Source organism: Varroa destructor, unplaced genomic scaffold (assembly GCF_002443255.2).
Source record: "Varroa destructor unplaced genomic scaffold, Vdes_3.0 BEIS01000007.1, whole genome shotgun sequence".
In the NCBI taxonomy this organism is placed as follows: Eukaryota; Metazoa; Arthropoda; class Arachnida; order Mesostigmata; family Varroidae; genus Varroa; species Varroa destructor.
In genome coordinates, this window is record NW_019211460.1 from 13,497 (window position 1) to 157,675 (window position 144,179).

A 144,179-nucleotide genomic window follows, 5' to 3' on the forward strand; every position below is an offset into this window, starting at 1 on the left:
TTTCTACAACTCCAATTGTCCGTTACAGTGACCTACGAGAACCAATATCGAGGCCAATGATATAGCGGTCTATATACACCTCAATAAGATAAATTATTACGCAGCAATGCCTAGACCTGCTGTGTTGTCGGATCAGTTGCTAATTGCTTGTATCGATAATCGTGAACTGAGCTACAGCAGACGATAACAATCAGCGTCACTTGATCTTCGGTTAAATCGAATTTCTGGTCGAACATTTTCATAATGCTAGAACGTTTGCTGCGAGCAATTTAGCTTTAGACTTGAGCATTTCAACAGAGTAATGGATTCAAACCCAAACTGGTTACCATCTATTTCTCTGTGGTTTACACTTGAGAAGCCAACGTTAGCACGGGTCCGTGCTAACGTTGGCTTCTCCGCGACGGCGACTCCTGTTGATGACGTTTAGTCTGCTTTGTCGTCTTGTTGCTGTCTGAACTGCTGGACGTTCATGTGAGTCAACAACAACAAGCAATAGAAACCTGATCACGGTGATGACGCTAATGCCGTTGCTGGTCGTCGTCAATGAGCTGATTTCTTTCTACCGCCGTCTAGTATTGCTGTTGGCGTTCAGCAGTCGGCTCGCCATAGAAACAACAACAATAGCAACAGCTGTAGCAATAACCAACGAGTGGACAATAGCTGTCGGTCGCCGTGTTTGGCCGCTTGTGCCCCGACTGCCAGACACAAGCCAAAGCAGCAGCCGCAACAGCATAGGCGAACGGCAGCCGACGATGCGCTATAGCAGCGACTACGGCAGCAATTGTGGCTGCGAGTATCATCCATTTAGCCATTGCCGCGACCTTCACACACAGACAAACGACGAGAGAATAGCTCTCTGATGATCCGACTGCAGCACTCATACTTTATTGGCTGGTCGCTGCCTTCTATTTCAGGGTGATCATGTTCCTAATAAGCATCCAGAGGTCAGCTGATGCCTCTCTGCCTGGCTCCCAGTTCTAGCGTTACATTAACTATTCGGCGTCTATCGCTAGACCCGTCGAATATTTTCAGTTAAGTGTGAGCCAGTCACACTATAAGTGAGATAGCGAAAGCTCCGGGAGCAGTTTCGGAGCGAGGCTGCGTGGAAGATGTTTCTTACGTGCACTCTTCCTCTTATTTGCCAGTTCGCACGCTTATGCTTTTCCTTTCTGTAGCACAACGTGCTGTACGTATAGCAGTAGCAATAGCAGTACTAAAAGTGTAATAGTAGAAACAAAGCTGGTTGGCGTGGTCGTTGTGAAGTACAGTCATTTGCTGGTTGATTGTTCCTCCGAAGTCCGCTCTCTCTCTGTCTCTCTCTCTCTCTCTCTCTCAAATGCCGGTGTGCACACAGACACACGCACGGACGGCCATTCAGACGTCGGCGTTATTTTATAGCACTTCACCCGATCGGCTGTAGCTAACGGGTCGGCATCTCCGTTGTCGTCGTCGTCGTCGTCGTCGCCGCCGCCGCTGCCGCCGCTGCCGCCGCCGCCGCGCCGTCCGGAATGTCAGGCTGTCTCTGTGCCACAACGACAGGCTGCCGCCACCGCCTCCACCTCCGCCGCTGGTGATCGTCGCCGAATAGTTACATGCTGCTGCTATTCGCCATCCGCTATCTTTCGTCTTCTTTTTCTTCTGAACAAGAACTTGCAACGACGTTAGCTGCGGTACTCGTTCGAGCGTGCTCAAGCTGCTTGCGTTTGCCGAAGAGACTATTGTACGGTCGGTCAGTCGAACTGCTTCTATAAGAGGACGGGGAAGCGACGCTGCTATGTGCGAGACGGACGAAGGAAAGGGGGTAGAATCAAGCAGGGTTAGCTAGCAAGGCGCTGGCTGGCCGGCTGATAGGATGTGAGTGAGTTTGGTGGGAGGACCGAGAAAGTTGTGTGGTAATAGCAGGTTAGTGAGCTGAGCCCTACCCGGACGTCAAAGGACATGCAGCAGCAGGCTCTGGGGTTGGTTAGGGTGAGGGCCAAGGCTTTGTTCGTACTAAGGCCAAGGGATTTTGGAGGTTGAGAGAAAAAGGGAAGGGCGAACCGTCAAGGGAAAACAGGCGGAAGCAGCAGTAGGAGTGAAGGCCTGGCTGGCAGGCTTACTGGTTGAGCCATGTCGCTGTGGCCATGGTCCGTCAACGTACGGAAAAGGAGTCTGAGCAAAACTAGGCTCAGTGAAGCAAAAGGGACGAGTTTCTTACAGTATGAAAAGGAGAAAGAGTAGGGTCAGATCAGGACCAGGAAGAGCGCGCTTCCTACAAGGAATGGGGGAGACGGAAAAGACTTTTCTTGTCAGAGATCAAAAACGATAGATGTTCATTCCTATTTCAACCACTCCAGGGTTATTAGATGACAAACGACTGCAATCTGGATAAATAGAATGTAGACAAATAATATACATGATAATTTATGTTGTATTGCTTATTTTGATTATTTCATGTCATCTGCAGAGTTTCGGTTCGTAGATTGGCAGCTCAAAGCGGAAAAAGGTCTATTCTAGCTTAGCTAATAGAGGACAGACTAGTTTATAGACATGCAGTAGTTCATGAGCAAAGTTACGCACTCATTGGAACTACACTAGCTAGATAGGTAGAAATAAATCAAACAAAATAATGGGCGATGTGTCCATCTAACCAACAGATCGATATCTACATTTACTCTACAGCCGGTAACTTCAATGGAGTCTACATAGGGAGCACAGCTTCACAGGGGTAGCAACCCTAATCCCAAAAAGGATCAAGAAAAACCGACACAGAACGCAATGGCAGGCTCCTGCAACGGACGGCCAAATCTGGCCTCAGTGAATCCGAGCCTTACATGTGCGCTCTGCAAAGGCTACCTTGTCAATGCCATGACGCTGATCCGATGCATGCACTCATTTTGCAAAAGCTGCATCCACAGGCACCTGGATACGAGTAGCGCGTGCCCAACCTGCCAGCAGCGTGTGTTTCGGAGCCGCATGGATCTACATATGGTATGTGGAAGTGTCTTCAAGAACGGTTCTTTGTCTGGCATGACGCACTGTGAAATCTGTAAAAATTTCAAAATTTAGTGTGAATTCCATATCTTACATTATTCGTTCAACTTCAGGTGCCGGACACGACAATTCAGTCGATCGTGTATAAGACAGTGCCAGGATTATACGCCAATGAAATGCGCCGCCGACGGGACTTCTATGAGTCCCAAGAAGAGCCGACCGAAGCATTTGCTGAAAAATTGGCTTGTGGTGAAGACCGTGGATTCCCTAGCCGTAACATCTTCACCAAAGACGATAGCATATCGCTCATTCTTGAGCATCGTCAAGACGAAGTCGGATCCCAAAAACTGGATGATAGGTGAGTCGTGTGCCATTAGCAGTTATATCCCTATATAGCATTCGCTAAGCCTAGTCGTAAATAAGCATCCTCGTTCTGAAAGCAGCTAAAAGAATATTTATTGGTTTTAGGCATTTGAGCTGTCCGGCTGAAGTTCCTGTATGGGTGGTTATAAAGTTAATTAAAAATAAGTTTGCCCTACCAGCCCCATTAGCAGTTCATCTACATCTAGAAAAGAAGGGCATTAACAAATCTGGGAAAAACAGTAAACGCGCAGCAAAGGATCACGCAGAGCTGTTGGAGCAAGATCGATTACTTCTTGACCCAGATCTTACACTTATCGACGTATGTTACATTGCTGACTATAAGTTTGAAGCGCCCCTTAGACTCAGTTTCAAGTTCGTCCGGTACGATCCAAGTCTTAACGGTCGGACTCAATGTGAATCACCGGCAACACTTCTTCAACAGAAGAAACAATTTAGCGTCCCATGGAATGGCGTTTCAACCACTAGTAATGGTCACTCGTGCATAAACGGAACCGTGGATTACGCTAAGTACAAAGTGAGTAGAACTTTGTATTATATTTAGGTTAATAGGGAAATAAACATACGCTATAATGGGTTATTGTTGAATCGTTGTTAAGATGACAGTACTCCTTTCAATGTTATTAGGTGGACACAAAAAGCATCGATATGGCGCGAGGCGCGCTGCTCAAGGGTAGAATTAGCAACAACGGCGGTTCTACCAATGGAACAAACAAGAATAAAACGTACTCGAGGGCAGGTAGTACAGCTGCGACAGCTGCAACTGTTACGCATATGGGACATCTATCCCAACTCAAATCTCTACCTCTTACCGCTGTTTTAAGCAGCTGCAACGGCGAGAATACTGGCGACTCAACGGAAGAAGAGGAAGCTGATAACGACTGGGACTCAAATGTTTCAACCACCATCGACCGGACATTGACCACGCAACAACAACAACATCAGCAACAACAACAACAGCAGCAGGCGGCAAATAGCCACCTGAATCACCTAAATCATTCTGCCTCAAGTCTTCAGCCGATTAATGGTTTGTACTCTAAGGAAACAAGAGATCCCCTTTTAAAGCTACTTTATTAGAATTTAAGTTACCATTCTCAAAGTTGAACTTAATTACTCATTAATTATTATCGTTACAGGAAATGTAAACAGTTGTGGTCAAGCGTATTCCCTCAATCGGTCTCATCAAACAGCTTCTTCCATGGCGTCTCCGGTCGCCGTGAGCTCCTCGAAACATTCCAAGCTGCAGACTCTGCCAATGTTCTTAGGCCAATCTCAGATGCTGAATCCCGAAGACGACACTGGAGCACGCTATCACGAAGAAAAGAATTCGCCGATAGTCACGCGGCCGCAAGGTCTCAAGGTCACCGACCAACTTGGCCAAGCACAACCTGTAATGCAACAGATATTAGTGTCCTCGCTTGATAACAAGATGGCAAAGCCCGTCGATAATAGCAAAGCACCGTACCCTGCAGGTAACAAACAGTCAACTACAGTGCCAATGGTGCAACACTCCTCCACTTCTGTAGCCCATCAGAAGTATAGCCAAGCTAATGCAAAGGCCAGTCATAAGCCGGTTAGCGCAGCAGCAATACAAAACAAACAGATAGGCCCAAGCCATACCACTGCCAAATCTTTAGCTAACCCCCTGGCGACGTCACCGACGAATGCATCCGCTTCGATAGTAGAAGGCAAGTCGCCGACAGTACTAAAGATTAAGCTAAACATAAGGCCCAGCGCGGGTGAGACGCTTTCGGTGGCATCGCCACCATCCGTTCGGGACCAGCGCCAATCATCGGCGGAAAAAACAACTGCCGCCTCGAACAGCAACGGTGTTGCGGCAGCTGTTCCTACTGTGTCATTCCCGACGACCAGCAAAGAATACCGTTCGGTAACGTCAATCAAGATTAAACCTCTCGTCGCGCCCTCGGGACCCGTGACGCGTAAGACACCTTCGCCGCCAGTAGTGAATGCGAGAGATTCTCGTGCTGCCGCTTTGGACGCACGCAAGAAGCGAAAGCTCGAGGAGGAAGCTAGAAAACTTGATGAACAAAAAGCAAAGAAAGGAAAGAAAAAATCCTCCGCGCAGCCGGTCATTAATGGAACACCATTCGTACCCGGTGAGTGACCACGAAATTTCTTTTTGAGGAATACGCTTCCTTTTTGGTATTCATAAGACAAGCGTTCAACCTTGTTGAATTTGAACCTGTAAAACAGCTTCACGCGCTGTACAAACGAAATTTAGACTTGTTTTTTTTTTTTGTAGATGTGAACTAAATAACGACTAGCGTTACTACTGATATACTAAATATTGAAATATCGATTCTTTTGCAGTTCAACATAAGGACCTATTAACCACTCATAGCTTCGGTTGGGGTAGTGCAGCAATCCTATGGGAGTCCCAGCTTCGCATTCCTTCTCCCTTGATTGTTCCTTTTACGGTGTCCTTTGCCAGACACCAAAGGAAGTGTCTCAAGCAGACGGACAGAAAAGAGCGCTCCTTGAGCCTATCTGCAAAGCGCTTTAAATTTGCACAAGACGTCAATAAGCAGGACGTGTTTCTAGAGAGAAACTTTGGTTTGCGCAGGCAGACGCGCGTGGTGAAAGAGCCCCAAAACCGCATCTGGCGCCGACGCCGTCATGTGTCACCCCCTCCAGTGCAAGTTAAGCTGGCACCGCCCGATTTCGCAATGTCGCCCGTCCTCGAGAGTGTTTTAAAAGCCATTGCTTTAGAAGACGCAAGCGACATCAACTCGGCTGAATCTAGGACCACTCCCCCAGTGGCTTTGCGGTTCGACACTTCTGAATCAGCTCTTCAGAAGTCGGAACTTTTTTTAGAGACAACTCGTTCGGAAAACGGTACGAACAGCGACGTCGGCGCTGGCGTATTCCGGATGGAATTCCCCGGGGATTTAGGCGCAAACGGCAATACGAGCCGCGGAACACCGGTTGAAACAGCGATAGTGGCCAGTCCTGCGCCTCTTGAGCGGCGTGTCTCATCGTCAAGCAATTCTGAAGTTAAATTCAGTATCAATAGCATTCTCTCGAGTGATCTCGGTGTTGGTCATAAAAAGGCCACAATTGAAGCCAAACCCGAAACTGAACGCCAACCAAACATACATGGGATGATTGAAAGTTATCTCGCTAACTTGAGCAAATTCTTTTGCATCCTTGAATCATGCAAACCAAACGTGCGGGCCAGTTTACAAGCTGCGTGTTCTGAGAAGAAAGTTGTTTTGATAAAGATACTCGCCATTCTTCGCAACGTGAGCTTAGCTATGGCTCCTACCCAAAGCGACAAAGTCCTCGAACTTGCGGTACTTATTCAGAGGCACCTGCTAGCCAGTGATCTTGTCCGATCTGCAGGAGTGCAAAAAATACAATCGGACACGGCCTCCCAGAACGTATCAGAGTGTAATACGACGAAAAAGGCTTGCCGTATCTACGATGTAAATAGGTACGTATAATTCATCACCATTCGCAATAACAGGACAGGTTTACAGCAAGCGAATCGTTATAATTATAATAGTTCGCCTGTAAGATGACGTAACACGAAAACGTACATTTCTTTTTGTAGAAATCAACTGCCTTTAGACGGAGTGTCTTCCTGTGCAGAACAGAAGATGACACCCCCTCGTCTAGTCAGTGAATCACCGGGAACATCAGTTTCGGCGGAGCCCACGGTTCAGACTTCCACCCATCTGTGTTCGCCCACCATCGTACGCCAGGTATCTGGCCACGGGACACAGAGGTGCGTTCATCTCTCGTTTTCTATCCGTTGCTGCCTGTGATGATAATGTGTCTCTGGACTGTTAACATAGCACAAGTATATAACTGTAGAATGCGGAATTTCAGGAAACCATTTCAAATGCAAGAACTCCTCGTGAAGGAACTGGCGTCCGCGTTGAAGCGATCTATGCCCTCAAGCGAGCAGGAGCAGAAATCAGCCTTTGAACTGATCACTATCAAGCGCTCATCATCAGTAAGTAGCCTCAATACATCGGACGGCTCGGAGAACTTTGGAGACGGCGAAGTGGAACCGAACCGATGGGAAGACGTCGAAGTGATTCCACCGCCCCGGCCATGGCCCGGATGCCCATCTGAAGTGTAAACCAAACGATCGAATAACCTCAGTTACAAGTTTCTTTTATCACTTATTGGTGCCTGCGCGGTATCGATCGAGATTCGCTCGACCACTATCCAGAACTTCCAACGATGTGCTATTGTATTCCGCTCAGAGAGGACTGAGAGGACTATTCGAACCGAATTGGGCATAGTTGAACGTAGAGCATGTGGTCTGCGGCGAATCGAACGTGATTGATTGCAAATTCCCAGGATAGAAGTTATGTGTTTAACATGCGGAGTGAAGAAAACAATAAGCTTGATCTAAAGGGAGGCGCCTCACGGAGAGAAGAAGGTAAAGGCTGCTAATGATTTGTCGTTGGTCGACTGGACCCTTACAGGAGTATAACAATAGCGTAATTATTATTTATTTGAATGTGCGAATATTAACTAAAAAAAGTACACACACGCACAAAAGGAAAGAAACAGAACACACGTATGTAGTTGGATGTTGCCGTATGCTGCCGGCCTACTTTGCCTTTTTACTTTTAGCCGTTCCGCAAACATGTACTCCCCAGCTCCGCAAAAAAAAGCGATAACTAATAATAACGGGTCTACTATCTGGATAATCGTCTCGCGTCATTTGCTAACAAACACATAAACATCATTTTGCCGCACTGTGTCTTCTATTATTTTATAGAATATTTATAATCTACTAATCGTTGGACAATTAAGGTACGAAAATACCGCAGCCATCCAACATCGTGTGATAACTAACTCTAGATGCCTGAAATGCCCACCACCGGGTAGATATCACTCACGTGTAGGCAAATAGATTCCTACCAAACGCTAGTCAAATTCATATAGGAGATACCAATCGTAGAGAAGAAATGCACCTATATATATATATATATATATATATATATATATATATATATGTATGTTTCTTTTCTATATATATATATATATATATATATATATATATATATATATATATATATAATGTAAACGATAACGCTGCTAGCCTAAGGATAACGCATTCCTTCCAATGATTAATATATGGTGGTGAGTAATAGCGTGTGTGTAAGTGTCGTGTACTGTAGAATGAGTTTCTCCTGGGAGTGTTTTGTGGAAGAAAGAAGAAACTTATGAAACGTGTCTGTATGTCAATAGAGAGCATTAAGAATAACGCATTTTGCGTATTGTATATGTTAATCCTTGTCGCTACGTAATATCTGTGCGTGTGCATGTGCGAGAGAGCCCCATGTGTGAGTCCGAAGGAACAGGATTTAAAAGGACCACATATGTAATTAATTAATAAAGCAAAACTGTTTTATCGTTGCTCGAACTAATGCAGAAGGAGAGATAATGAAAAAAAAAAGATACAATATTAATGTAAATAAAAGTGCAATATTTTAATGACAACTACATATCTCTAATCATTTTGCATGCCCCGTAGAAACATTTCTAGGCAGGTATCCCGATATTTGGCGTACAAAAAACTCACAGAAAGAATATCTGCATTAAGTTACTTCTCAGCAACTCAGTAGGTTACAAATGTGTATCTATCAGGTTATAACTATGGTCGTTTGAAGCACAGAAACACTATAGGCCGAGTAATGATATAGTAAGAGTTTTATCTCTTAAGATTTATCTTGATAGATAAAACTCTCTCTCTCTCTCTCTCTTAAGACAACGACTAAAAGCGGCCTGCCTCGTACCTAAAAGCATGTACAAGGGCAATGACGGCAGAATCTATCTAGTTAAGTTAGTTAATGGGACTCTTGCTTTGGGTAACGCATTGCATTGCCCGGAGCAAACTTGCAATTATTTAACTGTTAGAACTTTTGAGCTGAGAGTGTGAGCTCAGAAATCTTGTTAGTACGGGTTAGCTTTGCTCCGTTGTGTAGTTTGTATGTTCATTATTTTGCGTTGCCGTACCTAATTTTTTGATGACTCCTTGCATGTTACCCCGACTATAGCGCAGAAACAGCGATAACTGTATGGGTTCAGGTTTGAAAGATATGGTGATGAAGCTTTTTCTTATTATTGAGGCTCGCTGTCCATACGGTAATTATATTGCTTTTAAGAAGTTGCAGTAATTCGTTGTATCGGGTGTTGTGGACTATCAGATCATTCATCCGTAAGGCACCTCGGAAAATTGCGTAGAAAGATGAATATTTGAATGTCTGAGGAATATTGCATGACAACAGAAATCTTTATAATATCGCTTTAGCAAGATTCCATTGTTCCAGAACAGGAACGAGGCACTTTAAACGAATCCTTTTCGTAGATGCTTCTCGACACTACAACGTCCTGACCTTAAAACACCGGTGATTTGAAAAGCACTTATAAAAATCCGCACTCGTAGACCCATAATATTGTAAACAAATAAATATCGTCATAGTCAGGCCATTTTGGTCTGATTAAATTAACAACAGTCGTTTGGAGCAGAGAATTAGGGTGCAACGATCGACAAAGGACGACTTGGGTCAGTACAGAAATAGCGACAGTTTCTGTTTCTTTTCCTTTTATTTGTCTACTGTTTATTTGATTATAGATATCATAGGAAAGTTCCACGGGTCGATTGTAACCTGCTGCCCGTTGTGTAATAAAGAGTAACTCAAATTCATACTTTAAAGAAGAACGTTTCTGGTGAGCAAAGCATCTTTAACCTCTGTTCTAGTTCACTTTTTGCTTAGGTCAAAAGGCTGCTCGAAAAGTCCTAGATATTGTCATAGCTGTGTACTCACAGCAAGAACTCTATAACTAAGAGGAGTACTTAAACAAGTTTGCTACGCTCAAAGACGGGGTCGATTACCTCAAGTCGACAAGCTATGCCTCCGGGCGGACATACCACATATAAACTGGTTGTGAGGATAGGTTACAAACACACGATTAATTTCGTCGGATTTTGTCAGAAATTCAAAGCCTGGATGCTCTGCAAATGAGGCGAATCACGGCTCGTCATTGGCCCTCAACGTCTCGTCCAGCAATGATATCTGTCACGGATGACGAGAGGTTACGTCTCCACATCGATATGGACCAGCGAAAGGAATGAGTAGCTAAGGGAGATATGCGTAGGCCCAAAGTTCTGTTTTAACAAGGCTATCCGATAGAAACAATCCGACAGACAAGTCAATGGTTGTTAAAGCCGCCCAGCGAGAGTTTGGCTGGGAGGCTCTTTTGTACTCACTGTATTAACCAGACCTTAAGAACAGTACATTTGACAATAAAGAAGGTCTCAGAAATTGGGTGGACTTCTTCAGTACAAGACCTAACGGCTTCAGACTAAAGAGATTCAATACGGGTATAAGAAGGTCATAAAGAGCGACGGCGAATACAGAGCAAACTATTTCGTTTCTAGAATTCGAGCGCGAAACCCTGCGTTTTCTATTAAATGAAAAAAGTCACTCTTTTTAATGTACCAGTCTAATCGTTGTTTACCTTCAGAAGTTTTAACAACCCTCGTCCGTATCCTGCAGCCCCAGCATTCTCTATTCCATTGTCGCTCGCTCGTACATTGACTCCTTTCTCAAATGTAGTTAGTAAATTGTCCACTTAAATGGTGACAAGGTCCGGTTCGTACAAGCCTAAATCGAAGGAGACTGCCAAACCTACTATTCGAATGCCTTAATATTTGAAGTCTTGACATAATCAACTGTGGCAGTAGCAAAATGCCAGAGATACAGAGATCCTGATATGTCCACTTACGCTATCTGATATGCATGAAACACCCGATGGTAACATTCTACATAATAAAGTATTTGAATGACTGTTTCAGTTGATGTGTGTGTGTCTGTATCTTTGCGGGTGATTACCTGACCCTGTGAGGGTGCAGATAAATGATGCACTTTTATATATGCGGGTGCGCGAATGTCAACCTGTTTCTACCACGCTAAACAGAATAACGAGTATACACAATGAGAATTCGAGGAACGGCTGTTACTGTCGCGAAGAGGCGCTGCTAAATGTAAAACTCCATTTATTATTTGGCTCCTATTTATTGGCCTTAGCCTGAGTTACGTTTATGGCGCGAGTGCATCGAGTAGTATAATGCTCGATGCCGTGAGCCAATCCGCCCACCGATATTAAACACTACGGAAGTTGCACGAAGTTGCAACATTAGATTCTGTACTATGGTTACATCCATTTGACATCTATCGATACGTACACACGCTATTGTCTTCGCCTGCTGGCGTCCCAAATAGACGTATTCCAGTTCCGCTACTTATTTCGTTCTCAATACGATCATAACCTTCGTCTTTGACCATGATGACACTGCTGATCGTGAGATCAGTTTTTTTTTTTACTGAATTTATGTTATTTCACCGAAGATGGATTAACAAGACAGATCTTGAAGAAAGTTGCTGTTGTTGTTGTCGGCAGGCGGATGAAACGAGTCCATCATCACCAAGCAACGATCACTGTCCATGTTGACGGTAGTGATGCCTCGGTGATGCGTTCGGTACCGTCGCTGCCCATGCGTGCTTTTATAAGCTACTCTATAGCTCTTTTAAGTCTGAAACAATGCTGGACATATTGTACCCTGTGAACATACGTGCATGCACATGGCTTCAGTGCACGCAGAGTGTAACTGTCTTCGAATAGGGGAATTCTTTAAGGTGTACTCGATAAAAAAAAAAAAAAGGAAGATAAGCTTATTCATCCACTGTAGGCATAGATTCATACGTTTTATATGTACGTACGCATAGATAAAAGCACGCAAAACTATTACGGTTATATGCTATAGCCGCAGAACGCAGCCCTAGCACTGCGCTCTGTAGCTATAGCATATGCAAAAGATGGGACACAGGAGATAGGTTTGAAACAGGGCTCCCCCTTCTTTCGACCTAAAGGCGGCACGCACTAATATCGCACAGACTTCGTTTCCGATTCCCGGTCGCTTGTCGCGTACACACAAAGTAATTTCTTATTCTGCAGATTTTCGCTTTACTGCGCTCACCTTTCCGGACAATCGTTTTGCGTGTAAGCTGTATCGTCACAAAGATTTTCCTCAATTTTCAGATGACAGTTACCTAATATGCACTATTGAGCAACTATAGCTTATTTTTCAACAATCGGCGATGCGTTCATATCATGTCTTCATCCGCCTATTCAACCTTTACAGTACATTGTGTTCTATGTATAAGAAGAAGTTGTTGTTGCTGACCTTAGCGTTATTGTTGTTGTTGTTGTTGTCGTCCAAGTGCGTTGTTGTATTCTTAGACGGTGCTGCACGGCCCGCTGGGTCTAGCGGACTGTTCTGTCCCTGTTTAAAGTACTGACATTGCGGCGATCGCACTGTAAACGCCATCGTTACCACTCTACTGGTGGTAACACAGCCATTGAACGATCAAGCAGTTAACCAACCGATCTATATTCCTTCACTCGCCAATGGAGCGTCGTCTCGATGCTGCTGCTGCCGCTGCCGCTGCCGCTGCCGCCGTCGTTAGCGTCGGCCAAAAAGAAGCAGCTCGCCGCCCCAGCTGTTGGCTGGCCACATACAGACAGACCGACACATTTACACAAAAAGCATCACGGCGATTGAACGGGGCAGAGGGACGAGGATATGAAGACAAAGTTTAAGAAGATGACGACAACAAAAACGATAATAATAGCGGAGTGGCAGTAATGTGATGCTGAAAAAGAAAGTGCAACCTTTTCAAGAAGTAACGAATGAACGAAAAAGCACATTTGTTGTTCTACGCTAGTCCTTTCCCACCTCTTCTTCCTCCTCCTCCTCCTCCTCCTCCTCCTCCGCCTCCTCTATCACTACTGCTTCGACGACGACGACGACAACAACTATGTAGTAACAGATATTGATACGCATGCATATTTTACTGCGGCTAAACGCTTAAGCTAGAAATAAACAAAAGTATTAAAAAGTCATAACTAATTTTTTTACCCTCTGTAAAAGGAAAATTGAATCATGCATATATATTCTTTGTAGATAAAAGTTTAAAATATAAATAAAGACAATTGTAAACAAAGCTGTGTGTGTTATCGCAAAATTATATTTACCAAAGAGTATACAAATTACATTCGAAATAATTCATTCAAATCCAGATAAAATTGAAATATAAACTTCAGGATGACCAAAAAATCAAGATGAATGTTAATACAAAACTGGATCTCCTCCTGCTCTAGGATAGAAAAATGAAGCACCCCTCTTTCAATAAAAAAAAAAAGATCAAATACAATATAAATACATTGGTGTTGGTTTCTGTTAGTCAGCGCCCACGGGTCGATACTGGAAGAAGTAGTTGTAAGCAATGTAATTCCAGTAATATGGTATTGCAGTGCCGTTAATTTATCACAATAGCATACAGGTCTTGAAGGAATTCTCGGTACAACACCTCGAAAACTGTTGGCCTATCATCCGGAGCGTTTGTCGGCGATAGACAAACAAAATGTAGTTTGCAATTCAGCAGCTTTATCGACAACACCATCGTCATTGTTTGGACCAAACGAAGCTGCTTGAGGTTCATCTCATATTGCCGAAGCAATCCTCTAGTACCACAAATGGTCCCATGCTTGAGAGGTGTGAGTGCGTATGGTGGCCGCTGCAACCGGTGCTGTTGCGTTCCTTGCCATGCCAGTTTTTTTTTTTTTGCTGCTGATCTCCCTCCTCATTCCGATTCGCTTATTTCCCTTCACTACCTATTTATCTTCTATATTTATCTCGCTCTTTTTCTATTCATCCCCCTACTGCACATAACAGCAGGAACAATAATAACAAGAAAGAGATGAAGACGAAGGAAGTCGGTTGGTCGGTCGCTCGGTCGGGGCCGTTCGCGTTCGTTCGATGGCTCGCTCCTCATTTCTCGTCGCAATTCATTCTCTCGTCTTCGTCGTTGTCGTCCGCTGCTTTTTGATACCACTGCTGCCTGCATCAGCAGCGTTGGCGCGCAATTCTCTTCTATTCGCTGCTCAGTCCCTTTTTAACTTTTGCTTTGGCCCCTGTTACGTTGCGCTGCTGGCGCAGTTGTTGTCGCCGTCGTCGACAATCGCAGCGACGGGGACGACAGGGATGACTGCACCGCTATAGCAACGGCGCGTAGAGACGGCGCATTTGCGGCGGCTTAGCCAACTTCATCAACGGCGGCGGCGGCGGCGGCGGCAATGACGACGACTCTAATGGTGATGGTAGTGGTGGCACGGGGCCCTTCAACGTCTCTCCGTCATTTTCTGCTTCTCAGCTTCGTCTTCGTTTGCCTCCACCGGCACTGACTCTCGCTCCTCTCCTTCGCTCTTTTCTTCTCGGTGGTTTTTCTTCTTATTTCCCCCGCAGCCGCCGCCGTCATCGTCGTCTTCTCTTGCTCCGTTTGGTTGTTTGCAGTCGAGTTCTTGGCCCCTTCTCAACATTCGAATGTTGAATGTTGCACCGACCGACCGACCGACCGACCGACCGACCGACCGACCGACCAACCGACCGACCAACCGACCGACCAACCGACCGACCGACCGACCAAAAAACCAACAAATGGCACGCAACGACAACGCGAAGTGCCGATCGTGTGTGCAGACAGCAACTAACGAAACACGCTGTCACTGAGGCCGCTAAAAGTGAGTGCTGCTATTATTATTAGTACTATTAAGGCACTTGAGATACATCCGAGTGCAGCTTTACAATAAAGTCTAATATAGGTTACACGATAAAGCATGTACGCAGGCATGCGCGCGTATTGAAGTTGGCTATGGCTAGTACTAGTAATCGCGTTGCGCGTTTTTATTAGCAAAGAAAGATTAACCTTACAACATGGCATTTTATCTAGTTGTGTGTAGTCGCATCTCTAGATGTCCGTAGTCCTCAATGGGGCGTACCAATTCACTGTTGCACCGTTCTTTAAAGAACGTCCAAATCGAAATCGATCGAAATTGCTATGCCAACGTTTCCTGATAGACAGCTGCTCGCTGTTTGCATATCGTTTCCTTCCGAATCACACCAAAAAAAAAGCCAACGCTGATCTTCGATCGAGGGACGACTAAAAGGCTGCGAACTGTTGGTTTGACCTTGTTTGAGACACTTAACAAGTGGCAGCACTCTCACTCACAGTTTTCATCCGAAGATGTTTAATGATTCTATCTAGTTGTTCAAAATGTCTGATCAGATGAAAGCTAGATGGCGTTGTGGTCGCCTCGACGATGATGTGAACGAAGTGGAAATGCCACTTGATGGCGCCATTTTCGTAAAAGATATTCGTTAGATGAAGTGTTTGCTTGTTGGTTGTCGCACTACATCTTTTGTTGTTGCTGTTTCTGCTGCTGCTGCTGCCGCCGCCGCCGCCGCCGCCGCCGCCGCCACCGCCGCCGCCGCTGCAGTTTAGTTCGCGTAGACGCGTCGCTATTCCTGAGCAGCAACAGGCGAAACAACAACAACAACAGTCACAGCTGCTAATATCAGCAGCGGCTCTGCTTCTGGTCCTTGGGGCAATGAAGCGGATCAGACTGATGATCGTGGGGATGCGGTCGCCTGATTCCGTCTCTCGTTGCGGAACAGAAGCCCAGGTAGTTTCAGCATCTACTAAGAACACTACTCACACCATCGACAGCAGCAGCAGCAGCAGTAGAAGCAATAATACACGCGCATAGCGACCATCACGCAGGCATCCCTGTATACAGACCCACATAAACACACACGCACGCACGCACGCTACACACAGCCATGGGCTAAAACCAGCCAACGGAGAGGGGTATCATTATAGTCGCCGGCGGAGCGTGCAAACGTACGGCGAACGGGGTGGGGACTTGAGGAAACAACACAGACAACAACAATATCACAATAAAGCCCAACGCTAACACCAGTTACTATCGTCATTGTACATGGCGCGTTGCGTTACCTGGTTCAGCCCAAGCGAACCCTCAATTTTCACTGGACGCGATTCGCTTCATGAAAATGGGCTCACCCGTTTTGACCTTTCAAGACGCGAGGGACATTCAACACTATTCATCGATCTCTGTTTTTTTCTTTTTTGTTGACTGGCTGATGTCAAACGTTGTCGAAATTACTACTACTGGCTTAATTAGGCCGGATGCACGTATGTAAACGGTCGAATAAGCATTCGTACATACATGAACAGATAAATACACCTGCAATTTACTCCAACTGTATGGAAGTTCACATTGTCGGTTGCATTTATGCAGCGTTTTATAGGCACACATTCTGAACATGTCACCGCTACCAAAGTACTATTTTGTTATTTCTACATTCCGGAAGATTAACCTTTGCATAAGATAACCTTAGGACTTTTAGAAAGTTACTGTGTTACACAATTACCAGCATATTCGATGGACCCATACGTCGGAACGGATCGACCTTAAAACAGACCTGCGCTTATAGATAGTTGTGCATTGTACTTTAGGCTCTCCAATCAGGAGATAGGCAAGCCCCGAATATGAAGTTTTTTCCATTGTATGCTACTCCAGTTTTTTTAGTTTCTACAGATCATTCACCAAAATAATACCCTGCCACTTAGTAATAAGCTGCAATGCAATTTAGCAGGCAAGCAGCCTTCTACATCCAAACTCGATGGCTCATAATTATAGGGCAGTAAAGTTAAGACCTTCTGGCACAGGTGCCTGTCCTTGAGCTCTGTCTAATATTTTTTTCCTATTATGTCACGAAGGCAGGGTTTTGATGAGCCTATGCGATATTCGTTAATGGTCTCAGCTTTTGCCTCTCGTTTGCTTAGTGATTATTTTGTGACGTACAATTAGCGGCAGGCGGATGACGGCTAAAGCTTGCTGAATTAATTACAAGTATTATCGAAGCAAATATCTGCCAGGGCCATAACAGACTGATGCGGTCATAGGTTAAAATATAATCTATTGCCTATACTGCAATTTAATTTTCAGACTTATCTGCGTTAGAAAATTAAGCAGACGACGCTATTATATGCGCGATGCAAGCATACGTTTAGGCCAATCGTTCCTGTCGCTATTATAGCTCCTTCTTCGATTACGGATCACGAGATGCGTACTCTGCGGAAGTTCAATTAGGCCATTTCAGCGTAGCAAATTCCGCTGACGCCTTTTGTTGAGTCCATAGCTGTTCCTGTTACCGTTTCTGCCAGGGCACATTTCCACCCCTCTATCGTGGTAACCTTGATAGTAGAAATGATCCTTCCCATCGTATAACAAGCCAGTTCACTATGCGTCGTGCAAATACCATATACACACACATACCTATATATCCTTCTTGTTGATGTGGCCTGCTGGTGATTTTGTGTTTCATTCTCTTGTCCCTATTATCGCTTGTTCATTTTTTGTATGAACATTTAATCTCCCCTCGCAGTTGTTGTTATCCTGACTGAATCATGCAGCTGTTTCAGCTGTTTCTGGCTGGACTAATCAGTACCCAGCGTCATCGTCATCACCTGAAAGTTAAAATACACCGTACCGCTGCTGGCCGTTGCCTTAGATACTTGTTCACTTAATTATGTGTTTGCCAACCTGTTCTGCTGCTTCTATTCACAACAAAGAGATTCTGTAGCTCGTTATGGTCTCGCTGTTCGTCGATTACTATTATATCTATTATTGTTTGGCGGTTTAACCGTGTTGTTGTTGTCAGTAGTGGTGGCGTTGATGTCGCCGCCGCCGCCGTCGTCGTCGTTGCCGTGGCGGCGGCTGCTGCCGGCAGTCCAGGCTTTTTTCTATCTGCCATTCCACTGTTCCGTACATATTGCCGGGCTGTGAGCAAGCGAATGAGTCCTTCACATCGCGTTAGCTGTCGCTGTTCTGGCTGCGAGAGCAGTGGCGATATCTATTTTTCCAGGAGGCCAGAAGGACAGGACGTTTATTTGATTCCAACTATGACCTACAGTGAGATTAGCATTACCATCTGATACCCACAATCTTCCCGCTGTTCTGGACGTCGGCTAAAACCGTTTGACCATTTCAGCAACCATCGAAAGTTTGACAGCGAACCTACTCGTTGCATTAGGTGTTCTATGCCGCGTTTGTCTTCTTTGAGTAGCACACACACACACGCACGTCTTCATTACGGTGCTCGCGTGTGTTCTCGCACTATCGTTTCTTAGATTCGCGGGCGGTTATTTTTTGCCGCGGTTCAATTTCACGATTCTTGCTGATCCTCTACAACGCCTCAAGAATACATAGTAGTGCTATAGTAGCAGTAAATAATAGATAGCTGGTGTTTTTCTTTTCAGCAGTGGTGTATATATACATATATATTTTGTTGTTGTGTTCGAGACCTTATTTTCGTTGTTGAGTGTTGCCTGTCTGCTGGCTTCCCGAGTCGTCGCGTCTCTCGTCACTTGTTCCTTTACATCTGCTTTTTTCGCTGACTGACTTCTTATGCTTCGTCTGCTTGTTACTATCGCTACGCTTTTGTAGCCTTTACTGCTGCCAAACGTCGCTGATACCGCACATAGGCGGATGCCTATTGCGATGCCGATCGCCGCTACTGCAGTTGCTGTAACTCTCCTGCGAACGTTGGCTTTGCTGCTGCACTGTCGTCGCCGTCGTCGTAGTTGTTGTTGTTGTTACCTGCTGGCTCTTTTACCTGTAGCTGTTACGCTGTGCGCCATGAACCTGTAGGTTTGTGGGTCGGTACCGCTCTTCACTGTTCGATTGCAGTCGACGCCAGTCCCATAGGTGGCGGCGTCAGTCACGACTACTACCACCGCCGCCGCCATCACCAGCATCGACGCTGCCATATACGACTACTGCCAGCACTCCTCTGCAGTGGTTCTCAGCCCAGCCGCGGTGGCTCAACGCGATCCGTTCGCCCGTCACCAAATAGATAGATGATAGCTCAGTTGGGCCCAGAACGTAGCTCACCGCTACGGCTTTAACGCTCTGTAGTGGTGGCAGCAGCAGCAGCAGCAGCAGCAGTTGTTGTAGTGGTGATTCTTGTGTTAATGCTGCTGACGCCGCCGCCGCCGCCGCCGCCGTTGTCGTTACCGAACGACTATCAAGCCGACGAACCACCGAATAACCAAGCGACCATACGTCGTTCCTGTAGTCGGAGCCTTCCAATACCGCTTTTGTCTGTCTAGTTGCCTGCCTGCCCGGCTGACTTCGGAACGGTTTGACTTGACTATGACTAGTGGCACATAACAGCAACAACAGCGGTAACAGTCACAGCAGCGGCAGCCCCAGCATCAATAGAACCCATCAACACCACGATCACCACCGGTTGCAAGCCCTGACTGACTTCGCTTGGTGCTTTCGCCGTTGCTGATGTTCGTGCTGATGACGACGACGACGACTCGGGTTGTGATTCTGGACGCCATCTAACAGAACAGTCGTTTCAGCTCCACCGCTGCTGCTTAGCGGCCGTAAGACAGTTTTAGACTGTGATGCTCTTTCGCCCAGCAATGACAACAAACGTACGAGCAGACAGTCGGGGTGGGGGGGGGGTGGGGCGTACGGACAGGCAAATACTCACACTGACACAGTCAGATGCACAGCCGTCCATATAGACACACCAAACGCATGAGATGAACTACGCTCAGGAGCTTCACTCGTTCCTGAGCTGTCACAAGCACCACCAGCAACACAACTATTATAGTAGCGAGCATTTGTGGATCAAACGGACGGAGAGACGTACGGAGACAGCTCTGAAGAGCCGGAGTGCCGAAACGAATGCCGTCATAACATCACATCACCAGCATCCCTACCGTGCTGATGAACGCGAAAGACGTCAACCGGTGTGTGTGTGTGTGTATGCGTGCCACCACTAGAGATGCCGAGCGCCTGCTTTTGGAGCGATACATTGCGGCAGCAGCCCTCAAACGACAATCAGTAGACCATCTGACGACCAGCCAGTCAGCCAGCCAGCCAGCCAATCAGTCGACGAATGAACGAGCATGTATGATATACAAATATCATACATGGAAATATCATTGTGCAATAAAGTAGCAGAGCTCAAAGAACTGGCCAAATTAGGCAATAAAAAAGAAATAGTGCAAGACTAAGGAGACATTTAGCGCCTCTGTAGAGGTGGAGAATGCATGTTGCAGCAACAACACCAACACAACAGCAACAAAGCTATGATTCAATGGGCTGTTCATGTAGGAGTCCTATAACTATTCAAGAATTGCAGGTCCTATGTGTTCGTGTTAGACTATAGCAAAGAACATACGGCCACTACAGGTACGATGGGAATAACATTTGAGTAACATACTATTAAACGGGGAACATTTAGTGCAAACGGGTCCCCATGGCACCAAGCGTAAGGAGTTCCTGACAGTCTTATTTCAAGAAGCACGCCTCTAACTTACCATCATGGTTTGCATGCAGACCCTATCGATCAGTTCGATCTAGATGATGGCGTCATATTCGTCTGCTAAAAATGCCATCATTATTATTATTATTAACATAGAAACTTTATGAACAAATAGTTTAAGTGAATATTTTGTTTTACCACTCCTACGACTATTTCCATTCGGGTGTGTCGCTCAAAATATAGTTTATTTCATTACCAATGCTTAGTTATTGGCGTGAATTCAATATGACAGAAACGCGTACGCTTGTAGCTAATGTGGGCAGCAGTGTCCTCAAGAAAAACAGGATTATGTTATTATTATTGTTATTATCATAAGTAACGACTAGTGTTCCCGATGGCTCAGGCACAAAAAGCTAGCGGTATCAGTGTTTCAGTATACCGATTAGAAGGAAAGCAAAGCTCGCTCAGAATCAGTAAAGTGCCCAACACTGATTCTCATAATCTACTTTCGACGTTCAGACAGTTAGGTAACGAGGTAGTATGCTCCAACACCTGCTAACATTTATCAATAATAATGAATTTTTCCATCGGCAAACAATCACGTTGATCGAGTTAATCCAGCGTTGCGAAGATGAACCACAAACGCATACAGCTAACCCTCACTGCAGAGGTATTTTGAGCTGAGCTACGCTACATTGAGCTTGATCTCTCTACAGTTGCTGACTATCAAGTCTGCTTCCTTCCGGCTCTCGGAAAAACCAGTAGAATAGTTTCGAGGTGAACGGCCACATCAGCTTGCAAATCTCGTAACGGGAGGCCTCAGAGACCCAAGCTTCAGAGATCCGATTCGATCAAAGATTCTTATCTTTAATCTTTTTTGTTGCATGTAATTCTCGCTGGCCTGTTCTTCGCTGAGCGGTAGTGTGTCCAGCTATCTCTTCAGGCACGCACTGGCTCTTCATTTTCATGCTGTTGTTCCTGTCAGGGGCGTACGTATGAGTTCCTTGTTCCGTGTGGTACGCAGCTATGGGCTTATGTCGCTTTGCAATGCGGTTCGTTGCTGCAGGATAATCACCGGCGCATGGTACCATCTTTATACGCACCGGTGTGAGAACTCGGGGCAGATTTACAAGGTCGACGAGTTCGTCTCTATTAACCTATTGGACGAAGTCACTGATACTCCTGCCACTCACATCGCCACTGGGCGGGAGAATACAATCGATACAATATACCAAAAAAAAGGAAGCGTAATTCAAAGACAACACATCAAAACAGATGCCGAACGGCATAGTCAGCTAACTGATATCCGACCACTGCAGCTACAGCTATAATAGATTACCATCAATGAAGAATAAATGTTACCATATACATATATTCTGCGATTTGGGGGTCCGAGAGGATCAGGAAGGCCATCGAAAAAAAAAAGAAGATCGGAAGTTGCACAAACCATGTACCGACTGACGGCATCGACGTAGGTCTAAGCCTTATGGTGTCCAATCGCACCGATTCTCTCGCTCCTTCTCAAAAGCCGGTCCTTTTTCAAGTAATCATTATGATCAGCAGCAATATCGTCATCACGAACATTATCACCACGATCATTACCGATAATGAACCACAACGAGGAACAAAATATATTCCCTAGCCGCTTATCTCTATTCATTGTCTCAAACTACATGCGAAAGCAACGCGTCGTATATGCATGCGTTACAGATGGTGATGATTTTCGTGTCGAAGTGTTGCACGACCAAAAATCGGGGGGGTCATGTGATATTTCATCTATTGTTCCGTTCACTCATTGATGATGCTGCAGCCGCTGCGCGACACAGCCAGCCGCCTGAGTGGCTGCCGCGTTCGGTCCGTCATTCGACCGTCGCCCGCTGAAACGACGGGGCGGCGGCAGCATAGAGCGCACGCGATGTGTGCCGTTGGCTAGCTAGCGTACTGCGGGAGCTAACGTAGTAACACTACCTAGTTTTGCCATTGGCTCCGCCGTCGCTACCACCATAACGACGGTAGTCGCCGTAACCGTGGCTTGCACCAAAACCATCACTACCTTCTGTCTGTCGAGCGTTGCTGCACGCGCTGTCAGCGTTGGCTACGCGCTAAGAACTTGCGGCATTACATGGCAGCAGACAGATATGCTATATGTTGGTAGATAGCAAGCCTGCTAAACGACTGAACGGTAGATGGGCCGCCGACTGACGGCCGATGGATGCTCCAGTTAGCCAGGAAGCAGTAACAACAACAAAGCGTCCGACAAACAGATCGACCGACCGATCAGAGGGGAGCAATAGTAGCAAGTAAGCGCTCGGCGTTCTAATGCCGCATCGTGGCTCCCTTTCTTTCCTTGTTCGTTCGTTCATTTTTCTGTCTGTATGTTTGTTGGTTCGGCTGCTCATGCGCCGCTACTTCGTTACTTTCGCTCAATTTCGCCCGGTATCCGCACTCATATCAATAATTACGATTACCTTATCATCGTCAGCGCTATTTTATCATTGACATGATACTCATTATCTCCAAAATCGCCGCTACATACAAAAATTAATATGCTTGTTCAGTGGGCAGCTGAAATTTGTGTGAGCATTGTTCTTCTATTGTGATGAGTCCTTTGTGAATATATATGCGCCCAGATTAATATGAAAGACAGGGTCTACTGTTTCCCTTAATTAAAAGTACGGGAAGAGCATGCCGTAAAATTAGGTAACAATAGTTCGATTCTGGCGAAGCTTGAGTCGAAATAGTGTTATCGAATAGCTTTTAGAGGACCCATATTGAAAATAGCTGTTGATTTTTACATCTCAAGAACCATGTCACTAGAGACCCTATCAAATTAAACCGTTTGATCCCTCCCTCCCTTCCTATCGTAAGTAACGCGAAAATTGCTCCCGAATCTCCTCTGTCCAACACACGTCCAGAATCTCAACGAGGACAAGCTGAATAATATGACTAATTTAAAGTACAAGAAGCAACATTGATGCCATTCCGTCAAAGCTCATGACTGTAGGTGATTTAAGAAGACATCACACATGGCACAAAACAAGGACGGTGTCATGTTTGACGTGTTCTTGCCTACGACACGAGTGTTTATCTGAGCCCCTTCAAGAACATGGAACGAGTATTGAAAACTAGCTGAGGATTAATCACTGACACAGCCGTTTTCGGCGGTAGATAAGGCCGATTGAAGAAAGAGCTCCTTACATCAGGCATGTGAAGGTCTCAAATATTTCCTAGATATTCTGTACAGATCTTCGAATAATCTACAGGTATGGTTGCCGCAAAGAGGTCTTCTGTACTTACTACGTGCCGCGCTCATTATCTGTGGACACGTAATGATCTAGATTCGAATCCAGGCGTTGACAAACTTCGGCCCATGCTGGGAAAAGCCAGCCGTCCGAAGCAGTACTGAACACACAATTCGAAACATTCATTTAAGTGACCACCCTCGATGGGCGACGGCCGCATTTTTTTTACGCCAATGCAAACGCTGCTCAACTAACTGAAATATGGAAGCACACATCGGCTATTGCTATTCTAACATCACGTCATTGACACATTAAATCTATGACGTGGTATGTCACTTCTGTCTGCATTACGTCACGTCAATCACAGCTCTGGCCTTAAGCACCGAAGAAACAGTAACGCAAAACAATTCAATTTGATAAATAGATTTTTTTTACCGTTGCATTGAACGCGCAACGCAGCAGTATTGTAAACGGCATAATCAGAGGGCCTTCGCCGAAGAGTCAACAAGGATATGGAAAGTTAACCGGTGGAGGCTAAGTCTGTCGTTACTTCTGCTCGCAAAACTTCTCGAACCATTGAGACTTCTAATTTTCTCACAGTATCCCAAGTTCTCTAGACGCTTAGCGTGTCTAGTTACGTGTTCAGTCATGTTCTATTCAAAATAATCATATACCCTTAGAGAAGAGCAATGGTAGCTAAGGGTAACTTCAGGGACCATTCGCTAGAAAACGCTGTTTTTTCGCCAATCTTTTTAGCCTAGACATCTCGTATACATATATATGTGAAAAGGAAGTGCAATCAAGTTGTAAGGAAAGCAACAAAGTAAAGTTATCGTACTGCTTGTGTCGATTATGCTGTTCGTGCTGATGGAAGGGACCTTCTGTCAAATATAGGCCACTGAGCCTTTCGACTAAAGGATACCACAGTGACGTTCGCAGCGTCGAAAAAGAAACCAGAAGAGACAAAGAGGCAGCCTAAAGACAGGGGAAAAGAGAGAAAGGAGAAATGAAAAATGACTTATGGTTAGACCTGCTTCTGTTCAGGCCACTTGTATTATTATTCTATTATGATCGCCACCACCGTGAGTATCCGGCAAACAAAACGAGTTGCTTTATGTTGTAGAACTAATGCTGTTGTAATAATTTATGTAGAGACCCATGATTCACAACGAGAACAAGCACTCATAAAGCCATAATCAATATCATTAATTGTCCTTATACAAACAGAAAGGCTAAATGAAATTGAAACTCGATAATCTAATAAGAGCGGCACTGAATTGAGTATACGAGCAGGAAAATCTGTAGACAGGAATCTCGAACCCATTTCAGCGATGCATACCAGCACATGTCAAAAATATTTTAGACAATTTTTGTCCTGCGACCTGACAATTAGGTAGGGTTACACTGAAGTTACTATATACGTGTTGTAGTTAAAAAGCTTTTCAAATTGTTGTCCTTTAAACTCGTTCTGTTATTTCGTTCGCTGTTTGTTCTCGTGTGCATCCCCTTCGTTGCACCCCGAGGTCACTCAATGGGCGAGTAACACATGACACGCTATAAGCAAAATGAGCGACGAGGCTACCAGCGTCCCAAAGGACTGCGCCATTCTTTCCTTTTTCTGTATCTCAATTTCTTCCCATCTTCTGTTATCCGTCACCAGCCGTACGATCCTGCCATGTTCCTGCTTGTTGTTACCGTCGCCAGCAGACTACTTACTCAAGTAGTGGTTGTAAGTGGCCTGCGAACGCGTAACTCGTAGCTGCGGCCATCATGATCATCGCCACCACTGGGCGTGCTATCTCCACGTAGGTGGTCGTAATCTCGTTGTGTTGATGATCGCAATAGATACACGCGTACATACACAAACACACACAGAGAGACGGACAGAAATGCACACGAACGGAGTAGCTGTCGCAGAAAGCGAACGGATTGCGGCCCTCTTGAGCGAACGTAAGTATTCGCCTTAGCGCGCGTTCGGGCTTGTTTTGTTGCTGCCGTTATTGTTATAAGTGGCTTGTCGTTGTTGTGATGTTGGCTTTAACTCAGCTTAACACCAGCCCTAGCAACGACAACGGTCTGTCCTATTTGTTCTGCCTGCTGTATAGCCGAACGCGTGGAGGAGGCAGAGGTAGACTGGCTGGTGTTAACGGGCTGCTGCTGGCGTCTGTTAAGTCGCTGAAAGCAATGGATAGAGCAGGAGCCTCTGCTGCCAGGAGAAGAATAGGAAGAAGCTAGCCAGAGAACGAGCGACGGCTACACGAACGCGGCATGGCAATGCGCCAGCACTCGCTCGGGGATAACGTCTCAGCCATAACAACAACAAGCCAATAGGAGGACCGTTTTACCAGCATTACCCAGAACCTCTCCTAGGACTGCCACTTCTACTATTCGTAAACAGGTAGACAGCAAGCAGGCCCTCCTTCCCTCTCGCTACTGCTCGCTCAACAGACACACACGCAGAAGGACGGAGAGTCAACGGCAAGCAAGAAGGCCATCGCAACTGCGCGCAGTCGGCGACCTACTACTGGGAGAGTACATAGATCTACATAGCTGTATATATTGCCGCCTTTAAAACAGCTGCCGTTACAGTAGCTACCAGAAACAACGGGAAGATTTGATTAATCTTTTGTCGGAAGCGAGCGGTCGTATTTGTCATTTGTATTTAGGCTACGTTTGGCTGAGATGAACGCACAAGTTTATCAGGATCGCCTTGTCTCACATTTTCTCACCGGGCAGAACGCGAATTCCTAGAAATACGCTAACTTCTATTTAAGATCTAAGCTGTCGCGTGTTCCTGTTTATAGATTAACAACCAAAAACAACGCTTGCGTTATGGTCTATTGTTTCGTAAAGAATTTGCTATTGGACTTTTGTCCTCGACACAGTCCGAGCTGCTAGACGTGTCTCCTTGAAGTTAAGAAACTATTGGAGGATTACAGTCGTCGATAGTAGAATTGAATGCGCTATACTGTTTTGTTTGTTGTTCAGTATTGTTTATCCGTTTGTTTACGTTGAGTAGCACATAAGCTGCTAACAAATGGCTAAACATCCTATTGAACGCGTGACAATTGTACACTTCAGCACTCGTATGCGAAAATGTTACACTTCTATAGTGAATTTCAATAGGAACAAAAGGCTATTGATTCAGTTGCCTCCTGCCTACTTCAGTTGGTCGTTACATTGATGGATAATGATCGACTCAAGCTTAAGCTATAATCTTCGACGTCACGACGGCTTTCTATAATGGTTGGAGACGTAAAGGTAGCTTAACGAAGCTCGACTTTTCGAACTGAATCCACAAGGTCCGTATTCATACATATTCTATGTTGAGAATCTGCTAGCCCTTCGATACTGATTGGTTAAGAGAGAGAAACTATAACATCATAGAGACTAGCTGACATTTGCTGCATGATCAGCCATCCTTTCGTTGAGCTACTGGAACAACAAGCAATATTTCGCTATTGCCGCAGCTGCTTCCCATGGGGGAATAGCTCTTTTAGTCTAGGTTTTCGCACACACTCTTAGTAACTTCCAACGCACGCTTTATGTAGAGCTTACGCAAGCAAGTCCGAACTGTTTTGAGCAATAAGCGTAGGGAGAAAGATGTACAAAGCTTCCAGCTAGGACTTCACTTCCTGCACTTGAGACTTTCCGCCTCTTGAGGGCTCTTTCATTCCCTCTTCAATGACTGAAGAACAGTGAAACTGTTCCCTCTATCTAACGAAAGACTGTCACTTTGGACTCAAAAACTACCGCGCGCAGATGCCGTGGAATTACCGCATTTTGCAGGCATAGCACTTCTTATTTAGAATAAAAAGATGGCTCAGTCTCGAAGCGTTCGGCGGTGGATGGTCTCCCTACCCAAATTGTATTCGACAACGTAAAAAATGTCATTTAAGTGGGAGAGATCTGTTTAAAAAAGACAAACGGCCGGTTTTACATTTGGTTATGTTATGTTCAGGGGGCTTTTTGTTCGATGGCACATCTGAGACGCGTACGTTTATGCCCGAAAACACGGCAATATTCTCAACAAAGCATTGCTCAAATATTGAATCCGAAGCTTAAACAAAAAATATGTTATGGGGAGTGCCCTAAACTCGTAATCTAAGTTCATCTGTTTTGTGGTATACCTATATCATTAGTAATATTGCAAAAGGGAACACTGCTCCCTCGGGCGGTTCCCAAGAGTTGTCCATCAGCAGGTTGTCATGCAGATAAGTGAAGGCACTGTAGTTGCTGTTAAGCGACTGCACACGCCCACGACTCATTGGGCCAGTCATGTACGAGCGCTGGACGCACCGGAGCAACAACTGCTTACAGCCGTCATGCACCTAGTCATGACTATAAGCACCTTGTCTTGTTTTCTCGATGTTAATGTAATATCGTCTGGGTACACATGGGGCAGCACTTCTGTTAGACGCGATGCAAAGAGAGGAGGACCACCAAAGTGGTTCGGTCCACGGATACACACATACAGACTCGCGCCCATGTACACACAAACCCCTTACTGTGTTTGAGTCAGATGGATGGTTCGGCCCGTTGACTTCGTGAAGTGCTTCATCCACGGCACGAAAGCACACCCTGAGTGAGTGACACCTTGTCGTTTCTTCGAACAGCACTCCTTCACCGGCCTGAGTGTAGCCTCCCCTTCATTCTGCTGCTGCTGATCGAGGCTCCGTCGTCTCCTAAGGAGGTTGCTGGGCAGTCGCTTTTGGACGGACCGGAAGCTGGAGGGTGGCTCACCATTTCCCTCAACGTCCCTTCGCGTACCTTGCGCTGCCGCAATGTCCCGTTGCTGCTATTTCTCATGTCGTCTGTCACCTACATCGCTGGCAGCGTATTTGAGACCGCTAGGGGCTGTCCTTCGATTGCGATTCAGTCAACTCAAAAAAGCTTTCCATGTCACATCGCCTTGATTCCTGCTTTAAACCAGCTTCGCCCCGGCGAATCTGACCCTATTTGGCAGAGAAAGATCGGAATCTCCTCTAGCTAGTCGTTATTTTCAGTCTGTCTTGCCGGATTCAGTTTCATTTCCCGCCCGTCTATTTGATGCCGAGTTCAGATCGGTAACTTCCCCAGAGACAGCTTTTCGCCTTCTGAGAATTTATGCACAGTCGTACAAATATACACGTTACAACATCGATTTCGTTAGAGGTATGAAGAGGCGGGAACATTGAACGCACGCTTTTCAAAAGGCAATAGTGTATTGCTACGGTTTACAGAGCTTGGATCATAGTCTTTTACTATTATTTGTGCTTATTCTCAGGCCACCTCTATTTATAATAGGTCTGCCCCCATCCCTCCAGTAACTTAATCGTTTGGCTATGGAAGACAAACAACTACTCAGGTTTACTAACATTTTGGAAACGTTTGGACTACTGAAGTTCGACTCAAGCCCGTGAATAGTTGGCTTTACGGATTATTATAAGATTGGCAAACGCTTATAACAGTCGGCAATAGGCAATTTCCATGAAAGATTTCCAAATGGCTGATGAAAACGTAGACACAGAGCATCCGTTGGAGTGGCCGTAATCTGTGCAGTTGCCGTTACGCAGACTTCGTCCACTTCGTTGTTAGATCAGGCATACGAATATTCTACGCAGTAAACATCTTCTGAACCAAGAAGTTACGACAATCAAGAGCTGGCCATATTACAAAAAAAGTTGAAAGAAAAAAATTTATCGGTTTTGTTTTAAATATAGCATGCAAAATCGATACTGAAGAGAAGTTGTAGACATATCATTACTCCCAGATACGTGTTAATCTGTTTATTGGATGTTAGTATGCAACCAGTGGCAATAGCTATTAGAAACGGCTTTTCATCTGTTCTATCGGCCCACTGCCGTTCGAAGTAATAGGGACTATTATGAAATTGTTCGCTCCTTTTTTGAGAGAAAGAGAAAAGATAAGTGAGACTGGGGAGTGCTTTGCCCACTTACTCCCCTTTTTAGTGCTCTCTCCCTCACCGAAATCCAGTTCTCCAACCCTCTAATGATGCAGACAGACAGAATTGCAGGACGTAAGGAAGTTAGGGGCTAGTGTTTGGTTGAATGGGCGGTTACGGGCATGCTGTACGACGGCGGTTGTGGCTTTTGCAGGATATTGCTGATTCTTGACAGTCCAAGCATTGGCAGAGCGCTCCCGTGGCGGAGTTAGTAATAGTAGTAGTAGTAGCGATAACAGCTGCCTACACTATCCACCACCTGCCTCGCCGTTTTCCTGTTCGCCTTTGGTGTGAATGTTGGTCAAGGAAGTATAAGCACACATCTGTGTATAGCTTACACATAACGGTTGCTGTTGCTTGGAGGATCGCCGTTCGGGGATCTGTTCTCTATAATTCTAGAGACGGCAGTGAAAGTTGACGCGGTTCTTGGATTTGGCACTAAAGCGATTTTTTGAACATCGTCGACGTACATCCGATCACACCCCGTTTCTCGCGCGGAAGCGGATAATGGCCTCTCAGCGATTACATGCCTCCTCTGCTGCTCCTGCTGCTGCCGCGGTCGCCGCCTCGCGGCATACCCATCGCCCGTCCGTCCGCCTTTCGCCAGACATCAGCATACCACAGCACAGGATAACAATTGACTGTCGCTCTTAACGCACACGTACGAGAATAAGCCACAAGGTGATGGCGTGCCTGCAGGATCACGCTCAGATCTACAGGGAACTGCTGGGTCGCCCTAAACCCGCTGGCCATTTCTATGCGAGACAAACCTTTTCTAATGCGACGAGTGTCACCGACGCGACTGCATCAGTATCACATAGTGTTGAAACCACCTATTTCGTTATTAGTTCTCTATCAATCAAGTCGAATATTTTACGTCTAGGTTGTCGTTTACTATTGCGATATAGATAAAGATACCAGTGCGATACGTATGGGCACAGTCATTTATAGTATAAGATATAGGGCTGTCGCTTTAGGACGTTATTCTAGACCTCTTTGTTCAAAGAACAAACGATAAATGAGTCGTGTGTAGATCTTTTCAAGCAGTAATACTGTTGCATAAATAGAAGCTGCTTATTAGGCCACAGTGTAATGATTTAGTTGTGTGGAGATACCATGCTCTACTGCATGTCGCAATACCTACAGTTATGTCCTGAAGTACATCTGGATCACGAATTCTTATTTAAAAAATCTCGTTTCTGTCGCGGCTCGTAGATCCCTCCATTTAAATGCGCTTCTAGGCTATGCCGTCTTGTGGGGGTTTCGAAGCAGACACGCCAAGTCAGCCCTATGAAACGATCAGTTAAGGAAAGCAGAACATTTACAAGACTCAGGACGCCTCTTAACGTTAGATTGTTTGCGGGTTGGTGTGAAAAGTGACCGGCACAATCGCAGAGCCCCGATTTCTTTCTGTATGTTTCTACAGATAGGGGCGACTCCCACAAGAAAAATACACTCATCAAATATCCGCTAACGATGCAAATGACGCAATAAAGAGGGCAAAAACAAAAGCATAGCGAGAAAAAGACAAACACATGAATCACAGATAATAACGGCTTTTGAGATCGCTGCTTCTATATATGCTAAGTATCGCTTAGACATGGAACAGACCGTTCTATTATTGTTTAGCTTTTACTCTACAAATCAGCTTGAACAATGATCGTACAACGTTTATTAACGTAAGTTATCATGCGATACAAAATTGAGGATCTGCTCTACACATCAAAATAGATTTATATCGACTGTATTTGTGAGTAGTCTTTTCAAGACGATTTGTCTACGCATTCTTCACTTGGCCTGCGTACTCCCGTTAAATTTTGCGGCTTACAGCGGAGATTGCTCGTTTGGTAATCAAGTAGCACATTATCTGAGTATCAATCCATTTCCTCGTTACTTTAAACTGCTAAATCGAAATGAGCTCCCCTCTATTTCGTTCGACGCTCTTTGTCCACTTGGAATGGGCTTATTCCTCTGTCCAGGACACTCTTGACGTCCATTGCTCCGTGCTGCCTTTTACCAAACAGATAAATCGTGTTTCGTTACCTGCCACTGCGGTCTAAGATTAATGAGCTCTTTTGCAGTAATATCTTCAATTCGTTGAGTAGCGAGACACAAACGAGGCTGCGAAAAGCAGGACACCTATATTGTACCATAGCTTGCGGAGACCATTCGTCCTAGCGTTGATTAATCGAATCATTCATATCAATAATTGCCTTTACGCTAAGACTGATAGAAACGAGTTCCGTTATAATTACAGCCTCTTACTAAAACCTTCTAAACTTTAAACTGTGTTGTTTGGATTACTTGGCTGGATGTTTTCTACGCTATAAATTATCCTACTGTTTTTGTTTGTTTTCCAAGCCCCTACATCTCATTAGTGTTGTATTTCTTTTCCGTTATTTGTTATCTGATCACTTTTCATGGACGAAGTCCTTTACCTATCCTGGTTGTTTTTTTTTTTTTTTCGGTTATTACGGCTTCGGTTTGGACTAGTTCTTGTTGAAACGTATCGGTTTCCCATACCGTTACGATCTAAGCAACTCCGGTTATTACCATTGCACGCTCCTATAGCTCTGAAGGTCCCCTTGCTTACTTTTCTTAGCCTTTTCCTTGACCGTGCTCTGACAAAAGTTGTCTCGTCGTTGCTACTTCTTTTCCAGTATTGCCATACCACTGATGACGGCCTATCGGGTGAGTAAGCGAGTCAGCGAGTGAACGGATGGACGAACAGTGGTAAACTGAGCCCCCGTCAATCCCTTTTCCTTGGTTCTTCTCGTCGAGACACTCAAATGACGTGACTAATCTCCATTCGAACGTAAAAAAGAGAAGACAATTCTCTTGGATATCCAGGGCGGTCGATGTCGTCGTTGGCGATAGAGCGGTTACTGTCAACGATCGAACTGATGGCAAACTCAGTAGTCAGTTAACGGGAAGTGCTTGTGGACCAATTTTTCCTGCTTGATATGGCCAGGTCTTGGCGCGGTAACGACGCCTGCAGGACTCCGTCTATGTGTATCTATCGGTAGTTGTTGTGCTCTCTGTTTTCATTGCCTCTAGCCGATAGGGAGTGTAGAGCGGACAAGTTGTTGTATGACAGGGCCCGCTGCATGGCACAGCTCGTTGAGTAGCACTGCATTTTTAGGATCGGTGTAGTAAGCAGTCTTTCTCATCTTGAAGCTTGTCTTTCGATAAGCTTACTTGATTTATGTCTCGTGGTTTAACCTACCTGGCAAGCGTGCCCATTACTGCGCGCGGCCCTTACCCACGTGACCATCCTTGCGCAGAATGACCGAACCGCATCGACTCCAGAGGAAACCCGTAGACAGTCCGACTGCAGACATCCCCTATTTCGTTCCCAGAAAGAACGTCACCTTGTACTTTTTTTATTATCAGATCGCTCCACGGAAGGGCGCTGTCAGTATGGCTGCTACTGCTGCTGCCATCAATGATCCCAACCGCATCGCCTCTTCCTTTTGCCGGATGCGTTCCCCGTCTGATTCGATGTAGACAGCTGGCTGCTTATAACGTTGGCCGTTCGTTCTTCCCCTCGTCCTTTACCCTGCCCTGTTCGCTGCCCAAGCCTGGCCCCTCGCTACTCCGCTGCTGTGTAACACTACTGCCTCGAGGCCGTTGTCGTAGTGTCAGCCTCCAGCATAGAAGGAGACTTCCTGAAGAGCCGAAAAGCGGCGACCGTCGAGATTCTTATCGCTTCCTTTGCCTACCCTCTCGACCCCTTTTTCCATAGGGAACAGCAAACAGGGCTAGTGGGTGTACAGTTGAAGAAAGCGAAGGGGACCTGCGCCGACCAGGCGATGAGTGGAGCAGCAGCAGCAGCCGCAGCAGCGACTATATTTGCACAGCCAAATTAAGTGCTTAACCCCCATCAGCCTTCTCCCCTTTGCTCAGACTCAACCCCTCATTCTGAAACCCCCGATAGTCACGATGTAGGCGCCATCTCGTGGTTGTGGTGCAAACTCAAATCGTCGGCCGATTGGTCGATCTCCTAGATGGCGCGAACCCATCATTGACTTGTAACCATCGGGAATGGAGGAAAAGGGATACTGAGTTTGTGAGAGCAAAAACAGTTGACTCTAGGACCTACGGGCAGGTGGTGAGTGGGGCAATGCAAGATACGAACGAGGCAGACAAAGTAGTGGGTGAATCACTCCAATGTATCAAACGGATCGAACAAGGAGCACCATCAGGCCGACATTTACACGACAATCACTATTGCGCAGCCGCTCGACAAGACTTGAAAGAGTTTGCAAGGGGGCAGGATTTATTTTGGGGGGGAGACGCAACACTTTCTCAGGGAGTGAGATAGTAGAACTATTATACGGCCAGCTTCTTTGAGCGAATACAAATGGGGTGGGTCTTAAAACAGAGAAGCATGCGCCGCGCGAGACGGTGACGAGAGCTACTTATGTTGATGAAAGAGTGAAGTAACGGATATAATAGGTCGCCGCTTACAATAGTGCTGCCATAAAGGCGTCTATTAAGGCGGATTCAAGTTACGAATGTAATGTTTTATATATTGTTTTTTTTTAACTTTGTCCTGTTCTAACCATGTTTGGTTGTTTTGGTTCACAACTGAATAAACGATGCGCATTGGTTAGCAATCGCTCGAATGATCCGTTCAGCTTTGAACGAACACGAACTATATTTTTCTAAAAGTGGCTCTTATCATTTGAGTTCTCTCTACGACAAAGCTGCGTTCCCTACATACAACGTGCGTAACCTGCATGCGAGGACTCGCGCCATATAGGCCATTTGTTGGAAATGTCACCTCTAGGCCTGCCTGGACGATCATCAGTTAAGAACGAGACAGAGTTCGTCGCAGCATGCCTACTCGTACGATGTTTTGAAAGATACTCGAAAACACCATTGTGAGGTTACTTTTCAGACGGCTGAACTGTACTTCAACAATGATTTAGCCAGTAGTTAGCGCCGAATACTTCTTCCTGCTTTCCGGTCTGGAGGAAAGTTTTGAAGTTAGTAGGTTTTTCTATCTTTACAACTGATACATCGTGACCACTGGTGATATATGTTCTCCCGTGCTTCCTAGAGTCAAAGGCTGAACCTATAAGGTGTGGTTTAATTACACTGAACGACAACTTTTTGAGGCCTCAGCGTTTTTCTTTTTTGAAGAAGATTGTATGGTTGCTGCACGAGCTATGTTACTGAGGCGCAAGCTAGACAAGAGCCCAAACGTCACTCTTTTTGATAGGGCCCTAAGTGATTGGAACTCGGTTATATATACATGGTCAAGGCCTAGATCTCACGTCAGAATCGGTACCACTGCTTGCCATCGATGTTCTGGCTTTTGTTTATACAACTACGTGGTGAAATATATTTGTACATCATCTCGGAATCCCTTAATCAGTCAATTCGCTTTCCATTCTTTTCAGAGACTTCCTCCAATGGTTCCAAGGATCTGAACCCCACTTGAAAACGTCTTACCTGCCTTCTTTCCCCACTACGATATTACTATTGCTTCAATAAGAGGTGCTACATCGCTAGAGGCACATCACAAGCCCTATGCCTGAATGTGTATCTTCTCTCCTCATCATTGAACCCAACTACCCTTCTTGCGCTTGGATCTTTATTCGGGGTCCAGGCTTGTATGCGAAGCTCAGCTCGCGCACATATTAAGCCGGCGTCGCACGAGATACACTAAGCACCAAGCAGTTGAAGAAGAGTTAGCTCTTCACTACAGGAGCAGAAACTTTCGGAGCTTGAATGCTTGTAGCCGACTGTTCGTCCTGATCGAGGTCGGATCAGAAACTGCGAGTCGTGGAAGACTGGGCATAAAGTGCACGCTCTGTCGGTCCCCGTGCTACTAGCATTAAAGGCATAGATCCTCGTCTCGCACCCCTGTCTAGGCCTTCAACAAGGTGTTGCTCAACTGCCCCTTCAACAGTAAAGTAAAACAGGTTGAGCCGTAGAGTTTAGAAGAGTTAGGACAACTGAGCGGAAACTGTGCATGTTTGAACTAATCAGAATCTGCCTCGACTGGTTCTGCAAAGCGACAGGATCTGATAGAGCAACATAGGACGTAGCACTGATCCCATACAAGAGTCCCGAGCGTGATCGTTTATTGACTGGTAAAAAAAAAAATCGATCGTCGTTATTTATTGCGCCGGTAAACAAGTCGATGTAATACGCACGACTTGAATGCGTTCCATTGCCTATCTGCGGATGGTTGCAAATAAAATCTCGCGGTTGGTTTCGGTTATTTTTGCTGAAAGGATAGTCGATATCATCTTGCCGCATGTGGCGATTTTTGCCTCTGGCGGGCTGCCGTTTCGTAACAAAGAGGTCGACTGCCAGTTTAATCTCATCTTAGGATGGCACTGCCAGACTCTAGATAACAATAATACGGTAGATCACGTTGGCTCCTTTGAATCTGGTTGATTTAGCCATAATCTATTCTTTCCCATATCTTTACTATAGTCAAACATAAGCAGTGTTAGACATGATAAAACGACATCTATTGTAGGAATACTTAGACGATGGCCTTTTTGAGTTATTCTAATAGTAAAGGATTTAGGTAAAGGCTCTGCTTCTCAATTGTGTGCTGAAAGTAGAATTGGACAAACCAAAAAAGTGTTATTTTAATACTAATAAGTTCAGTTAGTACTATATATAAACTGAGAAGAGTGCACAAACGCATGAAATAGTTTCCGTCCTCAATGCAGCCGTTGCTTCTTGCTGGGCCGTTCTAAGTGACATTTTAACCAGCATCGAAAGGAAAGAATGCGTTATCTTAAGGTTGTACGATGTCATGTATTAACGTTCTACTGATGTATAAGTGCCTGCTGCCGAATTAGACAGCAGGACAGCTTTCTGCTCAGACACATCAGAGAAATAATTTGTACTGGGACTCGATCTAGCCTATCTCGTACATATGAAATGAAGTATGCGCATAAACCATGAACATGTTGGAAACGTGGCATTCATCTCCAGCTTGGAATGCTCGCGGTACTTACTGGTTAAAGCACGCTTCATCGAATGGGCGACGAAATTATTAATCCGGCCTCGGATATAAACGGATGGGACTGCTTTGAACTTATGAGATTTCGCGATCTTGGTATCAAGCTCGCTTCGCTGCTTTCTGTCCCCCTCTGGGGCATTCTCCCCATCATGTCCATCATCAAGCCTAGTGCCTTTCTATTCTCTATTCTGCCATCCTGCCATTGAGCAAATCAGGAACAGCTTTGTGACTGGGGGCTATCGCAGCCCATAAGCAGCGTCAGCTGGTGCGGGCAGCTCAATTCTCCCGGACGGCTTATTGAAGTCCATGGCCTGTCTCTCACTTACCCAGTCGCTGGCGGTCGTTTCCTTCGCCTCTTCTCTTCGGCCTGTCTGTCTAAGAGTTGTTGGACACTGGAAGTGAACGAACTACGAGCGTCGGCAACCTCGCCCGGTGCCTGACCTCGTTGCAGAACTTTGTAGTGTGCTTCGGCACAAATATTAAGCGCATAGCTTCTTCGGCCAGTTAGTGAGCCAGCAAGGAGCCCCAATGTAGAAGTGCTTGGGGGGTGGGATTGGGGGCGGGGGGACGCTCGCTACATTACTCCCAGCTGACTGCCTCGACCAGAACGGCAACTGCTGCTGCTACTGCTGGCTGCAGTGCCCGATCATCGCTTCCCCCGTCCTACCACCTACTTTGCTGTTCTGGTGGCCGAGCGCAGACACTGAGGCACAGCTCAACGTCTCGAGCCCCGTGCAGCTCGCCCTCTCTGCCTCTCTACAACCCCCGAGTAGTGGAACTGCTGTAGCTGGGGCAAGCTGGGAGGTGGCTAGATTCTTAGCACACGAAAAACTTGAGCCAGCAGCTTGCTTATCCCTAGCTGTGTTACCACTGGCAATGTCGAGTGCCTGAGGGCTCGGCCTATCTCTTCTACCAGCGACGTAATGCTTTTCTATCGTTACCGCCAGCCCTGCTACACTACTGCTTACATGAGCCAATTATACAAATTCCACGGAGCATTGCATGTACTCACCACTCGGCTGGCTTCATCGTTTTTTCTCGCTCGTTCTCCTTCTCGCATGCCCGGTCTTGCGTTTCTCCATTCTCGCCGCCCACTCCACCGGCGTGCCGCTGCCGCCGCTGCCGTACTCCCCCAGTTCACTCGACCGCCGCCCAACCAGGCCCAGGCCAACCCAAACCACTTCATCCTGCCCAGCTCAGCAGGCAACCCAGTCGCAATCACCCACCAGCCTCTTACGCAGACAGACAGACGGGACAGAGCACTAGCAGCCGCCTCCACCTTGGTAGAAGCTCCCTCCTGCCAAGGCGATAACAACACCCCTAACCCCCTTTCCCTTGCCCCCAGCAGCACTGCCTGGACGACGACGATGATGACGGCGACCTCTGCTTAGTTGTGCGCTACAGCCGACCTGCGAACAGTCGAAGTCTTGTTTCGTCAAGTTGCAGGGCAGCGCTGCCGCTAGCATACAACGCAGCACATCCTGGTATTCCCCTAGTACTCTTTCTACCTCTTTCGGCAGTTCGAGGCGAGTCTGCGTTGAGCAGCCACTACACGAGAGGCTACTTCAGCAGGGACCAAGTTTCAGCTTCGGGTCGACGAAGGCGCCCCCTGACAGTGCCAAATCGAAACTCATTTATAGTCTCGAAATACTGTAGATGGCTCTCATCAGGCAGGGGTCGATGGTCGGTGTCGTGTATGATCTGTTGTATTCTGCGAGGCGCCAGAGTAGTGGTCAACAGATAAACTATGGAAACAGAGCTGAATACGAGCAAAAAGCAAGAAACCAGCCGATAGCTAATTGATACTGCCCTGATGAGTCGCTTGCGTTGAGCTAATACCACTTGCAATGGCTGGCACCACGTCCTTTGTTCAGATTCGGCCATCTATACATATTAGGGCTAGCTATGGGGTGTAATGTGAAGAGGCGAGTTTCTTTTCAATCTTCCATTCGCTGCTTTTGCTTCGCCACCTTCGCGGGCTCTACGTCCACGATTTCACTCAAATTACTATGATCTGACTACGGAGAGACCCGATTGATATGTTTCTCTTCAGATATCCGTTCTGGTAACGAGCGGCAAAAGACGGAACGGCACAAATGACATAGATGCTTCATAGAAATGAAATCAGGATTTGGTGGGAATGTATAGTCATTCCGAGGAGGGCAAACGAGTAGCATGGTGAACAGAAGAAGCGGGAAAAGATCCGTATGCAAAGACGGACAGATCCGCAAATACATACTGACCTGTACATGCTGTGGTAAGGACAGCGATAGGCCATCAAATGACACGTCAGTACTGGGAAATGTAGACACGTGCCGGGTCCAGCTAGGGTACGAGGCAAAGGAGAGATGAAAGCGGGTAAAAAGGGGTTAAAAAAAAAAGCGATGAGAATGAAAGAGAAAGCAGAAGTGCAAGAATTTGCGACCAGCTGTATGTCATGTGGCGTCATACGCGACATGCGAGCCTTGTGGACATCGGCCAGCAATGGACCCTAGGCAATGACCGATAACTATGCAAAGAGTGGTAAGATGGAGGACGCGCAGGCAACGAATCGACCGGTCACCACACCAGTCTTCCCTCCTGACCAACAGATGATAAGCAATAGAGCTAAGGCTACCCAAAGCTAGTTTAACGTACAATGGTGACACACGGGAAGGTTGCACATATCAAGGCGATACAGTAATGTCGGTTATGGGGCCACATGTGGGGCATGAAGGAACTAAAGGCCAAAAAGGAGGGGTATGTCTAAGATGTCGTCCTACGCTGGCGAAGTACGTGGTTCCTATGACCGGGTAAGCGCCGAATTTGTGAGTACACGAGCGTAGATCGAGCGGTGTCGGATACACCTATCTATAGCAGTCACAGCTTTTTTTTTTCTGCCTTTCTAGCAATATTTTCGCTGTAGAAACCAACACACAAGTAGGCCACATGGCAATTTGCTTTTAGGCTAAATTTGTACGATATATCGTTGCTTAGACAGGTGAATCCCCCTAGTCGCAAGTACAATCATCAGCGTATAATTAAGGTGTACATAGGCCGGGCTTAATTATACACTTCGTCGTAAGTCTTTTATTCCAATAATAATGCATAGAAGCTTTCCTGTAGTTGAATATAGTCAATGCTACTATTGCCGTTAATGTTCATTTTGCATGGGTGCAACGTATGATTAATTGATGCCGTCATATCAAGCCCCATGTACACATGTACACCGCCCTTGAAAAGTGCGAATTTATTTTCGAGCACTAATATCTTCACCCCCTTACCATTCGTGGGGAATATTTAACTGGGAGCCGCAAATGAGGCGAGATTTTTCTAGTTTTTAAAGTAGACTCTCGCTGAGTTTCGCCTATGTCTCTCAATACTATAGCAAAGCTCCCCATAGTCGTTTTGCATATGCACCTGTCCAAATAGTTTTTGTAAACGTCGACGTCCCCTCTGAATGATTTCTGGACAGCCAATGGTCTTTTTAGTATCAAGCACAGAGCTCAAGATGACAATCCCGTACGGCATTGCTCGCGCACAGTAAATGGGACAAGCTCACAAAGTAAGTTGGCTTAATTTAACTGCAGCTTTTCACGAGGCTTCGTAGCTTCTTCTCCAACAATTCTAATTTCTATTGAGGATACGTCACGTTTTTTTGGCCCAAAGACATCAGCCTTCCTTCGACTAACAACGCAATTGTCCATGTTGTTGGGTATCGAAGTGCTCCATCAACATGATGTTCTACCCTATGCATAACTGTAGAAGATGCTAGGACCGCGTAAAACGGCATCCTTTTCTAACACAGATGCACTCCTCACTATCTCTTCGTGATCAGGACCTGTCAGCAAGTCATCTGGGTCTTGCAACATAAAAGTCCCTCAATGTTCAAATTAGCCATGCGTCGCTAACAACAAATTGGCTTGTATCTAATGCTATCTAGACATCATAGCTCGGTACGGTCTCTGATAAACAATATTCTCCCAATTGAAACGCTGTGTGTGTGTGTCTGTCTGTGTGTGTGTGTAAACTTTTACACAAACGATACCTCGGGCATACGCTACCAGATACAATTCTTATTCAGTTGTAGTCACTTCTACCTGCGCGAGTGACCGGTCAACAAGACATACCCTGACTGAAATAGAATTATACGCAAGGCAGTGACAGGTACTAAGAAACTGATTAAGAGTATTTGCTCTTGTACGAACTGGCGCGCGTGTTTGTTATTATATCTGTAACAATTATCTTACGTAAATGTTTCGTCGTTTGGGATGATAAATATGTAGGAAGAACTGATAAGTACCTGCTTGACGATGGCTGACGTAGGGCAATGCATATAGCTGCGATATTTTCTTAGCTGACTTAACGGCCTATCATGAAAAAAAGAATAGTTTTCTATTTGTTGTGATTTCAAATGAAGCCCCTCAGCGGTTTGATTAATCGTCATTGTAGGATCCTTTATAAAATTAAGTTAATTAACTAAGCTAGAAGACCGCTCCTATTCAACTAACAGGGCGTGTTTGTAGTGAAAATATGTTAAGGCGCGATGATGCTGCCAGAAGACATTTTGGAAGGCAAAGATCAATATTACTGTCACGTTTAAAGAAGATGGAAACTAGCTAGACGAGGCTTTCGGCATCAACGACAATTCCTCGCTTTTAGCGGCGGAGCGATACTAGAGGCGAAAATTGCAAACACAGGCCTCCTTAGCCGTACTTCTATCGATTACTACAGGTTCCATTGGTAGTTTAGAGGGTCGGCAATCTGCTGTTAAACGCTGGACATTACAATCGAAAGTATTCCGTCGCAGTGTTTCATCATAGGTTACTTCGTTCGATTTGATATTTCGAGGTCCAGATCATTCAGCAAAAGATTGGAGCTGCTGATGTTTCATATCAAGTAGTTAAAGGTACCTCGACGAGGTGCACATTACTATTACTACGCCTTTCGATTTTATGTCCGACAGGTTCATCGCTTTCACCTGAAGCTATTTAGCTTGCTTAGGCCGTACCTATCTTATCTCCTCGTTAAAGCGGAACGGCATTTTATAGCTGATATCATTGGCTAATCGGGTCGTTTTCCCACCGGGGTGACGCTGGGGCAATGGCCAAAATGACAAACTGGACGAGTTCGTTTGGCATATACTTGAGTGTGGACCTAACGAATAACGTTTAGCGGGGACACGTTTTAGCCATTAACGCCTCTCGTCGATGTTATGATTATGCTGATTATGGGGGCTGTAAACGAACTGATGGGTCGCCACCATCGCTGCTGCTGCTGCTGCTGCTGTTAAACCGACCTTTCCATTTTCATTTTTCGGCCCCCACCTAAATGCGCCTCCACTACACACCTAAGTTAGGCAAAGTCTCACTGCTTCACAGATCATGCATGAATGCAGGTCGTTCTGAAGGCTAGCGTTTAGCGTTCCTGTTTAAAAATGCATATGTACGACAGTTTGTGCGACGTTTGCCAAGAGGCTAACTTTGTAATGTACGCTTTCTGCATGTACGAGCTCTTTACCTTAACAAAAGGATACTTTCGAATTGTATGTTTCATCTATCACCTGTATGTATCTAAACAAAAATCGTTATGCTTCCGCCTCGGAAAAGAAGGACCAAAACGATACGCCGATTACCGCATAAGCGTTTCGAGATCAATGAAGCCGTCTTACTACTAGTGAAAGTGGCGCTGAGAGGTTTAATACAAAGCTGATGACAATTGCGCCTGTCCTGACCCGTTTCAAGTCTTCTAATGTTCTCAACACCTCGTGATGATCAAATCGGCAAAAATGCTTTTTTGCGACAGCACCTGCCTCATTGCCTTTTTCGCTAATTTTGTCTGTGGGCACGTCGGCGCACGTAATGACAGTTGTGTCTGCGTCTATTTCAATAAGTTTGTTTTAACTTACGTGTTAAGCACAGCCGGTCAGTTTTACAGCGGGCACACTCAGCAGTCACGTTCGCTCTGGGTTTGCAATAGTCTTGCCAGCACGAAACTGGACTGCAAACGAATCCACGTATAAGCGTCGAGTGAACCGATAAAGGCGTTGAGTAACGCTTGTAGAGGCCTTGCATACGCTTTAGCGAACAATACTGATGTAAGACTAAAGTTCTTCTTGGCTTCTTCACCATAGAATAGGACCACGTGTGCTTGATGACAATAATTCGAGTACAGTCTAGCTCATTTTTGACAAAGTCATGGGCTTAGTGTAGAGACAGAGTAATGGTACCGCACGTCTGTTTTACCTTCACTCAAATTTAATATTTTGACTATAGACAATAATTAACTTTTCGTTGTTGCATACAGCTAAATGCATGCGTGTATACGTTTTTATAGATTTTTATAAATTAGTATATAATAATTCATTCAGCCTAGATGTTCTCAAAGGTCCATATCCGTGAAGCCGTATAGTGTAGGGTACATTGATCAGTCAGGTCTAAGTTCTATTATTTATACGAACATTTGAAAATTGTGATGCGAAATAGCAAATTAAGACAGGCAGTATTCGTAATCAAGAGATGAATTTGGTTTGCAGGGGAATTTTTCTCGAAATAAACGAGGTAAAACGTGCCTTAAATGATACTAAATGTACTAAATAATACTTTAGATTCGACATTTCGCTTTGGCGAGCGTTCAACTGAAGGGTACTTAAGGGCCCAGCCGATTACGATACTACTGTCTACGTAGGTCGGGTGAGTCAATGTTTTTTCTATGTAGATCAGGCTACATATCACATTTAACGTCGTTCTCTCAAATCATTGCATAACCTCTCCGCCATCATCTCTAGTCAGATGGCCACCTAGGATTGTGATCGGAGAGAGGCGCTATCGTAATACAATAGCAGCAGTAATTATTTCATAATGCCAACAGACGCCCACACGCTAATGGATCTCAACCAACCAATAATCCCACAGAGCAACTTGAAGCCAAACGAGCGTAGCGGCCTCGATGACACCCGAAGGCGCTCGTGCCCTTCCTTACCACCAGTGAGACCGCTGGACAGAGATGAAACCCACCCCACGGATCTAGCGAAAGAGCTTCCATTTGGCCTCTCTATGGGTGGTACGTTGGTGTCCGCAGGATGCTAGTCTGTCCACAGGCTTTTTCAGCAACTAGAGGAGACCCCTATCTGTTTCAGCCATCGATCTACCAAGTAGATTACCAACGGCATTGGCGTATTTGGTTAGGAGCGTTAACGGCCGGTTACCTTTTGAATTGTGGCGCCATCTAGACGACTTCTCGCTGTCTCTTCCAGTCGGGCCTTTTTTGAGCACACCTAGGTGGCGCTCAGGTCACCGAATGCATCCTTGTCGTTGCCGGTTGGAATACGCACCGGGTAAAACGGGCCCTAATGCTAAGAGTCGAAAGCGGGGGTAAGCCAGTAGGGCTGCACGGGACGAGGGTAGAGAGGATATAAAACATGCCAACATTGAGCTGAACCAGTTCTTGCAGGGCAAAGCACAAGGCGTATAGTGCAGAGGCCCAGGCTGTGGCCCGCGAGGTCGGTATATGGACTAGGTGGTCGAGAAGACGATGGATGCATTGGGGGGTTTTGTCAGGCGCAGGGATAGAGCCAGGCAAAGCAAAGCACGGTGGGGTGTGCCTCTCCTGGGGCAGAAAACAAGGCAGACAGGCCAGCCGCATCAACGCTGGCGTTGTCGTCGTTGTTGTATAGGGTACAGCCTGCAGAGCAGCGTATGCGAAGTTGGTTGGTTAGTTGCTGAGGGGGCTGTGGCATGCCCTCAAGCCCTTCCCCTAAGAGGAAAGCCACCGAGAGCTCAAGGCATTCGGGAACAAGGCAGAGCCACCGGCAGCCGCTCGGGCTGGCCGAGCGGCCGGCAGACGCTCGGGGCATACGGAGAGAGTCAACGGTGGCGGATGTTGGCGGCGGTGGCGACGGTCGAAGAAGGATTGGGTAGAGAGGAGAGGAAAACTGGCACTGGAAAGAGGTTAGCAGGAGGCCCGAGAGAGGAAAGGAATGGCTATTGGGGCATGAGGGGTTCGCAAGCACGAGGGCTGGGGAAAAAGAGCTGGCCGGGAATTGGGTTGGACTAAAGCAGGGAAGCTGAGAGGAAGAGAACGAGGGTGAGGGGGTCTGCTTGGAGCAGGGAGACCGAGTGAACGATCGACGAAGCAGGGGACGGAGTAAATGAAAGAAAGGAGGCGCGTACAGGACAGGACAGGACAGTGAACGCTTGGGAGCTACGATACCAGCTACCCGCATGTTGTGAACCCAACGAACGAAGTACGACAGCGACGACGACGACAACTACGATGACGATGAAACAGGCAAACGCATTCGAGCGGCAGAAGGTCTGGAGGTCCATGCCGCTGAGGCATGCTTTAAAACGCCAGCTACGCCGTTGACGTTCACCGAACACTGACATCCGTTCACCCACCATGCAAGCGAGATGGCAGCAGATAGAACCGCAGGCTTGTACGGAACTGCTAAAATTATTTAGTCGATGTATACTGTTTACTCAACGAGTGGCATCGATATTGACGTCAACAGCGGGGCATCTGTCCAACACGCCAAAAAGAATTAGCTAAACATGAAAGAATTGCTGGTTTGATAGAGACATTTCGGTTTGATGAAAATATTTTTTGAAAAATTAAAATTTCGACGCGATCATACGGCCGCAATAGGCAAGGAGGCCTGTGACATGTTCGAAATAAGAAACGCTTTTAGGTAAAGACTTCTTGTTTAAAGCAGACTTGAGGTTCTCGCCTCAGACTGACTTGCGTCATTCAACAAATACGGCAGTGAGTGACTCGAGGTTTCACATGCCTCTCATATGAGATATGAGTCAGTCTGTTCTGTGCGATTTCTATCAATCAAATGTATAATTCAAAACAGTTAAATCACATAACTACCAGTTTACATAACATTCAAGTGTATCGAAGTTAAAATTAATCGTCTAAGAAATTCCTATTGTGTCAGCAGGCGGTACTCGCAATCAAATAATTGTCTGAAGTTGTAATATTTTATTTAAAAAGAACAAAAGTTGCAGGCTCTATTGAACTTGAGGCATAGTTCCGTTTGTCATATAAGCATAACTTATTTCAGTCGAGCACAAAAGTTGCCTTTGCTGGAGTACATTAGTACTATTATAGAAACTGCCTTAGGGCATCCTTCAGGCTTTTTCGCTGTTCTTTAAACTAAACGGCTTTAACACCTAGAACTACCACTACAGCCGAGCCCATTTAGCTCGACCCTTCTGCAAGCTCTGCCGTCATTCCGCTTCCCTGTATGGTAGCCTATCATCTGGTCTGTATAGCTATAGGGCTTAAACACACATACACACACAACGCATGCTATGTGTAGAGTATGCAGTCTATTGCTTAGTTTCAAGGGCCATGACCGTTCTTCCCACTCTGAGGCAAACTTCTCCTTTCTTCTTTGAGATGGAACCCGCTAACCAGCACTTACCATCACAGAAACTACCCTCGTAGCAGTACCCCAGCCTTGTGTCGCAGCTTCCCTGTTCCTTGGTGGCTGACTTCGACGCTGGTGATCGTAGTGGGGTGCACTTGCTCCCACAGGATGAGCCATTGTAGCTGCGGCTATTGCAGTTCCCCTCTTCATTCTCCTCCTTTTTCGCCTTCTACTTTCGTTCTCCCTCCCAATGTCGGTGTCTGGCTGTCCCTCTCCGTCGGTCTGTCTGTGCGTCGTCGTCTCATACCTCCTTCTTCCTGCTTGAGGGGCGGTTGCCGACTCTCTGTTGAACGAGAGAACCAAAGAAGAGCACGATGCCCACTCCAGCTGCTGCTACGCCAGCGACCGGCACCCATCGCCTTCTAGCACCCCCCATAACGCTTCTGAGTGGCTAAGGCTGGTAGTCTGTGCTGCTGTACAAAAGCTAGTGTATGTGTTAGTGTAAGAGGGGAATCGTTCGGTCTGACCGTTCTCGCAGTAGCTGAGTGTTCTTGGCGGCACTGACCACGATGCTTGTAGCACTGAACTGCTGGCGGCGGCTGCCATTCAGCGGTGTGTTTACCCCCGTATGTTCCCCCGGCGCTCTGCACCCCTCCATCACCCCAACATCACCACGACCAACACGGGTGTACCCGACCCAATCACCGTCGCTTCGTCCTGCTCGCGACTGCGCGTATCCCGAAGCTACAATAACATCTCAAACCAGCCAACCCAGTGGAGTTCAAGCGGTAACTATGCTATTCATGCCTCCTGTGTCTATCCCGCGGCACATAGCACCAACATCGACCCGAATTTACATCTGTAGTTCTTATATGCTGTGTCTTTCGTCATATCAATCAAGAAACAAACCAAAAACTGTTCTGGTGTTGGAGTTTGAAAGAGAACGCGTTACATCAACGCAAGCAACTTAGACGTAGCTCTAATTTCCAGGGCGTATTCATCTTAACTCTTCATATACTATCAGAGCACATCTCTACATTCAGTAAGCCTCCTTCCCATTAGCCGGCTCCACGCAACGATGTTAAAAGAGAACTGTTCTTCTTATACTGCTCTTGGCTGCGACTACCAGTGCAGTTGCCGCGGCTGCTTTTGCGGCTCGCTACTATCTCACTGTGCTGCGAGTTGGCAGCGTGTGTCGTTCTATGACTGAGACGAACAAGACGAAGAAGGAAGAGACAAGAACGACGCGGCCCAAGCACACCACAACGACTCGTCCGCCCTCGGGCAACTTCCAAATGGGCTAGATGGACCAGGAAAGGAAAAAGAGGGGGATCTGAGCGAGCGGTGCGCGAGGGCAGGGAAACAGATAGCGACAGCAACACCAACGCTGCCAATGTGTACTGCACCATGGTTGTTGAAGAGTGTTGCAGTCGCTAGCGATCGCCAAATTAGCCAGGGAAAAGAACTTTGTGAGTTCATAACGTTTGTCGTGTCTATCTGCATATCCATAGCCATTCCTACGTGTAAAGTATTTGCTCAACGGTTGAACTAATACAAAGGTTTTAGGAACAAGGAAACAGAAAGACTAGATACATTGTGCGCAACAATGTCTAGGCCATTGTATGAATTTTATTTGATTTTTAAACATGCTCGTGCTTGCATCCACACTCTTACTATTCCATTCCACTTGATTGTATTCTTCTGTCCCAGGGCCATCTAGGCCAACAGTTAATAGCCAAACGGCGCAAAGACGGGAGCTCACGAGGGGCACGCATAAGTCCGTCTATCAATCTATTCATCAAGTCATTATATTACTGTTACTACGTACTATTACAAGTCCTATATACAGCCAATTCTGCAGCGTCAGCCGAAACTGGCCACGGAGTCCGGCGACTCGTTTGGCCTTTCGTTTATTTCGCGAAGTCTTGGTTCTGAAATGCTTAGTTCGCACACGGGCAAATCGCAAACTCCTCGGGACCGATTCTCCAAATGGCCGACAAACACCGGAGCCCTGATGGATGAAAACTGCACGAACGTGCCTCCCCAGATCATTACTCGGCGTTCAAAAAGGAAAAAACAAGAAAAAAAAGACATACATTGAACATGTCTATTTAGTGAACGGCAATTCCTGCTTGTCGTTCGCTAGCATTTGGCAAACAGCGATATGATCAACGACGACCTTCTTCTTATATTGATTAATAATTGCAAAGCATTATACCTTGTCGTGCGATCAACAAGCGTTTCGAGGGGATCTTCAAAGTGTGCAGGTCAACAAAAAACAAACAAAACTTATTGGTAGTAGGTAGTTGTGTTGTTCTTGCCGCTCATTGGGTGCTTCCATCGCCGCATCTTCTTCTACAATGAGAACATAAGAGGGGTCCGGCAGTCACTAATCAGCTGCTGACGATCAATAGCCGAAGTTGAGGGTCGGACGATAAGAATACGACCGGCCATTTGATAAGCGCGCAGGGCGTAATTGCTAAATGACATTGTTGTTGCTTGGCCACTGGTCAGAACGATTGGCTCCGTTAGACCAAAGTCCCATATCTTGTACCTGACAAAATCGCCGGAGTGACCGCATCGTTCGTTAGCACTAATGGCCAACAATACCTAGCGAACCGCCACACTCGCCCGCCGTTCGCTCACCCATTTACGTCAACTCGAAAATAGAATATCGGCTAACAGCTACGGCATCGAAGCTAGCGGAAATCATTTAAGTATCATTAACGTACGACAGTACGTAGTGATGGAGGGCGACGCGCCGTCATCAGTGACCTAACCATCATCGTGGAACAGGATCTATTTGACTGTTCAGCAATGGCAGGCAAAGAGCTCGAGCCTGTTTTTCAGCCTCGGAACACTGGTCAGCCTTTAATGCCTAACTCAGAAAATGCTATTTCAGCCCTTAACCGCAACATTCGCTATAGTCGTTACATGAAACGCTTGTTTCCCGAGTGGCACTATAAAAAAATATGGTGTGTTCAATTCGAATTCTGAGGTCGAACAACACCAGTGTTGTCGTTCGCTCGTTAGCTATGATTGAAGAATACAATTAGATCAGATATTACTTCAGCCGTGTATCGGATCGGTCACACGGATCTGACATTTCATTGAGTCGTCTCTGATCGGTGAGAGAAATAGAGCAAAATTGGTTTTATTTGCTGTTTGTCTCTGGTAGGCGCGTGTCTGAGAATGCTACATATACGGTTAAGTTTTCCTTCTATTAACATGAGAGCAAAATGATTGCGACACAATTAGACGGACGCGTTTCATCGTGCCTGGAGATAAATCATCGGTAAATAACGACATATGCAAGAACTGCTGTAGAGAAATAAATATCGTGAGTTTCGAACAGCTAAGCAAACGTACGGAAAATGCCCCGACTAGATAATTTTCTGTCGAAAACGTTAGACGGTTCGGGCGGACTTAATATACTGTTCCTAATGATGTCATAGGAGTATGCAGAAAAAAAAGAGAAATCGGCAACGTTAACTTCATCGTTATCACCGTCAATCGGCCGATTGTCTCAGAACAACCGATGAAATGTGACCGAAAGGATCTTCTCGAAAGACGCGAGACAGCGACTCCCACATTTACTCCGCTTGAGGCATTGGGCCTTAAGCTGGCCACTGCCGTCGAAGTATATAACTACAGCCAAAGAAAACGTGCACATTTCGAACGTGTTCGTTAAACATATAACTCGTATTTTTCTAGACTGTGATAAAGGAATGATGATCAGCGGACAAGATCTTCTTCCCCTTCACCTACTAACAACGGAACAGCCAATCAAGTAGTACTATTGGACAAAAGTAAGAGGTGTGAAATATTGTCACCTTGACTATAACTACTGAATGCTTATTATAAATGACAGAGAGCTAGTATACTCACAACGTCTGGCGTAAGTACTAGAACGCCCGCTGTTATGACGCATGTTGTTTTAGCAAGTAAAGCTTCTATTTGTCGTTCTGCTGAGGATGACTAATCTCGATTCGTTTGATTTCCATGTCGTCCGCAACCAGATGTAAAGATGCCCATTGACTACGGGGCCAACGTCACTCCAACGGAACGGACGGTGTTCACAGACGCCGATCAGCCGATGGTCTCGTTTGCCAGTGTCTTCCTACTTCGTTGCTTATCGAATAGATTACTATAGGATACGTATAGGCATGGGAATTCTGATAGATAATACTAGCGAGCAGGGCGGGGGGTAAGTGTCGACTGATAGACAACATCAATGTACAAAGACAGAATCGAATGAGGGAAATAAGAACGATATGTCTTACTGGCCATAAAAACAATTCAAGCAAAATTTATTATCGTGGTTGTTGTTGTTGTTGTTTGGTGCTCGTCGGTCGCTGTCGTTTGGCCGATAACTGCGTTGTTACACGCTGACGACAAACACGTCACTATATGGTTTGTCGTTTATTAGAATGAAGGTTTTCAGCTCCATTTCGCAGCGCTGATAGGGCACCAGCAGGAGTAGATCAAGTAACGTCAGCGACCGAACGGAGTGAAGTGAAAAATCCGACCGCCGCCATATTTGTCTACGCTAACAGAAGCAACGACTTGAAGTAAGTTTATCGCTCTCCATCGGCTTGTCATCACACCGTCACGCTGCCGCTGCCGCCACTGGTCGAGTTTTTTTTTTTTTTCGTTGGATCTAGCTCAATTTTGCACGGCTACGTTCTCAATCGTTCGACGTCGCTTCTCATCAGAAGTGTAGAGGGCTGCAGGCGACAGAGCATTAACTACGCCGGCCGCTTCTTGCCACTCAGTTGCTAATACGTACTTAGGCCCAGTCGCTGAGGTATTCACTAACGACGGAGAATAAAGGGAGGGCAGAAGAATAAAGGCGGCAGTTGTCACAGCCGTACACAACAGATTAACAACAACAACAACAACACTATTAACAAACCAACAATGTGATTGTGCTATTTTCCTTGCTATCGCTATAATCGTTGTTATCGGCTTTATCGTTATTGTTATCGGTGTCGTTGTTGTTTGTCTACTTAACAATAGCAATCCTACAACGGGCGGTGCTGTACCGTTGCATTATCGCCGCTTTTATCGCTTTCGGCTTACCCACAAAGGCGTCATGATAATAAAACACTAAACTAAAAACGGACCAGAAGAACTAGCGAAACATAGGGAGGAGCGCAGGTCCTGGAAAGGCTCTATTTACTTAATAATAATAGTCAGTTTCTAACTAAATTCTATGTCAAATACATCTTAACTTGACAGATTTTGATGAGGTTTGTAAACAGCTTAAAGGCGCGATCAAAATACATAGTCTTTGCAATCCATCAATCATAGACGCGTTATCGCTAGGTGCTGGAAGACGATCTGGAAAAATCATTTTACAGTAAACTCATTCTGATAGTTGACTATCGAGGCCGATGTCAAACAACTGGATTCAAAATTGCCGCCAAGATCTAGACGTCGAAGCGGGCCCAATGATTATCGTATTATGGTAAACGCACTGTTACGGAGGCGTGAAGCTGACGACAAACTTGGGTTAGTCCAATAACGGCTTTCGTTTCTTGTCAGCTATAGAGCGCTGGATTAGGCCGGCTCTTATGAGCAACAGACATCACGCAAGGATTACGTGAGCCGACGTGGTCAGAGAGATTGCCAGCTCGTATTTATCAGTGCGGCTACTTTGCGATTTCATGGAACAATTACGTAGATTTTATACCGTAATGCTACAGTTAGTCGGTGGCGTAGCAAAGCGCTTCTGTTCAACTGATTCGATCGAAAAGTTCAGTAAAGGGTACCTCGATCAATCCGTATGTTACGCAGTAAGTTACGAATAGACCGTGAGTGCTTGTGCGCTAAAGGTGCGCATGTCCTACTATCCGGTAACATGCGTAGTTGCGTAATTCTGGTCATCGAATCGTTTAGCTATCTTACTTAAGAAGCCTAATAAGGCCATTTTTTTGGCAAAAATTGGCACCTGCAATAACAACGAACACAATAGTAATAATATCGTTAAGAGACAAGAACGATTCAGGATTTATGCAATGCTCCGATCTACTGATAAGGAGTTCAACGATTCTGTCTATGTGGCAAAGAAAACACCCCAAACAGCGGGGTCACACGACTTGTTATAATGCCCCAATAGGTGAAGTGGAAATGGCCGGATTCCTTCAAGCTGGACTAGAAGATCAGTAAGACGGACTGGATTAAGCTACAGAATTGACGAACGTATAGGCGAAGCAATCGAGTGACAAAAGCTCTATTATTTACTTCAAAGTTTACTATAGATGTGCGTATTTCTATGCTTCCCCTATTGATCACTCACCGAATTATGTCATATCTTCCCCGTTCTTCAGACTGAGGAAAATTCGATTTGTCTCACGATGGGCAAATAGTTTTGCGGTAGTGATTCTCACGTAGTAAAATTTACGATGCTGGTAATTGATCTACGGCAATAACTTGAAGGTGAGTGATTTGAAATTGGATTAGCGTCTATTACGAATGTGCTAGTAGACCATAATTATATGAACGTGAAAGACGCCAGCTAGGCGTCAGGTCGTACGATGCGCTCCGCACGAAAGAAGCACACGGAAAAAACATGTACAGCACCGGCTATACGAAATAAAACGTTACGCTTGACGCTGCCTCCGCGGTTAGTTCATAACCACGACAGAGATCATTGCTATCTGGTGTTAACCTGTTACACAGCCCCAAGCTATTCTGGTACGCATAGAAGGAGGAAAGCGGCATCGCGATACGGCCGAATACGCGAGATAAAGGTCGAATTAAACCGTTGTCTCGAAATGCACAAAAAAGAACTCGACCCTTCCACTGATAAAAGCTCCATTGAAATAACGGACGGATCACTAAAGTATAATGGTTTTTTTTTCTTCAACAGCACCAAGAATCATCTCTATGTTTGTACGTAGTATCTAGAGTGAAGCTGTTGATTGTTGTTTGGTAACGATGGTCAAAGGTAATAATTTCTTTTCTATTGATAGCGTTACTTATCAACGATAGAGCCGCAAAAATGTTTCATAGATTCTCCCACGACCTAATATCATGTAGCTAATAGCTTTTCCATGTGTTTAAATCGTGCGTGGAAATCGATTTGGATAATTAAGCCTGAAATGATCCAGATTTTGAAACGTGTCCCACTTCCAACTGTTATTTCTAGGTTTAAAGTTACGATCAAACGTTGCTGGTGATTTACAGTAATAAGAACTCTGCTTTCTTTTTTTGCCCTACGCTGAAATTCCTCTCCGCAACAATAATTACCTCAAAATAAACTTCTATTTTCACCAATTTGTTTTCACTACTGCAACCGTTATGTTTCGACTTGCGTTGTTTTGGAGGTAGAAACAAAGCGGTATTTACAAAGAATGTGTTTGTCAACGCAACGAACCATTCGGGTAAGATCTGAACAAATAGTCTGCGCTCGGATGGGATAAACAGTTCCTTTTGTAAGTAACACCTCACTTGCGATTTCGGTAAAAAAAAAAAAAAAAAAAAGAAAAGAAAGGATAATGTACAAAATAACTATCTACCTTGAAAGCCGCTGCAATCCGCTAGTGATGATAATAACTTGTATATGCGTATGCTCGAGAAGCCATATTTGATAGAATCCAGAGACTGATCACAGTTGGATATTAATTTTATTTGTGAAACGCAAATCAGCGCAAATAACAGGCATATTTCGCTTCAGCCAGCCCCGTCGACGCAAAGAAACAGGTCTATCAGGCTACCACCAGACTCATGGCCTTTTGTGTTGGCATTCGCGAATTCTCCCACACGATCCTAGAGTAGCCAATACTCTCCAATTCGCTCCTCGATAGAGGAGCGTCTTGTCCCCCACAAATGGCTTGCCACATATGGCTACCGATCTCATTTCACATGATCGCAGTCCCCCTGGTTTGTTCATATAATCACCATATTTATTTCCCTCTTGAAGTAGCAACCCAGTGGAGATTGTGGGTGAGTTTTACAATCCTGTTTGACGACAGTTTTCCGCTAGAACGCGGGCATGGGGACGTGGACAATGGCAACGCCGAGCTGACAACGTGTGATGGTGGACTTGAAAACCAGGGATGGCCAGGAAAGGAAGAGATAGGATAGTGCAGAACAAGAGTCAGAAGCCGGTACGGGTCACTACGGTGGCACTGATTCGCTGGCTCGCTCGCCCGCTCACCGCTTACTCTCGATCGCGCCAGCCGTATAGATAGATCTGGATGCCCCTGCCAGTTCCAGCCAATAGGTTACCGGCATGACTATTGCACCCTTGCGGTTTTCTTATCGTTATTATTACCTGCATTATAATGTCTACGTCGTATCAGCATTATAGACGCGATGGCCGCAATGACGTCATCTTCAGACGATTAAAATAGAAGTCTCAAAGTAAGGCTCAGGCACGCCAATAACTGATACAAAGTAGGACAGGCGTTTCAAATCGAAAAAAACTCCCGATATGAATGCTGCATTGCAGTCATATGGATATTTTTGTACAACGCGTAAATTTTGTAATAATATATATTTTTTTTTAGCAGAATATGGCAAAACGTAGGGAGACGACGGTTCACGGTAGCCGCTATTACTATTTTCTCAATAATTACTCTGTGGCATTTTTCGGCAGTTGTTAACCAAGTGCGTAGTTAGAAGACGTACACGGATCGCAACGGCTAATAAATTTAATATTCAAAATACCAAATGTTTAGATAAGGCCACCTACAGGAACCGCAAGTTTGGTAGAAGAAGGTATATTGCATGGATAGTAAAATAGGTATTATATGTGGATCAGCCATCTTCGATGTAGGGAAGTAGGCCTTCCCTTCGAAGATCAATAGATAATCCTAGCTGTGGACCTATTCTACTGGCCAACTAGTCACTCGCTTGCGCACTATCGTCCCCGCGGTATATATATTATACCACACTACTTTGGGCGTAGCCTGGTCGTCGGCAAGTACTTGTGGACACATGCGGAAGCTGAGCACACACATAACAGCTATAGCTTTTCGTCCGTGTCATCTAACGATGGGGGAGTCCTTGCGCCAAATCGTATTGCCTCATTTCCCAACTCCCTCCTGTAACACCCATCATCGATGGCACTGACAAGCGAGCGCCTCATGCCATCCTATGTTACCCCTAGACTGCCCTCATCTCTTACCCTCCGACTGATCAGTTGTTATTGTTGCTTCGTCGTCTTCATCCTGTTTTGTTCGTTTTTTTTATTCATTTATCCTTCTGACGGTGGAATTAATAGATTTTTGGAACGGACATGGCTGTGTCCGAATCGCATTTTCGGCCGAGCATCTCCTCAGCAGGGGGAGTTGACCCTTGCAGGAGAGGATGTTTTAATGGAACACGACGCGAGTTCGAACAATGAATTCATTCATTCAATTTGTAGTTTGAGACATGAAACGACTCGTCGTTCGTACGTGCCTTGTTAAGAAGCACTGGGGTCTGTGTCACCAACGTCAAAAAATCAATAGCTCAATCACCGTATACACTATAATAGATATTTGGCTAAGCCGCTACCGAACTGACCATTTATAACTAGAAGTAATCTGGCATATTCACAATGTTTTCAACTCGGAATCACAGGGCAGCGGTGGAAACCAATTTACCCACCATCATGGGTTGAGTGAGTGATAAATGCGGATGTAACACTGGATGACCTCAAGCCGCGATACGTCGAGAGAGAGTTGAAAGGATAGGTCCGAAGGAGGAGACAGCATACAGCAAGAAGGCTGAGTTCAAGCACATATTTACTGCTTAGTTAATTAAATTAATGTAACATTCTATAACAAACACACAAGGAAGGATTAATTTTATGAACGGAAACAGCTAACTTCTACAAATGAGCCGGTCAAGGAGATTTAGCCTCAACTTCTGGATAGGCGTAAACATTCGAATCAAGCTGGAAAAAGGAAAATAAACATGAAGAGAAAAAGAAAACCAGTGAACAGTCGCCCTGAAAGGACATCAAAAACATCAAAGAAAAAGAGAAATAACATGGCAAATCGTATGTAGGAATCGCTACTGACGTGAAGGTAGTCAGCAAGGAAAGCTCGTCGACCTAAATTGAGATGGATCCTTCTATTTTCTCTAGCACTGCTACTGCCGCCGACTACCGCTCCTAATTTCATCGACAGTGAACTCGACCTGTGCGACATGTCACTCACAATAGGGTGCCTACGGAACGCCATAGGCACTCCGTTGTGAGTAGCTTCAGAGTAGAAAGGCCACACAGCCACAGCATAGTCGAGCACGAAAGACCGGAGAAGCGACCTGGAAGACGACAGGCAACCTATGAAAAGGTCACACCCGCGGGAATTCAAACTGTCTATTTGTGTACACTTTGTCCAACACTGCGCCACACAACACGTTAGCACAATATCTGGATGACAGTTACTAACCAATTTATTCTTCAACCAAATATAGTGCAGGAAGGAATATCTATGCTGAGACGGTTAACACAGATAAAATGAGGACGTGTTTTGTCACCTGACGCAGACCGCCGTTTTGATGGCAGAGGGTAAAAATGAAGGTTAAAAGAAAAACAGATTATCAAGCCAGTAATGGTAAGGATCTATAATGACAATCATAATAATAATAATAATAAAAAAAAAAAATGATGTGTACGTGCACCGGACCACGAGTACAAAGTGAAGAAAATTTAGAAGATCAATATCGATCAATTTCGACCTGTATGGGTACAGGCTTTGTTGATAAGCACGTTTTCGAGTCCGCCAAGTTTTACTCTTACTTAATATTACCGCTGGCTCTAACTATTACTCAGAGTCACTTTCTTCTTAGCTCATACCTGCGAGAGGTAATTCAATTCTCTAGGCCTTCTCAAAGGGTTTCTTTTGCGATTTGGTTTGATTCGTAGGTTATGTGTTCGCCTTGTTTAATCCGAGATTTAATTCCGAGTGATGAGTTACTAATAAACATAAGGCTTGGATGATCGGTTGTATGATGAACACAATGATGAGGGGACCACATGTGTTTTTTACTAGATCTCAGCAACGACCAGGCAGACGTTATTCTCTGTAGACGTGAGGGCGGTCAATAGTCAGTCGTCCCAAACAGTTGTCCCGTCTAGCCGTGCCTATTGCCAAAAGAGGGCCTCTTCGTCCTGAATAGGCTATTGGCAGTGGGCAGAAGGGTGTGAAAGGGAGAAAGGGTATCTACTTAGAGTACTGCGGACCACATCGATGGATAATCATACAACTATTATACATATCTACGCCTATATATATATATGCAACTGTGGAAGAGGGTGGAACGTATATAAACATAGACCGTAAAGTTGTGAGGATCGGCTGTTGTAACTATTGAGGAAGCTGATTCATTACACGGATGCACCAAGAGCTATCGAAAAGCCCACCTTCTAGTAATTCGCTCGCCAGTGCACGAACGGCATCGCAAAGGTGTCGGACATCTGATAGAATGACTCTATGTTTTAAGTTTTACATCCGGTATCGCCGTTAGCCATTCCATCAGACAGATGGAATGACTCAGACGACGAATACAGATGCGGGATACACACAGACACACACACATATATATATGTATATATATATATATATATATATATATATATATATATATATAGCAGCTGGGTTGTGATTGTGACCCAGCTTAAACAGTGGATTACTATACTGTCCAATGATAACAACATCCTGGTAAGTAAAGCTTTCGAAGTACGGAATCAATAATAAACTTGCATGTAGCATATAAATGTTTTCTTCGCATAGACTTAGAGGCTCTTTTCTTAGTATATTATAGATTTAGCCTTCTATATAGAGAGTTTTAAATGAAGTTTCGCCAAATTAAAGCTTAATGATTTAATGTAAAGACGATACCAACATAACGCGAGTGTTATAAAGATCGACTAGAAATCGCTAAAAACATGCTCAGTGATCCTCACACCCCAAGATCTCCAATCTACCCCTATCCTTGAAGCTGTTACTGCTCAACGATATCTCTACATATAAAAATCTCGTCGCTCTTATAGTTGACCGCTAAAATGGCTCACAGCAACTTCGTCGACAAACTATTGGTGCTGGCTGGCACACTTTGGCTGGCCCAGTTGAGCGTTCTCCCGTGACGTTGCGACGCTTTTTTGCTGATTAATTTCAGAGAAAAGCGAGATACCGACAAAGGCTCCATATTTCGAATGTTACCGGCGCTTATTACAGACAGCTGCTGCAAATGAACTACAGTTGACCACGTCATTGGTACCCACCGTGGATTGGCCAGACCACAAAGTCAGTAAATGTATGTACACGACGACAACAACAACAACAACATCATAAACATAGAATACGGGTGTGCTTTTTTGTGCCTGCAGTGTTGCAGAAACCGAACGCTGTCTGAGTCCGTATTTTTATGCGACGCGTCTAGCGCAATGACCTAGCTTAAGTTGCCTAAACAACATTCGAAGGATTAAAAGCAGTAGGACGTACAGGTCGACAAACCTACGCTGTTGTTTCAGCAATACGACGCAGGTCGTTGCTACAGCCTATCTCAGTCAATTCAATTTTGTAATCGAATTAGTATAGCTATGGTTACAAATCGTTGGAAGACATGACACAATAGAAGCAACACTCCCTTTCTCCCGTGACGCCTTCTTCGAAGCAGTCTGACAATTAGTCTGCCGCTGTGCCTTCGCTTTCACTACTATAACTGCCTGAGTCATCTTTCAAATAAGCGAGCACGTTTCGTTAATAATATCGAACCTCTTTGACCTCATTCGCAGCTCGTTCAGCGTCATTTATATTCCAATTTCGATTCGTTGCTACCATCAAGCCACGGACGCCAGAAGCCCCCAATCGGCAACGCTGATTGTCGCTGCTTCTACGATAAGCATGGTCAGCAACGCTCCGCCGTCATCGTTGCAATCAACAGCGTTGTGGCTGAAAATACCATCGACAGACACGCGGAGCATCGACCGAACGATTAGAGTTTGGTTCGATCTGATCTGCAACCCAGTCCGCCTGTCGGAGTGTGGCCGTGTGTCTGTGTTTGCGCGTCGTGTATCGAGCGGTCTGGTTCGGTCCGTCGGTCTGTCTCCGTATTAGACGACTGCGAATGGCACGAGGCAAGACGGACGGAAATCGCGCCTCGAACCAAACTAGCGATTGAAGCTGCGCCATTGACTTCAGCAGCAGAAGCAGCAATAAACATTGCCGTTCGGCGCAACCCCGCGTGCTCAGGCATACCCCATCAACCAATCGGTGAGTGATAATGATGAAACTGGTGGGAGTGCTGCCACTGCCGCCACCGCTACCGCTGCCGCCGCCGCCGCCGACGACGATGTTCTTCCGACGTCGAAGAACAGATGCAGATACCCAAGAGTCAGTCAATCTATCAGACACGATTTATTGAACATATGCTATTGATATATTCATATAAATGCTAGAAACTACTACTTTAAACAACGATAGCGAAATGATAGATATGCGTAGATCTAAAAACTGCAACGGAGCATTATTGGAATCGAGACGCACACACGAACCGACGGGGTTCAAAGAGAAGCAGAACGTTTTTTGCTTACGTTCATGTCACTCAACCGAACAGTCATCCTAGGAATACCTAGAGCCCCTTAAGTTATTCATTTATCGTTTCATATTTAAATTTCAGACTAAACCTTATGTTAGGGGTATACCTAACCATGTATATGGGGTATGTTAGTTACATAAACGTAAAGTAGAGGGCGGTCATAAGATGTTTAATGGTCGAAGAAGCATACTACACTGAATATGCGCCATTTTTATCCATGGCCTTCTCCCAGCTGTAATTCTGTCACGCGGTTTTTTGTAAAAAATTGGCACAAGTGATCTTTGTATCTCTCTGTTAAAACCAAATAAACACCATTAAAGGGCTTTGCAAAGATCGCAGCGGATGGTCGTCTGATGGTGGAAACTCTGCGCTATACGGCGAACGCAATACAATTTTCCATCTAAGTTCTCTTAATTTTTGCCCGACAGTCAAAGATGTATGTGGCCTAGCGTCGTATTGGTAGCAGACAAGGCCTTTTCTGTTCGCTGATTCCGGTGAATTCTTTCAATGGCTTCTCGTAGTAGTCTTCTTAGTTGTTGACAGTAAAGATCCGAATCAATTGTCCCTCCGGACCGCGGCAACAGCAGCTCATAATGCAAGACCCTTTTCCAATTCCAGCGAACAAATAGCACCATCTTCTTTAGCGTCAGTCCTAGCTTCACCATAGAATGTGAGGCATCTTCTTCCGTCATATTTCTGCCGTATCGCAATCTACTCTTAACCACCCGCTATCACCCGTCATAGAAATAGCTTGATTTTTACGATCGAGTAAATTCGTTCCTGTCGGTTTTGTTGGGCAGGCAAACGTCAATCTCTTTCATTTGTTTAAACTTCACTTTTCGATGGTGGCCCCTCCCGTGTCAGCCTACCAAATTTCCGCAATGATCTATTCGAATTCGTTTTCATAATCGGTTTACTAAAAAACTGAGCAAATTTCACATTTTTAGAAAGAAAGCGATAGAACTATATTTAGACTGTTTTTTTTTCTTCTTTTTTTTTTTTGTTATAATTTGACTGTAAATCAACCGCATATATTTGTCACGAACCTGGAAGGCATTAATGCCTTTACCGTAATAAAGTAGAGATTTTTCCCAACTTTTCCCTATCTTAACTCTGACTGAAGTCACTCTTAACGATTTCCGCAAACCCCCTATTGTCATATCGCAGCTTCGATACGGGCAGAGAGTGATTCGTTACTTTAAAGCTATCGAGCTAGGAAAACTATCAACACCTTTCCGTATGTTTCGCTCTACATATCAGTTACAATTAATGTTGTATTCTTTGACCGTTTTCGTCTAAACAACGGCGAACACTAGTTTTATTGGGTAAACGCATTGTAGCCCGCTAAGAAGCATTTTATTTTTATGGTCGTATCGTTGTTATTCCGTCGTCGGTGGCAATTCCGCAAGTGGCTTGGCCTCCGCTTAAATCAGCCACCCACATCTCCTGATATCCCTAACCAGCCCCCTCCTTCTCTCTCTGTTTGTCCGTCCGCACGTATCAAGAACTTCCGCGGCGATCGCTGCTATTGCTATTACGTCAACGGTGCTGGTTGTAGTCGTAGTAGCTGCAGCAGCAGCTTTACTACTACGAACGTAACTGCGCCGCGAGCATTGAGAACCGGCGTTTGTGTGCGGCCAACGCTTTGAACGAGCGCGTAACCTGATCATCTCCGGGCACCCTTTCGTTGGCCGCTCTTTGCCCTATGCCACTCTATGCTTACGTGTGTTGATGCTGCTGTTAGATGACAAGAGATCCATCGAGCGACGGGTCGCCAGCCGACCCAGCTCGGTGACAGTATTGCTGGTGTGCAGCTGGGCGACAAGCACTCGCCACTCGCGGAATAAGACCATTGCCAGCGTCATTTTTTTCCTATCGCTCCTTCTCTTCCTGTCTGCTTTTGCTGTTCACCTCGTATCGCGCTGCCTCGTGACATCCATCACAGTTTACCCGTAAAGCTCAAAGCTCTTCGCTTCTAGTTGGCCATCGGATGAACGTAACCTCATGGCCGTTCGGCCGTCGTCGTAAAAATACAAGAACCGACCATAAAACAAGCCACTCTAACTAACCACTGTGTGCCAGCGAAGTCTTTTACATAATTTCTAGCCGTTCATCTTTTCAAGTTAGTGGGACAGCAGAACGTCGGGTTTGACGAAGCGCCTTGTGACCCCTAGCGTAACAATAGTTTCAGTATTTCCTCGAGCATCGCAAGTCTAACGTAGAACCTTTCCAGGCTACTGAATGCAAACTAAACATAAAGCTTCAATTACAAATCCTGTGAGAAGTCAGGAAACGATTTGTTCGATGAGACGATCCTGTAGACTAGACGCAGCCCGCCTAGACACTTGGTATTTTAAAGAGAAAAGAGATCAAATAATCGTCATTGGCTCTGCAGCTCCCTCAAGCAGTCCTTATCTAAGGACGCCTAATCTTCTCTGCGCATAGCCAATAATCTTCTTTAATAATTTGCAATAGTAAGTATTATGCCGTTTAGTAACCGTCAACGAAGCCACTGCCCCAGTCGATTCTATTTGTGACCCTCACTTTGTTGACAAGTCGGCGTGTTTAAGACCTTATCTCCTTTTGTCGTGCGAGATCCGACACGAGCAACTGATGATTACAGGTTGTACATAACCTTATTACGTTTTACCAGTTAGCTTATGTTAGCGATTCGTGTCGTCCCGGAGCTACGGATTCTGAGACGTTCTTTGACTGAATTATATGCAAATCTTGGGTTTATCTAGTACCACATAAATGTGCATTTACGATGCGTAAGCATGTTAACGAGAAGAATCTTAAGGTTAAAGTTACATACATGCGCATTTTTATCGAGAAGAACAACTAGCATTAAGATTAGCAAAGCATTATTTTATTTGTTACAGTATGTCACACAGACCAGGTAGAAATAAGTGTTCGTTCAATTCCACCACTGATTCTGGCCTGACCTCTGCTAAACGTGGCGTCTGTCGCTGCCACGCTATCAAGTCTTTGTTAGCGGCCTAACCTTTGACTCTCTGAGTAGTTGACTTGTTTGCTGCTGCCGTCTTTGTTCACAGAAAAGCCTGACCCTCGTTCGTAGTCGTAGCCTGTTTTTCTGTCTGTCTGTTTGACAGTCAGGCCTCTTGCCTGCCTGCCTGCCTGCCTGCCTAGCGCTGTGTCTGCTCACCCTCGATTGCCTGCGGCCGTCTTCTTCGGCTGACTCTCGTTTAGCCTGGACCCATCATGTGAGCTGAACGACCGTAACGGAGTAAAGAAGGAACCTAGATCCCCTCGTCGTCGTCGCCACCGCCGCCACCGCCGCCGCCGTCTTCTTCTTCTTCTTTTTCGCCTACGTCTTTTGCTGCACCGCCTCCTGGATAAAGGTTTTACAATTCTCGGCATGCGACCAACGAAGCGACGAGCAAACAGCGAAGGCTGCACAGCGCAGCGGTGGATAGTGGTGATGGTTGACGCGGGGATCCGAACAGCCTCGTCGACCTGTTAAACTCTGCATTGTGCTGAAATGCTCTGAACGTATATGACTTCCTTGCTGAGAGGCTGGTATGAGTTCCGAAACTCGCAACGGCGACGACGATGACGGGGGCGGAGGCGATAGCGGCAGCGTCGTCGTCATCATCGTCGGTCTTATAGAACGAAGGGCTCATAGAGCAGGGGGGTTGACTGCCAGGAGACTGCTTGTGAATACAGATGGTGACTGCGAGATACAGGAAGTTGAGGATATCAGAAAACGACGAGGTCGATTTTGCTGCTCGGCCGACGACCCCACAGATTCCTCCTCGCCTCCTGTCTGAATGCGAAACGCTAACACGAGGTGGATTCGCTAAGGGCGGAAAATTTTCCCGCTACGCTCCTCGTTTTTCTCCCGAGGCTTGTCAACACACACAGATACAAACGCATCTTCACGTTGGCACACGGACGTGTGAAATTTTGCCGTGAGCTTATCGTACCGCGCGAAACGCCATACGGAGACCTACTGCGTAACGATCTGCTTTAGAACACCCTAAGCGAAGAAAATATGTTATGATTAAGAGACCGTTTCTTGTTTCCTCCGATGTTGACGGCTGCAGAAATGATAGCCAACGTAAGTTTGTTCGGTTATTATATCTGCTCGTCGCTTTATTTGCTGCCAAGTGAAGCGCCCGGCTGGATAGCTGGGTCTAATTGCTTGCGATCTATAGAAATTATCAAATGGCTACGAACCTATCCCTGTCCCGTTTTAATTGCTAATCGCTCTATACATGGTTGCTGAAGCATTAAATTGTTTTCATTCACTTTCTAACACAATTTATGAATTTATTATGCTTGGAAACGGTCCGTCCCTTTGTTGTAACATATTCAGAGAAAAAAGAAGCGTGCTCAATATAACCCTTACTTACTTAGGGTCATTTTTTCGATATGACATTTTTATCCGTATATCAATATTTCATTACATAAAACAAAACTGCGACAAATGATTAATTAATACATCGATCTATATCATCAAACAGTTGAGAGTTTTAGTCAGGCGTTGTTTCACACGCTTAGCTACAAGCATGGGGCAAAGTGTGCCTAGACCCGGGTTAAAACCTGAACCATATCACCGTCCTCTAAACACGTTACTACTACATCGTCATGCGAACGGGTGTACGTGCACCTGCTGAGCATTCGGTAAAGCATTTTGAATATAGCCTAGTATTATCTAACTCGACTGATTGTTATTATCAGTGATCAGTGCCGTTCTGGCCAATGCGTCCGAGATAAAAGCCACTTTAAGCGATGACCTGATGATCGCCTGCAAAGTCAATGTTATCTAAATAATCAATCTCTGGTCAGCTGCGACGTCTGCCTCGCCGGTGAAGTCGTTGTAAAAACCGACGCTTATAGAAAACACTTTGGAAAGAAAGGAGGCAGTTTTGGATCGAGAGGAGATTAATTCAAAACTATTAATAAAATTCAATTCAAATTTCAACAGTAAAAGCTAGAAGTGCAATACTTGATTTCCGCCAGCTTGATTATAAATTAAGCGGGAGCATTTTAAAACGCTTAATTTTTCGGGAGAAGGTCTGTATAATGCACAAGGATTATTCTACAGGTGGGTGTGTCCCATTTTTTGATTGTAAATATTCAAGCGCTTTTTTTTTTCTAACCAATTTATAGTATATCTTAAGTATATTCAGATTTCGCATCTCTCTCACAGAGTACAAAAATTCTGTTTTGAATAAAAATCATTTGAGCTTTGGCTGTAGATCGGGAAGGCTTCGTCCGTACGTTTTCGACAGAGCGATGTGTTCCCAGTATAATATCTTTAATATCTAGATATACCATAGTGTACGATGATGACACTAACCGCTTTTTTATTCGCGCGTAAGAGGGCAGTCGAGTCGCCAGAACCATTGGGTAAAGGAAACCTGTCAAAGAAGAATTGTACAACAAACGCTAGCCGCATCAGTATCGACAGTGAAGCAAAGTGATTACGACAACTGGACGTACGTGTAAAATCAGTTACAAAAATAGAATGTAATCATACGGTAAAAAAAGGACGCGCGGGAGCATAAAAATTTAGCGGAAAGGCCGAAGCGGTTGGCTGGTGGGACGCAGACGAAAGCTGCTGCTGCAGCTGTTATTGCTACTGCAAACGATACAGAAGAGGCAGGTCAACAAAAAAGGTAGAGCGGGTTCAAAGCTACGAAAGAAGAGAGAGAGAGAGAGAGAGAGAGAGAGAGAGAGACGCTGCTCAGACACGCCGTACATTTTGCTGCAATCACCATCGGCGTCGCTGCCACAATGCGGCTGTGTCCACCGTATCGCTACTACGGGACAATTGCGATGCTTTGATGCCGACGACTGTCACAGAAAACCATCTCGGGATACGATGCGGTCGAGCATAACATCAGCTAATTCTAATCGCGAAAAGTCGCCCATACCCGCAGACAAGCAGCTACATACGCTCGTACATACATATACAATCAGACAACAGTAACACAGAAAAAAAAAAAGTCAAGAGTGTGCACACACGTTAGCGCCATATTTGCGCAAAATTGCGTTTTTGAATTTTACCGCTGCCATCGAATCTGCAGCGTAGTCAAAGGCGACGAAGTTAAAACGGAGAAAGACTGCGGGTCAATGATTTGGTCAGTGTCTGTAGCGCGAACCACACGCGTCACAGCACTGGCGTAGATTTCGATGGACGCGATGATGCGCAAATAATAGCAGCAGCAGCAGCAGCAGCAGCGGTAACGACGGGCAAGATTCAAAAGTTTGATCTGACTCCGAGGAAGCGGCCGAGAAGTGGAAAACGATGGAGGAGGTGAAGAAGTTGAAGGGAAAAAAGAAACAGGAACCTCGAATAATAATGCCTAGCTATCCATCTAGTTGTCCACAGTGGATTTCCATTTCTTCGGAAAAGCGTCGTCTCTCTCACGGGAGTCGTTGAGGGAGGATAAAGGAGATGGCCGCCGAAAGAGAAAGCTAGCAGGCGGTGGTTTGTCAAGGATTTGGAAACTTATTGCCTCTGGAGCGTAGGCGCCCCATGACGTAACTACATAGGTTTGTAGAGATAACTTACGTAATAGTATACTGCGTTACAAACATATCAGTGAAAAGCAGCTGTCACACGTTGATTTTGCATGTAACAAACGCTAAATGAATTATGTTAGTACACGCTAATGTCAAGTTCTAAATGTCTGTCACAGAAGCGTAGGAAACAGATGGCGACTAGTATTTTATTGCAATACTTTTCTGTTAGATCGCAATTGAACATTATGGATCATCGTTTTTGGATTGCACGGAATCCTCTATAAATGAGTTCTCGGGGACCCGGCAATCGGCTGCTAGTGCCTTCATTAGTATTGTCACTCGACAATAAGTGGCTCTCTAGCGAGTCTATGCTGAGTGAACTTCCGAAAACCAATCAGGATGTTACAAGTTTACAATTGCACTTCTTGGTGGGTGTTTCACTCTACGGCTTACTTCGATGTGGCCAGGAATCTCGGAGGCGATTCTGAAGTTAATATTCTTCACTCAAATCTATGTGGCGAGTATCCCAATATTATTTGTTATCATTTGAAATATTGTCACACCTTACATTCACTATAGGCTGGTACGCGTCCTTCCTAAAAACTAACACGTGCACCCAAATAACAGAATGCAACCTAAAAGAAATCAAGCAAGATATTTATAGATCCATAATCTATTTATCTTTAATATTTTATTACCTTTGGCAGTAGTGTTTACTCAAAAAACCTTAGCGCGTGTAGCAGTTGAATCGTCTTTGAATAAAAAAAAATAACCAAAGTTTGGTTTAAATAGCGATATCCTGGTCACAATGTTTTTACCATTACGAAAACATGGCGGCATTTGGCAACGGGGCAAAAACGTAACGGCCGACATGTACCCACTGATCGCTTTGCTCAGAGACTTTCGTATTTGTGGTACAATTGATACGGACAGGGGATATACTATGGTGGATGCATGTAAGAGCTATCGAACATGTTTAGATATACAATGTTAATATATATCCATCTGTGTGCGAATAGATTAATGTAAAAGATTAGTTGTTATTTTCTGGTTGGACTCGTTTTAGCAGCCTATAGCCATGGTCGAGCGTAAATTAATCGATAAATAAAATCTGTCATTTAAAAAATGTAAAATCTCTAAGAAGGGGGGCACACACACACACAAGATTATTTTCGATTTTTGCTTTGCTGAGCATATAGTTGGCCCTGCCAATAGTCTTCGTCAGAACTGTTTCGAGTCTTATAGCTCTATTCATGTTTTTCTTTTATTCAAAACTTAGATTGTGGCAAACATGAACCAAAAAAAAACCCAGCAGCGAGATAGCCATTAGCGATGTACAGTATGCCATCAGCATAACAGCTTTAGTTCGACCGCTTTGCATGGGGGCTTGAGACAATCGGGTTTAGATCAGAATCGCGACTTTACTACGCATTAACACTCAAAATAAATAAGGCCTGACCCTCCCGATTTAGTTCGTTTACACGTCTGATGTTTATGCATCACTCAAAAACTACCCTGTCGAGTAAAAATTATCGGCCATTGATGTAGGAGCATTGCAGAAGGACGCTGCTACGGTGGCCGTACGGATATTTCCACCCATCTTCGCGCACAAAGTTCATTCGACCGTTGTTCTCCCGTCTCGGGGTGAACAGCAGAACGAGAAGTAGTTACTATAACGAGAACCTGCATGAGGCCAGGAACGAGCCGCGATGGTAGCGGCTAAACGTTAAGAAGGAGTATCCACGATGGAGGGTGCTAACGTTGGTAGTGGTAACCGTCAACACACAGAATTCCGTCAAGAAGTCTCAAGCTGCCCACACAACCGCTCCGACTCCGCTCATCAGAATCAATATCTCATCAGCGCCGCATGGCGTTGTGCCTACCACGTTTGTCCCCCATACTTATCGTACCTATATCACATCCAGGCCGTCAGACAATCAACCACCCACGCTCCGTTAGAGTTGTCACCCCGTTCTGCCTTTCGCTTAAGCAGCAAGAAACTCACAGGCAGGCAACGATTCATACACTGGCTACTCCTACTACGACCACGAGCGCCGCCACTGTCCAGAGATAGTATCCACTCGCGCCACCGCCGGCAGCAGTAGCGGCGGCGGCGGCGGCGGCGACAGCAGCAGATAGCCTGCGACCATTCACTTTACACTTACGTACTACTCGTCTAAAAGGTCAGCATCACCATGTCTGCGACCGTATAAGTCCGTTCCGGAGCTAAAGCTCTGCACGATATTGTCCCCGCTAGGGGGCGCTGTTCGCTCGTAATATGTCTTAAGCGCGCCAGCAGCCGATTGTGGCGCCACCTTTCGAAGCGCCGCTTTTCCTGTCACAAAAGCAGCATCTACCAGCCACTTGGCTTTCTACAGCAGTGTCCGTTTTCTATCGGACCCTGCATGGCGTGCCGCCTAGCTGACTGGCTGGCTGGGTGGCTGGCTAACTGGTGAGCGAGTGGGTGAATCCCGTTCGTCAGCCGCTCCGACGACCGACGAACATTGAAGAGCCTAACGCCCCGGTCGTTTCCTTCTGGCTCTCGTCGTTGCTGCTGCTCTCAGACGGCTCCCAAAAGTTGCTGCTGTTCTACTCAGATCCCCTTCCCCCGTCGTCGTCACCGATCCCTATCTCCTCATTTCTCTCTAGCGATCCCTCCGTAGTGCTGGCATCCCTGGGTTAGGCCGGCCCCCAGCCTGGCCGCCTCGCTTCGCGTCTGTTTCTCGGCTGGCTCCTCTGCCATTGCTTGCACACCCCGATTCTCTGGTAGCGTTTTCGTGTAGCCGGTGCCGTGTACAGCTTCGTGGGGCAAGTGAGCACACGATTCAACCGTACCGCCATCTCCAACTGTTCGACTGGCCGCCACCGCCGTCTGTCTCTCCCAACTTGTCCGCCTGAAATGGACGAAACCAAGAAGAATCCAGCAGCGATCTCGGCAGAAGAAAGCCTCGATCGAGGAAAAGGAGAAAAAGACAAGCCCATGGGAAGACGACGGATAGGCGCTCGTTGCGAGTGAGCGAACGAACGACGGAAAAGGCAAAGAGCTTATGAGGCTTCCCGCTGTCGTATATAGTCTGAGCGTCGGATCAATGGGCGCGAGCAGTAGGCAGCTCGGGGGACGATGAGAATTTCAATTCCGCCAATTTCGCAGATTGGAACGATTTACCCACGCCTTCCAGCTCCTTTCCAAGCCCCATGCGATCCCTTGCTGCCCCTCTTGCCCATGAACGTTCGTTCCTTCATCTTCTTCGCCTCTGTTTTGCTCGCGATGTTATTTCCCAACGTTCCCATCCCCCTCGAAAGCGAAAAACTCGCTAAGGATGAGAAAACGGGCTTCCTCCTTTTCCAATGCTTTCTGACGCTCACGCAGCCACAGTAAAGCACATATTTTTTCTTTTTGGATTCTCTGATTTTCTTTAATGCGGCAACAGTCATTACTCTTCGATTTGGCTTTTTTTTGCTACCGTTTCTGGCTACAGTCATGATGCTCAACGACGCGAAGGTGGTTATAGCCAAACAGACCTTTGTAATACGACACATGGCCTGTTTTTTCTCTCGCTCGCTCTCTCTCTCCCTCTCTCTCTGTCTTACCACTGTGTAGCTTCTGTGTAGAGCTCTGGTACCGCTTTGTCTAACAGCTTTACGTCGTCATTGGATCGTTTACTACTGACTTGAGGCTTGAACTCTGAAGTTTCCAAGCAGCTGTTGACGTTGGACTCATATCGGCGGAAATGTTTCTATAGGACGATATTTTTACTTTCAGACTGTTCCACAGTCGAGGAAAACGATCGATGTCTGCTCCGTTTAGTCCTGTAACGGTTCAAAGGCTATTTATAAGAAGCGAAGGGAATGTTCATGCCTCATCAAGGCAGCGGATGAAACAAAAACAACCTAACACTACAACGATGCGATAATAATATATATATATATATATATATATTAATGACATAAAATAAAAGCCTAAGATAACAGAGGCTGGCGTTGAACGCATATATATATATATATATATATGTACCTCTAGTTTTTAGCTTACGATTTTAGCTTATTTGTTATAATGTTTGGAGTCTACCTTGAGACATTTTTATTGAAGTGCAGTCTGCGCGTAATAAAGAAGTGTTATTATTATTATTATCTAAGGCGTTTTGAAGTCATTTGAAGACAATTCGTGAGCTAATTCAGTTTGGCATCTAAAACTATTGGTGATATATCCGTCCGCTAATAACAAGCTTGCATAATCGGGGACGACGCGGACACTTGATTTTAATAATTGACCTTCATCTATCGATGGCATATATTTACTTCAATATATAAGGACGTTAACCTTGACGATTCGTTGAGAGATCATCACAGATTATTTCTAATACCCTTCATTAGATCATTCACTTATTGAATTTTCTTTCTTATATATATATATATATTTGGCATGTACGTAGAGTAACGGAGGCATTACCTCGCTGTCATGGTTTTCTTCTTATTTAAACACTAACATAACTTTTTGTGGAAGTCGCTGTTACTCGTTATAATTATTATTATTATTATTATTTATCTGCTGCAATACATCAGTTTGATGGATGTTTTGACTATGTTCGGCTATGGCTTAATTTTATGGCACTTCGCCATCAACTGCTTGATGGAGAAGCATAGAATCAATTTTTGCTTTGGAATTGGCAAAATTGATGGAATGTATCAAGACGCTGCTTTTACACGACGTTTGGCACACGCTTAGAGCGAACTTAGTTTTTCAATTAAATTAAGGTTTAATTCTGTACATTTTTGTGAATTTCGACAATTATTATCGCACACGAGTTGGAATTCCGAGAAATATTTTCTGTATATATATATATATATATATATATATATATATATATATATAGGGAAAATGTCCAGTTAGTGAAGTCACGGCAACTTGATAAATGATTCTTAACGAATAAAAAGCAACAATAGTGTTTGTTGAATGGATACTGCCTGTTTTATATAGACAAATCAGATTTTCTCGTAAAAATGTTGCTTATTTGTTGTTGTGAAAATTTGATCTTTATACGACTCTATAGCGTGCGTTTTGTGTGGATATGTAACGCATATAGCAGCTCTATTTCAAATGAAGCTAGAAGACCGAAGCCAGCATCACTTAGTGTAAAAATTATATAATTTAATTTGTTTATTGCATTAAACCCGAACAGCAAGATCCGATGTCGTGTTCACCTGAATCAGATCGTTTGACGTAACGGCTATTTTTTGACATTCTGGACAGTTGCAATATTTCTTCTGTTGGTGGTATAATTGTTTATCTACCGCTTTACAGTTACGTGTAGGAGGTCGTCCCACTCGTCGCACGGATAGTAGATAGCAAGACTTAACACGTTGACTTAGATTGTTGTCCAATAATGATCGTATTATGTAATACATGTTCCCCCATGTAGAACTGAATAGATCATGATTGAGCATTTGTTTTAACCGTGCAAGGATGAACGCGTCTGTGACTGTCATTGACTGCTGTAATACGAGTTCTTCACTCGGTCTGCGGTTGTCTGATGCCTGTTATTGTTCTGTTGTTGTCCTTTTCCTGCTGTCTTTGTTATTATTGTTAGGTGATTCCGCTGTGTTATTAGAACGATCCCTTGACCGCTGCCTACCGCCATACATAGATATTAGCGACTCTGTGTGTTTGTGAATTGGCTATGCTGTATTTGGCAGTGTATTTGTGTGCGTGCTCGTGTGTTTATCGGTCCCGCAGTTGCCGCTGATGATGGTTGTACTGGTAGCTGTTCCTGCTGTATCTATGCCAGCCTACGTGTTTATATGGGCCACTTCACTCGTATGTGCGTGCTTGTATCGCAGCAACTTTAAGCTGGAGCGTAGATAGTCCAACAGTCGGATAGTTGACGGAATGGCAGTGCGACCCTCAGTCGGACGGAGCCTGTTCTTCAATGCTTTGTGTTACCGCTGCTGCAAGCTGATGTCATGCGGCGCGACGTGCGAGCCAGACGGTGGTCAGGGCTGGAGGGATGTGTAGAGCGAACAGTCAGTCAGTCAGTCAGTCAGTCAATCCGTCCAATTCAGTCTGTTCAACACCATCGCTGCTGCTGCCGCTCGACGCTCAGGTCAGACCAGCTACTTCGACTGATACTACCACTACTGCTACTACTGCGATCGGCAGCGGCAGCGGCACCACTGGTCCATAGATGTCGACTCGCGCTGAGCTGACATCGCTGTTGCTGCTATCGAGTGGGGCCACGACTGTCTCCGACTTGCTCCGCCGTTCCACCGGCATCGGCATCCCAGCATCATCGTCAGCAGCAGCGGTGGGTCAACGACACCGTCGCCGACTGTTGCTATAGCGCGGCAACTACACTGCCAGTGTCCGTGATGGTGGTAGCAACTGCATCAGGCGTTGAAAAGTAAAGCCGGTCGTGTCAATCATGCAAGCGCACGCCGCTCAAACGGATGGACATATCGACGGCTGATTGGGGGTGTGGGCGTCTGGTTAGGTGCTAAATGGTATTACTGCACTGCGGCTAATTTCGCCGCCCAGATAACAAAAAGTAAATGTGAGATCATCGCGAGATTGCACAGTACGATGTACACACATGTATAGTATAACAGGACCGAATAGCGGATTTGCCAATCTCAGTTTGTGGCTACTGTTTGCTATCATTAGTTCCCTCCTTACATATTGTAATCGAGGACCGCTATACGACAGCGGTGAGCGTCGCTGCCGTCCTTTTCTTCCTTTTCTTGGCGGTAGAGTTTATTTGCTATACGGTTCCAAACACTGGCGGTATTTTCAAATTTTCAACTCACGCTCATACATCTACAGTGTTTGGTAGAACGTGATCTTCTTAGAATGACTTTTAGGCTGTTTGCCTTTTATCCATCTTCTTCCGTATCTTCTGGTGTATCCCAATATATAGATATGTCAATGGACTCTTGCTCTTAACTACGATGTTCTTCTCTCGTAAATGGCTTATTCATATCCACCAAAACGAAACGGACATGTAACGTATTACGATCTGACATAACTCAACGTAAGTTCCGCAACGCCTCAAATCTCAGTGACTAAACATTTCCGTAAGGGAGTTTTATCCTTGCATGGCTAGACGTTTTTCTTCCGGGTCGTTCTATCAGTGACTAGGTGTTTGTAACAAGGACCAGCTCACGAAACGCAGACTCGATTCTGTAAAATATGACTTTATAGAGAGGCGGCTACTACCACAAACAAAGCTAAGTGACCGCTTTCCCTTCCATGTATGGCCTAATTTTTGGAATATGAATCTAGAAGTAGTACTAAAAAATGCTACTGTTAACTCTAAATTAGGCTCTACCATCTGTTGGCCATCGTTGTTAACGTTTCTCGGCATTCGAAACTACGTTTAAGCGTAGCGGTACTGATACTGGGAAATCTGACTTAAGCTTCAGCTTCGCGAAAAACATATGGTAGTAGTAAAAAGGCAGTAGTTATTCCTTATACGTGTTGGCGCCGAGAGCGACCGCAACTGCAGATAGAAACGCCTATTGGAGTGACGATGATCAGTCGATTCGAGCTTGTCAAAGAGCTTGCCAATATGCACGCCTCTATTCGGCAAAAGGACTGACGAAAACACCACACAAACCATACGACAGTCATTTACCGAACAGAAACGTCATATATACAAGAGCGTGAACGGCACGACTACTTCTTAGAAAAATAGCTCGCATTACTGTTCTATATATATATATATATATATATATATATATATATATATATATACATATATATACATATTATAAAGCTTACTTGATGTTCTACCATGTTGCTTTATTGTACACGAATGCTAGCTTCCAGTAGAGAACAGGAGCAAGGCTAGATTATGGTATGATAGTGTCCTCTATTCCGAACGATGAAGACTATAGTTTTTTTTTATCGAAGAAAACCTGTCGACTACAGCCGAAACACACAAATGATACTGATGTAAATGTAACGACCGTAAAATATTTACAGCGCATAGAATTTTAAAAAACGAGAAACAAATGAACAATTTATTGCTAGGCTTTCCTCGGCTAAGCAGCCTTCTTAAAAAACTGAAATGTTTATAATATGTGCGCAATGCAGCGACACAATACGATTTCGGTAGAAATTTGTGTGGCACTATTTATGTATACATTTCGTTCATATAGCTTCAAGGTAATCAAAACTGCGACGGGTCTTGTAATCGACCGGGTAAATCAAAGCTGTGCAGGATACAAATCGCCAACACTTTATCGGGCACTGTCAGTAATGGCTGGTTGTTGTTTAGATGATAGAAGTATACTAGTTTGTAATTCGGCTAGATGCACCACGAAAACACTGCTTGAACGAACCAAGCGGACGGCCTGACTCGTTCAGTCGGTGTTGTCCGGTCTGGTCATATCTTCGCTACTTCAGATTCACTCTTCGGGTCCCCACATCGAGTTCGGAGTGGAAGCGCAAAGATTCTGAAACGAATGTAAAAACGAGGTACCCAAAAAGAGAGTGAAAATTCATCGAAGGAAACAAGGAGAGCAAAGTGTGACTGAAATTATTTTTTCATCTTTTCGATCACTTCGATACTTCTGCTGTTTTTGCAGACCGCCCCCAGGACCGCCTTACCAGCTCCGCCACGGTCGTCCCGTTTCTAGGACGCAATTTTGCCGCCGTGGGAACGAAGTGGTCGAAGGCAAAATAGGAAAACAGAGGAACTTCTCGCGATGCACAATAACGACATGCCACTGAGAAGATGGACACATGAACAACTATTATAGATGTCTAGAAAACCGAAGAGGAGTATTCGATTAGCTGCCAATAGCGAAATACAAAGTTTTCGTGAAGTGCTTCTCTTACCGGAGGCATCAGCAACGTCCCCAGATCTGCTACCGATCAGAAGCGAGCGCATTTGACTCATGTTTGTCACCAACAGCGACAATTTTTAGAAGGGCCGTCACGTCGAAGGCCTTTTTGCATCAAGACGATTTTACGGCGGACGAAGATCGACACGGATAAAGGTAGTAAATTACGGTTATGCTGACCACATCCTTCAAGGGCAAGATGATACACCAAAAAAATATCCCTCTCGAGACAAACGTAACAAAACATATTGAAATACGAAGATGACACTCTTATTATCCATTGGCGACGACAGCCATGATAATCATAGCGACACAACAGAAACAGTTAAGCAATTAAGACAACGGCTATCAGTATACCGCTAGCAGTAGACCATTCGCTGCAACGCAGCACTGACGCCCGACGCGTAAAAGCACCCCACGTAATTAAGTATTCGTCGGTAGAAATGCATAATTCCTCAACTGCAGGTACACACAATTAATACAATCCAGTAATCGTAACCTCATGCCCAATGTGCTACACATGAGGAGGTTGCACCCAAACGCAGTCCAAAGAGTACCTCACTTCAGTGTTTACCAAGTTGTGTCAGTAGTGTTATTGATCAGAATATGGACGTCTTGCCCCTTTTAGAATGGAGGCTGATACTTAACGTACAACGTACGAAGAAGTATTCTCTGTCGGTCGGTCGTCTACCGACGATTCGATGACGAATCCATTGTACGCTCTATTTGAGCTAGGTCCAGTTGCTGATACCTTTGCGAAGCTCTAAGTCTCCGAAGCCCCTCCCTCAGTTCATTTTTCGCCCCCCCCCCCTTATTCGTGTTGTACTTCATAGGCGCCAACCGGCGTAGAGTCGCACACTTGTGCGCTTCGATATAGAAGAGAGCATCTATTAAACGACAGTACCTCGTACTTTTCCACGTGAGTATTAGCATTTTTGAGACGTTCCTCCAAATACATAATCAATAAGGTTTCCACTGTTAATTACTTGCTCACTTGACTCTTAGGAATTCGACGCGGACTCAGACGGCGATACGTTAATTGGAGTCTATTAACGTCGGCGGGTTGAACTTTACGTCGGCCTAGTAAACAATTCTGTTTAGCGGCCGATTATAGAAGCAAGCGTGATATTGATGACACCTGAAAATCGCTCTTTGTGATGTGGCCAGCCCAAAAATAATGCAATATATATGGCCGATAAGAAACAACGAATCCCGTGTGTGTCGCAACTCGTACTTACCGGTAGCTAGAATTTGTCGGGTAGATTGCACGAGTCTTCTGTCGCCTATCGTCTACTATAGTAAGGTCAGCTAGCCCGATTCGATGGCATTTTGCGGTCTATGTGTATACTTTCATCCAGAAGCGTTTGATAAATGTCTAGCTATCACAAACCAATGATACTAGCTATGCTGTCCAATATCTTGCGCCGTTCTTTGACGATCCTACTTAGAAACCCTATTCACGGCTAACCAGAAGACCACCAGATACAATAACAGATGTGGATCTGTTACTTTTAGCTACAGCAAAATCAGATTCCGTTTTTATTTAATCAAATTAATCACATGTATAACATAGTCGTTTATAGCCGCAGGTAAGTGACTATGTTTAGCCTATAAACAATTCTTATTCCGCAAACAGGCACTTTAATCATTGAATCACCTTAATTTACATTTTCCTTTACTACGACCTATAAACATCAGCAAGTTGTTGTCTGTTCCAGGACAAGCTGGCTAGCAGTTTGTAGTGCTGGAAGACGCCGAGTGCATGATCCCTCTAGAGTATACCTGTTCATTTCAGTTTAGGAACATTTATTGCTGGTCGTAGACAGAGCTGTGATGTACTCTCGTCAGTCGTTGGGGGCTATCAAAATACGACCATAATGAATTTCGACCGGCCGTACATGCGCTTAAAAACCTACACATCTGTCGAATTACACAGACCATATTTTTTCGAAGGTATGATTATTATTTACCAGCATATAAATGAATTGGGGTGGGTACGTGAGCCTTTCTTAGAAACTCTTCGCATATACGAACATCAACGATAACTGTCGAATTACACAGACCATATTTTTTCGAAGGTATGATTATTATTTACCAGCATATAAATGAATTGGGGTGGGTACGTGAGCCTTTCTTAGAAACTCTTCGCATATACGAACATCAACGATAACAGGTATCAACAGAAGTGCGCTATCGTTTTATATGATACTAAGCTAAAACAAGCGAATATCTAAGGTTTTGTAACGCCTCAAATTAGCGGACTAGCAGGTTTTAAACCAGATTAAAAATATTCAGACTGAACTACAGCGGACGTGAAGTAGTTCAGATGTCAGTATTGTTGGTTCTAGCCTTTGTTTCGTTTAGCAGATAAATAGCACTTCGAATAGCGCCTTGAGACCCAAATAGCAAATAATTTACTTTTTTTATTAACACCTATTATAATAACTTATTATATTTTATTATTATTATTATTATAATTTATTAACAAGTTTATAGGTACAAGACGGTATCGATTCGCATATACCGAACTAGATGCTATATTTGCAGTCAAATTTTACTTTTTCGCTTTTTATTCGTAAATTTATCCCAATATTAATTTTTTTTTAAGACTCATTTTTAACCATTGAAAACTCTTTGCATCAGATGGATTATACAGGGCTTGTTCAGTCTATAAAACTAGTCTGAGATGGTGTAAGATGGCAACGAGCGACATGATATCTGTCATAATGTCCCCTGCGTCTCTAGTCCCTACATGTATCGAAAATGTATTTGGTGTCCGACGGTTCCGGTGGTGAAATTCAAGGCGAATTACAACACGTCCGTTAAGTCCTTTTCATTCGCTGTTCCTCATCGCACCTGCAGCAAAGGAATACTCACCAATCTCCAGGATTTGTCCCTAAGGTTTGTCCTAAGAATTTCCGTTATTAGAAGCTCGAAGCGACAATGAAAAGCAATGCGACTTCGGACGTTTTGATGCGACTCAGCTGTTCGAGATTCTCCACTTCCCAAATGACGCGTATCCTGTACGTTGCGACGGCAGTTACTGTGAGATCGAACAGCGGTTGATAGGGGCATGCTATGAAGCGACTTGATCACCTATGCGGCCTACACTGCCTTCCTGCATCTTTTGGTCACGTGCGCGATGAAACTTTGGCCGTCTATGAAGAACAGCAAGCTCAAACACGGAAACCGGCTTACCTAAGCAAGAGATGGCGGTATGTAAGCGGCGGGGTACAAGGCGTCGGCGACCGCTGTCCTGGCTCTATTTCTAAACGTCATCGCCTTTGTCTCGGTTAGGCTCACGGTCAGTCCGAAGTTTATGATTGCCGCGTGGAACAGGGCTAGAGAGCATTTCAAATCTGATCGATCGGTCCGTGTAACGCTAAAACGTCTGCATACAAGATGACTTTGATTGATTTTTTCAGCCCTCTTACTTGATCCGCAATGAGCCTTAGCAAGACAGAGAATAAAAATAAACTTAGGTTGTGAAGAGCGGGAGTTTGATCACTCCGTGGCCGATGCTTATTCTGTTCTCCAATAGACGGTAGAGATCATTCAAAGCGACACTAAGATTGGCTAGCGTGGGCATAGCCCTGTGTTTCAGGGCCGAGTCGAAGGCTACTTTGAAGTTGATGAACACCGTGTATAGCGGATTATGCGGCGTAACCAGTACTCTCTTGGTGTCGGCCATCAAGATTCTCTAGTTCGAATTTTACTCTTCGTATCGCCGTTAGACATTCTATCAGACAGACAGCTGGCTCCCAGCTATTACAAAACAATCAAGACCACAACGTGTCTCTAAAGTTATCAGGCCAATACGTTATCCACGAACCATCACGGGATCCTGCGCATTGTTCCTATGGAACGTTTTTCCGGGACCCGTGTTGCTTTGTTGCGATGCTGCGTACGTTTTCTAAATAGCTGTGTACTCTTTTAGTCAGCAGGTCGCAGAGCAGCTTATAACAAGCACTTTTCTTTGGTATTCCTCGCCGTGATGATGATGATGACGATGCGGTTGGGTCTTTTTTCCATCACGGATTAGTAAAAAGGCAGTATCTTTCCACTGGGCTGGAAGTAAATCGATATGTAAATGTTTATTAAGTAGTCCTCTCCTGCACAATGCCGAAACGAGAGCGCATTTGAGACGTTTGTTGCAAATTCTGTGTGAACCGATGGCTGTCCTGTTACATTGGCTCCCAGCACCTTGGATTAGTTTCAACATTGTGAGGTCTTCTTGAAGGATATCATGAAGCAGATCCCTCTTCCTACACTGCGGCAAGAAAGAGTACTGTGCGAGGTATCGCATCATTTAACGCAAACATCTCCGAGAGATGATTTACGAGAGCGAAGGAGCTATTTGGACAAGCCATCGAATTGCCGTAATCCGTTAGCGACTTACACGGCTGATGTTTTGCATTGTCGATCAAGCAGACCTCTACTTGTTCAACGCGTTATTTTATATGTGCTGCACACTTTTTTCGACAGATCATCTAAAAAGCAGAGGCTAAAGAATATAAATTGGACTATGCCTCGTTGATAAGTCGAAAGCCCACTCGAACTCTCCAGTATAGTTAGACTACGGCCTATGTCTCCAGACGAGACGAAAAGGCTGCATTATAGACTGGAGAATTCCAACCAGATGCTGCGCATAAATTTTCCTACGTTCGGTACGCGGAAACCTTTGTGGATACGTTCCAGAAGATTGTCTACATTCCGGGCGTCGCGTCGGAGCGTGGCGTTTGTTAGTTTACGCGCGTGTAATTTGGATCGTGAGATCTATCGCCATCGACAAGCATAGATGCTAGCGTCCCCTGCCAATGAATGTTCCAATTCTGAAACGTTACTCTGTCGCTACTGACGCTCATCGCAAACGAACAAACATGAACAAAGGAAGGAAATCTATCAATAAGTGAATTTCTTACACATCCTAGAAACGTCAGTGTCGGGCCGGACTCGACCATCCAGCAAGCATAACCCGCGTACGTATCTAAAAGTGCCATCTCGAACTTCACTGATCGAGGTGCGCGTTGAAGTCCCCGCATGTCCAGAGCATAGGCAGAATGAGAAGACAGCGCTTATAGTCAACTTATAAGTCTCTCCGCTACTACGTGTACTATCAGCCGGTCGAACACAGGCTGCTTAGAGACTGGCCATGTGAGGCAATAGCGTTATTCTTCGCTAGGCACGGCGAGCAATCGCCTATACAATGAATGTAAAAGACAGCCATTCTACCATTAGGATGACCGATTCCGTTGCTCTTCGCTGTAGAACAGTGTACTGAACAGACGCGCGAGAAGGTAAAAGAGGCATAGTGGTCCAAATCTCCGTAATACAAAGAGAAATGTGCCAAAACTACACCACTTCACAGTTCCAGTGGGTAGTTCCCACCATTTCTTCAAGGTCCGGCAACGTTGGAAACTATATGATCGTTTTCGCAAGCATTTGTAATGATATGAAGCGTATCGGAGCCGACCCTTCAATCATCAATGCTGCCAAAACCTGCCTTACGAAATCCTTGACCGTCGGATAGGGCCGGCTAACCGGAGTTCAACTGTTGGCCTGACGCTGCCTGAGAATGATGAGATTATCATTCTTTAACGGTGGTTTCGCTTGATGGTGACCCGGCTGCTAAAATGATCGGCTGTATGAGCCCGAACGAGCTGCCTGGGTTTCACTGTTCAAACATCGTCGGGTCGCTGTCATCAAGGGCCCTTGGGTGCTTATCTTCCGACTTTTTCCCCTATCGGTTATCAGAATTCTCACATCTAAAGAAAAAAAGCTTACTTGTCTGGAAACGGTGTAGGCGATCTTTCTGGCCATTCAGTTTTTATAGCTTTGTCGTCCACTCTCGAGGATTATGAGCTGTGATATGAAGAGCGGAAAATTTCGTATCGTCTTGACCTGTTTTTTTGCGACGATATAATTTGCCGCTCTGCAGTCCTGGCCAAAGAGAGGAACAGAGAGCAGATGTAGCTTTGACTCGAAAAGCGTTCCACTTTTCTAATGTAGCTGACTTTTTCAGGTGCTATACATTCCTGATAACCAGGCCGTGAAGACATCACAATTAGTCTATCGTTGCTACTAATACATTTCTCTGTTCCACAGGCGATCGATGCTCGATGTTTTCCTAGGAAGAACCTTTTTGAGCGTAATACTATCGTCAATCACGAACGCTGTTTTAGCAGACGCTACGTTTTGTTTCACAACATTAGCATGTTATTAATTTTCGTTTTAATTATTTAGTACTAAAGTAAATTGAGTCATTTTATCGAAATGTCTGAGAAATATACACGTGCTCTTTATCGAGTAAAATAATACCGTGATATGTCGCCGACAACACTCAGCTGTCTGCATTAGACGGAGTTTTTTCATCGCGCCAATTAGTCACAAGCTTCTTTCAAACAAGAGTAACAACGATAATATAGATACAATTATGCTGTTTTTACCCACAGAGCAAAAAAAGTTATGTAATTACAAAGAGCCCACAATGGCGTAGCGATTTGTTTCCTTCTTCGTGTTTCTGTATGACCGAATCGTGGGCCAAAAGGATGCGCTGACGCTGTTCTCCTCACCGCTATTGTGATTCATGCAGACCCGTGCTCTTTCTATTGTTGTTGTTGTTGTTGTTGTTTTAATGTTACCATTGTGTATTACCCGTTCTAAAGGTTGGTATTTACCGACAGTCGGCAGGTCCGCCCGTCGTCATTCGTGGGTGCGTGTCTGTGTATACATATATGCATTTGCGCGCGCGTGCAAATTGAATTGGGACGCGGCGAACCCGTTCCGCGTTTGTTACGGACCGACTATGGCGGCATTAACGGCAGCGGTAGACGTCGAAAACTTAGCCGCATTTGAAGGCTTAACCCGCAGCCTAAATTTATTGTGCAGCTTCTGCTGATCCTTTCTGTTCCTTTTGTTGTTGCTGTTGTGGCTGACGCTGCTGCAGGGCTTTTTGTACCCGTTGGTCGGCTGCTGCGAATGTGTGACGCAGTAAACTTCAAAGCCAACGCTTTTTTCAATGTTTCGTTCCAATATGACTTTTATATCGGGCCGTAGAATGAAGTCAGCCGCCAGTATAAAGGCGAACTAGTTAGGAAAGATAAGTCCCTAATTCACGAACAGATGCCCATATCTGACCGCTGATTAGTAGTCAGCGTTTCGCGCGGTTAAAATTTCTCGGCGGGAGTGTACCCTTCGGTTATCCTTCGCGATGTGGGGCCATTGTAAAATTATGAAAGTAGATGTTTTGTGCGTGTATAGTGCGCTAATAGTTGAAAAGATCACGGAGTTCCAGCTGGATATTAAGCTTGGGAACATCAAGCTTGGCGGTCCAGCGTCCTATTAGTTTTAGCGCAGCTGATGTGTCGCCTCGCGTTAGCGTCAGACAAAAGACTTTAATTGTCTGACGAATGGTGCCTTCTTTAAAAACTCCTCTCGCATGTTAAACAAAAGTTTCCAGAAAACCGTATTCGATTTTTCAAATTTCTGTTGGGTATTTGAAAAGAGGAAAAGTCAAGGTGACAATCTATTTCTATCGATCGATCGGTCGGTCGGTCGGTCGGTCGTTCGGTCGGTCGTCGGAGTCATCAGGAACTCCGCTACGTGTGTCCAAGTTAAGCGTGTGCCAGCCGTAGCAAATAATTGCACTTTATTATTTGTATGTAAATCTGTTTAATGTTTCTGTCTTAGTCCTAATCTCGTGCTGCTCTATGAACCGGACAATCTGAACTACATTATAATGCTTCAAAATGGATGTTTGACAGTAGTAGTAGTAACAAGTGCGAGAAATCGTTACCGAAAGGAATACGTAACAACACAACAGTATCTACTCGCTTTTTTTTATTGCCTTCTCAGTTTTAAATTGATAAAACTGCAACCAAGTTCAAATCATACCGCACGCTCTTGCTGAGCAAATAAATCAACGGAACACTTTATTAATGATGACACGCCGAAACATATCGATCGTTCGACAGTTTTTCATAGGGCAAGATATTGGCTAGAGGTTGGAACAGGGCCAAGTACACCAAAATTAGGAGTTTTGTCAGAGAACTAATTATCAAAACTCTTCTCTGTGGCATCAGATAATAGATAAGAACGAAATTGCCGTAGCCACTAGAATACACCAGACCGCACTCTAGTAGAAGCGGCATCAGCTGCGTCTATGTGGTCTAAGAATGCAACCCTTTGGACACAGCGGTAGCGGCAGTGGCGTCTACAATCGCCAAAGCTAAATAAGTGGAACCAAAGCAACATGCCACGTTGCCGACAGGAAACAACGCTGACGTCGCTACTGCGGGCAGCAGGTTGAGCAAACAAGCGGGTTGGCCATCACCACCGAGTGCTAGGAAGGAGACCACTCTACGCCTTTTCGATCAGACAACCCTCATGGCCTCTGTGCCCTAAGCCTGTCCCACCCAAGGGACAGGGCCTGGCTTGGGCCTGTTGCAATCTCGTTACCTCTCATCAATAAGATGGCCTACGGCAGCAGCAGTCAGGCCGTAGCGTTCCAGCAGCGAATTTCAGTAACTGTACAACCATAATCTGAAGCCTAGAAACATGTGTCAAAACATATTAACGAATCTACTGGACATAAGAAAGATTCTAGTTATGTAATGTCAAACCACTGGAGTAAATAAACCTCTCGATGCCGCTTTATGGACGTATTTAATAACTACCAAATGTATAATCGATCAAGAAAATGTAGATAACGCGCATGGAACGTCTTCTATGGGAAAAACCATTCAGTAAAAGATAAAACAACGCATCCGGTATTAATGAAAGCTGAAATTTTTGAAAATCGTTTTTTCCGGTTAGTGTTTATGTATACACGTGTCTGTGCGTGTGTGCATTCAAGTACGGCATCTGTAGAAGCTTCCGTCCTGCTGTAATATGGCGGTCTTTTCTCGCACGACCTTGTCACCTCTTTGTCGTTAAAGATTGCCATCAGCCAAATTCAAGCGTGTGCTTCAAGCTACCGCGACTTCCCTTAGAAATATCCCTCCAGGTAGTTCCGCTGTGTTATGGTTTCTCATAGACAAATCTCCTTCAAAAGCAGACTCATTCCTCCATTGACACCAACACACTATCGCGCAATAGACATGCTATCAGAACATATCCACATCACTAGGTAGATAGCACGGCCGGAGCAACGTTCGACACTGCAGACACACCAATCGATCAGGAGGTTTAAAGTACCAGTACTACTCTTTCGGTTCTCACCATGACAATGGACGAGTACTTACAGACGCTGATACGATCTCTTCTTAGCTGATTTATATGGTATAAACAAACGAAGTTGTCAGACTTTGTATTCGGTCGTGTTCATCATCGCCCGCATAACCCGCAACACAAAGACTTTGCTGCTTCCTATCGCTCGAGCCTTCCTTGGAATAGCCGCGAGTCCAATTGGATTGGATCACTGCACGAGCACGCAGTGCACGTTGTGAACTAGCATTGAGCTAATAGCTAGTGAATGTAATAGCATGGACCAGTTGAGGTAGCTAACTGTAGTAGGTCTGCACGATTCACTGATAAGTCTATTCTGTGTTGCCTGAAAATGCGGCTTAAGTATCGCACAGTGATACCGTAGTGGCCAGTGTGCTGTACTGATGTAGTGGCCAGATACTTTTTCAAAGATCTGATCATTAAACGAGTTTCTACTGCTGAGTCCAGATAAACACAGTGGAACATATCGGATGAACTGAAGTACCCCGACTCGATGCAGATGAAAGAAGCACACGTTTCAATAGCAGGACAAAATAAAAACAGTACATTTACGTTTTGCTCAATGAATTTTGGTAACAAGTAAATCTAAAACGGGCCCAACGGCTCGTATAGAATCGATCGTTGTTTTGCATACATGTAAGGTAATCATTTGGTCAGATTTTACACATTCATAGAATACGATACGGTACGCTATCGAGTGAACGATCAATGGGGCTCGTGCAAGCCAACAATTCAGAAGGGAGGGAGCAGCGTCAACGACCGCTAATATGCTACTTGCTGAGATACGTGACGTGATCGGGAGGTCAGTGAAATCCGACTGTGTGAACCACAAATCTATATATATATATATATATATATATATATATATGCGTTTCATTGTCGTTGATCATGTTGTAGCTACTGGTTTAGGGCTGAGAGCGGCAGCAGTAGTCAAATTATGTAAATACTGGCTGAATCCTTATTTGTCTAATCATATTGGTAACCTCTACCTTCCTGTGGAGATAGCTATCTACGTATATTGAATCGTTGCTTAGGTGGTCTGCACGCACCTGCATTGACATTTTTAGCTCATAGCTCGAAAAACCCTAATTTCGAAAAATTCGAAAATCAGATCGAAAAAAATAAAACTATCGCTATGGCCACTTAAAAGCATGCACGCGCAACAAAAAGTTTTACATGCGTAATAAAAATGAAAGGAGGAACACCAAATGAAACTGACCAGTTATTAAGCAGATTTATAGCACCGGAATGCCGTAAGGTAAGGCAAGTTGTAGCCGTCAACGAAAGAGCAAACACAGAAGGAAAATTGCTTCTAGAAATCAATTTGTTGCTCCAAAAGAAGTCTATTGTATGTAAAATACATTTCGATTGACCCCTGAGACCTTCACTGATCTGATAGATTTTGTTGAATTATGGTTTTTTTTTTTTTTCACTCGAATCATGGAAACAGTAGCCAACTCGGTTTCATGGGCACCCTGTTATAACTAAAATTTACCTTGTTTACTGTTACGTGCCGCGTTGTAGGTCAAAAGCTTTCACTTGGATTTGTTATACGAAGAAACGGGACGGCATTGGGGGTGGGCTTTTGGGGTTTAATGAGTTCATTGGCGACTTTTCTGGATGTGTCGCTATTCTGGGCAGCGTACCACAACCAAGTAATCAAGCGAACGACTCAATCTGAGAGCAGAGGAAGGAAAGCAAAGGGCAAGCGGCCTTCTTTAACGCAGTAGAAGAGTGACTTTATGGCTTCTTCCTTTGCGTCAATTGCTGCTTTGTGCTACCACTTGACCATCAGATCTCAACTCTGTCCGAGAAAGCCATCTCCAACAACTGTGGCGCTGCTTCTGCAGCCTGTGGAGGATAGGGGTAGATGCAAAGAGACGAAAGATGCAATTTACCTCTGAAACGTTTGCGCGAGCCTGAAAAGAGGCAATAACTAGAGGAAATCCTGTAACACGTTCGACCAGAAGGCAGATCGGTTCGTTTTCAACAGTAAGTAATAAAGCGACCTGGGCTCAGCTAGTGCCCCAACTACGGCTCCAACCGCAATCGCAACAACTTGCCCTTTTAGGCAAGCGAAAAAAAAAAACATAGGAAAAAGTCATTTCCGCCTCTGGACATCTCCTTCTGTCGACCCACAACGAAGCGACCTTGAAGCGAGTTTATACATATTTAATCTCTCTACTTTTGGAAGTGTGCCCTATTCATATATTTTTATTTGCTTTTTTTTTCTCTATCTGAAGTTTTCTAACTCTGTTCTGCTCTTATGAGCTTTCGTAATCAGATTATCTATTCACGAATTTCATTTATGAGTACCTAAAGCTCATGTAGAAGCACCTATCGCGGGTTCAGTAGTATTAAGTGGAACATTATTAAAACTATGCTCTATATCGGATTTTAAATATAATTCTACTTCAGTACTAAAAAAACTACTTAACCTTTAACTACAATTGGTTTTATTATTTACCATACAAGTTGATACTGAATCATCGATTGCTTACTCCTCTATTTCATCATATAAGACTTACCATCAGGAATTATCCAGGAGGACATTTTCGAGACGAATCGGGAGTTCTTTTAATACATATTAACAAACTTTTACTTGTGGCTTATCTGATCAATAAAAAAAAATATCGGATTTGGAAGCGTATAATTTTCTCTGAAAAGCGCTATGAACGCAACACGAAAACTAACTAGAAATACGTCGCTCGTTTAGCTGCACTTTTAATCTGAATCGTGATTTGTAAAGAAGGTATTTCCACTGCCTTGGTGCTCCTCTAATTTGATAAGCATGACTGAGGAACCGTTCTCTTTTGTCATTGCGATCCGTTTGCCTAGGGTACTTTAAACTACGTCCTGGTCATCTACTGAATTTTGGACACCAAGGTTTCCACCTAGCAGCATCCGCGTACCGATTTCAATATCGTGACGGTCCTTAATTCCTATAGTAATGAGCGGCACCGTCCTGTCAAGTGCCTACGAACTACTATGTTCGCATGAATCGATCGTAGCATATGCCGATACGACGAAGGCCTAATTATGCGGCTAGTAATTGAATGCAATTAGGATATTGTAGCGTTTGTTCAAATTACCGTTTTTTTTTTTTTTTTTTTTTATCGGGAACAACTATAATCTATCTTATTGCATCATTTTTCCATACCAAAGAAGTTACGTGGGACACAAACGACGTTTACCATTGCTAATGATAAACGTCGTTATGTACGACGATAAAACGAAGCTCAAAAAGCCATTTTTAATATGTGTAACATATAGCAATCTTGTCGACTATCATATACATTTGCAACCTTGAGCTTCCTAAAAAAATGTTATAGTTTATACCATTACGCTTAATCTGAGGTAGTAACCACAGGATCTTTCTACTCTAGAAAGACAGCTTCGAGTAGGATTTAGAACAAAGGCTGAATCGTCCAAGGAATATCAGCGAGATTATAATAGCTATATAAAAAGTGAGACTAGTTTCGTTCAAGCAGCAGTTAGTCCGTTCTGACATGAGGATAGAGGGTAGCTTTGGCGGGCTGTTTGTCGCAATGGACATACGTTCGTCCGCCATCTATGGCACTAGAGAAAAGCGTGTTCGCTTTAAAACAAAATACCGAACTCGCTATAATTAAAAGTGGCCCATCATTTTCGCAATTCGAGCGTGAGTAAGTTACACAGGGTTGAAAGAATACCACTTTTATCGTTTCGTGTGCTTCTAAACAAGCCGAAGGTTTATGCCATAAACCGAAAGATTCTCTTAACTTAAAAATTCATTAAAATGAAGCTATTTTTTTTTTTTATTTATCTGGAGAGAAAAAGGACCGTCCAAGGAAGGAGGTAGTTAATTTTCAATTCAGTGTCCAGATGAACTCTGATGGTTAATCTTTTTAAGACTTGGTAGATCTTTTGGAATTTTTGGCTTTTGTGGTTCTTTCCAAGTTTATACATAGCAATATTTCTCGATGCGCGTTATTATTAGAAGAAAAAAAAAAGTCATTTGCTAATTAAGGAGGAAATATTTTGAAAAGAACTAGTAAGAAGATTAGGTCTCGCATTGAAGTTATAATCGCGACGAATGGTGGTTATACTGAACGGACATGACCGATATCTTTATTTAGGTACTGTTTTAAAAATAGGGTATAGGAAAGGTACTGGCCGTTGTGAGCATAGAAACCTAATAAAGTGTCGAAACCATTAAAATAATTCACAGTCTAAACGCCGTAGCTCTACAATAGACCGGGTCGGACTTGTGTCTGTCGACCGGAATAGGCCATAAGGGTGATACTTAGACTTGGCTCGCTCTGGACTCGGCGAAAAGATCAAAGTTCCGACCGGCTCCTGTAGGTGTATACATAGAAGCACTTAGCCTTAGAGTGATTTCGCAATCCATCCTTAACATCAGTGGGCATCTGAACAAATAGACGACGGCAAGCACGTATGATTCCTAGCGAGATGACAGGATCAGGAAAAAATATCAGGGAAGCGATGATCGCAGCAGCAGCAGCAACAACAACAACAACAACAATAACAACAACAGTGGAAGAAAGAACAAGGATAGCAGGAGAACGACATCGAGGCATCACCATCGCCACAACAGCAGAAATGACTGTCCGAGAAAAGTCTGCTGCTTCCTCCTTTGCTGCTTGTTTCTTTATCCCTGCGGTGGATAGTTGTGTCCACTGCTCCTGGGAGACCCCACCGAGTAGGACGATATTGGCATCGCCGAAGCAGGAGCCGAGTTACATACTAACAGACAGGCAGTGGGTCACCAACCAACACGATATCCTCGGGGAAGCCAGGCAGCGGTGTATTGTGACGTAGGCCACCATTTCGACACAGGTCCCGCTGTGCCTCCAACCTTCAACCTCCAACTGGTTGTTACTCTACCTTCTGCAGCAGCCGAAACAGACGCTTCTCTCCGGAACGAAGTAAGCTGTGTGGTCTCGCATACAAAGCCCATTTTGCTGGTCTTACTGGATCAGTTTGGCACAATGCTGAACCGACAAAGTGCACACACACACACACACACACACACTGGAAGAGGGTCCGGTTTATCCTAACATTAGATTCGAGATTCCCATCTATATATATATATATATATGTAGATATATATATACGTCACAAATATTCTCAAAGCAACAGCTTCCCTTGAGATCCGAACAAACCAATGACACGGAAGAAAGTTTAGAATAGTCTCTAGCGAATAGAAAACCAGCGAATACAATGAAAATATATATACAACAATAGGAAACAGCGTGTACAGCCTCGGCAGTTGCGGACGGCCTTCCATTCTACTGAGCCCAAACGCGGGCGTTACTGAAAGGTAATATATACATATATACATAGTCCAGTTGAAGCCTTTTATATTGTGTAACCTAACTATATACTAAATTCATATTTAATTTGGTCATTTTCTTTAGTTTTGATCGATATTACTAAGCGCTAACCTTTGCAAGTTGACGCGCTCATTTGATATTATCTTACCTCTTTGTACTGCCAAACATTCATGACATTATACGAAAATATCTTATTTTATTGTCTGTAATGCCACCGGGATCATTAGGGAACATACTATATATCGTATTATATTTTAGCGGCTGCGTGATGCTCCTGCATAGAAGAAAACCATTCTTAGATGTTTTCCGTAATATTGTATTGCATGCCTTTTTCAACTGAGGTGCACTAGCAGCCTCAAATGTTAGGGTGGAGTCTTCAGAAAGGACTGCGTTTGCCCTGTTTTATCTCTTGCTCCTGCTCTCACTCTGTGTCTTACTCAACTGGCCAAATCGGTTAAGGATGACGGGGTACCGCCACCGCTTACGAAAAAGACCAGCAGGGTATAGTCTGAATCAAGATATAGACTGAAAGATATAGCACATGGGAGTTGATAAGGGTAGACAAGCCTATGTATATATATCATCTGTCTGTCGTCGTGGACTTCCGCTGATTGCACTAGAGCGAGTCTTAAGAAGCTTCGTTTCCTCGTCATACTTTTCGCCTGCATTTTTCTCTCAGTGAGAAACAGCAATGGACGGAGTCGAGGCCTCGCGGCGAGTTATGCCACGGCTGAATAGAACCGGCTTTGCGCAAGTCTGTTTGCCGCCGAGACACTCAGTCGCTTACTCTCTCACTTAACTCATCCTTTCCCTCCTTGTTGTCCTCGTCGTCCTCCTGTATGAAGTATGATTCTCGACGTGGTAAAGGCAAGCGCATGAACGCGCCGCTGTGTCATCTTCGTCGTCCCCCGGTTGCATGCCATCTTTTCCCGCTTCATGCTCTAAAGCCGTAGAGTATTTGTCTCTGCCTCCACACTCAACTCTCAGAATACATTCGTCCCCCTCCTTCTTCTCCTCTGCCCACTTTCACTGTCCTCGAGCCCTACACGAACTCTGTCTGTTGCCTTTCTTCTCCCTCTCCACTTTGATCCCCGGTCCGTTTCCCTAACATCCTCCTGCACGTAGCAACGGCCTCTGCACACCAAGTCCACAATCCACCTTCCATTCTTTAAAGTCTTTCCCACTCCGCGAGCTTTGGTCTGCGTGTATGTGCACGAGTTCCTTAATAATATGTTGCTTAGATCGGATGGGTGAAATGCTTCCTCATCGTAGCTTTTCGGCGACAATGTTCCATACCTTCCACTGGACTCATTCCACGGAACACAGGGTACTTTGGCTCGCTTAGTGTCCTAGTTATTCTCTAAGCGCTGTTCCCCACGGTTCTCTAGCTAACTAGTGATTAGTTACACTTGTGCCCCACCACAGCTACTTCGTTCTTTCTCTTTTTCTATCTATTTATCTATCCCAGCCACCGTGTCTCTTCTACCCCTTCTACCCCCCCCCCCCAACCTTGCCTCCACCCGCCCCACTCCTCCGCCCTTCCACTCGCTGCTTTGAGCCCCTGCCCTTGTCATATGCGACAACGTTCCTTTTGCCATCGATCCCTATTTGGCGGACCCAAAAGCAGGCGATGCTCTTTTGCTTGCTATTGCGTCCCGTGTTCGTTAGATGTGTCGGCGTGTTCTGCGCATGGGGAGAGTCCAGCGATGAGCCTTCGAAAGGACAGGACAGAGAAGGCAGTGGAAGGCACACTCTACTGCATCATCAAAGAGCTCCACAAAGCAGCGTAAGAGCCAGCACACGATCACATAGCCTATGTTCATGAAGCTTGACATCAAGGAATTGAAAGCAATGAAACCAGCTTAAGAGAAGTTGGTGGAATTTCAAATTATTCTCTAGGTTATGCTAGGTTACCCTGTGGCTACATACCAACGTATGCACGATCTGCAAAAAAACTTTTAAAAACTGATTCTCAGGTGACTCTCAAGGACTACAGTTTTGCAGTACGGCAAAGTTTAGTAGCTTATGACGACAGCTCAATAGCGGTAATCTGGAGAAACGGGGCAAAGAGACTGTAACTATATTTATCGCCCCTTTATGATTGTCTCGAGAATCAAATACGTTAGTTCTCCGATTTGAACTTCGACCATCGTGCACGTCTTTAACATTGATAGACAAACACGGTACCATAGCAGCATAATATACACGGCGTATGCACGACCTGCCGATAGGGAAACCAAACGCTCAGTAACTTAAGTATTTACTATTGGCTATAAACAACAATGCTTCGTTATTTTAAACACTTTCTTAGTTTTTATTTAGTATATTTGATTTTAAAAACACAACACTTCCTATAAAGCATGTGCGTCTGCTATCTGTATCTGAAATAGCTTATTTCGCTCTGAAAACGACCATTCATCGCTGGCTGCAGGGCCCGATGCGATGAATTAAAGGTATATTTTTATACTATGTCCTCAGTCAGAAACTTTGCATGTTTTACGGCCCCGATGAACGAATCTAACAGAGTATTGTCTAATATAACGCCATCTATAACGGCCAGCTTCAACATTATTTCTTCTATTAGACACCTATGATATGTCTACATGTCCTATTATCAATCGGTATTTTACTCATTTACTGTATTCTTCTCTGTAATTGACACACCAACGTCCTAGAGAACTGCGGGGTATACAGCCAGACACATCGAATCTCCTACTTTCAAATTGGAGATCGGGAAAAAGCTTTTTCGCTACCGAGCAGCTGCCATTTCACAGAATGCTCTAGCAGATGTATGTACAAGAATGTATATACGCTAAGTTATATCGCACATTGTTGATACTCAGAAACATGTCGTTTTACACATAACATTAAGGCTGATACGGACAACTGAGCGAAACCTCAACTGGTACAAAACCCTGCCGACATTTGCTTATCTGAGTCCATTCCGTCTTCTCAATTAGGCAGATCAGAGTGAATTATGAAGCAGCAGTAAATGGTCGACTTCGTGGCTCGATAACGTCCGTTCTCTACATTATCCCCTTAATTCAGGAAAAGATCAGAGTCATTTGTTATTATAGATATCGTAGCCATAATAGCCGACCATTCAGATTGTGGACTTACTAGTACGGGTCGGACGAAAATTACCAGAAGGACCCTCAGAAAGTGCTACCTTTACTTAATGATACCATTACAGCTGCACATGGTATTACATCATTTAGCGATTGATCTAAGTTGCAAAAAACATGCGTACGGTAGGATCCAAAATGGAAACACCGACCTCAAGAAACAGTTTGATATATTTAACTGTTACAAGCTAATCCAGCGGACTTTGAAATTGAATGATACTGAACTACTTGGATTATAACAATGATTTTTCTGTCACATCGTTCTGGGCAGCGATATACCTATCACCTGCGTTCGTTTTTATATGTAGTTACTCGATCTGTAACTTCGATAATAGGAAATGCTTGCCTACTACCTGTTCTTTTTAGGTCATAAGAAACTCCGTAATTATACTAACTTCGATGGAAAAAACAAGCTAATATTGGTTATTTTTTTGCTCATGGCGATGAGGTCTGGCGTTGTCATCGAGCAAACAGACTGTGTGCTTTCGATTGTCGTGCGAGCAGTCTCTGAGACCCGACAGGAACTCAAGATGGCAGACTGGACTTATTGTTTCACTTTCGGCGGGTACCTCCATAGTAGCAGATGTCCCTTGATGTCAACTGCAAATATCACCATCACATTGTGCCTGAACCTACTCGGCACTGCTATCAAACCCTATTTTTTTTCTAGGATATTGACTAATTTCTCGTCTATGACGATCGTATGCTCTAGGCGAGTCGCATATGGAATCCACCTTGCACATTTTCAAATAGTCTGACATTAATTAACGGAGAACCCATCCATGGTGTGAAATGCTAGTTTTGGCCCATAAAACCTTTGACTTTAAACTTTGCTCGAGTGAAAAGCCTTCTCGGTTGAGGCAGTCTATTATTGTTCTTCAAATGCCAGCATCTGGCCACCTCCTCGCTAGTCTTCAGTCTCCGTTCTAGAGAAGTTTGCACCATTAGGATACTATACTATCAGCTAAGACCTTCTGGCCTAATGCTTTAACCGATACCCATTTGATCTCCTCAGAGAAAAAAACTTGGCCATATTGAGCGTTGTTTTAGTAGTTTTAGGAGATGAGTATTTACCAACCTAATTTCGTCTGCTAGTGGCACGTAGTTCAAATGTTCTTCATTTTCAAAGTCCGCAAAACTCTCTTGCAACAATCTAATACATACATAGGAAGCAGAAAGAGAGATGGTTTAATAAAAATCTTTTAATGATTATTATCGTAATCTTGTCGAATGTCTTTCATTTGCTTTACAGCTCTTATCAATGGCGTTATTTGAAGGGGTAGCAGTCGGGCAATCAGTCAAGCAAGCTGGGAGTAACTAACTGTTTTTCCATAGGTCTATCTATGTATTTATCTGTGCCCATACGCCAATCTAGCGGAACTGCTAACTAAACTGTATGAAGTCATAACAGGAGCTGCCGTTAAATTCAACGCAACTGAATCAGACCGCAGGTTAGACATGTTTAGCTTTGTTTTGCCGTCAAAGTCTATGTTACCACCGCAGCTTCGTTACGTAATTTCGTTACGCGCTGTCCAAGCAATATGCAACCATACTTGATTGCCTGCTGCACCTGTTTGAATCACGATAACCACCATGGCTACAGTAATGTCGTCGATACCGACCGTGCCAGTGGGAGCTAAAAGCAGTACACCCATACTCAGCGTGAATACATAGGCACGAGGATAACGGTCTATCAGCGGACGTCATAGACCAGAAACGCAACATAGTAGCCGTCATCAATAAGCCGCTAGCTTGCGTCAACGTCAAGAGTTGACGTGAGCAGGCGAACTGCCATAGAACCTGTTGCTACGGGCGCTTCGTGTGGCAGCGTGTCGACGGGACGACGACTAGCGCATGAGTTGGAACGCGTCTCAATTACAATTGCGTCTATTTTGTTGCAAGAGAATGGCTATCAACGGAGAACGATGGACTGACGCGGCAATTTCAACGCGTACAGAGTGTTTCGGCGTCAATTCTTGAGCGGCTTATAGAGCTCAGCGAAGCGTTCCACCGTGTGGGACCGAGAAGGGTCAATATTGGCTTTACCGCCAGAAGAAAGTGTCTTGGCAGATAACGCTTGGGAAAATATATAGAGAAGTAAAACATGTTGCCCGAACTGCGAAAATAACACCACGTTCATTTAAAAGCAAGTCTACTAAATACTGAGCGAGAGTTTAGTTATATAAAAGTAGATAAATACATGCTTCAATGTTCCCTCGACGACACAATCGACCGTTAGCAATGATACACGCTTGATGCCTGCGAAGAAAAATAAAGTGATCTACGTTCCCTGAACAATTGGCTGATGATCCATTGAAACGTGTAAATAGATTCGATTGGTCAGCAAAAAAAAGATGCCACATTACTTTCCATTACTGCTAAAATTTATTCCGTTGTTGATTCTATCAGTATTTTGACGGTGGCAAACCAAAGAGCTGAGCGTTACCTTTAGCCAACTGCCACCGCTTTGCCCCTGTCCATCATGGAGAGATTTTAATGAATCCTAGTTTGAACAAACACATTTTAGAAAATCAAGCGTAATGTATGTACACCAACTTTGAGCAGTCACTTATAGGTGAAGCCATATATGGGAATTCATTTTTTCCCATAGACGTTAAGCTACAAAATGAGCTGGGGAGTCCCACAACGACATTGAGAAAAACTTTATCCACTGTTATAGACTCTATCACATCAGTTCAATGACTAACGCCAAATTTTGAAACATCCTGTATACGTTTATTGGTAGATGTACCCGTGGCAGGTCCGACGACAGCTACCACTACCGGTGGAATTATATATTTTTACAATGCAATTTACAATGTAATAATTGCGCGGAAGTATAGCGGCCGAGACGGAATTTTACGTCCGACGGGGATGGCTGGCTTCCAGCACGAAACGAAGTGTATCTGCGTTCGGATTCGGACCCAGACGAAGTAACAGAAAGACTGGAAATTGCAAACTGCCACTCGAGCGATAAACAACACATCGATGATATTACCATATAATATAATTAATTGTAGTCAACAACTAGCTCATGCCGATAGCGGTTCAGTATGCCGTAGCATCTGTAAAACCGAGACAAACATTCTCAGGTCCTTTAGTACGTACGTTTATAATAGCGATAAAATTCTAGCGTATACTGTTTGTTGCTATATTATCGTGGTTTTTAACAGAGGAGTATGCCAACACGCCGACAACGATAGGTACCACAATTAGATATCGAGCGATACGCCCAAGTTGATTGAAAATTGCTTTCAGTAGTTCTATAGTAGCTTCGTATTAAGCCATTGACTTTTGTTACGTTTTCTATCTAGCTTCCAGCGTATTTGTTCTATAGTAAGCACAGGCGTATTTTCGTTCGCTTCACTGATGCTCGCTGGGCGATTCGGTTCCACTTCCTAGCAATGCCCAACGTTCGCTGCCACCTCATCAACTTTGTAACCTCACCTTTTAAGGATTGCGCACCAGCACCAGAACCATCATCCCGTCTAGCAGTCGTAGCTGTACAAGATGAATATAAGTAAAATGAGCTATTCAATTCATTGTCGTTCCTTTGCGCCTGTTGTCTGCAAAACTAAAACGAGAGAGAAGCGTATGGCCTTGGTCCACAACCACCCCCACTGCTGTGGCCGCGTCATGCTGCGTAACTCCCATGGGAACTTTATCACCCCCGTTTCTCTGTCCCCGTACCCTACCCCCCCCCCCCTTTATCCCGGCCGGCACGATATGTCTGCCCGTGTACCAGTATACAGCTCCCTCGATCGCCTGATGAATGGCACTATCGTATGTGCAAGCAACGGCAGCGCCCGTAATACGACCAATGCTCTCTCTCTCTCTCTGTATTTGTGTATCTGTTTATCGATGTACGATTCTCGTTGTTGTTATTGTATATACCGCGTGCCTGGCATATGTATGGTTTGTGTCCGGTCGGTTCTTCATCCATTCGTTCGTTGATTCGCTGCTTTCTACCTGTGTATGGATACTCACCGCGATCATCTTGAGCCACCCTCCTTAGAATACCATTACACATATGCTTACAGAGCATATGTTTGTATGCATGTATAGACATGAATATCCGTGTGTGTACATATGTATGTGGCCATCATCGTCGTGGTCGTCGTCGACAAATGCTACGATGGGCTTGCTCTATACGCTGCGTGTACGATGTGTTCCTTTTCCTACGATACTGGTCTTCGCCAGAAACCTGACTGTTCCTTCTCGCCGTCATCATCGGCCGCCAGCGTTTCGCTCTCGTTATATTCGTACATATTCGCGGCTGGCTATTTTACGAAGCTACACTGTTGAAGCCGTAGCTAGCGTAGCTCGCTGAGCTTAAAGAGGCGAGATAAAGCAGACAGCAGAAGAAGTAACCGCCGCTGGATGAGTCCTATCTCGAGACTTGTTGAAAAGATTCAAATCCTGCTTTTCTCTGCATCCCCGACCATGAGATCCCGACCCCCCGATTACGTTTTTTTACTTCCCTCTATGTACCTATACTGCGTGATAAGAACCACACCGGCATCAAGTGTGGCTGGCACTTTTCTCGAGAAGTCTTATTAAGATCAGCATGAGCATCAGCAGCAGTCCCATCACCAGTGGCGGCACTCTGTAAATGGCTGTACTAGAGCTTTTTAGCCGTAGTTCCGGAGTGACTACGCGGCAGACGCCGTTGCGCAGTAAGTTATCAGATATCCTTTTGAATCTCTGAAAGCTATGTAGAGCAGGAAAACTTAAACACTATCTTGTTCTGTTTCTTCGTTTTCTGTTGTATTCCGCTGGTCCAGCCCCTCGACGCATATAACACTAACACTGACAAGCTATTTGCATCTCTGTATTTATACAAGCAAGGATTCTAAATCTACGAAAGCATATAATCTATTTTACTATGCCGCTAATTATATCCCATTCTGAACCGGTAGCTGCCAGGCGGTGAAGACCTGTTATCCTCCCACACAATCGACCAGGAGACAGCGTTGGCCGGAAGCAAGTTTGCGGTGATGAGCTACGAAGCGAGGAAAAACAATCTCGACGTAGCTTGTCATCAAGAATCATAGACCAAGAGTAACAGTGAAATTAGTCATTAGACAACAGGGCAATGAAGTTTCGTCAAAAGCGTCAACTATGTGGGTACACGCGTACGAAGCAGTCCTCGTAAGGTACCAGACAAGCTAAAAGGACAATGAATAACTAAATAGTCTGAGCAGTTTACCATGACCCGGCATTAACAAACCATTTGAGTTTATGATACATCGCTGAATGAAATAACGATTGTTGCTTGTCGTCCTTTATTACGAAGTAATTTAGTGTTTAGATCGAATCCTTAGTAATCATCCTTTTTGCTAGGAGATCTGCGAACTTCAGTTTGCTGATTTTGATGAAAAGTATCATCCATTCGTTGGCGATTCAATTGTACAATTAGTATCACCCCAAGCGCAAGTAGTTGTTATTGATTTCCTACTACAAAAGGCTACTCGTTCTTCTTAATATTATCAGACTTGTTATCTGTATTGTTGAACGCGACCATGGATCTATCTCTACAGAGATGGTCACTTCCCCAGATCACAGAAATGACCAACAGCTCGTTTTCAAGTCAATAAATTTACTTCAAAAAATATTTATACGTTACGTACGTCATAGCTCCAAGAGCAATTTTATTTTTCACTGTCTCCCTTAATAAAAAAAAAAAAGTCGTACAACGAGTAGGTTACGTAGGATACGTAGAGTGCCCCTCACAAAAATCACCTCGCTTCCCTAAGCTTCAATTTAGCGTACTTTCGGTGAGAAGAGGACACACGGCGTGGGTGTCTCTTGCTCGCTCGCTCGCTCGCTCGCTCGCTCGCTTGCTTGCTTGCTTGCTTCAGGAAAACCAATAGCAAAGGAAGGAAGGTGACTAATAAAGCGGCAGTTCTGGCCTGCCGCTTCTACAGTCATCTATTTTTGTTTTTCCTTCACACATACGGAGCAATCTGGGTCTCCGGAAAAAGTTGGCATTTTGGCCTCCTGAAATCTCTATTATTCGTTATCCTTAACTCCGATAATTTTTCAAGCATACAGTCTCGCTTCTTTTCAACACGTGCCATCATTTTTGTTCCATTTTACACGAGCTATTAAAAATCTGCGTAGGTTCATGCTAATTATCAAATACTTGTATGACATACTGTGGAAATTACCATATTAACTCAAACCAATGAAAAGCTGATTCCCTTAAAACATCGTGTTCGCTTTACACAGGGCTGGACTTTGAAGGCAGATAGATAATATAATATGTAGTATTTTTACAACATTTTTTTCAATGTTTGAAAAAAAAATTACTTATGGTTATGTGGTAATATAAGTTGTGTATACCCCTATCATACAAAGGAGATTTGGCAACAGCGTCGTTCGTAGCAAGCAGGTATAGACTACATTTGTTCTGCCCGCTGCCAGCTCCAATCACAGACCACACACCCGTTCACGTCCTAATGTATTGTACTCTGCTGTATAGTCGCATAGAATCCTAGCTTTAGGTAAAAAACCACCTATTTCCGATATCTCTCAACCACTAAGACGGTAATAAGACGAGGGTAACATCTCTATACTCCGATTTCACCCCTTGTTCGATTCCCACACCCTCCGCCCTTCGTCCATAATCGGGACCTTTCGTTTTGTCCCACCTGCTATTTATAAAGTGTATCGTAAGACTGCTTCGACTGGCACTTCCCAGTGTCCTATCTGTCTAAGCCATCATCTCGTTCCCATAGCTAGCATAACACTAAATCTCAATTTCATTCGCAGCCGCCGTATGTCGCCCAGTATGACGATACATGCGCGGGGCTCGATGGGGTAACAACATTTCGCCCTAAGAGAGTATAATGTAACTAATGTGCGGCGCGAACCAAAGTCAAAATCGCCGATAAATTAAATTAACAAATATATACGTGCAGACGGACGTGACAGAAATGGACTGTTTGTGCGAATTGTATGGGTGTAAATTGAAAAAAAAAAAAAAAAAAAAAAAAAAAGAATATATATATATATATATATATATGTATGTATTCAAAGCAACAACGGGCCCTTCTATGAAGTATTTCATAACTTCAGATCGTCTATAGGTATATTCAATTACCTGTCGGAAATGAGGTTACTCTAGTGACAAATTTGACGAGGACCGTTTGAGTGGCTCACTTTAATTAGCGTCAATACGCTCGGTGTCGTCCAATGAAGACTATTTCCTATAAATATGCAGACGCATGTCGACTTACAGCATCTAAAACAGTGTCCCTTAAAACTGATCAATCCGATTTTTCCTCATAGATGGTCAAGCAAAAGGTGAAATAAAGTCGCAGCTTCTTGTACAGTCAATGCAGTAACAAAATTGAGAGAATTAAATAACTTTATTATATTAATAAACACACGAGCAGGTGAAATAACAATAACTGAAACACAAACTCTTTTTGAATTTAAACACGTGACGGTATCAATAGTATTCGGCTATCATTTTATACCATTATTATCGTGCAGACATAGCATGACCCCATACACTTTACCAATAAGCCTTTTTCGCTATAGACCGTTAGTTCGCTATGTAAATTTCGCGCGGAAACATGTTTCTTTCAAACATTTATGATGATCCGGTGAGATTATTGAGTAGACAGCGGTCGGCATTGTTTTGAATGTCCCGCCGCTAATCTTCTTCATCAGGACGGTGTGCTTCTTCATCCATATTTTAATCATTATGATCTTCATCACTACGGCTGTTATTTCCGTAATCGTTATGTCTACAGTTGTTGCTTGAACTCTGCGAGCAGAACGCGTCTGCAGTCGCTGTTGTTAGATAACCTGATTACGCGTGAACGAGACGGACGTTGAACCGAAAAACTACCACTACTAATTCATTTACATGTAAAATCTGAAGACAAGTTCTTATTAGATGTTCATAATCCCCTAATTAAATCCGTACAGCTTCCCTTGATTGTGTCATTTTCGAGAACAGCGCGGTCGTCTGGTGCCAGCTGGAGACGGGACCTATCGTTTCCAACAAATCACTTTCGACCCTTTAAAAAATCTGAAGCCGATGACAATTGTGTAGTTCTAGTGTAACGAGGCCAATAGAGTTCTCATAAGGAACAGCTCTTTTTCATTCGACATAGTAGGGCCTTAACTGAACATACTTAAAACTGGTCCTGAAATGAAGATCCTTTTTGATAGATTTATTGTCATTTATCAGAAATCTGTCCAGTTAAAGGTGATTTAATTTGTTTTTTTTTTTCTTTTTAATAAAAACTTAGCTATCTTCCAGAATATGTTTTTCATCGAAATTGCAAAAATTTGTCCTATTATATCCCTAATCAAGTCGTGCAGGATGCGGCTTTCCAATGTCAGCTTGACTACGCCGTCAGCAAGCAAATTTGAACTGTTTCTATATGAAGAGAAGAATCAGTCACTGGTGGCTTCAGGCGTGCGGGACCGATAGCTTCGCAGGACACTAATCACAAAGGCTAGAGATTTCTGAAACGTGCAGCTAGGCTAAAGGTCAATGCTACGTCCAGACACAAAGGACGGTGTTACAAGTGACAAGGTGACAAGTCGTCTGATCGAGGCGGTAAGGCAGATTGCCCCATATCGTAGTATCGGATTGAAGTGTACGATACGTGATTCATACGTACTTTTTTTCGAATTCGTCTTCGACCGATTCTATGATGCGCCCAACTATACATGCAACGATTCAGAAGATATTGATTAGGAATAAAAGCTAGTTCGAAGCAGCCATTAGTTATATCTGAGTGTACATTTTAAATAAACTCTGATCTAACGAGCTGGCTATGAGCGTGCGGGCAAGCCAGTGGATATAAGGAGAATATGCGCACTACAGAAAATAACGATTTACGTTGCTCGTTGCTTAACTGCAGCTTCCATACAAAGAGCTCACAAATAAAGGCCAATATTAAACACAAAGTCACTCTTGACTAAGTAGGTTTCTCAATGGCTTTTGGTACCCTAAAAGTAAACAGTCATCTCTGTTTGCGATAATAGTGAGATTAGCACGCTCTTATTGCGTTTTGCTCTCTATAGTATTGAAGATTGTATGTTACATACATGCATACGAGGATAAGATAATGAAATAACTTGAGATAATAATAATAATAATAATGAGAATCTGTTGTTGAACTGAATCTGGCTGAAGATTTCTAAAAACAAATCTAAAATTGCTAGAAAAAAAAACTGATTGTGAGTGTGTACCCCGAGAACCTGTTTTAATAATAATTAAATCGGGAAAGCTTGTGGAACATCTAACAAAGATCCATGCGAAATATGATGTGTAGCAGTGTCGACTGCGGTCCAGGTAGGAAGAAACAGTAGTGCTTTGCGGTTCTACATGACGGCTGTAGCATTATAGTAAAACATTAACAAGCACTCGCTACGTCCCCGAATTACCCCCCCATATCCCATCTACCCTCTGCCTCTTGGACTGAACTGGACTCACTCTCTCTCTTTTTCGCTTCTCGCAACTGTTTGCTCCTGTGCCGTTCTATGTCCGCCGACCACTGCACTCGGATGTCAGGCACCTTAGTAGCTGCGAGCTTGGGAACGGGAAGTAGACCCCAAGAGGCGATAGGGGCTCAGGGGCTGCTGCGAATAGAACCAGGCACGGAGAGCAGTCACAACTAAACAGCGCTACTAACAGTAGTAGTGCAGCAGAAACCGTAACAGCAGCAGTAGTAAGCAGTGGTGGCATATACAGTCACACGGATGCTGTCGGATTGGCAATAGCGAACTTATCCCAGCCAGGCTGAACGTTCTCCCATTTTTGGTCTACATTGCCCCATTCGGCTTAATCTGAAATGCACATCCAATATCGTCCCGTCCTCCCCCTCCCTGTGTCGTCGACCACCCCTTCAGCCATCGCCCACAGCTTCGCTGCCGTCGCCGCCACTCCTCCAACCAGTCCTCTGTAGACGAGACAAGCCAGTACCTCTGCCTCCCTTCCCATCCCCACAAGCTTTATGGCCGTTTCTTGATCAAGCGCTGTACTAGGCCCGTACCGACAAATTCGTTCCTACCCTGAGCTGTCATGCCAACCAACGCCGAACACCCATACCGCCACTGCTGCTACTGTTAGTAAGTATCGCCGTCCTTTTGGACTGCGTACGAAGTAGCAATCTTCCACAGATAGAATCGATGACTTCAATAATGCGCTCTTTACCGCGTGTGAACTATTCGCCTTTTTTTTTTTTTTTTTTTTTAACTAACGCGTGTCTTCTGGTCATTTATTAGAGCACTTTAACCAACGCGCTTACCGCTCCTCTCACGAATATATATATTTTTGCTCCGGATGCTCATAATGTACAGCCGAAAACCACGGAAGGGAGGATTTTTTTGTACTTAATATTACTAGAAAGAGCCTTTGAACAGCGACGAATATATTGCCGGAAAACCATACCGTGATGGCTCGACGGCTGGTATCGTAGACATCTTACGCTTGACAAAGGTGCGTGCGTGTGATTTTGTTATTCAACTTCTAATACGGAAAAATATCGGTAAAATAGTATATATATATATATATATATATATATATTACTACAGTGCGCGTACTGTAATTAAACTATGTATATTATAGAGACAGCGATTCGAAAGAACTAAATACAATGCGAAGCTACATAGGTATTGTATGTAATCGGTTATGTACATAAATGACATAGTAGAAGCACACCTTCGTGTCATTCTGTCTTGGTCAGACGGGCTCCTGCTGTGTTCTTTACACTAGCCCTCGAGCCAAAATGGGCGGAAAATATCCGTCTCGGTAAATAAGTTGACCTTATGTGAGACATTGGACCGTGCTACTCGGTGGTGGTCATCAGAAGTGCGCGGCCCTCGAGACTCGGGCTCTGGCCGGAATCGCACTGCTGTCGCGTTCATAGTGTGCATGTGTGTGCAGCTTAGCGTATTAGGGTCGCAAACGTCACGGAGTGGTATTATCGAGGGCACGTTTACACCGATATGCCGCTGTGAATGTGTAAAGTGCGTGTCCGAATCGGTCGCGTTCGCGTCTGCGCAGTCGGATAGGTTGAATATAATTGTCAGGGCACTGACCATGCGGGGAGCGCAAAGAAGAAAGTGGATGGGTGATCTTTTTTTAATGATCATGTAGCTTTGTCGGTTGACGCCATCGACCTTTTGGTTTCGGCTGGACATCGCACGATGTACCTACTTAGTATAGTGGTACTCTCTGGTGTCCTTATGAACTGGGCCGGGCAACGAACAGCAGCTGCTGGTAACAGAAGCAGCCCGTTGTTGTCACTGATGATGACGACGACGACGACGACGATGATGACAACGCGATGCCGTGATGACAGCAGAAAATGATGAGCATTGCGTATCGTTCGTTGCTACTGTGCCGCTCCTATCCTTGTTGCTTAGTTTCTCTGCTATTGTTATTGGCTTTTGCAATTTTGTGGATGTTTAACTGCGTCCTGGCGTTACGATGGCAGTGTGTCGTTATCATGTCGCTGAATCGTTGTGCACACGTCTTTGGCTCGTTCATTTCCTTGCTCGAATCTATTTGTGCGTCTGTGTGGGTTCATGCTGACGACGAGTTGCGATGGCTTCGGCGTCAACGGTTGTCGTTTGCTGTAGCAGCAACGGTGAAAGGCAATACGAGTCGGTCGGTCGGCCGTTTGGTGCTGCCAAGGCGCTTTGTGCCAGTGGCAGCAGAATATTAGGGCCAGCGATTCACGTCATTCTCTTCTCTACTTGATGATGTTGTTGTTGTCGCCGTCGGGTCCTGTCTGCCCGTCCCTCCGTTCGTTCTGCGCCGCCGCCGTCATCGTTGTTCGGCTCGTTTGGAGTACCGCCGTGGCACGGCGCTCCATTCGTTTGCCGTACCGCGCTTTTTACGTCGCGATGCGGCAGCTGTAGTCGGCAGGGCCTGGCTAAGCTACGACTTGAAGCAGCGGCGACAGAGCTGGCGGAAACGGCAATAGCAGCAGCAGCAGCAGCAGCAGCGGCGGCGGCGGCGGCAGCGGCCGCCGCTGCTGTTCAACTGCTTAATAGAAGAGGCGGTGGTGAGAGCGGCAGTCGTTCGCGCTGCCTTGTCGTCGCAGCATTCGTTGTTGTTCGCTCGATTCTATTTTTGGAGCGCCCGCCGGCCCGCCCTCTCCCTCCGCCGGCAGCTGGCGCCCATACTTACAGACACATCGATATGCTCAAGCGCACGTACACTCTACCACAGAGGCACATCCATTGAGAGACAGCGGGTATACCGACTGCTCGCTGCAGTAGGATGCTACAACTGAACCGACTATTTTTTGGTACACGGAAAGCAGCCAGTAGTAGAGCCCATAGAAGTTCTGCTATCTACAACCTACCAACGTACGCTACGATTGAAACTACAATCGAGAGGCATCCAGAGAGAGAGAGAGAGAGAGAGAGAGAGAGAGAGAGAGAGAGAGAGAGAGACATTCAAACTCCCTGGAACACACATGCACACGCAGACCCATGCACAACATCCTTTTTACCTATTCTACTTGCACTGTTGCAGGTAGGGCGATCCGGGTGCGCCTCGTCACTGCTGCCACTGATGGCAGTACTGGTCGTGGAGAGCAAGCAGAGGTATGGTAACCTTTGATCGTTCGTTCGCTGTTCTCTTCCTTGCTCTAAGCGGCACAGACAGAAGCGATGGAAACCGGCCTAAGCCATAGAGCAGCAGCAGCAGCAGCAGCGTTGTTCTATGTGAGAGTGTGAGATATGTGTGTCTCTGCGCGTGTGAATGGCTGCCACAGTACTAATGGTCAAAGCGTGTGTGTTTGACAGCAGTAGCAGCTGCCAACCATGCCGCGGCAGCCGCCGCCCTCGCTAGGCGACAGCCAAAGTGAAGCCAGGCAGGAGTGGAAGAAACGGAGCGCTCTCTGTGTTCAGCAACATGCACAGAGGCACTCACACACATGCACACAAACGTTCAAGGCAGACAAACCGCCAGGCATCGGGGTGATGGTGTGCTACCTTCGGTAGTGCTCCTCGTCGTCGTCGTCGTCGTCGTCGTCGTCGTCGTCGTCGTCGTCGTCGTCGTCGTCGTCGTCGTCGTCGTCGTCATCGTCGTCGTCGTCGTCGTCGTCGTCGTCGTCGTCATGATCGTCGTCGTTGTCGCCGTTGTTGTCGTTCCTGCACAGGACTCCAACTCGCGCTCTTCGTTGCTCCAGCAGAGTCCCCTCATGAACATAATTTATCCTCTAGGCGCTGAGCTGAAAGCAGGGCAAAGTCACGGCGCCCAAAGCAAGCGACCGCGCCAGGGAAGAGGCCGGCAAGTGAGCATTTAACACACAGTCGCACATATGACATCAACAACCTCCGCCAGCCAATTTAATAGCGCGGCGGCAGCAGCAGATATATCGAACTGCAGAACTGACGCTTCACCTAGGGGGCGCTGTATTGTGGTCGTCAGTGCCAGTTGCTGGCGACGAACGGTACCGCTGTTCAGCTCAGCTGAGCTCGGTCTAGCACCTACGACTGGGAGCAGCAGCAGCAGCAGCAGCAGCAGCAGCAGCAGCCGAGATGGTAGTAAAGTCGAGTGGGTCGAGCGGCAATCGCTTGTTCGGTCCACAATGGGAGGGATGTAATGAAAAGGCGGCGGCGGCATCATCAACATCGCCAGCATCCTCGTCATCTCTATCACCATCATCATCATCGTTCGTATCTAAGTGATCATGGTCGACGGTGGAGGAAAGGGGGTGCGGGGGAACAGGCGCGACTGCAACTGATTAGGCTGCTTGCTTGTGTGTTCAGCCGATGGGTTGCCTGCGGCTGCGGGCAACATAGGGCGTTGCTGTGTGTGTGAGCGTGTAGGGGTTGATCGTTTTTGGGTCGTGCCCAGTCGACTAAACGAGAAGCGTTGTTTCACTGTGAGAAGTGTGACTATGGTGGCTGATACTGCTGCTGCTGCTGCTGCTACTGCAGCGTCGGCGGCGGAAGCAGTAGCGGCAGCGGCAGCAGCAAACAGGGCGTTTCGGGGAATCTCGTTTGAATATTCGGCTCCACAAAGACAGCTCGCGCCGATAATTCGACAACGCATTAAGATTGTTGCCTGGTGATGATGACTGACGCTAATAATGTGACACGGAATCTTCATCGTCACGCGATAGGGCGCGATCAGTGTTCTGACAATATGAACTAAGAAATGTTCCCTATCGACCGTGTGCACCTTCTCCTTATGTCACAAACCAAAATTATATATATACATATATGCTTTCATGATACCAATGACCTGAATTAACTTATCTTGGCAAGAATCTTCCAGATGAATGGATTAGATGAAGAGTACCTGCCCGTTTTCCAGATCTGACATCAATAGTTTCTTCTTACGACCACCTCTCAAAGATGAAGTCTACGCCAAAAAACCAACACGATTGATTCAAAAGCTCTATTAGGCAAGAATACGTAACCACATCAAACTATTTTTTGAGATTTGATAATCAATAACCCATCGTTTTCTATCAGCGTATCGATAATTATCTTCAATAACGGAAATAGAGTTAAACACCTTATGTAGATTTCAACATTAATAATATGTAGATAAAAGCTGAAGAAAAAATTATTCAAGCCATATATACGTTTTTGGACCACCCTGTCTCTGTATATATATATATATATATATATATATATATATATATATATATATATAAGTCCATTTGTGGTGACAAATCAGTGCTACCTTTAGAACATAATCAAGAAGATGCCAGAAGCCCGGCTAAGATCATGAAATTATAATTGCATATAGACCAAGGCCTGTCCCGATAATTATACTGGCTTTTATGCCAGCGCACAAAAACAACTACTTGTTTGCCCACTATATTCTGTTGAGCTTATGTAACGTCGCGATGTTTACAAGTTACGTCAACTTCCGTAAAGAGTGCTTCTACGTAGTCTTTGTCTCGCAAAACCAAATCGATTAATAGGATAAGTTCAAGTAAACAATCTAAGTCTCGGAATAGGCTCGTCAATCCTTGTTGCCACACTATGAGACACAAGGCGCCATCTTGGTTTAACGATGGTAATGTCCACCCAAAAGGTCAAGAGGCTTTATTAAACTGCAGGTTTTATGCGGTCCTAAACAGAGGGTAGGTACCAGTAGGTAAGTGCTAATGCTGATAGTCAATCCAAATGGTCTATTTCATTTTCGGACGAAACGCACCTAGACAACAGCGATATAGTCCATACCAGCAATTAATTGGTCGCTGCCACTCTCAGCTGCCATCTCCGACGCATTCGTGATCTCCGCACAAGTCAAACTAATCGGGTTATCCTTGTCGGACATCTACATACCCGTAAAGCCTTGCACTGGGCTACCAGGATTGGCACAGAGACATTGACCCGTTCACTGACTACTCCTAATGAGGTCTAATTAACCCAATTAACTGGTGTCCACAGTAAGAAGGGTGACTCTACCTACTTCTGGGAACCCGATCTTTTGCCATTTATGCGGCTGAGACGAAAGATTCGTCGTGGTCAAATCGAAACGGAAGTCCGATCTCAACTCGATAAACGAGACAAACACCTTTACGTAGAAATACACGTACCTGTAATGCGTCTCGACCGTGTCTTAAACGCTCGACAACCGCGCAAACGGAATCTTCGAATAGAAGCTTTTTATATATCGTGCTAGATCGCGTCACGTTAAGAGCGTTAGCTAGGAATAGGCGATATAAAATGAATGTAGTACTCCGTAACGATGTGTCTCAGTATTCGACACAGATAGGAGCTACTTCCTGAGAAATTACTGATAGAATGTCAATCAGATAGCGTCTGAGCATTTGCTACGAAGGCAAACCTCCGCGTCAGAAAGCTTAGACAAACAACGAAAATTAGCAACAGACATTAGCATTAAGCGTCCTTTTACCCTATGCAAATGTTAGGAAACAGTTAGAGACAAGGCTCGATCGATGCAAGCTGATCATCGATTATAGTAACAGCACTCTATACGTTACAGAGCTTGCCTAGGAAAGCTCATACAATCATTTGAAACTGTGGCAAAAGAACATCCAGACTCAGACTTAACTGTAGGTCCAACGCTACCTGTTCTACCTCTGTTTTATGAAAGCAGCGGGCGCTTGCGTCCCTGTTGCAAAGCAGGCTATGACCCTGATTGAAGTGAGATACGCGATATCCAGACAGCTCGACTCGGAAAGTAACTTTTCTGTAACTGTAAACCACCGTCATGAACGAGTACTGCACACTCTGGCAGAGGTAGATCATCTTAGAAACGCGTTGAACTTTACTGGCAATGATTGGAGCAGAAAACAAGATGATCATTGATGATGAAATGACGAAGCTCAATTCAAATAGAGAGTCTTTTGTTACCGCCTGATTTGACTTTGCTAACAGATCTCTTCGATGTAATTCGAAAGTCGAAAACAATTTGTATACGTGGTGTTTTCTTGCCTGGCTTTTCAGTCACCCACAGTCTTCGCTAGCTTCAATCCCCTATATTTCGAATTTTACGTTCGTAGATATTCCATCAGACAGACGAGTGGCTCCCAGCACGAAACACCGTCTGTCCGTCTATGCCCGATGCGTCCGAACCTAAATCGCAACGTGTCCCTAAGATCAGCGAGCAAATACGCTAGCCATTAATCTACCATGGGGACCGCTAGCTCGGATCCTGGCCGGTTTTAAACCTTTCGTTCATAAGACCACTTCCTATATCCATTGGCGAATAGTGCGTTTTCTACTGCGATTTCAGACGCCTCTGAGAACAAGAACGATTCAAGTCTTTACTGGTAGATTAAAAATGATGAATGAAAACATGGGAACAGAATCCCATCAGGACAACGGCCAGAACGCCCTGAATAAATGTCTCGAATTTTACGTCCGGTATTAATATTAACTATTGCTTTAGACGACTGGCTCCTAGCACGGATCAAGACGTGTTTATATCCAAATTCTGATTTGTGTCCTTAAGTTCAGTAGAAAATGGCTTCACAGTCGCGTCCTCATGAGGTACAGATGGGGGAGAATCTAAAAGACATGAACGGATTCGTGTTGATCGACAATGGTTTCTACCTCTGCAGGGAAATAATGTAAACCAATGGTTCATAGCAGATACATATGAAATTCTAATAGCTATCATCTGTAATTCAGCTCTTGCTCTATTTATTGCATTTTCTGTAAAACGTTTTTTACGTTGACCACCAAAAAAATAGAGTCACTATAATTGAAATAGGAGCGTTGGAGACACGCATATTCGGTGTCAATAGTGTGTCATATATAAATGATTAAAAATATTTAGTTAATGTATTGCTACTGAGTAAATCATAGTTGTCTTGTTGTAGTCAAGGCGACAGAATTGATTTGTTAGACTTTCCAGTGGGAAGAGTTTTGTTAATCCAGTATGTAGCGGTTAGCCGACAAAATTGTGACACGCCCACTAGTTAAAAGACTATAAGTCGCTGTAAATATATCGCAGACTATGAATCGAACTGATCACCCAAGCGACCTCAATACGACACCAGAACTATAAGGAAATGGTTTCTACGTCTCTGGCTAATTTTCTTCATCGAAGTTCAGATTGAAGGCTTGCAATCGGCCTAAAAGCGTATCGTCCTATGCTTCATTGATTACATTGGATGGCATTTTTACCTCGACGCTCCCTTTCTCGCATCTATTAAAAGTTCCCAGGCTATACCATAGTTTTGATATTTTAGATTATAGCTATGATACTTTATGATGTGAGGTTCGTATTCCGAATCGCTAAACGCAATGGCGTGTCTGAAGAATGAATAATAATAAAGTCTTCTCTTTTCTTGGCCCGCGCAGAATTCGCATCAGCTTCCCTGTCGAATTTCGTTCATCGGGAAAAGCGACAATAAACTCAGGAAGAAGTACGGTGATATATGGCATGTGAGAGAAGCTTCAATAAATTATAACAAGTGTTCGAAGCTTAGCTGCGCGACCTTAGATGCTCGTTTAGAAACGCAGAAGCGCTATGGTTCTCCTTCCTCTTGGTGGTAATTTATTTGCGAGCTCAACTTGAAGAGACATGGTGACCTTGGTTCAAAACCGGACGTTGCTACAATTCGTCCTGTGCTCGGACAGAGCGTACGCTTAACGGCGGTACTTAACGTAAAACCTGCAGCATTTAAGGTTCACCGCAAAGCTGCGTCAAACGATAACGTCATCGTTGACACAGCTTTGCGGTGAACCTTAAATGTTTCTTTAAGACATTTCTATGGCATGAGCAATAGTCAAATTCATATTTCCATAATGTTATGTACGGTGTGTGCTGTTAATTTTTTCCCTGTAACTTCAACAGCAGGTAATACAAATCGTATTTTTAACAATTCCTCTTTATTTTGTAAGGATGAGAGAAGAATCGCGTAGCTTGGCACGATATATGCAAACACTACGCGATAAACCACTTCGATAGAACACTATAACAGTAACGTTTTCCTGCTCCATATCTGATAAACCGAATGTACCGCTAGATCGATTAAAATTCTACATTAATCTAATAGATATTTTCTTTTTTTATTGAAATTTATACTTCAATGGAATATTTTTTGGGTCCAATACGACCTATTTCATTATTATTGTTTTCGCTTGGAGCTTTAGACCGTAGCAATGTTCGGCCCACCGTCAATTCGATAATCAGACTCGAATCTCATTTGGTAGTGCTCTGACGCCAGCAGAGCCGGCTTCAGTGAGCGATACGAACGATACGAAGCGCGCCACACTAGCGCCATCTGGCTGATGATAACGGTAACAATCACTTTGGGCAACTTTATTTATTAAAGGGCTCGGTCCATTTTATCCCAGCAGCATTAGATCACACAGGACATCACAGTGGGTGAGCACGAGCACCACCACAGTCGCCATCGCCCATCGGCGCGACCGTTGTAGGGCAGCTGGCGGGCCTTTGTCGGCTGCTCCTGGTGTCCGCTCGATGCGCCTGGTCTTTCTTTTTCTCCTTCTGCTGCTGCGGCCGCTCTTGATGATGCTGATCTGATGGATGGATGGGTGGATGGCAGCGTGAAGGGGTCGAACGAAGAGGACTTGGCTGACAAGGAGGAATCCTCCCTAACAGAGACCCGCATGCACCTACATACATACACATATATATATATGTATGTACGAACAGATAGATAAAGGAGCACACACAGACACGACCGTAGTGCCTGGTAACGGGCGATCCGTGTAGATCGAAGGGAGTATTTGTAGTCAGATGCGAGCCCATCAACGACCGTTGTTGTTGCTGCTGTTGTTGCTGCTGCTGCTGCTGCTGCTGCTGCTGTCGTTGTTGTTGTGGTCGTCGTCGTCGTCGTCGTCGTCGTTTTCTTCTTCTCCTCAATATTTTCTATGCCCCATCCACTCGACGATTACGACCGTGACGATGGCTGCTGCATCTTTCTTCTTCATGATATTGCTGATAATGACGACTCTTACGAGCAATAAGCAACTATACCCGAGCCGACTGACACCGTCTCGTGTCCATTCACCGTCAGTAATGTCGTTGCGAAAACGAACGTAGGGATGATGGCGACGACGATAAAGCATCATTGGCGCAATGAAGCGCTGTGGGGCGCATGAAGAGGCAACACGGTCGCAGCTTCTACGTAAATGGGCGGACGGATGGACGGACGAGGAGCTACGACAGAAACAATCCAACAACAACGACAGGCACCGTCGTCATCCGGCAACTAGGCCGAAGGCACGGCCAGCAGTCAGTGACCAATCGTGTGTTAGCTGGGCGCAGGCAAATACCGTCAGGACAAGAATCCGAGATTCGGCCCATTATCGCTCTCACCTAGACCATACGCAGCGGCAATGGGATTCGATCTGGTTTCGGCCGTTCGACCCAACTGTATAACTCATCGGGCTGGTGGCTATTGCTACCGTGTGCAAGGTGACATTTCTGTGCTAACAGAACGTTTTTTTCTATGTACTAATTCGTCTAAACGGTGTTTTCATTGCCGAGGGCGCTTTCCACGTCTGTATTTCCATTTCGCCGAAATCATTTCGAGGAAATGATAATTTTAATAGCAGATTTTCTTTCTCGCAGTGATTTTTGAATGTTTTTTTTTTTTTTTTTTTTTTTTCTTTTTAGTATTGCCATCATTCACATCCATATAAACTGAAGGATAACCCGATACGCTTGCTACAAGACGCTAGCATTGGCATGTATGTACATGCTGCGTATATGCAGGTGCAGGTTATTTGATGGCAGTGCAGAGTTGATGAGTGTGAAAATAATTCTCATAACCACATTTGTACATCGATTACCGTGCACGCGCGGACAAACGCTTGTTTACAGTTAGCTTATATACGTTTGCTAATTATGTTTTCATTACGTCATCTGCTTGAATATTGTCATCAGAGGTAACAGTTAAATGCATATTTGCGGTTTTTCGTTTGACCTATATACTATTAATGTATTCTGTATATATATGGACTTCGTATTCGGCGAGACGATCAAATGTACCTTGTGATGGCGCTGCTTGTGTCGGTTGTTGACTGTTCTGATGCTTCTACCACAGGAAATACACGAGCCGGCGAGAGAATAACCAGGAAATGATTACGGAGAAGGGAAGCACACTTGCGTGCTTTTCTCGGAGCTAGCCAGCGAGCGAATGTCGAATAGAAGAACGGAGCAACGTAGGGCGGTGTAATAGAAGCAACACCAGTCGGTGAGCCCGAGGCCCCCAGAGCGTCACGCGCACACACACGCACACCCGCGCAGAGACAGGCGAGCCACAGACGGGCAAAGCTGCACACTCAGCCACTCATGTGCTCACTGGACGCGAGCAACGACACAGAGCGCCGGGGGAGAGGGGCGGAGGGTAGGGGGTAGCAGCAGCTATGATGACTACGTAGGAGCAGACCGATGTTAGATGCCGATGAGAATGGGTGGTGTACTGGAATGGCGGCGCAAACGGATAGAACAAGCAAGCGCCCGGCAGCCATTACCGCGCCGTGCGTCGGAGCGCGCAACTGCTATGAGTAGCTTTCCTTGCTTTTGCCGCTGATGCTAGTGTTGATGTTAGCAGTCAGCTGTCGATCGGTCGGTCGGTCGGTCGGTCGGTCGGTCGACCGACCGACCGACCGACCGACCGACCGACCGACCGACGTGATGATGGCGGCGATGATGTGTCACGGTTGTTTCGTTGATGGCTCCTGCTGCCATCAATCCCTTCGTGACGTCGCCTCTGCTGGCGTTGCTGTTCCATGACGACGTTAGCCAGGCAGATGACGATGATAGCGTGAGGATGCTGTGAGCGACAGACTCAAACAGAGGCGAACAGATCGATGGACTGATCAGTCTATGGGGAGTTATAGTGAATAGCTGTTGTTCTATTATAATTGTTGTAGTTATAGGAGCAGCGGCGGCAGCAGTAGAATACAGTGCTATGTTGCGCATTAGAGGCCTGTTGTTGCTGGCGGTCAGCGAATGAGGACGAGAAGACCACAACGACCAGCGACGTTCGTATCGGTAGTGGAAGCTGCAATAATACATATAGCGACACTCTCAGCCGCAATTGTCTCATGGTTGCAAATAGTGTGAAGCGGTCGCAGGAGAGGGTGGACGGCGTCTTCGCTATTTGAAATGTGTGCCACTGGCAAACGGACGGCGATGTTGGGCGATTCTGTGCTGCGATATGTCCGCATCAATGGTAGCAGCCATCGTAATATTCCTATAGAAGCGGTTTTAACAAGCGGTCATAGGAGGATAAAGTGGGACGGCGGCTATAGCTCGGCTCAGGCAAGAGCAGATCGGCTTTGTTGGGTTGGGGCGAATTCGGCTGGCTTGAACAGAGCAAACCTGGACTGAGACGAGTCGAACGGAATGAGCTACGACAGCGGCGACTGCGAATCGAACTAAACAAAACTATAGGGAAGAAGGTGAAGAGGATAGCGCGACCGGCAGCGGCTGGCGGAGAACGTCGACGCCGATAGCAATTTGAAAAGCTTGCTAGGAATGCCCGACATTAAGGTATCGAACACGGATCGTCGTACACATAGCAAGGACGATGAAGACAATGGCGCGCCATTGGTCGGATGATAATAGCAGCAGCGGTGGCGGCAGCGCCAAGAGTAATGAACTCGATGATATTGCACTCTGTATGCCGTCGTCGTCCGAGTTGCTTGTTAGCAATGAAATTGTAGAGAGGGGATGACCGGTACGGGGAATGAAGGTTTACCGTTGAGAACTATTTTTGAAGGCGATCATGGGTTATATTTGCGTGGTCTCGAGCGCGGCACTGTCTATCTCTACGGGACCATCTTGAGATTTCTGGGTTGTAATCCGTTGCTGTATGGGATGGTTGAGCAGTAAACAAGCTGAAGAAGTTTCCGTTGCAGTTACCCAGGATGCATTCTAAGAGGCCTTGCGGTCAGTCAATGTTGCTCGTCAGTTTTGTTCGGCGTATAAGCGCATTAAGTGCGTTTGTCCTAGTTTCGTCGTTGACGTGCGCCTTACAGACAGTGAAGGTAACTCGTTCTAGCGCGTATCTATGTGCGAGATACTAAAATTGACCCACTTTTTCGCTCTCACCTGTTTTTTTTTTACCGATGAAAACATTTGGCTTGTTATGCTGCGTACATTTGCAAGGCTACAGAGAACGAACATAATTGCAGGCTCGGGCCGCCAGAGTGATAAATGAAATCATAGTAACTCGGGCGATCCCAAAACGCGTGGAAGAATTATCATACCAGTTACTATCATTACCGATGTAGTTCGTACCTACAAGGATATCGCAGCGCTCGTACCGTTCTAGATCCGAAAGCTGACCTATGAGGGATTCCAGGCCGAGTATCGGCCAACCGCCAGAAACATTCATGCGGATATAAAGCAAACGTTTCTATCGGCGGTAGAGGGAGTAAAATGATCAAACAAAAACATTGAAATTAAACTGAACTGTATTTACTGGTAGATATCATAATCCGCTTAAAAGATAGGCGTCTCAACGCTTTTAAACGTCGAGCTTCGACGAGACCCGCTGCTATCCTAGCTGTAAACGTATAGTGTTATACGACAAATAACTCTGAGTTCTATATTAGCGATAGGAGCTTTAATGTTAGGTCATACGCTGAACGCGTGTGTTCCTCGGCATTTTTTTAATTAAAGAACTAGTTCAATGCCGTTGAACATTGCGAAGCAACACTGTGAAAACGCTTCTGGAACACTTTAGCTGGAAACCATTTTAAAAAGTTGGTCCTGATAACAATACGGGGAAGGCAGCTAACTTCTCGCAATTAAATTAGTTTCACTGTCTGACTGTTTACGTATTTCTATTTACCCTTCAGCTCCATGCTATGGCTTCCACATCACATCATACTAGTTCAGCCATCAGCGTCTCCGTACTGTTGTTGCATTTCGTTGCGTTGGTAATGTTGTTTCGACACGTGTCTTGTTTGATCTATACCCTTGTACAATTTCCATCTACAACGACGATATCAATTCTGCTGACGCAGTCTACCGGCCGCCTTAGGCACCATAGCTTGCGCTTGTGTAACTTCATCGCTGACTGAAACAACGCTAAGCCTCTCCATGTGTTTCGGTAGTGAACCAATGCAATTATAGAAAAGAAAATGGCTGAAAAAGTAGATAGGCCAATCAACGTCTTTCTTCCCAGCAAAATAGGATATTCGTTGCAAGTATTGTGCACACGCGTTTCGTGACGGCCCTAGTGATCTTTTTTTGTTATACTGGTATATTATTATTATTATTATTATACACGCACACGCGCACAAATGGTGCATTCATTGGCGCTGTTTGTGTTAGCTGGCTCTATCAATGGTTGCCTGCATTCAAATGCATGCGTGTCCCTACGTTCAATTCCATTCTGTCCTAATAAACATGACATTATCGCTCATCAGTTGTGGTCGTTGATAGAAGCTGGGCGCCGAATACGCGGGTAGGTAGTGTGCTAGGTGGGCAGACAGGTAGGCAGGTGCAAGCTGCCTGCGGCGACTCTCGATTCTCTTCATGTCCGTTAGTTTTTTTGCCCGTTACAAAGCCAACCTCTGCTTTCTATCTGTCAGTTTGTCTGTGTGCACCTGTTTGCTGTTGATCTTTGATCCGTATGTCTTTTCTGTATTACTCGTTCCTTGTCTAACAGCAGCAGTGTTGTTGTTGTTGCTGCTGCAATGCGAGAGCAAAGAAGAAGAGACAAACAGGTTTGAAGGGAGGCTGCAACAGCAATAACGACAACAAAACGCAACGCTGGTAGCGTCTTTTGTTTATCTGTCTGCCATCCTATCTGTTCGTGTGTCTGCTAGTACTCTGTTCACTGTTTTTCGTTTGAACGTCGTGTATATGCCATTTCTCTGTCGATCCGTTTGACGCGCCGGAGGCCGTATATCTAGCGGCGGCAGCCAAACCTTTGCCGCGTTTGCGCCTGATGCCGGCGTGAGCAGCATCTGCTGAGGCGTTTATGTTCTGCCGTGCTATTATATGATTGCTACTATCACGATGGCCACCAGCACAGTTCATCAGTGAAGACGAAGAGGAAGCAGAAGGCCAAAGGCAAGAGACGGGAGAAAAAACTACGGCAGCAGTCAGCAGCTGCCGGAGGCGGCACCCCTGGAACAAAAACGTCAGCGACAATAATAATGACGCTTACATTATACCATGATCATGTATGGGTATGCATCGTGGCAAAAAACAAACCGACGGCTAACAACAGTAATAATCTGCGACAATGAGCCTGTTGTTGTTATGTATTTAGTTTTGTAAAGAAATTACAGTCATATCGACAAGGATACATTATTAAAACGATTTTGTTAATGTTAGTTGGCTCTGTCCCTCAGGAGCTATAAAATAACTGTTTGGCGATGGATTCAAGCTTGGTAGCGGGAAGCCTTGCTAGGACGTGACTGAGATGAGACTAAGGGGTTTAATTGTGCAATGGTCATAAATGTCTCGTCGAATATTATTTTCGTGAAAACAGGTGCCATTAATCTCTCGTTGAGAATTCCGTGTTAGTACAAAAAGAATTGAATTGTTAAAACCAAACAAATTGCTGCTCGGTTCTCTAGCTTCAGCGGCTGGCTACCCGCCCTTACCAATAACCTGCGGACAACCTTTGCCGCCTTCCATTAAAAAATCGCTGTAGCGCAAACGAAGTAGACTGAAAAAGCGGACAGCTTAATCCGGCTGGTCCGTTTAGGTGGGTTAGTGAGATTCACAAATTCAAATTTCAAATCGACCGACGGACCACTATAAGTGGTCGGTCGGTCGGTCGGTCGGTCGGTCGGTCGGTCGGTCAGGATCTTTCCGCCAACAACAACAGCAGCAGCAGCGGCGGCAGCAATGAACAACAACAACAACAACAAGAATAGCAGGAACAACAAGAGCAATGAACAAGAGTAAAAACAACGAACAATAATAATTATAATAGTAACAACAACGCGGCTAAGAAGAACAGGGCCTTGTTTTGCTTGAGCAAGAACTGCAATGGAAGGCGGGAAAGGGAAGAGAAAACCTGATAAAGGGGGAGTGATGCATATAACTACATGTATGCTGGTTGTGCTCTTACAGATTCTCATCACTATAATGTGGTGGAGGCGCTGCTCTCTTCAACCATGACCGCGATGACCGAAAAGATGTGATCGGCACTGCTGTTTCGGTATGCTGGTCTGCCTACGCGCTTGTGTTGCCAATGGTGAAGAACGTAGAAAGAGGCGCAGGATCACAGTTGAGACCACCTAACACGCCGCGATCCGCCCGTAGGAACCGCTCGCTACAATTCGACCGGCCAAACAGTCTACAAATCGTCCGAAGCTCGAGTAACCCTGCCATTACTGATGAGCAAGTGCATTGGCTAACGAGCGACAGTGCTGGATTGGACGAACTATTTGGCTTCGTACAAAAGACGATGATCAGTAAAGATTTAGCAAGAACACCAACTAGAAACACTGGGTGGCGATGATGGGCCATTCGAGATCACCGTACGTCCACGAGTCAATACATAGTATCCAGTTGGTTCAGCAGAGCGCAAACAATGCTAATGTTCGATGATTTTTTGAGAAGTACGTGGACCATTATGACAGATAGGTTGGTCATCTCAGGACGCTATCTGCAGACGCAGACGACGCATGTGTATCTTAGATGATCGATAGAAATATACATATAAATGTTCGATCAATCAGTCAGTCAGTCAGTCAGTCAGTCAGTCAATCGGTCCTACCTCGTGGAAATTCGAATCAGGTCCACACACTCGTGTTATAGCAATGTACCGAATGTAATTTACACGCGTGTTATTTTTGAAGAGCAGAGTTTATCGCAACATAAAAAAGCATTACTCTAACGATAGCCAATGCGATTAGGCACCTGTCTCGAACCTGTTCTTTAACTTAAAGAGATCTATTTTAATCGAAAATTACAATTGTAGATGGCAGTAAGTAGCTAGTTCGCAGAATATATAGCGCCCCCTGTTGTCAGAACCATAAACTTGCTTATCAGCAAGTTAGCCTTTCCGTTAGAACTGAATAAAATTTGCGTAATTTTTCGAAACAGCAAACGCTTTGTCGCACGTAAAAGGTACTTCTATAGTGACAGAAGAGTGCAGGCAGGAATCCACGTGTGTCCTTGTAGATTGCTACAATGAATATCGCCTTCAGATTTACACTCCTGTCTATCGAATCCTAGCAGGAAGGTGACCGCAGGTTCAATTGGTTAGCTTGTTTTTTCATCTATTTTCACTGGACTGATGATCTGTTTGATGAGTCTCCAGATCTTTAGCCAAATTCTCTAGAGGAAATATTTTTTATGCCAGTTTGAACTTTCCCGATTTTTTTACTATACCTCCTCATGATTTTTCGTTCGCTTAGCAACAGTCAGGTTTTCTTGCCGTGTAAATAGCCATGTGGGCTTGCAAAATAGACCAGTTCGCAATTTCTTAGAGCTGTACCCGGTATTTCTAGACGGATGATAATCTTTGGATGATTATTATTTCGACGAATCGTAGAAGTCTTGTGATGCTTTTTCTACACTCGATAAAGATTCAGGGCATTTTCCTTTCAGTGTGGTCACTTTACGGTTCACTTAACAGTCGCCATTTTGTTAGGCAAATATTTACAACATCTCCAGCTCATATGTTAGGTACAATGGTATTTACAGCATGCCTTTGAGCTACACTCAGCCACTCCATATCACCCAGATATAAGAAGCCAAAACCCGTCTGCTTTTAGCTGGCAGAACAGCACGTAAGAGTCGAAGCAATGAAGTTCATTAAACGACTTTTTTCTCTCTTGAGGAGGTTACAAACTTTCTTGATTTCGGAAGCCACTGCCAGATTGTTGTTCGGCGATGGCGTAGCAAATCCGAGACTAAAGAAAAAACTGGGTGCGAGAACTGGGTAGGGGCTAAAGCAGTTTTTAATAAAATATCGTCTTCATGCCCTCGAGGCGAAGGAGAGTAGGTGCCTTCATATTAGCGTGTGCCGTTGAACGGATGGAGCTAGATGGTTGGAAACTCTAATTTTTTACTTTACAGTTCTGTCTCTTTATCGTTGTTCCTCTTTTAAGGAGCTTAGCAAAAAATTGGGTCATTATTAAAAGATTTAAGCCTGCATCTCTGTCGTGGGAAAGCTATAGAATGGAAGATTAGAAGACAAAACGATTTGAATAATCATCAGGCCGCGTAAAGGTCAAATAACTTATCAACCTTTTTTGCGTCATGAATATAAAAGCATTCTAATTAGTTCGACTGAGGTTTATCCTTTGGTCGTTGAAATCTATTCACAAAATAATATTAAAAATAAGCCGTAGTTTTTAAACGTTTCCTTGTGTTCTTACAATATGGCCGTGCACGCACAATGTTATTAACAACTGTACACCGTTGCTTATTGACACCTGCAATGGCTTCAACGTCGGTTCGTGTAAAACAGTGCCTGTATCGAATTTAGACGCTTCAGACCTCCAATGTCAACTGTTTTTCTTGGCTCTTGAAGGTGCGGTAGTCCTCGCATCAAGGTTGTCCTTTTAAACGAACAAAGTAGCTTAATGGAAACATCTGTGACAATGGAACGCAATATTACCCTTATTAAGCTATTACGGACTGGCTATATTGAATCGTCACCGCCATTTTCTTATCTTATGGCGGTCTTCTTGCTGATATCATCTGAATGATAACCCGTAAGACCCGACTATGACTTTATTGCCGCTAACAACGGCCCAGTTTACTTCCCACCAAATGTAAACCTGTAATCTTCCAGTATCAGATAGTTGGAAAAATGTAAACAGTTTGATCAAAGGCTTGCGATGTAGGTCGGCAAGGTTTGTCCTAATGGGCGTAGAGGATATGGAAGGTCAGAAAATAAATCCCACTTTAGTTTAACTGCCGACCCGTTAAAATCTTGCATATGTTAACTAGCGATTCCAGTACCCTGTTTTACGAAAAATCCACAATGAACACATTACATTTTGTAACGAAAAAAAAACTGTGTTTTAATTGCCAATGTTAGATAGAGCCGATTTTTAGGGCCGATATCTCTTTTGAGCCGTAAATACGAAAACTATTCTGATTGATGAACCTATTGCGCATTAAATGGGCAGACATATAATGTCGTTGTGTGCGAGACAGAAGCCCTACATCAGATAACATACGTAACAGAATATTTGAAGCAGAGCTGATTTAGTCTCTGAACTTTATATCTGGATGGCGACCTGAAACATTAACTCCCTGCATTTATCTAACGCATTTATCTGTAATTCAGCTTCTGGACTCCCAGTGATAGTTCCATTGACACATATACTTTAAGTGCCGCATTTGAATAGTCTATGTTTTTGGGCATTTCGAATGCCTACTAAGCCGTCATAGATATTAGATTATTGCACCTTCTTAATGCACGAAACGCACAGGACTGCTGCACCTTAAACAAAAGACATACTGGGTTCTTCTGCTCCGTCAGCTTCGTACCGATGCTAGATGCCGTTGAGTACCGCTGTACTGCCATATAAATTCCATGTATTGACTTTGAGTGAAATAGCGTAAAAGTCGAACAAGTGATATAGAGGTGACTATACTGGTAGAAAGTGTTTTGACGCACACGCAACCCTCTTCATTTACTGTTAACTGTCACCATTTTAAATTATGCATGTGGCTGCATAGCTCTATTTTTCATTCGTCTCTACGCTAGTTATTTAGGACCGAAAGAACACGCCCAGAGCTGAAGCAGGGCCTGATAAATCCGTAAGTAGTTATTATGCTCACTACTCACTATTCATACAGAAAAAAAACAGCCATTTTTGATAGAGAAGATTATTTATATGGAAGCAGCAGCGATAGCATTCCGCTGTTTTCTTCCAAGTAATGATATTATCGTTCCACAATCATAGGTAATGGCTACGGGTCATTTCACCTCAAAATAGGACGTCTCCTATTGTTGACGTGGCCCGCCTTTTTGATTCCTTTTTTTTTCCACAACATATTATGATGTTAATAGAAATAAATCTTGAAACAACTATTTCGCCCTATTCTAATCGCATCGATTTAAATTTTCTAGGTGAATTGTGGCGTCGATGCAATTACCAAGTGACCGGGGTGTGGGGCGACAATAGGGGGCGTTGTTGTGGAGTGTCGTTTGTGGGTAGGTCAATTTGGATTGCTGCAGCGCTTCAGGGTCGATCTGCATTAGCCCGAATGAAGCCCTCAGCTTTCTGCTCTTCAATCTTTCGCCTGCGGTCAAATGCAGCAGCAGCAGCAGCAGCAGCGCCGCCGCCGTCGCCGCCGCCGCCGCCGCCGCCGACAGCAGCAGCAGCACGAGAAGCTTTGCTCTAGCCAAGTGCGACCAAAGTAAAAATCTCGTTTGAGCGTTTTGACTTCTTTCTTTCGCCACTTTTATCTGACCCTCGTTGTCTTTTGCCTCTTTTAGCCGTGTCTGCCTGTGCGAATACGCGTGTATTTCTGTGTGAGTGTGTGGCTGGGTGTGAGTGGGTATGTGTGTGGGTGTGCGTGTGTGTGTGTGTGTGTGTGTGTGTGTCTCGCTGCGGCCATCTCTCCTGTCGTCTTCAATTACCGCCCCTCGGCTAAGCCAAAACATAATGCTCTCATTCGCTTCGCGGCTACAAAGCGGGTGTGGCGGATATAATTCGTTTCAATAGCGCGTACCCCCCACTCTTTTAAGTAAATGGCATGAGCTGGATAGCCGTAAAGAGAAGCATAGAAATACATTAAGCCTGCCATACGAGTATTACGCTTTCTAAAACATGTGTCTGTCTTTAATGACAAAATTCCAATGTCACTATAATAGTGGACAATAGTTGAAAGATGGGTTGTGTAGAAAACCGATAGGTATACATAGTGTCAAGCGTACAGCTAACTAATATTATTTACAGCCTGCACCATCTAAGAAGCCGACAAAGTATAGCGGTCAACAACAGTGGCTACGATGAGACCGTGGTGATAATAGACAGTACTTGAGAGGGAGCGCAGCGGTTGACTGCGCTCACGATGGCATCGACTAATTATTTTCCGTCAAGTCAAATAGTCGGACCTGCTACAGTGATCGACGAGCACTACGGTGATGAAACGATAGATTTTGAAGTAGATGAGTGATATTGATTGAAGTCTCGAACCGAATCGACGTCCTAGACACAACTTTGGTACGACAACAGTACCTTTGCCCGGTCCGATTCTGGCCTAAAATCTTACGATGCATTTCACTCGGTGACGTCCGCAGGGGCGCGACAAGCTCGGTGCTTTTGTTAACAAACCTACATTTTGTCTTCAGTCAACTTTGAGTATACCCGTTGCCGATAACGTGCTTAATGACAGGAAGCGTTCTCTAAATACACAATGGCTTTTGACATAATATTTACACAAGTCGATAGGGCTCCAGGCATGTCCTAGCTCAATAGCGTTCCTAAGTTATGCACCTACACACATGACAACAACAACTATCTTAAAAGATTTTCACGAATTTGGCGAGCTGATTCATCGTGGCTACATTTAGCTTCGTGTATTCATGTGCGTACCCTTCATCAAATGCGCACAACTTTGTTAGGTAAAAATGTCAATGGTTAAATAAATTTGAACCTAATCCACTCATCATCTGCTCGACGCTTTACCTTTGTACCGTTTCTGCTTATTTAATTGTTGCTGCCGTCAATCAATACTAACTCTGACAGCCGAGCTGTTTGAGCATTTCTTTCTAAATCGAACATAACTATCGAACCCTATCAAGTGAATAGGTATTCATATCCATGATTGCAAGGAACTTTTTAGGAAAGGAACAATAGAAGTTCCAAGTTAAACATGTTTATTTTTAACAAAATGTAGATGTTAATACGCCCTAGCAGGGCATGGGGCGTTTCGTCCTCACCTTTAACCTGCGACCTGTAGAAACAAGCACAGACGTTGGCAGGCAATATCAAATTAAAAACAACAAATAGGTGCCTGTTGAGGCTACGTCGGCGATATTGCTTCGCTGAAGCCAGACCAACATCAATTAAGTCTCATATACTCAAGTGTCTGCCACTGCTGCGCGGAGGGGGGGTCTGCTGTGTCGGTTGGCGGTAATGGACAAACGAAAACGCATGGCCAAATGCGGTAATCTATTTTTGTTTGTATAAGTTCTTCCATTCGAGAAGATGCTTATGTCACTGATCTGGCGGAAATGGCTTCGTTTTTGTAGATTGTTGAAAGAACTACCATGACTTTAGCGAAATCCCGGTGTTTCAGACTTTACATTCGCTACCGTAAGGTTGAAGATCCATTAGTTCGTTCTAGGACGCGCGCTTTTTTGGAGTGGCCTGGCAGGGGCGAACTTTACGAGATATGGTCTCTTTTGTGGCGGACGGTACTACTGAACTAAACTTGTGTTGCCGTTTAATATGCCCTTCATTAATACTCCATTTTAAGTTTACCATAGATCTTGGGAACTTAACGTTGAGTAAGGTTTACGACTAAACAAGGGGAACCCACTATGGTTTGCTGAAGCGTGCCCGTAAGCATTTTTAGTGATTTCCAAGGTAGTATAACATGCTTTTTTACTATTAACATTACATATTGAGTGTGAATTTTCTAATGGAATGTGTTCAAAGAGTAGCCTGAACTGTCCTAGTAAAATAATTAGTAATATTACCCGATATTCTCAAGTATCAGCCATCAGGTAACGTAATAAAATCTCTGTCACTTCAAAACCCCGCCGATATACAACGCTGTCGAGTTACGGAAGAAGGCGAGCATAACAGACGCATGTCATAAAAAGCTTGAATTTCCCAATTAAGTTACGATGTGTTGATCAAACTACCGATTGACGTTTTAAAAACAACTCGGTTCTGGAGCAGCGACACAGATCGCTCGGAAGGTTTCAAGGCATATGTTTTAGGAATACATAGATGTTGCTGGCATCAAACCTGATCCCGTGCAGATGTAGAGAAAGCCCTTCGTTAAATGTCAGGTAAAAATATAGAACGATACGCACGTGATAGTTCGCAGGTGTTTTACTATGGAGATGTTATCTAGCCAGGGCTCGTAAATTTCTGACCCTCTTCATTTGCATTACTTTGTAGGTTAAGACGCCGGGACGCTTTACGCTGCGAAAGTAAGCGCTCGAGTGTCAACACCAGATTACAGACTATGGTATCCGATAAAAAATCTTTGTGTCGAATATATTTTTATTAGCCTAGGTTAATAACATGTACGCCCATAAAGATCATGAACTACCGACTTCCTGGGACTGGTATTCAAACACCCTGAGCCGAGTAAGGCACCGCTACGTAACCCTTACTTGGCCCTTAGGTCGAGATAAACAGAGAGTTTGAGTTATGTGAGAATATCAACAATCGTCGATTTGTTACAACGAAAACTTCGTTGTCACTGTTAATTGGCAACGCTTTTAGCTGCACAAACAACGGGCATTTTTACTTTCCAACCGGAATCATTGCATACGTCAAAAGCGGACATCTGACTATTGAGCGCATTCTTAGTTTTAGGTAGATAGTTTCAGTAGGCTTTCAACCAGCCTGGTAGTACGCTGTGAAGCACAGTCGAGGGATGACGCACTCATGTCGGCGTTGTTTGCTAGAATTAGCCCTGCGACGCTATTCGAAGTTCATCCTGAACTGATCTCGTCCCAGCAAGATCTAAAGCTTCCTGAAAAATCCTGAAAGTTGTTCATATACATTTCAGTGTCGCTGATCATATTTGAGTACGCTCAGTTTTTCCTAGATTCTAGTTCTACGACGAAGTTGTAAGGGTAAGATGCTACGGGGGATCGTCTCTAGATGGCCTTTGACCTAGCCGTCTCGAGAATTGCATCTCGGGTGCTGTCAATCGAATAAAGAATTTTTCTCTCTAGCAAAAGTGTCCGTTCAAGTTATCTTCGAGCCGTCCCAACACAGGGGAATGTCTTGAAATCCTTGTGGTTCCCTATGTGTTCTCGTATTTGATCGCGATCTTGCTCTGCATCTACAGTTTTGAAATAATGAGGAATGGCCTGTAACATATGGATTGACGTCCACACGCAAACAGTATATTGGGATTGGCATTCGAAAGGCTGAAACAGAAAGCCGACAAAGTAGTTACGCAACTTGTGAGCCTAGGTTGACACGTTACACTTTCTGAAACAAGCAAATACTCGGTGATGTGACGGCTCTTCTCGTTTCTGCACATGTTCAGATCATCAGAGGCCAGCTGATTAATTGTCTATCCTGTTGGCAGCATGACTAGTTTTGTCTAATCCGATTTTTTGACCCCGATTCCGAATTGGGTGTACCATACGCACTGGTGTGAATGTCCCGAGTGACCAGCTACAAGCTGGCTCTGCCAGTAAATAATAACAACCTATAAATAATCGAGACGAATCCAACCTAACAGTAAACATTGCTAGCATGATAGGTGCCCAATTAAATGACGCTTCGCGAAATAACGGTTTCTCAAACAAACAAAGGTCTGAGCACCCGGTAGCGTTTAACTATACCCCATCGAACGCCACTTTTACTCATCTGTCGATCAAGCCTGTCTATCATTATGTTTGTGCCATCTCGAAAAGTCGTACGTCTCTAATTAGTCTATTGACATTCGTATATAGTTAGGCAGTGATTCGTATAGCAGGAACCGGATATAGAAAAGGTTTTAAGTACAATTTTACGTGTTGTTACAAGGTTCAGACGATGTTTATACTAGCCTACCTAATTTTCGTGCTCAATCGTAAAGCAGCTTTCGTTGCCCTGTGTCGTTGTCCTTGAAAAAATACGGTGTATATATATATTTGTTGCTTTGTGAGGTCTCAGCGATAGTATCAGCATAATCCAAGGCTGGCGTTTAAAAAAAAAGCGCCTATTGAATAATTACATTGCAACAGCAACTGTATTACAACATTAACACGCGCATACATTGACGCTCGTATACGGGCGATTACGTGGTCCGCTCAGGTCTGCCGAGGTCAGATCATCAAGATGGCGTTCACAGTAGAATAACAGCGTCAGCCGCAGCGTAAAGAACGAAGACACAATTTATTTTTTTCTCGCTCGATGTTTTTGTATGGTAAACGCCGTTGGGAAGCGCACGGCCAAGCGGCGGCGTCTCCGCTTTCTATTTGTCCGCCGCAAACGATAGCGGAACGGGATAAAATCGCACAGTTCGACGTAACTGTCTCCGGATCAGCATAGACGCACAGATACACTGACTCATTTAGGTAAAAAAAAAAAAAAAAAAAGAGAGATAATTATGCATTCAATAGAAATAATGTTACATTTACTAAGTCCATTAAATACAAAAACAATGAGCATCGAACGGTTACTGATAAGTTAGTAAAGAAACGCTCACACTATGGACTATATATGATAATAATGATGATATATATAAAACTATATATGACCATGGTTTAGTTAGCTGGTCGTTTTTGCTCTTAGAGTAACACTAGTTCCCATTGATTTTGCATTAAACAGGTACATAAACCATATACATACAACATTTTGTTTTTTCCTAAAATTTTCCGTACCAGCGCAGAAATATGTTCACTTTCAATTTTTTGTTATTGCTGGTCAAAGACATCTGCATGCTGCCAGTAGGCCATATGACTAATTTTAATATACTGCAATGCAATGCTAAGCTATTTACTTTCTCTGGTTCAGCTACAAGCGTTCTATCTAATGCAGCCTTGGAAAAATGTTGACTGATACAGATGTTGATCGTAGAACATTTTCCTTTCCAGCAGGACACAGAAACATGGGTGCCCAGAACAATAATATCAGGTGAAGCAAATGCTGCGGCGGGTTGGCCGGCCAAACCAGGGGCACCGATTGCAGCGGCAGAGATGTGCGCGAACGTCAAAGCTCTGCTGAATCGTAGACCGACGAACGCGCAGACTTGAGTTGTTCGCGGCCGCTACAGGTTCTTGCCTTGTCTCCTGCTGGCTGTCTACCTCCCATAGTTGCCTGGAATGAATGATGCCAACGACAACAGCGTCCGTCGACTACTTTCAAGGTAAAAAGACACCGAAGTAGCGGTAACTGGCGCCAGCGACCGCGGCCCTGCTCTATCTATCAGCCTGTCTGTCTATCCCTTATACGGGCAAAACACGACGCTGCTGCCACTGCTGCACACTACGCGCGCTACCTATGCCCGTCGACGTTAGCTAACGGTGCACAACATCGCAGTGCAACAAGACGATACGTAACAGTCGTACTACCACCTTCATAGCAGAGGATGGCAGCACGGTCGGCCCTGTACATGCGCACGCATGCACACCCATATCCGCAGCGTGCCGAGTAGACGAGCAGCAGACAAGCCTCCCAACAACATCACTACAGCCAACAACGAGCGACCGGGCGAGGGATGGATGGATGGACGGACGGACAAGATAGGCGAATGCTATAACCGACGTAAGTGTATTGGCGGAAAGCAGCCAAGAGCGGTTCTCCCCTTGGTCCGTCATCGGTTACCTGCTCTTCGACTCGTTCGTTTCTGTGAACAGCGTCTTTATCCATGTATGCATCTAGAGAAAAGTGCCGATTATAATAGGGATATGGGAAGTAAACGCTCATAATATTATCTATCCAAGACACCTTCCACAACTGCAAGAAATCCTCATGGCTATTTTGAGGAGTTTTTTTTTTTTCTTACATATGAGACTGCCTCACAAGTAGCAGACTATCAAAGGTAATGCAAATATTGAATTTTACAACGTAGCATAGGAGGTAGCATATCGCAAACGTACTCACCATAGAACCAAAAGTTGTTGGATGTATCAGGTGTAAGAGTTCCATTAAAATTTTTTTCGTTGATAATGGCCATCTTCGGGTAGGGCAGCTTTTTATGGTTTGCAGTTAAACTATATTACGTCATTTAATCGTAGACAATCAATCGCGATTGTGGAGACTGATGGCGGGCGCCTTCCTTAAGCCGTCTGCTATCTCTTTTTAGCCAAAACAGACAGAATAATTAATTTACGGTACTTCCTAGGTAACAAAGATACGGCTACTTGAACAGCTTAACCGATATTAATATCTATTGGCTTTCTTTTCTAATAAATAAAGATTTTTTTTCTTTAAATATACTATTAAGTTCGTTGTTAAATATGGGACCGTTATTCTAGATTGTTAGACTCTATACCAGGCGGTATGAGGCGACAGAAACTCAAGTTCGACAATGTACCAAATGTACTTACTAAGTTCCAATGCTTTATTGGGGCTATTTACTAGAAATTTATGCACACCTACATATATTATAAAATTTAATTCAGTAATTAACCATGACCCACACGTGGATTATCATAACGTCTCCAAAGAACTATATAGCCACAAGCAAACACACCTTTTAAGGACTTTTTTTTTTAAGGATTGAAATGAGCCGGTTATAAAAAGAAGCCTGATATTGGAATGGCACACAAACTGACACAAAAATAGGTTACCCAAAGATACTTTCTTCTATGAAGCCATAGAAAAACACAACAAAAACCTACCCATTTCTAAAACGGTCGATTATGGGCGGTGAGAAATCGATGACATAAACTAATGATATGCAATTAGAGAAATTATGTGCTCCAAAATCTATGACAAAACCCAGACAGACGCCAAAAGATGGTGCCACGTGCTTGTTGGGACTGGAAGAAAATCGTCTACTATGAATCGCCGTCGTCTGGGCAAGTGATTAATTTGAGCTTCCACTGTCAACAAATGACAACACTGCATAAAACCTAATTGAAATTATCTAACCGGAACTAGTAAACAAACGACCTTTTACCCTCAGATTACATACACATTTAACTAATCGGCAACAACTTATATGGGTTCATCACGCTCGGTACATCCCGAATCTTTTACTGTCAGACTGTCGTTTGTTTCGGTCATTGCACAACTTCCTAGATTTAGTCTAAATAGAGGAGTGGATAAATTGTCCCACAAACTTCGGAAGTGCTAGCAGAAGAATGGCAAAGGGTCATCGAATCCAACCGTATTATTCGAAAGTATAAAAAATAGTTGTGTTGATGAAGATGCCCAGTACTTTTTCCATAACCCAATCTTATCTAAGTGTGAGAACCACCCTTTACTTTTTTTGTCGCACGCGCTCGTCTGTTTACAGTTTGGGTCATCATTCAGATAATTCATATGGCCCACTCGTAAATGATGCACAAACAAATTAACGAAGACGACTGTTTAGTCAGAGGGATTAAGACGAAGGGCACCAGTCTGGCGCTATCAAAGCACTCGGTAGCTGGGCAGCAAAAATGCCCGGGCATATCCAGCAGTAGACACCGGCCCCAGAACGAAGCCAATCTTTTCCCGCCAGGATCTATTGTGAATCAACTGTCGCTCACTGTTGATAAGTTGTAGATGCTTTTGAAAATGCCCACATTCAGTGTTATCCTTGAGTTTATTACTTTGTCCAGTACTGACCCGTAATCGTATTAATATTAAATAATTCTCTTCATTCATACTAGTTGTGTAGCATGGTCTTTCAATATAAAATGTATGTGTTTACATATATACACTCGGGAATGCCCGCAAGTTAAGGGCTTATAGCAACTTTCAGTGCTATAAAAATTGTGATTCAATTGTTTTTTTTTTTTAACAAGAAGCAATTATTTGAAAAAGGCCGACATAAATCTTCAAGCTGGGCTAAAGAGCTACAGGCAAACAAAATTAGAGAAAAAAGCTCACGTATTTTTTTCAATTACGCCAGTCACAACAACCCGACCAATACGACAAACTGCTATAGAATATCTGCACTTCCACTAGTAGCATGACCCTTGCTGTCAATCCACTATTGTTTCACATAAAGCCAGATCTCTCATTGGATTGTGTCATCTAGCCGACTTGCTGCCGCTGATGTCAAAAACCATATCAAACAATAACACATTGATATTCTATTACATAGATGTAGAGCACAGAGGACTCATCGTCATCATGTCGGGTAGACCCTATCTAGTACTCAATCGTAACGTCTTTTTAGCCTCTCTATTGTTCAGTTAACGGTACCGTGTTTTCTTCCTGTCCTCTCTTCATGTCAGCGTTATCGTCTCATTTCTGCGCCTTTTTTCCTATTTCTGGATCTTTGTGGGACTTTTCGTATTCCATTATCCCTGAATGTTCTTTCTTCTTTTCCCTATTTTCAATCCGTCATATTTCTTTACCATCAAGTCCATCGTCGTCGCCGTCACCACCTATCACCCACCTCGATTCCTTCCTCTATGGTGGCTCTCATTCTGAAATCAAATTTCCTCATTCTCCTCGTAAATGAGTACGCCCTCCCAGAACGCACCCCATAGTGCGGCTGCTTCATACCCCCCAACCACCCCGCCCCTTATTTCTTCGCACGTCGTTCCTCTCACGCGTCTCACTATTCCCGGAGGAAGCGTCCACTCAAAAATTCTGACTGGTCTCGTATAGAAGCAGCAAGCAAACAGACTCAAAAGACAGGCGCCGACGGCAACGACGGAAACATAAAACTAGAGCAGCATATAGCGCGCTTGCTGTTTTTGGCCATGTGTGTGTCTTAGTACAGGGTAAAACCCAGCTAACTGTTTTCCACCCAGAAGCATCGCAATGCAGTTCACCCGTCCCTCTTTTTGCTAGGTTAGAAGCGTGGAACAGCACTGGAGCTCTGAAGAGATCTAACGGGCACAATGGGTTTTGCGGTGCGGTGGAAAAGTAAAAACCATGAATCAAGAGCGCCTTTACAAAATAAAAACTATGATCTAACGAAGCTAGAAGCAGCCTGTATGAATATGTGAATTTTAAGTAAAATCCTGCCCTATCTACTAGTGTTTCGGTGAGCCTGACGCCCGAAGGTGCGAAAGGGTAGAACGTCATAAGTAATAATAAATTGACACAATATCAACGCTAATGCAAAACGAGACAGATAGATTTACGCTAGATAAAACATAATTAAGTGATTTTTTTCTTAAAAACCAATCTTATTTTCGAAGGTAATACACAGACCTAACGGTACTTATTTGTCCTGGCCAAACGAAGCCGACATTTACGTTGGATAACTTTCTTAATCGTTTTCATTCATTAAATTAATATTAGTAACATCGAAAACATAATGTGCAACTAATAATTGCAATATGACGTAAAATTAAATGTGCTTTCTAATACCAACATCTCAATAATGATAGAACTTGTACTGCGCAAGTTCAGAGACGTAAAAATCAGCTAAAGAGCATAATAGCAAAAGGTACCATCATTCACTCCCCAGCAGGTGAAAACATTACGAGTCACTTAACAAACAATTTTCTGACCTTTCTGGGTTGGCCCCTTCGCACTTGGCCATCTCCTCGGTACGCCAAGAGCAGTGGACGTTTTCCGATGCGCTCTATCGGCAATGGGCTGAAGCCCACAAAAAGAGGGACAAAGCAAGGCAGGCGCTTTATAGCGTCAATGAATAGCGCTTCCACAAAAGGCAAAACTGGTAGCGATCACAATGAGGATAGATGGACTTCCGTGTTGCGTGTATTTCAACGGAAAGTTCCTTCCATTTGTTCGGTGTCTAACCTCTTCTTTTCCCTGCGTCCGTCTCGCTGAGTCTACGAGCCGGCTCTTCTGTTTGCTGCTAATGCCTTTTGTCGTGTGTGTGTCAATTTAATTTGAAATTGTGAAATTGATACACTCTGTCAGATAACCGTATCCATCTCCCACTTGCGTAGAAAGGTCCTGAGAGCCTGAAGTTTTGAAATAGTCCAGGTTGAGTACTGACCAGGGACATGAAGCCTCTATGTTTCGAGTGTTACGTCCGGTGTCGCCGTAAGGCATTCCATCAGACAGCTAGCTCCCGGCCGTTTCCTGATGCAATAACGAACGAAGTGTGTCTATGCTCAGGTTCTCTAAGATTAGCAGACAAATACGTTCCCACTAAGCTATCGCGGATGCATGATCAAATAGCCTGCCTATAGTTCAATAAGTACCAAATTAATATGTTAACTGATCAAATAGTTTTTACCTTCATTATACAAACGACTTAGGTGGATCAATAAGCGCTATTTGAATCACAGCGCGACCCGGCGGATCTTGATTTTGGAAAAATTTACTCACAAAACCATTTATATAGTTAACATTAATTATATACGTACATTGACTAATCAGTTGGTAAACAACTATCAAACACCCCCACAAGGAAAGGTGGATAATTAATTACGTTGGTATGAATTGGCGCGCTGGGTTTGCAGTCTTCAAAGAAAATAGCGAAGAAGAGGTGAGACAAATTAGTGGCTTGTTTGCATGCCCAGATGCGTATACCGAGTGTCGCTTAGCTTTGAAACTTGTATCTATCCCATCACGTGTTGAAAATTCCCTTAGCAACCTCCTAAACGATATCCTAGTGGATGGGTACATTGCGTTCCCCTTTGTCGTCCAGGAGTCGCGTGCAAGCGGAACCTGAAAGCCTTTAACTGCATGCACGCTTCATTGTTTAATCAGCACCATCATTTTTGCACCACCGCCGCCGCCTTGCCGCGATGCAAAGATTCATCGTTGTTGTTAGAGCTAGGCGCTCATACGTTTCGGGAGTTGCAGTTGGGCATCTGGGCGGCGAACTGATATGGTTTGTTTGTATACGAGTACATCACGAGCTCATTCCGTAAAATAATGGCGCTCGCATCTTTTCTAATGCACCATTTTCAAAATTGATCAAGTTCATGTTCAGCAAGCAGCAGTGACGACTGTGTGTCAGAGCAATATGCAAGACGAAGTACCCTTGTAAGTAAATGGCCACATTCGAAGTAAACCAGGATAATAAATCTTTGTCAAATAACCTTTTTGACCCGATTTTTCTATATTTCTATTAGTAATTTTTTAATAAAACGAAATGTGAAACGAACGTAAGCCTTTGTCAAGAGCTTTCGAAAAAATTTAGAGTAGAATTATATATTAAAAAAAAAAAAAAAAAAGGGAATAGATAGCCTGAAGTAATGTAGAAAATGTTTACGTACAAGCGTTTACGAACCGCATCAATTAGGAGGGTATTGTGGACGCAGTGCTCTTCTTCCCAGTCCCGAACTTCGTAAGTTGTAGAGAAGTAAATACCGTTTAGGGCTAATTACCGGGGTAGCTGATTAGTTCCTTTGTTGACGTCAACAAGCAAATAATTATAAAAAGATATCAAAGTGTAATTTATTGCCATCTCCCGTTGCGTGGAATGACGGTCGAGTTCGGGACTCGAACAATTGGCTTACGCGTACTGAGCCATTTTTACGTCACAGTTCAATGCTTAATAGCTGCAATACACACGTAACAAAAAATAACATGTACTAAATATAAGGTAAATTTTTGTCTATTATGTAGACACGATGTTGCGTATGTAAACAGAATCACAGGGCTTTCCCTTGGCTACGCGTTCTGCTGGGTTCTTACTTTTATCTTTATCCTGTCAAACCATCTCTGTTCCGCTGTAAGCAAACAAAACACACTGAACAGGGGACACTACGATGATGGGGATGGCCCATCCGCGGCGATCTTTCTGTTTCAGCCCGGTATGTCGTTCGCGCAACGAAGGCCTCAAAGCCCTAAAGGACGAGGAGTTTAAGGCCCAGCTTCATTCATGTTGACGGAGTAAACGACGAGTCGCCATTCGATCACACTGCTGTCAACATAGGTTCATTTCTGACAGCCGACAAAGATCATCCTCATAATCGGTAGAATGATCGAAGCTAACTTCTAAACGCTCCGAGCGGACGGACCACTTCGATCGGAACGCAAAAAAAGGAACGTGACGGTATAAGAACTAGCGTGAAACTAAGTTGTTTATATAGAAGAAAAAACATACGCAGTTAATACTATATAGCAGCAATGATATAGTTGTTCGTCTCCAATTATGTTTTTATTATTATCGGAAATACTAGAAATACACAGGATTATACTTTCGTGGGTCTATTAGGCCTTCTTATTATTGCTTAATAAAGAATTCTGTCAAAATTGAGTTCTCACCAGATTGCCGTCTTCAAAAGCATCAATAACTGGGAAAATTTGTTACATACTTTGTTTTACTCGTAATATCAAATCTGCACGTCGCTCCTTTATACCTCCTGCCTTCGTAAAGCGTGCGTCCCCGTGCCTATCAACAGCTCCACCCAACTGGCCGCTTATTCTCCCCTCTGCCCTAGTTCTTACCCCCGCCATTGAGCTCTGTTAGCTGCTTTATCTAGGGTGTGCCGTCGCTTTAAACCAACTCGAAAAAGGGATACATTGCAGCCGCCGATATAGTGGCCATAGCTAGTTTCAATGTGATTTCCCTCTGTTGAGTGCGGCTGTCACGTGACTAGGGGGCAGCAAAAGCAGCGATTGCCCACGGAATAGCTGTGTGGTTGCGTGTTGTTAGGAGTTGGTGCGGCAAGAGCCTGTGCGGCCTCTCTGAGATTCTCTATAGGTTGGACCTGCTTGCCTGTTTCTATCCTCTTTGCTCATATCCCTAGGGGCGCGTTCTCCTTGCACTTCCTGTCTGTTCACAATGCCTCTTTCCGTATAATTGTATTCTAACCCGCGCTTTTTTTGTCCCTCTTCGCAATCTCCGATTCCTTATGGCCCACTCTTTCGAGAAATAGGCCTGGATTTGTTTGATTCTAGTTGGCCTGTGGGACGACGGTCACAAAACGAAGATGGCACTGAATGCCTACCGCGTGGCCAGATGCGAGACGGACAAAGTACTCAGCACAGACTCGCAACTCACCTGTCAAGCAACGAGAATGCATTCCTCATTATGCCATAATGACAACATTATCATTGTTTTCTACTTTACTTATTTAGATAGCCTTTAACTCGCGTACAAATGCTGTCCAGGTTAAGTTGTTTTTGAGTTCTAATAGATATGATGTGGTAATACCCTCTATGTATGTATGTTTCGAGTCTTACGTTCGGTATCTATTAGACGGCTGGTTCCCAGCACGATAATATGTATATGTATATGAGCAGAGTAATGGTAGTGTTTTTGAGGGTTAGCTCTGACAGTTACATCAGCCTGTAAGTTTGTCCAGTTTAAATAGAGTTCTTTATTCTTCAATAAAATTAGTTTCAAAAGTTTGCATTGCCCTGTCTTTCAATTCGGTCTATTGGTGGTCAAGTCGTATATAGAGAGAACAAACCTAACCTGGACTATAAAAAAAAAACAGCCTATTATAACAAATGTGTGTGTATTGCCCTCAGCAGCAATCCTAATTTACAAGAAATAGCCGAGCCTTGGGTGTTCGAGGCGACTTCAAAAAGAGACACCTATCGAATTAGTTCCACTGCTAATAACGAAGCGGTAAAGAAGCCGAATGTGATCAATAAAAAAATGGCAGTTTTGTTCATAAAGGACCTTGTAAATCGGTCTTGCTACAACTTTAGGATCTGCTTAGGTCTCAAGGTTCAGCCTTGACCCTTGATGGTTGCAATTGTCGCAGTGTTCATTCATTACTTGCGTTAGCACCTTGCTTCTAAGTCGGATTAGGTAGGAAGAGGCCGGATATTATTTGATGTAGAATTAGACGTTATAAAATCAGTGCAAAACACGTTACTACTTTGAAAAACCACTTCAGATCTCGACCCGAGACATTTAATTCAATGCTGGCGAATAGGTGCGTCAAAGGAAACCAATTTGCTTTTCTTTTCGAAGCTGGCTTTGATCTCTTTGGCCGATTTTGCCCCCATATATACTGAGTATCAATTCAACTAGCCTTGTAAAACCTTTGCATATCTGTGGGGTAGAGGCAAGAAACAAACGCGAAACGTCTGGGAGAAATCCCCATGACTAGTTTTAATGTAATCTTCAATAGCCTGAACTATTTCATCACAATCTCGAGCTCAACAACTTCAGAGATCAGTGGCTTGGCTTTACCTACTTCATCTTCCCATGGTTGCCATCGTGGGCTCTTGAGGTCTTTTTTGTAATAATAATCGTTTCAAACTGACCCACAATCCCTTTTTGTGAATAAAATCTTCTGTATTATAAATGTAGTTTAGTTCAATTGCATACAATTAACTTATTCAGTCAAATATGCCTTCTCTCTAAATAAACTTAGCTTCATGCATCACCTGGCAACGGTACGTTGACTTCTTAATTTTAGAGTTAAAGAATTTTGAAATCGATGAAGAGTCGCTCTCAAAAGGAGCTGCCGGAACGGTTCCGTGCTCTAGCATTGCAGAGTTATAACTGCTGCAGTGCCTAAATTTTTAGCCAGCGATTGACAGAGCGGAGAGAGATCCAGAATCGAAAGTAACCTTCAATATTCGACCTCTATGGCCAGCCTAACTTCAGAGCTCCACTTCTTGTTAGGTCGAACATGTTCTACATATCCGAAAGCGCTATATATATACGACAACAACTCTACATATGTATATAGAGCCGTTGTCGTAAAGCGGCGGTATTTTCTATTCATAAAAATTTGCTAAACGAATTTCTTAGGAACACCATGGTCCTATCATCATCGTAGAACTTCCCAAGTGAGTTTTGTGTTTTTCCATTGTAACTAAATTAAAAGCTTTCAACGGAGTTCCACAGAGACCGAACAGGCTGACAGGATGATGAAACAGGATCCGGGCTATGTAGCGGATGTGTTGAAGTTGTTTACCCAAATTTTGTCATTTTTATCGAATAACTAAAGGTGGCATTGTCGTAGTGAAAGATGACGTCTTCCGTGTCTACTAGTTCCGATCGATTTTTTTCAATAGCTTGTTGTGACCTTGTCGGTTGCTGATATTAGAGGTCTTAAGCAATTGTCTTTCTAGGCGGCGGGTGCAATTTCCTTCCTATCCTACCGTATTATCCTGGGATTTGTCACAGACTGTGCCGTACGTCCTCCTATAAATTGTTTTAGAAATGGCTCAATTCGAAGTTCACAGCTGGAATTACGGTCACTACGACAAATGTTGTCACTTGCCAGCTCGCAACTAGCACCGAAATATTTAGGAGATTTCTTCAAATGCTTACGTATCGGTCTTGCTAAACTTTCTCAATAATCTCATAATAACTGTTTGGCGGTTGGTGGGCCACTACAAAGAGCATCTCTCACGTTCAAATGTTCGCAACATATTTCGACTGTTTTTTTTTTGCTATCATTAACGGCAAAACTATGGCTTTGACACAGTTAAAATGATAGCGAATTCTTCCTTACGGAAATTCCACTCATCTTCAAAGAGCTTGTACTGAATAAAGGCACCTTAACAACATCTGCTACCCTTTTTCAGCGGTGAGAATTACCCATTTTGAGCCGGGTCGACTAGGACTCATTACCTAAAACATGTAAGGCAGCTAGCTAAAAAAAGGTCGTTTTGTCCATTCCCATTTATATTCCGTTCATAATTTCCATAGGATTTTTCCTATGGAAATTATGAACGGAATAGAATGTTTGTCTCCTCTAGAAAGTGGAGTCTACCGGAGCTGTTCCCAGTGAACTCGAAGGTTGTTCTACAAGTTAGTTTTGTAAATCATACGGTGACGGTACCGTCGTACCGATCTGGGGTTCAATAAAAAAGAAGTTAGAGATTGCTGTGGCTTCAGTGATTCGATACAGCGGTGCGTCAGGGCAATGCGCGATTTCGGATGTCACCAGAGTTGCCAAGCTAATTTTCTGTTAAAGAAAGAGGAACCATGAATGATTTATGTATGCACTTGTGTTCGGAGAAACTGGGAGCGATTTTAGATAATTAAAATTGTAACAAGAGTAGCTCAAAAGCCCTGAACGATGTCGCCGGTTGGAACAATGGTCTGCAGAAGGGACAACTGATGGTACACCTGTGCTAGTTGCAAGTACTTTCTGTGCCATATAGAATTTGTTTCGAAATTCGTATGATCTGCTAGTCCTACTTAGTATCATGAGGTTTAACCGCACGTCAGGAAAAGCTACAACGTAGAGTACAGCCTTAAAGCCTCATACTTACTACAGCAGAGAAGGATGACTGATGATGGGAGAAGTAGCAGGTGTTTTAGCAACCAAGCCATATAATTGAGTACGATCAAGTCAGTATCGAGAACTTCGTTTGGAAGAGTAAGCTATAAAAGGGATAGGAAATAATAAGAATTCAACAAAAAGAAATACAGAAAAGAAGCCAGTTTGTCAGAAACCCTTTCGCATCGAGGTCAACTGTGTTGCCAGAAAAACGAAGGTCGTGTAATACATGGCAAGTCGATGACCAGAATTTTTAAGCGCTCGTTCTTAACCTTCCAAGCATTCTGTTTTTATCTGGCCTTTGAGATCAGGATGAGACCCGAAAACAGTCGTGGCCATACGGAAAACAAGAGTGATGAGTCAACGATGAGACACGCTATTGAGGTTTAATGCGAGGACTAGGTTATACTGTACAGTGGGTGATGTGTGTGGTGTTGAAGGCCAGTTACCTCATTTTGCAGCTGTGAAGATTCGATGTACGTGTTTCCTAATCTTAAAAATCAAGTAGAAGCTAGAAGCGAAAACATATTTAGCGGACACAGTTTAATTATCTATGCATCTCATAGCACGTGCTATGAACATATCTCGTTTAATCTAATGGCAATCCTGAATAAATATATTGAGCTCGACGATTATATTTACCGGTAAACGGGTCACATTAATATGCGCCAGTTATAATTAGGTCAATTGTTGCTTAGAGCTAGCGCTTATTAACTCATCTCTCACGCGGTTACCTCATTTTTTTTTACTAGTACAGCCTTAAACACGACGATTTGAACCTAAGTATTAGCATTTAGACAGGTACATCAACTTTAAGTTCTTGCGTGTTAGACGCAACGTAATTGCGATTTGTTTTTCGAAATACTAGCAGTTTCAACTCCCCCCCCCCCCTTTTCCCTTCATAGGCGCTTGGATTGGCGGTCTATTTGTCTCAAACAATGACCCTCCAGCTTGACTGTGACCGCTGGCATCTGGTATAATTAAATGACCTAATATCGGCGGCAGCAAACCTCCAATATGGATTTTTTTTAGTTTGTTTAGCTTCTTACCAAACGGAATGCGCGGCGGTCCCCATCATAAGTCACTCAGTCATAAGCAATGATACCCCAAGTAATTTTCCTGAATTGCAAGTTCTTGGATCAAACATGAGTGTGCCTAAATATCTCGCGGTTGACGTCCTGAATTGTCGGCAAACGTTGCATCAGAATCATGAGGGTTAACCAGATTCGCCGGACTCTGTAATGTACAGTATCATAATCGTAGAACAGTCTCGTTTCCTATGTCCACTTAAGCAACCGACTTTTAGCGCCGTACGCGAAGATCAGGATAAACAACAAACCTCATACGTTAAGTGTCAACTAAGACGAAGTAGCTGGAAAAAGTTCGCGCAGGTACTATATATGATCTGTCGACTTACGGGATTTAGGCAAACACGTCCTTACTATGTCATAGGTATTCTATTCTACCAAATCCAAGCGTTATAAAGCCATCTTTGGCGACTAGCAGACGCTCGTCTGAGCAACCAGCATCAAAAAGGTCACAGGTTGTCACCACAATCTAAATTACGTCAGTTTGTCAAAAGCAAAGACGCCTTCCTTGAACGCTTTTCTCGACGGGTGCATGGATGACTTTTATAAATAAGTTCGTTGCGGAAATTCGAGTCCTATCACTTGATTTAGTTACACTCAGTATGTTACCCTTGCTGATACTTTTCTGAATCTGAAGTCAAGCGTGGTTCCTGACTTATTAACGATGGATTTGCCCATCGGCTTGTAGGACCGTATACTGAAGCGTAGACGAGCAGCCTTTTGAAGAAATGAATGTTTTGTTGGACATCGTTTCTGCGCTCCTGTGCGTGGAAAATGGTCAAACGAAATTTATCTTAACGTATTGTGGCATTTTAATAAGTAATGTAGTTTTACAATAGGTAAAAGCATGTTGTAAAGTTGGAGGACAAAGGCAGAAAGCAATGTTCTGCGGTAAAAATAGCAACACGTTCATTCAGTACGCAGTCAACTAGAACAAAAGCGCACCAGGATAACTTATATTGGGGAACATTTGGTCTATCACTTCTGATTTTGACTCGAGTTTCAAAACCAAATTTTAGAACATTTCAAGGTGTTGAGCACCGGCGACAGACCGTAGCGCGTCGATAATGTACGTGATAGGTGATGTCGTAGGAAGGCCACACGACCCAGGTTAAGCGACTAGGGCGCAAAACACTTATAGGCCTCCACTCGTGTGAGCTAGGCGAATCTAGCTAAAAAAAAAACTGCATAAAATTGATTGAAGTGATGAAATTTATTAGACGCGAACTTACATTGAACATTTAGAAAGTAAATAGATGCGCTCAAGAGCATCCAATAGTCCATGGTTTTTTCGCATAAGGTTTCCAATACAACGGTTCTGACACCGTATCTTATGACGACTGATTTCGCTACGCTGGACTTCTTTAGTTTTATAGTCATATAGTCATAGCTATGCTGGAGAAAACATTTTCTTAGGTGCACTCGTCAAGATTCTTCCTGACAGGCCTCTAAAGCTACTCTGAAAAGCAGCCCTGACCGATATCAGAGCCTGAGAAATGAAAACACCGAAATAGTTCTGGAGGAAATCTAAGATGACGAACCTAAAAAATCTTTATCCTGAAACTGTTCGAAAGGTAGCTCGAGACCATCGAGGTTATTGGTTCACTTTCGCGAGACGGAAATAACTATATCTATTTCAATGGAAGATAATTATTTATAACTTTTTTTTTAAGGATTTTGTAATTTTTTTTGTACCCGTATATATAAGTTTTTTTGGCCGTTTTGCTTATTGAATTATTCACACCGTATCGAAACCTTCACGATATTCTATACTCGGAGTAAATCCTTAGAGTTGAAGTTTATGCCCTAACGAATGTATTATTCTTGGCGTAACCAATCAAACATCAGTCTGTAGCCGAGGATAATCCGATTGATGAAGCCGATGATATCAAAAAATTTATTCATTTAGTTCCTATTCAGTAACGTTAGACTGGCCGACGTTTTTACCGAGGTACTGCTCTACAGTGCAAGTTCTAAATCAGAGTCTTCATTCTGTTCTGAACTAGGAAAGAAAGTATATATCTAATTAAGAAAGAAGATTATTGGCGTCGGAAGACGGAACAAGGTGTCATTAGTCAATTTTGAACATTGGATTACAAGTGAGCAATCGGGAGGGATTGCTATAGACAAAGAAACTAACTCATCAGTAATGTTTAATCAGAAAGAGGGATGATGATCAGCTTTTGCATGTTTAGGGAACCACTGAAATTGAACTTTTGTCCTGGAAGGTCCTCAAGTTCCGGGGCGTTGAACAAATAACAGAGTTTTGCTTTCTAGTACTTTTTCTCTTCTACGAGTCTCCTCTCGTTAAATATTCGATCATAGTAAAAAAACATAGATTTGATCAGTATTCTTTGGAGCTTTCAAGAACATCGTATGAATGTGTCATAGGATAGTATTGGCTCGAAGCAACTCCTGGCAATTTTCAAAAAAACTAAGAACTTTAAAAGGATAGATGTTATCTTTTACTGATTAAAAACATCAGCTTGACATATGTGCGATATACTTTAAAAGGAAGGATTAAATAGGCACAGGAAAAATGCCAACAATCGGACAAACGTTTTCCGTTCTGTGATAAAATTCGTCATACATTCCAAAGTCACGATATGAACGTTGCTTATGCCTGACGTTGCCAACTATAAGAAGTTTATACCCTTCAACTTTTATCTGCAAACATCTAACAGACGTTTGACGTGCTTGATATGTCCACTAAATAAAATAAAGAGAATATTTAGTTCATAATTATTGAAAACTGAATTCGGTTTTTATTTGGGTAGAACTATTATCAGTTATATACCTATTTCAGCGGATGCTCACAAGTGTGTAAGGTCATCTAATGGGTACTTCCTAAGCTGCATCGCGCAGCATTCTTTGCCTTGTAACGTTGTGCCTGTGTGCTTAAACGTGCTGAGCAAATAACCCCCGAGGACATGAAGATAAATGCCTACTACAACTTATCCCTGGCCCCATGGCAAACGAAACGACCTCCGTTAAGCCTATTTTATTGTTAGTGTGTTGTAGGGCTGTTTCTTAGGGCTGTGTACAATGGGCCTTCTAAAAAGCATAAGCTGGCATACCAGTCCCGCTAACCCATTTCCGTCCCGAGCTACTGGCTACTTCGTGAGTGGGCTGCTAATTTCCTATTACTTCAACGTCAAGATATCATCTCATATGTACCTTAGAGGTGAAAGAACATCCTGATAGCCCGATTATATTGTCTAACTTCAAAATGTACCTCATAGAGGAATAATTCTCAACACCTGTTTATTCTCGAAGTTCAACACTGTTTCGTAACTAAATTGTCTAAGTTATTTCCTCAAGGACAGACTACCTGCATGTCGTAGAGGAAGTGTTGAGACGGGATTTGTCGTCTGCTTTCGATAGCCTCAAAAAACCGTTGTGCTACTCATTCTCGATAGAGGCTGACCTCACAGAACTTGCAAGCGTTTAGACGCATTGAAGACTGGAGTCCAATAAAAAAAGAGTGCGCACGCGGCGACCCTTTTGCAATGACACAAAGGGTAGATTTTTGCTAGGAAGTTATGATTATTGTCTAGACACGCTTGTATTTAAATAATAAGGAAGAAAAAATGTATCCGTAATTTACATTGATATTGTAAGACACGGCGTCGTCTAGTGTTACATTTACAAGTATAATCCTCTTATTTGTATTTTATAACTTCGTTATAAACTTGCGCTTTTTCTATAGTGGTTTCATCTATCTAAAACTATATACACTTTTATTAGACTGTTCGTTATTTCTGTTCAGTGTTGATATAGAATCCAACTGAAGGAAGTCCTCTGTACCCGTAACTTGTAGTCAGTGATTGTTTTTTTAGCATTTTCAGAAGCTTTTTTTTTTTTTTTTTTGTATGGTATGTATGTATGTATATATATATATATATATATATATATATATATGTATATATAAACTGGTATGCCAGCTTATGCTTTTTAGAAGGCCCATTGTACACAGCCCTAAGAAACAGCCCTACAACACACTAACAATAAATTTTTCCATTCATCTTGAGCGAAGGGAGCGACCCCTTTAACAAGAATCACTGCGATATACGAAGATACTTGTTAAAAAAACATCAAGGTATATAGCTTGTCTTA

The 144,179-nt window shown here is 44.3% G+C and overlaps 3 protein-coding genes and 1 long non-coding RNA gene across 8 annotated transcripts in view; 2 read left to right on the forward strand and 2 right to left on the reverse strand.

Annotated features, from left to right (window-relative positions):
• LOC111254499 (uncharacterized) overlaps window positions 1–8,841 on the forward strand; it is a 12,257-nt gene extending 3,416 nt beyond the window's left edge. For both annotated transcript variants that reach the window (XM_086974092.1, XM_022815400.2), the window contains 8 exons: window positions 2,662–2,970; window positions 3,087–3,331; window positions 3,442–3,871; window positions 3,982–4,381; window positions 4,491–5,471; window positions 5,686–6,808; window positions 6,929–7,102; window positions 7,207–8,841. In XM_086974092.1, the coding sequence (XP_086830218.1) occupies window positions 2,758–2,970; window positions 3,087–3,331; window positions 3,442–3,871; window positions 3,982–4,381; window positions 4,491–5,471; window positions 5,686–6,808; window positions 6,929–7,102; window positions 7,207–7,462 (3,822 nt within the window). In that variant the 5' untranslated portion in view covers window positions 2,662–2,757 and the 3' untranslated portion in view covers window positions 7,463–8,841. The remainder of the gene's footprint in view (window positions 1–2,661; window positions 2,971–3,086; window positions 3,332–3,441; window positions 3,872–3,981; window positions 4,382–4,490; window positions 5,472–5,685; window positions 6,809–6,928; window positions 7,103–7,206) is intronic.
• A 5,543-nt stretch (window positions 8,842–14,384) lies between these two features.
• Window positions 14,385–64,638, forward strand: LOC147754158 (uncharacterized). 4 transcript variants are annotated; one of them, XM_086974093.1, is made up of 4 exons: window positions 14,385–14,982; window positions 58,261–58,398; window positions 58,880–59,357; window positions 62,739–64,638. In XM_086974093.1, exons 1-3 carry the CDS (start codon window positions 14,793–14,795, stop codon window positions 58,963–58,965), a joined length of 414 nt encoding a protein of 137 aa, XP_086830219.1. In that variant the 5' UTR covers window positions 14,385–14,792; the 3' UTR covers window positions 58,966–59,357; window positions 62,739–64,638. The 4 variants fall into 4 exon arrangements, 1 of the variants encoding a protein (XP_086830219.1); XR_015316417.1 differs by lacking the exons at window positions 58,261–58,398; window positions 58,880–59,357; window positions 62,739–64,638 and adding exons at window positions 43,375–43,459; window positions 50,163–53,658; XR_015316418.1 differs by lacking the exons at window positions 58,261–58,398; window positions 58,880–59,357; window positions 62,739–64,638 and adding an exon at window positions 50,163–53,658.
• Window positions 63,546–68,349, reverse strand: LOC147754159 (uncharacterized). The gene is made up of 3 exons (XR_015316420.1): window positions 68,088–68,349; window positions 65,009–65,069; window positions 63,546–63,682 (listed from the first exon to the last, which is right to left on the reverse strand). It is a non-coding gene; the product is annotated as an uncharacterized LOC147754159 (long non-coding RNA).
• A 75,762-nt stretch (window positions 68,350–144,111) lies between these two features.
• The window catches only part of LOC111254199 (uncharacterized), an 11,451-nt gene continuing 11,383 nt past the window's right edge, over window positions 144,112–144,179 (reverse strand). The window contains exon 8 of the mRNA XM_022814803.2: window positions 144,112–144,124. Within this exon, the coding sequence (XP_022670538.2) occupies window positions 144,112–144,124 (13 nt within the window). The remainder of the gene's footprint in view (window positions 144,125–144,179) is intronic.

What these genes read in the sequence shown, in the direction of transcription:
- LOC147754158 (XM_086974093.1), top strand. Translation starts at nt 14,793, where the DNA reads ATGTTGCACCGACCGACCGACCGACCGACCGACCGACCGACCGACCGA. An exon ending in TGTCACTGAGGCCGCTAAAA is followed by an intron (nt 14,983 to 58,260) that starts GTGAGTGCTGCT and finishes GATTAATTTCAG; the next exon opens with AGAAAAGCGAGATACCGACA. An exon ending in AGACCACAAAGTCAGTAAAT is followed by an intron (nt 58,399 to 58,879) that starts GTATGTACACGA and finishes CCTCATTCGCAG; the next exon opens with CTCGTTCAGCGTCATTTATA.